The sequence below is a fragment of the Acomys minous genome (assembly GCF_964271855.1).
Source record: "Acomys minous genome assembly, chromosome: 1".
Taxonomy (NCBI): Eukaryota; Metazoa; Chordata; class Mammalia; order Rodentia; family Muridae; genus Acomys; species Acomys minous.
In genome coordinates, this window is record NC_140483.1 from 163,454,671 (window position 1) to 163,598,849 (window position 144,179).

The 144,179-nt window shown below is 41.1% G+C and overlaps 1 protein-coding gene across 9 annotated transcripts; it reads right to left on the minus strand.

The window, feature by feature from the left end:
* Positions 1–33,904: 33,904 nt before the first annotated feature.
* LOC311601753 (transducin-like enhancer protein 1) lies at positions 33,905–120,698 on the minus strand. 9 transcript variants are annotated; one of them, XM_084789467.1, is made up of 20 exons: positions 120,563–120,698; positions 119,884–119,984; positions 118,470–118,533; positions 118,325–118,369; positions 88,392–88,454; positions 86,721–86,795; positions 73,868–74,069; positions 73,129–73,145; positions 61,875–61,985; positions 58,555–58,608; positions 57,899–58,051; positions 56,419–56,563; positions 55,240–55,433; positions 53,883–53,959; positions 41,765–42,014; positions 40,199–40,446; positions 37,854–38,001; positions 35,988–36,138; positions 34,577–34,653; positions 33,905–34,481 (listed from the first exon to the last, which is right to left on the minus strand). In XM_084789467.1, the coding sequence occupies exons 1-20, from the start codon at positions 120,584–120,586 to the stop codon at positions 34,374–34,376; spliced, it is 2,307 nt and encodes a 768-aa protein (XP_084645593.1). In that variant the 5' UTR covers positions 120,587–120,698; the 3' UTR covers positions 33,905–34,373. The 9 variants fall into 9 exon arrangements, with proteins under 9 accessions (XP_084645593.1, XP_084645587.1, XP_084645592.1 ...); XM_084789461.1 differs by having other exon boundaries at positions 55,240–55,436; XM_084789466.1 differs by having other exon boundaries at positions 73,868–74,072.
* Positions 120,699–144,179: the final 23,481 nt, after the last annotated feature.

Genomic DNA, 144,179 nt, shown 5'->3' on the forward strand with positions numbered 1-144,179 from the left:
CCCATTCTTCTGTAGATTAAGGATTAAAATACCCTGAGATATGTAATAAAGTGACTAGAATGGACACCAGATGTCAACCCATAACGTATCTACACGGAAAGTAACAACACACCATAGAAAATGCATTGAATAGGTCCTCAATTCTAGGCCACTTTAAATCTTATAAGCTACAGAAATCTACTCCAGTATGCTGGGATTGTGGGAGCATATTACCACACTCACCTAGTATCATTTATTGTATGCTAGAGTCAAGTCTCTGCTCCAAACAGCAGAAAAAAATAAATTCTAAAGCTAAAATGAATGGGAATAACACTCAAAGTGGCACCTGTATGATTAGCAGCTTTTGGTCGCATTGCATCCCTGTTTTGGTCCTCCAAGAGCTGATATTAAAGGGGAGAATTAAACTCACCAAATTTTAGAAAGAAAAGATACGCCAAGAACTTGCCCAAAGTCATACTTTGGGCATTCCATACACTATAAAACCTCAGATTTTAAGAAGTATGCATATATTTTCATGATTTCATGAACTTAGATATGGAGAGCTCAGCCCTGTAGCTTATCTGTAAGCACCCAAGAATTAAATTTCAAGCTGCACAAACTGTGCCTCCACAGCAGGTTGCATCTGCTGCTTGAAGTTCCAGCCAAGACTTACGATTGAACTAATACCCAGATCTAGCCGACGGATAGGACATTCTCCACCGTTGAGTGTAGAGTGCAGACTGACTTTCACACAAACTCTGGTGCTCCATTTTTGACCACGTCCTCTTGATGGGGAGGCCTGGTGGCACTCAGAGGAAGGATAGCAGCTTACCAAGAAGAGACTTGATACCTTATGAGCATGTACAGGGGGAAGAGGTCCTCCTCAGTCACAGTCATAGGGGAGGGGAGTAGGGGGAAAATGGGAGGGAGGGAAGAATGGGAGGATACAAGAGATGGGCTAACAATTGAGATGTAATATGAATAAATTAATAAAATATTAAAATTTAAAAAAAGATTGAACTAATAAAAGGCATTGACAAGATAAAAATATTGACATCTTTCATTTATGGCTAACTTTTAATGATATATGTATGTATATATGTATGTATATATGTACATACATTATGCATATATATGAGTTGTGGAATTACAGAATAATATTTTTTAAACAGTATTGAATAAAATTAGTAAGGTTTACAGTTTTTCATGCTATGAATTAAAAAGATAAAAGTTGAAGTATTAACACTGTCCAGTGGGAATGAAACTTAATTTATGTTTAGTATCAGCCCTGAGGAAGTTCTTAATGCCCACAATAATGAAAAATGTAAAATTAAGGAAAGCATATACACTTAGATCCTTCAACACTCAGTCCTCAGTTTAAACCACTTGTCATTTTATTATCTAACATCATTAGCATAATGTTTCCACATGTTTGGCCCCTCAGAATAAGATAGGAGGAAATGATAACATTGAGCCATGGTTAATACCCAACAAAGGAAAGAAATAGTAACCTCCATGCATCATACAACTTTTTAAAAATGTCAGCCAGTTTTTCTTAATTAAGAACAGTAATAAAATCATAAATTCCATTGCTTCTTTGTTTTCAAAATTGGGTCTGACAAATGAAAAATAACCTTCAGTGATTTCCATGGTCTCCAAAGGATTAAGCCAAAAATAATAAAAATATTTTTCCAATCAGCAAATGTTCCTATGAACAGATTAGCTAACAATCCCAAGTTCACTTCTTTAAATTATTTCTTGCATACAGCCCCATTTTCTAAAGACCCATTAGTTATCCAGAAATACAACATGTATTTTAATGGGTTTGGTGACCTTAAGGGAATCAATGCATCTCAAATAAATGCCTCAGGGGACTCTGGCTTATTGCATAGAAGATAATTCTTTCCTGAAAAAGGAGCAAAGCTTTGTTTGAAATTGAGATTTGGAGATCATAAAAGAAATCGATTGAGCCAAGATGTTCTGTGTGATGTATGGTCCATTGGAGGCAAATTAGCATTTTCGGGCTAGTTGAAAAGTAAGATGAAGGGCTGAACAATGGAAGCCTTGTTTCCAACTTGCACAACTTCTGAGCATGTTAAAAGACGTTCTGTGACAATGACTTAAAGTATGGAGCAGGAGAGAGAATAAGAGAATTTACTGGTCATGTTCTAGAATATCTCAACAAAATCACCATATAAGTTCTGAGGTTATTGTAAATAATGCCAGTTTAAAGCAATGCTCTGATATGGACTACAGCAAGGCTGTAGAAGAGACAGCATGAGACAGACTGGATTTCAAAGATTAGAACCATAAGAAGGGACATGACAAATTCATTGTCAATCTCCGTGCTGCAGGACAGCATCTTTTTGTGATCTTGCTAGCCTTTTAGCCTACCATTCCTAACAGGAACTTGGAAACTATGTGTCTGTGTTCTTTGGTGTGTAGATATAAGCATGTGTATGAAAGTGCCCTTGGAAGGCAGAGGCTTCCGACCCCTGGAGCTCAAGCTACAGGCACTTGTGAACCATCTAACGTGGGTGTGTTGGGAACCAAACTGAGAAAAGCAACTTCGTTGCTTTATACATGTAAACCACTGTCTCCTGCTTTGCTCACTGGCCCGATGATGCGCCACCAGACTGCTACAGCAAAGGGCTTGGTTTCTTAATCTCCAAACTATTTGTTCCCTTATACTCATTCCTGGATGTGTCTGTAAAACCAAAAGCAAGTGCTGGGGAGATGCCACACCTTTGTGTGGGACATGACCGGGGATCATTTCAGTGACTTTCACTCTTCTTTTAGCACAACCCTGCCCATCACCCCAACTTTTACATATTTCAGCAGGGCTGAAGGCTGTTTGTGAGACCACAGAGTAGTGAAGCACACCCCTTGGACAAGCCTACCTAATGTGACAGTATTTACTATTAGTACCCAGCAGTGTCTCTTTACTGTCTCAGTAAAACTTCCACCTGCTTTGGAAGGAAGGAATGGGTATATACCAATTACACTACGAGATGAGTGGCAAGCCCTCTGACTGACTGATTCTCCACAGGGCCACTAGCATAAGCTGTACAAATCAAAGCCGGACCAGATCTGATCATTTCCTGTGACCCAGAGTAAATAGTGAAGGCCTCATCCTCACTCTAGTAGCATCACTACTTTGGTCTTCCTATGGTCTCAGTCAGTACCACACATTTCAAGTATCACACTTATTACAAACCAGGCTCTTTGTGATCTTGCCTTTCAGTGACAGCAGCTTAGGTTAGCACCCACTACAAGGTGCATTTTCCATTGTCGCTACAAGTTTTGTATTTTCCTATGCAACACGCACACCCTTTAAAAGATCCCTCTCCACACCATGGCCTCTCTACTCCTTCTTATTCTTTCGATCTCCCAGTCTCTCTCCCCCTCTTCCTCCCTCCCTCCCTTTCTCTCCCTTCTCTCCCTCCCTCCTTCTTTCTTTCAATCCTGTTCCCCTCATACCCAAAACATTACAGCTTCTGGGGGAAAAGAGTTTGGGAAGCTCTTCATCATAGATGCGAGTGAGTAAATGCCACAAAATACATGCTTCAGTTTACTGTGCCTCCTGCAGCTTTTAAAATTGGCATGCTTCCTCCCCCAAGGAAAGGGATGACCTTACTTATCTTTGTTCAAAGGCTGGAAATGTTTGCTAAGTAGCTGTTGAATGAAGAGGGAAATAGCTTTTTAAAAGGAGCTTATTGCTCCCAGAAGAGAGCATGCTTGTTCATCTGAGTGGATGACTGCAGTTGATAAAAACGTAAAAACCCTCCCAACAGAAAGAAAAGTAGGGAAATATTGGGATTAAGGAAAGGGGCTTTCCCAGTGTCCTGGTGCTGCAGAACAGGTTATTCAACCTCCTTTCTCTGTACAAACATCCAAGATCAAATTCCTTGGGTTGAGCATTGAAGCAGCTGATGTTACCAAATCTCTCTCAGGATCACCAAGGATCCTGCAGGACAGCATCTTTTTGTGATCTTGCTCATGCACCTCCGGTTCACTCCGGAATTTTCGGCTGTTGTCTGAGGCCACAAAGATACTGTTCTGTCATTTGCTTCTTTCTTAGCCAACAGCATGAACATCATTCAAGTCTGGCCTAATTTTTTATTTTCTGACTTTCCCAAAAGTACCCAGACTTCCTGCTTTGCTACAAGTCTGTTGCTTCTTGAGCTTTTTGCAGTTCTCCACCATTGCAACATATCCAGTCACTCACAAGCACGAACTGCTCAAGTACTGGAGGAAAAATGCCACACTGGTGAGGAATTGAATAAAAACGACTTAATGTCTTCCACAGAAAATTTATGTGGAAGACTCAAGTTACCGCAAATTTTAATGAGGAAACATAAAATCAATGAGACCCAAGGAAGCTGACCACAGAGAATCACTCACAGAAACCATCCCTGAGTTCAGATATGTGTGTGTGTGTCAAAGCTGGCTTTTGCTCAGCTAGCTGAAGAAACAGCTATCTCTGACTTCAGAAGAGGTTCTTACGATCTCACAAGTCACCCAATGATCCTGGTGATTTACACGTACTGACTTCATAGGTAGCAGATAGAGTTTATGAATGTACATGTCTATAGGATTGCAGGGGAAAGTGATGCCCTTGCTGTACAATGAGTGCTCAGCATCTAAAGCAAAGCTTCTCAGAGTATGTGTGTTGGTGCTAACAGCTGAGAACTAGACTTCGGTAGAAAACTGACTTTGGTAGAAAACTGACTGATTTAGAAACTCTAATGGGGCCCCTCTATAGATATTTTTACAAGTCTACAAGGTGGTTCTGTTGTTCTCTGACTCCTCCTTGCTTGGTTCTGAGCATCCCTCCAGCTACCAGTTGTCACCATAGAGAACTCCTCTCTTTTTTAGGCTCATTTCCTTCTATCTGAGTTTATTACCCGGAGAAAGGGAGGAAATAAAGTCCGTGCTCCTCATATGTAAATTCATTTCAGTCTTCTTGAATGCTGAACATTCTGAGTGGCTGTTGACAAGGCAATGAAAAACCCTACTCAATAGTCCACACCTACACTCTGCAAATACCCATTTTAACACCAGCATTCTTAATTAGAATATGGATGACAGCTATCAGCTTCTCACGGAAGAATAAATGCTTTGAAATGTACAGCTTGCTAAAAACAATTATGTATGTGCCATTATCCACATAAATAAAGTAATAAGCACACAAAAAATCCTGCCTTTCAATACCTTCCAAATGGCTCCCAGTTACAGGACCTGGTAGTGGGTGGGCCCAACCATAGAGGACTTAGCTGCTTGTTCCACTAGAGGATCTGATCCTTCCACACAATGTGCAGTTCATAACACTCAAGAGGACAGTAAACAGTACTGCACCTAAGGGATAAGTTGAATGGTGTTTCTGAGAAAGATTTAAAAGAAAAAAAAAAAAAGCTTGTATAGTTGAAAGTCCCTGGGGCCAGTACTCATTTTAGCCAATTCTGTTACTTCTTGCTTCATGAGTAATCACATCAAACCCCAAAACTTAATGGCTTCAAACAATGACTTACTAATTTTCATATTCTTTTTTCTTTCTAGATTATATGAGGTTTATTAAATGAGCATGAGGGAGGAGGAAAGGGGGCAGGATAACACAGAAACAGAGACAGAGGAAGAGAGGAAGAAAGAGGGTAGAGAGGATTTTCATATTCTTGATGGTTGGTAATCTGAGTTCCTGAAGGCATAGCTGTTAGGTGATGACTATAAGATAGCTTATCTACGTCACACCTGGCCACCAGCACTGGCTGTCAGTGGGGGCACCTCTGTAATGGTAACATGATACCCACACCTCAGGAGAGTAGATGAGGCTTTGCCATACAATAATGACCACATATTTCCAAGAATGTAACAGTGGCCTGTGAAAGACCTACTCACCACTACTCTGACACTTGCCGGTGGAAGAAAGCAAGTGAAGGCCAACCCAGATTCAAGGGGGGCAGACACAAGAACTTCAATATCATTGCAGAGGCATGTCCATAGAAAATAACTTGTGAGTGCCATTATTCTAATATTTGATCCCTTCATCTGGTCATAAGATAACATTTAAGAGTGCAAAGAGCTCCAACAACATGTCATTTAAGGAAGGAATTCAATGCACTGGACTGAATGTCTTCCTAGTTAGAGTGAATATAAATCCCATTTTCGTTGCTCTAGTGTTGATAATTCTGAAATTTTCTCAGAACAAACTTCTCATTTTTATTAATAAAAAGTTTTTAAGCTCCTAATTTTACTGATGAAGTTCAAGGTATTCTGAATAGAAATTATCAACACTGGCATTTGTTATTGCTCATGCTTGCATCACAGGAATTATCTTGAACCTCTATCTGGACCATTGCCAATGGACTGCAACACCTACACAACTGGTAAGAGTTACTTAAATTTGGCATAGATTAATGAAGAAATTTATCTTCCTTCTGAATTATGTGTTCCACATCATAGTTTACTTACTATTCTGAACTCTTCTAAACCTCTGGTCCCTGTCCTTGCTGTCCTTCCTCCAGATATCTTGTGAACTCAGTCCTATATGTAGCCTGTTGACAATGGGGGTGCAAAGCTTGCATCATAAGACTCAATTTATTTTAAATTATAAACTTTATCTGTTTCCTTCCTATATTATACTATATCATCTTTGAATTTTTTCTTTGAAAATTATTACAATATCCTTAATGTACACTCCATGTGTTAACTTATTTTACAACTAGCAGCATATATTACACCTAGCAATCTCAGGGCTAGGATAGGGCGATGGGTGGAAATTTTAACTCCATAATCAAGTTAATTATTGTTTTAAACCAATGACTTTTTTAAAAAAATAGTTAATGGGAAAAGAAGTTATGATGGACTTAGTATGGATATTTTAGGTAAAGGTATGAGCCAGTAGGCTCAAAACAGTTGAAGAAGCACTGGGCTGGATACTGATTTTAAATTGTTCATCATAGATTTTGGTTTTTTGTTTGTTTGCTTGCTTGCTTGCTTGCTTGCTTGCTTACTTGTTTGTTGTTTTATTGAGACGGGGTTTCTCTGTGTAGTCCAGCTGTCTTGGAACTCTATAGACCACATTGGCCTTGAACTCACAGACAGAGTGACAGGATTAAAGGTTTATGCTGGCTTTCATCACTTTTTTTTTTTTTTTTTTTGTAAGTAAAATGCCTCTGGAAGAAGTAGGTAACTGGAAATGGATCTTGAGATTTTTATAGGTCAGCCCATGTCCGGTCCACTTCCTGGTTCCTCCTCTAACATATTAGGTAAAGACTGCCTCATATTCTGGCCATCGTGGAAGCTCCTGAGGCCCTACCATCGTCTCTATGATCAAGGGTAACCCCTATAACTATGAGCCAAAGTAAATGTTTCCTTTCTTCAGTTCTTTGCCAGGGATTTGGTCACAGAAACAAGAAACTGGTTCACCCAGGAAGCAATCAGAGTGCAACTACAAAATTATACCTTCCATGGACTTCATCTTGCATTTCTAATGCAGTAAAGCTGAAACTAAGTCAACCAAAGTCGGATGAAGACCATTTCTGTCCATTTATTACCACCCACCTGGTTGAAAACCAGGTCATTCATTTGTTGTTGTCTAGCATATCTATTGTGTTTACTGGGGCTTGTTATGTTCTAACATTTTTAAAGTCTTGTATCTTTAGAGAGTAAGTTCTTCAACTAAGTTTTTGATAGATGAGACTGGTAATTCATGCTGGACAAAACCCAGTTTCTTCTGCCTCTCCAGGGAGGAAATGGCATATGGATTTGTTTCAAAATTCTATTGGTGATTTAATAGCATGATTCAATAAAGAGTGTCAGGCATCCTCTCTTCCACATGGCTGCATGTCACTGTGACTTACTACTTAAAGTTCAAAAAGTAAAGTTCAACTTGATAATTATTTTTCTTTATTTCTTCCAGCAGCTTTTCCATTTCTTTGTTTTTCTTTTTAAATAATCGACTTTAGTTTTATTTTAAAAGATCAGGATTTATTTATTTATTTTTTGTGGTTTTCCTCAAGTTTCTAGTCTCTGAAATGTTGATAGAAATGACTTAAAAATATATTAAACTCTGATAAAATTTATAGGGTTGAAATTAAAAAAGAAAATCAAAATCGCCACTAACCATAGTATCTAAACACATACAGGTTGAATTGACATTTATGATATGACCTATGGAAAGTCTGGGGAAACCTTCCCATTCAAACAGGATAGTCACTACAAGTATTAAGAAGCTAGCCTTAGGTGTCACAATTGTGCAAGGCAAGCAATTTAATGCTTTCTGGCAGCTACCAGTTGGTAAGGACCAATATTACTACATACAATGAAATCTATTCAAATTGAACCAATAGCACATACATCCCTACACTCCCACACGGACTTCAGTAACTCTTAGCCAATCTCAGAGAACTCCTATGTGCACAAGAGGCTCCTCCCAGGCAGGAGGTCCTCTTTGCTCATTTCAGTCAATTTGAAGCTAGCAGGAAAGAATGGGAAGGAGGGCATGCTATTTCTTATTCTCCAGTTTGTGATAATAGGAGCCAGCTGGTGACATATCTTAACATTTGTCTGCACTAAGAAGAAGTGCTAGCACCAAGATATACTGACCAAGCTACTACTTTTCAGCACCTTGATCTCAAAGGAAACATTCTGGAAAGCTTCCCCCCTACTGTTGATGGTAACCAAGGCACGATGAGCAGGGCCACAGAGAGGAGCTCTTTAGACTTGGGTAGTGGATTATATGTGCTGCACAAGAAGAGTTGTGCTGAAAACTTAACAGAGTTATCTGTTGTGTCCCAATATTAATAGTCGGTAATAGATTTTTGCTTAAACGTATAGCATTTGGCGAGACTTAGAACTTTTAACAGAGAGCTAGAAGTGAGTGTGCCACCTGTCATCCCAGCAACTGAGAGGCTGAAACAAGATTACCATGAACTCCTGGCCAGCCTGGGTTACATGACACCCTTTATAAAACTAAACAAACTTAGAAAGGATAATAACATTGATAATGTGAGAGACTAGCATGAGACATTTCACGACTCTCCATGAGACAGTGAGGGCTGAATTACCCTAACTCCTCTGATCTTTGTGTAGAGCATAAGGCCCAGGACCATAAAACCAAAACCAAAATAATAAATAACAACAACAAAATGGTGATTTCTAAGTATTACATAGAGATAGTCAGTGTCTTCTGTTAGTTACTACATCTGCAATGGAATATGGTGACAGTGTGGCCAAGTTTTAGCCACATTACAAAACACCAGCACTAGCACTGGTGCATGCCTATATTCCCAGCACAAGGGGAGGCAGAGGCAGGTGGATCTCTATGAGTTCAAGGCCAGCCTGGTCTACAAAGTGAGTCCAGGACAGCCAAGACTGCCCAGAGAAACCCTGTCTAGAAAAACCAAAGAAGAAAAGGGTAAAAAAAAAAAAAAAACAAACCCACTATACCACTAATATTTACATCCTAGAGGAGGTTGACATTTCATAGTCAGATTTACAGTGCAGAGTATATTGTCATCGTGCAGCTAAGTATGAGTGCAGGAATGAGAAAGGCAAGCTTGACTGAGGGATCTGCACACTGTGAAAGGAGATATGGAGAAAGTGACACAAACCACTTGGGCCATATTCTGAAATGAGAAGTTGCTTGATGATACATTAGAAAGACAGGGATCTTGGCTGGGCAGATTTCATTTTATTCACTTTTCAAATAACTGAGTCTTTCCAACCAAATGATATGTCATAGGATTGTAGAAACTGGCATTTGCAGATATCAAAAGGCTGCCAGCTACCTAGAGAGATGTGAATTTGCTGTCAGTTTCTGCCTGTCTACAGCCTTTCTCATCCTGTTTCCACTGAAACTGATGTAAGATACATGAAGATAGTAGAATTGGGGGGGTTATTTCATTATTTCAGATAAAATGTAGGAACCGTTCTTCTTGGCATCCATATGAAACTGGTTCCCTTAGCAACAGCATTAGTAATTCTGGCCCTTCTGGCAGGAACTGAGAATAAGAATTCATACTTTGTCAGTCCAGAAGACAGAAACAGTAGATGGGTTATAATTCAAACAGGCATAAAGAAGAAAAGGAGTTAGAAGGGGCATGAAACTTCGTCAGAAGGTGTATTAGTCAGGGTTCTATAGAGGAACAGAAGTTATACAATCTATTTATCCATCAATCATTTATCTATTATCTATCTATTTATCTATCTACAGAAATGGGATTTATTAGAATATCTTACAGATTATGGTCAAGCTAGTCCAACAATGGCTGCCTACCAACAGAAGGTCAAAGACTCTAGTAGTTTTTGAGTTCACAAGGCTAAATGTCAATGCTGGTCTTTGGTATGTGCCAGAATCCTGAAGAAGTAGACTCTAATGCCAGTGAAAGAGTGGACTTCATAGAACAAACAGACAGACAGACAGACACACACACACACACACCCGGGGGCGGGGGGGTGGAGGTGAGAGAGAGAGAGAGAGAGAGAGAGAGAGAGAGAGAGAGAGAGAGAGCTACCTTCCTCCATGTCCTTTATATAGGCTGCCAGCAGAAGGTGTGGTCCAGATTAAAGGTGGATATTCCCACCTCAAAAGAACTGTCTTAAAGATATATCTTCTCATTTCAAAGATCCAGATTAGAAGTGGCCTTTGCATTTAAAATAAATGATTTAAGAACAAAGATCCCTCATAGGTGTTACTTGGTTAAATCCAGTTAAATCCAGATGAGGTTAAGCTGGAAATCATGAATAGCCTTCAATAGTCCATACCTTGTCAACTTGGCACATAGTCACAGCTCCTGGGTCATACTTAATTTCCAAATGAAAACAATAACCAGGTCATAATAATGCTTATCCATAATGTAACTGTCCCACATACAACCACGACCACACTATATATTTAAGTAGATCATAGTTATACTTAACATGGTACAACTATTTCTTTTATAACAACAGGTACATTATAAATTTTGAATAGGTGGCAATGTCCTTGAGGGGCATTCTTTTAGTATCTCAAACATCATATGATAACCACTGATATTCCACCCACTCACCCCCTCTCTCTCCCTCTTTTTCTGGTTTTTCGAGACAGGGTTTCTCTAAATAGCCCTGGCTGTCCTGGAATCACTCTGCAGACTAGGCTTACCTCAAACTCACAGAAATCCACCTGCCTCTGCCTTGAGTGCTGGGGTTAAAGGCATGCACCACAACCACCTGGCTCACTGATAGTCTCTTAATTGATATGATATTACATACTACATAATACAAATTTGAGGAAGAAGACACAATTATCTGTACAAACTCATTCTTTTTTAAGAGTTAATTTTTTATTTTATCTTTTTAAATTTATTATAGTTTATTCACATTATATCCCAATTGTTATCCGTATGTTCTTATCTTCCCAGGGCTAAGATAAAAAACTCAAGTGACAGCACATGCTGGCGAGGATATGGAGAAAGCACTCTCCATTGCTAGTGGGAGTGCAGACTTATACAACCACTCTGGAAATCCAGATAGTACTTTCTCAGAAAATTGGGAATAGCGCTACATTAAGACCCAACTATTCAACTCCTTGGAATTTACCTGAAAGATTCTCCACCATACAACAAGAACATTTGTTCAACTATATTCATAGCAGCATTATTCGTAATAACCAGAATCTGGATACAAACACATTCTTTTTTATTAATAATTCTTTTTTACATAACATTTATATTATTACACACACACACACACACACACACACACACATATAATAAAATACATATAACAAGAAGAACCATGAAACAATTAGGAATTATATAAATGTTACATTCATAGTAATTTGGCTATTTGTATTTGGCAAACTTGAAGAAAACATCTTTCCTATCGCATTGAATTTAAAATTCTGAAAGTAGATCAATCTCTATCCTATCTCATCTCTATCAACTTAAAACATCTATTTGGACCAAAAAACATCTTAACCCCTAAACAATTAAGCTTAGTTGTAAAACTAAACTACCTGGCCTTCAAGCCCATCAAAAACTTGAGAAGTAACAAAATTAATTAACTGAGTAAACAGGAAGTGCAGGCTAGCAGCTTCCAAAGTGAAAAGTGCCTGAGCACTCACATAAAACTTTCTATAATGTTGGAGCATCATCTTCAGCCTTCTGGCCCAGTATATCTAACAGACATATTTGTGAAGCAGGAACTATTGAGGCAAGTGCATTCTTTTGTTTTGTTTTGTTTTTCAAGAGAGGGTTTCTTTGTGTAGCCTTGGCTATCCTGGACTCACTTTGTAGACCAGGCTGGCCTCGAATTCACAGTGATCTGCCTGCCTTTGTCTCCTGAGTGCTGGGATTAAGGGCGTGCATCACCATGCCCGCCTAACACATTCTTAAAACATGACAGAAAACTTCATGTCTATTATAGTCCTTATTTCTGCAACGGGTCATGTGGCCTTAGCTGGTATTTACAACTACTATTTTCTTCTTTTCCATTCTGTATGTCTTGAATCCTCAGCAAGCACCTCAGCAGGTCTTGGCACTTTTCCTGAAGAGACCCATAGTTCATTCCTGAAGGTTGTTATAGTTTTACTTTGAATTTAAACATAGAACAGATATCATGAAGATACATCTACAGGATCTGCACTCCAGACATAAACTTTTTTTGTATTCTTCTCTCAGATATTACATGTCAATGACAGTTTCCCCTTCCCCCATTGTCTTCTTGTATCACCCTCTCTCCCAGATCTATCTCCCTCTGCCTTCCCTCAGCAGGCCTCCCGGGCACATTTACTGAACACAGCATAACTAGCTATAATAAGACCAGGCACATACCATTACATCAAGGTTGGACAAGGCAATCCAGTAGGAGGAAAAAGTCACACAAGAAGGTGAAAGAGTCAGAGAGTGTGTCAGCTCCCACTGTTGGGAATCCCACAAGAACCCCAAGCTACCTAGCCATATCATATATACAGAAGACCTAGGTCAGACCCCCAACACAATCCCTACCCCTTCTGAGCTCCAGTGTGTCCCAGTCAGTTGATTCTGTGGGCCATGCTTTTGTAGTGTCCTCAACTCCTCTGGGTCTTCTAATCCTTCCTTCCCCTCCTCCATAGGACTCCATGAGAGATATTTAATATTTGGCTGTGGGACTCTGCATCTGCTTCCATTACTTGCTGGATGAAGTCTCTTTGGTTTCTCTGAAGATGATTACGGTAGTCTCCAGTCCCAGAACACTCTGTTGGCAGGACAAAATGTAGATCGAAGTTTTTGTAGAGGAGTTGGTTTCCCCATATCTCTATTTGAGGTCTTGCCTGACAACAGTAGATTGACAGTGCAGGGTCTGTGTCCTATATTACTGCAAGTCTTAGCTAGAGCTAGTCTTGGAATTTAATGAGTTTCCATTGCACCAGGTTTCTATCATGACTCTGAAATGCTCTCCAAGTCCAACTGTTTCTCCCAGTATTTTCTCCCCCACTCCCCCACCAGCTCATCTTGCCCTTGATTCACTTGTGAAATCTGTTGTATTTCCCTTTCCCAGGAAGATGTGTGCACAGCCCTGCTTAAGCCCTGCCCTCCTTGTTACTTACCTTCTCTGGGTCTTTGGATTGTAGTATGATTATCCTTCACATTAAAGCTAATATCCATTTATAGGTGAGTACATACCATGTTTGTGTTTCTGGGTGTGGGTTTCCTTACTCAGGATAATTTTTTTCTAGTTTCATCAATTTGTCTGTGAATTTCATGATGTCATTGATTTTAACAGCTGAGTTATAATATGTTGTATAAATGTAATTCACTTTCATTTTCTTTATCCATTCTTCAATTGAAGAGCATCTAGGTTGTTTCCAGTTTCTAGTTATAGGGGGAAAAAGCTTCTATGAACATAGGTGAATAAGTGTTCTTGTAGGATGAAGTATCCTTTGAGCATATCCACAGAAGTGGCGTATCTGGGTCTTGAGGCAAATTGATTCCCAGTTTTCTGAGAAACTGCCATATTGATTTCCAAAAGTAGCTGAACAAGTTTATACTCCCACTAGCAGTGGAGAAGTGTTCCCCTTTCTCCACTTCCTCACCAGCATGTGCTGTCACTTGTGCTTTTGATCTTAGCCATTCTGACAGCTGTAAATATTTTGGAATCTCAGAGTCATTTTGATTTGCATTTCCCTTATGGCTATGGATGGTGTTTCTGGGCCACTTGAGATTCCTCTGTTGAGAATTCTGTTTAGATTATACTCAGTTTTTAAAATTGAATTATTAGTTTGTTGTTGTATAGTTTCTTGAGGTCTTTATATATTTTGGATATTATCCCCCATTCAGATAAAAAGTTGGTGAAGATGCTTTGCCATTCTGTGGGCTGCTGTTTAGTCCTTTTCAGTTTCATAAGGTACCACTTATTAATTGTTGATCTTAGTGTCTGAGCTATTGGTGTCCTGTTCCGAAAGTTGTCTACTGTGCCTATGTGCTCAAAACTATTCTGCACTTTCTCTTTTATCCTTTTATCTCTTTTATCTTGATGTTTGTTGAGGTCTTCCACCCACTTGGACTTGAGTTTCTGCAGGGTGATAAATAATGGTCTATTTGAACTCTTCTACATGCTGACATCCAGTTAGACCAGCATGATTTGTTGAGGAAACTTTCTTTTTTCCCTTGTATATTTCTGGCTTCTTTATAAAAAATCAGGAGTTGAGAGGTGTGTGAATGTACAATCTCATTTTTTACTTGATTCCATTGATCAACCTATGTGTTTTTATGCTAATACCATGCTTTTTTTGTTTCTGTTTTTGTTGCTGTTGTTTTCATTACTATAGCTCTGTAGCACAGCTTGAAATCAGGAGTGGGAATACATAAAGAAATTCTTTTATTTACAGGATTGTTTTAGGTATCCAGTTTTTGTTTTTGTTTTGCTTTGTTTTTCCATATGATGTTGGGAATTGTTCTTCAAGGTCCATAAAGAATTGTGTTATAATTTTGATGGAGATTATGTTGAATCCATAATTCTTTTGGTAGGATGGGCCTTTTTACTATGTTAATCCTACTGAACCATAAGAATGGGAGATCTTTCCATCTTCTGGTATCTTCTTCAAAGACTTGAAGTTCTTATTACACAATTCTTTCACTTCCTTGGTTAGACTTACCCCAAGATATTTCATATTATTTGTAGTTGGTTGAAGGGTGCTGTTTCCCTGATTCCTTTCTCAACCTGTTTGACATTGTAGAAGGTATTTATCTGCTCTAAAAAGTTCCCTGGCAGAATTTCTGGGGTCTTTTGTGTATACTCAGATCACCTGGTGATAGTAATATTTTGACTTCTTCCTTTCCAATTTGTATTCCCTTAATCCTTTGGTTGTCTTACTGTTCTAGCTAGAACCTCAAGTACTATACTGAATTGATATGGAGAAACTAAATATCCTTATCTTGTTCCTGATTTTAGCGGAATTGCTTTGATTTTCTCTCCATTTAAATTGATGCTGACTATGAGTTTGCTGTAAATTGCCTTCATTATGTTTAGTTAAGTCCCTTTTATCCCTAATCTCTCCAAGACTTTTAACATGAAGTGGAGGCATGGATTTTATCAAGGGTCTTTTCACCATCTAAGGAGATGATCACATAAGCTTCTTTTTCTTTCTTTTCAGTTTGTTTACATGGTGTATTACATTGACAGATCTCTCTCTCTCTCTCTCTCTCTCTCTCTCTCTCTCTCTCTCTCTCTCTCTCTCTCTCTCTCTCTCACTTTGACAGATTTTTGTATTTTGAACCATCCCTGTATGTCTCAGATGAAGCCTACTTGATCATGGTCAATGATGATTTTGATGTGTTCTTGGATTTGGTTAGTAAGTATTTTATTAGTTTGCATTAATGTTCATGAGGGAGATGGGTCTATAATTACCTTTCTTTGTTAACACTTTGTGTGATCTGGGTATCAGGATGACTATGGCTGCATAAAATGAATTTGACAATGTTTCTATTTTGGGCAATAATTTGAAAAGTACTGTTACTAGCTCTTCATTGAAAGTCTGGTAGAATTCTGCACTAAAATCATCTGTTCCTCTGCTTCTTTTGGCTGGGAGACTTTTAAGGACTGATTCTATTTCCTTGGGGGTTGCAGATCTCTTTACATTGTTTATCTAATCTTGATTTAACTTTGGTAAGTGGTATATATCAAGAAAATTGTCCATTTCTTTTAGATTTTTCCAATTTTGTGGAGTAGAGGGTTTTGAAGTATGACTAGTGCTTTTTAAAAAATTACCTCATGTTTGTTATGTTCCTCTTTTTGTTTCAGACTTTCTTAATTTGTATACTGTTTTTTAATTAGTTTAGATAAGGGTTTGTCTGTCTTATTCTTTTTCTCAAAGAATCAACTCTTCATTTTTATTGATTTTTTATTTTCTTTGTTTCTATTTTATTGATTTCAGCCTTGAGTTTGATTATTTCCTACCATCTACTCCTCTTAGGTATGTTTGATTCCTTTTGTTCTAAAGCTTTCAGGTGTGCTGTTATGTTGCTAGTATGAAATCTCATTCATTTCTTTATGAAGGAACTTAGTGATATGAACTTTCCTCTTAGCGCTGCTTTCACTGTGCCCCATAAGTTTGGTTATGTTGTACCCTCATTTTCATAGAATTCTAGGAAGTCTTTAATTTCTTTCTTTATTTCTGCCTTGACCCAGCAGTCATTCAGGAGAGAGTTGGTTAGGTTCTATGAGTTTGTATGCTGGTTTTGTTGTTGTTCTTTGTTTTCTGTTGTTGAATTCTAACTTTAATCCATGGTGGTTTGATAGGATACAAGGGGTTATTTCAATTTTCTTCTATTTGTTGAGAATTGCTTTATGACTGAGTATGTAATCATTTTTGAAGAATGTTCTATAAGGTGCTAAGAAGAATCTGTATTCTTCTATGTTTGAGTAAAATGTTCTATAGTTCCATTTGACTCTTAATATCTGTTATGTCTCTTTTTAGTTGTTTTCTGGATGATCTGCCCATTGGTGAGAGCTGAGTACTGAAGTCTCCCACTATTGATATAAGAGGTTCAAAATATGATTTAAGTGTTAGTAATACTTCTTTTACCAATGTGTTTACCCTTAAGTTTGGAGAATAGGTGAACTGAAATGTCATCTTGGTCTTTGCAGAGAGTCCTAGATTTCCTCAATGTTTTGTGTCAAGAACTATTTAGATATAACATTTTCTTTGACCACCGTATCAATTTCTGATTCTCTCTTCCATCACTTATATTCTCTTGGCAGTGTTTGTATCTTTAGCACCTGTTCATTTACCCAGATGTTCCATTTGCAGAATGTCCTGTCTGTGTATTGCTTCTATTTCCATTTTCAGATCTTCAACAGTTTCTGTCACCTGTTCCCCCACCCTTTGGTTTCTTGCCATTTATAAGACTATTTTCTTCTACTTCAGCTGTGTTTGACTATTCAGGTTTTGCTATGGTAGGATAGCTGGGCTCCAGTGATACCTTATTGGCCTGGTTGTTGATTGTGCTCTTACACTGGCATCCAGACATCTGGGTTTGGGATGATTATATGTCTAGATGCTGATTTTTGAGTTTGTCTTTGTTGTATGGGTTTTTTGTTCCTTGGTTTCTGTTTCCTCTGGTCTTCTGGTCTTTGCGGCCTGAATTTCTGGCAGCCAGTGTGACCTATGATCCAGTGTGGAGTCTCTGTCCAAGCTGTGGGCTAGTTTTCAGGTAGCTAGCTTGGTCTTTGGTGCAGTATGAGGTCTCTACCCAATTATGGTGATAAGGCAGGGAATGTGTATTGGGGCCACTGAGTTAGTAGAGGGAGTCTACTGGTGGATTGTCTATCTGTGTTTCTGAAATCCAGTGTGGTCACTGGTCCATCTGCAGAGTCAAGTTCCCCTTTGTTTTTCTGGCTTGCTTGTCCTGTCCCTGTTCTTCAAACACTTGTGGCTTGCACCAGAACAGCTGTTCTTCTGACTGGCACAGACTGCACCTGTGTAGCAGAAGTCAGCTAAAGGTATAGCTAAGAGTACAACAGTGGGGCTGGCAGTTGGGCAGGAAGGGTAACAGTGGGATCTAATGTAGGATCTGGGGAGTGGGGAAGTTCACGGGCAAGCAGTTCAGGCACCTGTTCTTCTGACTGGCACAGGCCACACCTGGTACATTAAACCTCTCTTAAGGCAGCCTGCTGTTCCAGGTTGGTGTGAGCAGTACCCAACAGCTAGGTTTCCCTTCACTTCTCTTGATTTTGTGCAACATTATCTTTCTTACTACCATTTTGGACAAGCAACCCCCTTAGTAATCTGGGTCAATCACTCCGAACATTGCCATCCCTTTCTTTGCTGGCTTAAGGACATCAGAAGCCCAAAGTGGCAATGGGGGAAGGCTAAGCTCCCATTTCAGTGAAATGTTTGTTGTGGCTGCAGGCAGGGGCACTCCCAGCTCTGGAAGCAAAATTTCTAGGCCAGAAGAATATAAGGTCTCAAGAACATGGAACAAACTTTTCTTAGTGTGTGATTAAGAGAAATAGTGAGTAAAGTGATTCCCTTTTTAACCTTTATTCCTGGACTCATGGATTCTGGCTCTGGGAAAAACAGTACCATATAACTGAGACTGACTCAATCTAGTACCAGCCCTACAAGCTGTTTCCATCTAATTGACACTGTAACTGTGTATTCAAAAGCTAGTCCCAAGGAAGCCCTATTTCCAGTTTTCTGAGCCACCTCTGTCATAGACCTAGGGGGTGGGGAATAGGGTGAAAGCAGGGGGGAGGGAGGAACGGGAGGATAACAATTGAGTTGTAATCTGAATAAATTAATTAAATAACAAAATGATTTTTAAAAAAGAGCAACAAAAGGCTAGTCTCTCTTTCTACTAGGCCAGCTGCTTCAGGATGGTGGGGAACATGGTAAGACCAATGAATCCTGGGCCCATTGTCTGGCTCTGAAGTGAGTGTCTTGGTTTGAATACCATGACAGTGGTTAAGGCATTCTGTAAGCCCATAGATGCCTGTTTTGGCAGAAGCATTGCATACATACAGGAAAGGCAAATCCATAGCCAGAATAAGTATTTACTCCAACAAGAACAAAGTGTTAACCATTCCATGAAGGAAGTGGTGCAGTGCAGCCAACCTGCAACCAGTTCACTGGCTAGTCACCCTGGGTATTGGTGCCATATCTGGGACTTAGTGTTCTCTTTTGTTCGCACTCAGCAGCAACTATATTCACGTTAGCATTGCTGTTTGACAGTATATGTTGCCAAGCCCATGAATAGCACCATTTCTGCCACTCTGGCCACTTTGTTCATGGGCCTACTGGGCAAAGACAGGATTAGGAAAAGAATCTGACTGTCCACATCTACTTGTTTACTGAACTCCTTCCTCCTCAGCTGAAGTCACCCTTTGAGCATTTACATGGGACACAAGTATCTTAACATCCTTTGCCCATCTGCAGAGATCTATCCACATACTTCTTTCCTAGATGTTTTTTTCACCAATTATCCAATCATGCTCTTCCCAAGTCTCTGACAATCCAGCAAATCTATTGGCTATGGATATGAATCAATCAACAATCCCATACCTGGCCTTTTCTTCTTCCAAAAATAAAAACAACAAACAAAATTCCTATGTATGACCATGTGTACTCTCTGAGATTCTGTCCATTGTGAAGATATCCTTTTGAAAGTGTCCTTCAGGATTGTCCCAGAAAAGGTTTGTAATGATGCAGCTCTCCACTTTCGGGTGGTGCCTCTATAACATGCAGAACTATCAGCAAAATATTCCTAGTATTCTCTTCCTCAGTCAACCATCATAGGGTACACACCGTGAAGCTATAGATGCATGCTCAGCAGCAGAAGGCATTGTAATGGTAGTAGAAAACATAGGCATCTGGTTGTGCCTTCAGGACCTGCTCAGGTCCAATCATGGATATATCACTTTTTGACTTAGTGGGTCAGATAATATTTAGCCTCTGATGGGAAACTCAGGTTGCATGGTAACTTGGTGGCTCATTGTCAAATGTTTAGTTTCCACTAAGGTCCAATAATAGGCCAACAGCTGTCTCTCAAGGGGAGAATGGTTGTCTGCAAATGATGGTAGAGCCTTGTTCCAAAATCGCAAAGGTCTCTTCTATGATTCATATATAGAGGCTTGCCAAAGGCTCCAAACAACATCCATATCTGCCCGACTCAAGTACCATTGGATTTGCTGGATCATATCCAAGTCATAGATCCGAGTACTCAGCAGCCTGGACTTGTTGAAGAACCTTCTCCTGTTCCAGTCTCCACTCAAAGCTAGCAGCTTTCCAAGTTATTTGATAGATGGGTTGGAAAAACACATCCAAGTGAGGAATGTGCTATCGATAGAATCTAAGTTGGCCCACCAAATAAATGCTGTGCTTCTTTCTTGGTGGTGGGAGGGTTCAGGTACAATAATTTAACCTTCACCTTAAAAGGAATATCTCTATGTCTTATTTTACTGGACTCCTAAAAATTTCACTGAGGTAGGCGGCCCTTAAATTTTGGTTGGATTTATCTCCCATCCTCTGATGCGAATATGTATTAACAACAAGTCTAAAGGTTTTGCAACCTCCTGCTCATTTAATCAAATCAGCAAAATGAAATCAATATAGTGAACCAATGTAACATTTTGTGAAAGAGACAAATAATCAAGATCCCTTTGAACTAAGCAATGACACAGGGCTGGCTAGTTAATATATCCTTGAGGAAAAACTGTTGGCATACTGGTGCCGTTGCCAACTGAAAGCAAATTATTTCTGACAGTTTTTATGTACATGCAACAAAAAAAGGTATTTGCTAGATCAATAGTTCCACATTTTGTGCCAGGAAATGTGTAAATTTGCTCAAATAAGGACACCACATCTGGTACAGGATGTGCAATTAGTCACTGTCATTCTCCACAAGCCATCTATCTTCTAGACTAGCCAAATAGGAGAGATAAGGGAGATGTGTGCCTCGATGGTGGCACTAATTACTCCAGAGATGTGATACTGCTTTTGACTCTCTATATTCCCTGGCAGAGGCAGCTCTAAAGGCTCCCATTTAATCTTTCCAACTATAATAACCCTCACTCCACGGGTCATGGAGCCATTGTGAGAACTTTGCAAATGTCTGAGTATATCTACCCCATTTTTACATACAGGACTGGGAAAGTAACAAGAAGTTGAGGTCCGAGACTCTCAGGACTTTCTGTGTGTTGTACTTTCAACAAAACTCCATGAATCACCTGACTTTCATAAGCACCTACTTTAACTGTAGTGCCACAATGTTTCTTGGGGTCTCATGGAATCAGCGCAATGCAAAACCAGTATCCAATAGATCCTGGAAAGTTTGGTTGTTTCCTTTCTCCTGACATACAGTAACCTTTGTAAAAGGCCGTAGGTTCCGCTGGGGAAGGACAGAAGAAAGGTAAAGTCCTTTGGAGAACCTGGCTGTCTCTTCATTCAAGGGTTCTTGATCAGCAAACTGGTTCACAGGCCAAAATTCCCTTTTGCCATGATCCAATGAGACTTTAATTTGTTTGAGAATGTTTCTCCTTATAGGATCAAACAAAATTTTAATGGCCTTCATATGCATTTCATGCCTGGAAACAGCACAATTGATTAGATAGTATTAAATAAAGGCCAATATGAGTCACACCATATAAAATTCACTTTGCGTGTGCTACCTCAAAAGGTCTGGATTAAAGGTATATTAGTTATGTTCTCTATTAAACCGATAAAACACCATAAGCAAAAAACAAGCTGGGCTTAAGCCACACAAAAGGGTTTATTTGCATTATACTTCTACATTGTAGTCCATCACTGAAGAAAGGTAGGAGAGGAACTCAAAAGATGGCAGAAACCTGGAGATAATAACTGACACAGACCATGGAAGGGTACTGCGTAAGTTTTTGATCTCTGTGGCTTGCTCAGCCTGTTTTCTTTTCTTTTCTTTTTTCTTTTTTGGTTTTTCGAGACAGGGTTTCTCTGTGTAGCCTTGGCTGTCCTGGACTCTCTTTGTAGACCAGGCTGGCCTCGAACTCACAGGGATCCGCCTGCCTCTGCCTCCCAAGTGCTGGGATTAAAGGCGTGCATTTTCTTAAAGACTCCAGGACCACCAGTCCAGGGGTGGCCCCATCTACAATGAGACGCATCCTCCCCTATCAAGCAGTAATTAATAAAATGCTCTACAGGCTTGCCTACAGACCAATCTTAGGAGGCCTTCTTCTCAACTGGAGTTCCCTTTTCTCAGGGGACTTTACCCTGAGTCAAACTGACATAAAATTAGCCAGCACAAGTTGTATTTTACCACCTTAAAAATCTCAATTAGTAGTGGGTCTTCCTAGCCTGGTAGTGGCATGCACCTTTAATCCCAGGCAGAGGCAGGCAGATCTCTGACCTGGAGGCCAGTATGGTGTATAGAGCGAGTTCTAGGACATCCAGGATTACACAAAGAAACCCTTTTTTGAAAAGCAAAACAAACAAACAAAACAAAGACAAAAACAAAAAACAAAAAACCCATCCATTCATCCTAAAAAAGATAAAACCAAAAGAAGGTCCTCCCAGTTCAAATGACGTAGTAATTAAGAAAAAAAAGTCTCTCACATGAGTACCCAACTACTTGCCTTTTAGTTAATCCCACATTTAGTCAAGTTGACAATGAAAAATAGTCATCAAAGGTTTTTTAAAAAGTACACAAAGTTTCCTTTATTCTAAGACTTAATAATTCAAGTAAAACACCTAACCAGATAGTAGGGTCTGACAAAGACTTTAGAAACTGTGACCTGGTGACAACTATTTCACCTCTCATCCTCAGACCACACAGCTCGTTCCTATGGCTCTGACCAACCTATTCATACTTTTTTTTTCTTTTAAAATTCTCCATGACCACTTTTCTTATATGGGAAAAACAAAGAGAGAAGCTGCAAACATGTCACACTAGGCCACATTCTCCTATGAGTCAGTGTTTCTTCACACTAATAGACTTGTTTTCCAAAGAACTAGTTGTTTTTAAAAAGACTTTTACTGTACACTACACTAAATAAAGAATCTAGTGGCATGAAAATGGCTATCTGCTTTATATATGTACATATGTATGTATGTGTATATATGTATTTTATATATATACACATATGTATGTATGTATGTATGTATGTATGTATGTATGTATGAATAGTGGGAGAGATGATTGAGAGAGTTCCTCTGAGATAAACTATTAAAAATGGCCTTACCGCTGGGCGGTAGTGGCGCACGCCTTTAATTCCAGCATTCAGGAGGCAGAGGCAAGCAGATTGCTGTGAGTTTGAGGTCAGCCTGGTCTACAAAGAGAGTTCCAGGACATCCAGGGCTACACAGAGAAACCCTGTCTCAATCAAAAACCAAAACCCCAAACCAAACCAAACAAACAAAAGAACCAAAATCCAAAAAGAATGGCCTCATTTCACACTCCAGAAGTGCAGTTATGTGTCAGGCTTTTACACCTGCTGAGCACTGCACTTGTAACCAGCAGAAAAGACATGTAAGTCGAAAAGCAAGCTCTGGAAACCACAAAAAGAGTCTGCTTGCTCCCATGTGGGAAAACAGTAGGCAGTTAGTCACTCACCTAAAGAATAAGAGCTTTGTTTTTCTGGTTAACGTTCTTTTGCAGAGTAGGACGTGGATGACTTCACATACTTCCAAAAACCTCTTATACAGGCTCTGCATTGTCCTAGCTGGAGTGCTCCCAGTCCGTATTACGGAAAAAGTTAATTGGATCCTTTAATTCTTCTATATAAAAGACTCTTTGTGAAAGGTGTTACTCCTAAAGTGCTTGGTAAAAGGAAAGCCCGAGATACTTGTTTCGGTCGGTCACTGAAAGAAAGCCAACTGTCCAAACCAAGTGCGCTGCACGCGGTCGTACTCACGTAATGCTAGCACCCCGAAAGCTGGTGCAGGAGGACTGTTGAGTTCAAAGCCAGTGTGGCTCAAGAAGAAAGAATGGTAGTAAACTTAGATGGGACTTCACTGCAAAGCAGTCTTCCAAACACAGTGCCCAGTGGGCTGCCGCTTGATGACATTCTCATCACAACTGCAGGGTTACTGATCCAGCTACAGAGCTGTTCACAGTAGGTCAGGGCAGGCTACAGATGCCTGCTCTTCAGGCTTCTCTACCATTTAAAGCCTCTGGCTATTCTGGATCTGGAACATCTCACAAAAGCCCCCATGTTAAAGGCTTAGTGCCCAGCTAAGTGTGTTGCAGAAGTAGTTGTGGCTGTATCCTTAAAGGGAATAGTGAGACCCTGGAGTAGTCTAAATGGAAGTGGGTCCCATGAAGGTATGTATGTCCTTGTTGGAGGAAGTGTATCACTGAGGTGGGCTCTGCTCTGATGTTTTAGAAGCTCAAGCCAGGCCCACTGTCACTCTCTTCCTGAGGATCTGGATGTAGAAATCTAAGCTACCTCTTTAGCACCATGTCGGCTTGTGTATGACCATGTTTCCCATCGTGATAATGGGCAAAACCTCTGAACTGTAAGCCAACCCTAATTAAATGCTTTCCTTTATAAGAGTTGCTGTGGGTCATGGTGTCTTTTCACGACAATAAAAATCCTAAAACAGACTGAGTGCTACTGCAAAACCCCCTTCTAGTGAGCCATTGTTATTTGTACCACACACACTCATACTATGATGTTCAAATACAGGACTAGTAATCTTAAAAGCAGCAGATCTACTTGATCAAGGACTAGAACCCCATAGCCACTAGCAAAAATAAAGATTTCCATTTCTTTTTTAATGGCACTAGGAAAACACTATTATCACTGAACTACATCCCAGAGTCAACTTTTCCATTTTCTAAATTGAGTCCATCAGGTATTTTGTTGAAGTACTGAAAAGGAGATTCACACATTCAATTACCCCTTTGAGGTAACCAAAAGATCATTAACAAGCTTAATTTTCACAAATTATTGGCCTTTAATACTTAGAATACAAGTCTATATAAAACAAACAGGAGAGAGTAGAGGGAGCCAGCGACAGATACACAGAGGCAAAGTGACTGATTATAAAAGCAGTTCTGTAGAAACTAAGCCAAACCATAAGTTGACTTAAGAATCATTTAAAAGAATTAATGTCAAAAATAATAATAATTAATGTCAACTGTATACTTCCAAGTGCAACCATAGAGTAATACACATAGGATGATACTGAATGCTGTTAAAAACTCAAATCAAGGGCTGGAGTGATGGCTCTGAGGTTAGGAGCACTCACTCCTCTTCCAAAGGTCCTGAGTTCAATTCCCAGCAACCACATGGTGGCTTACAACCATCTATAATGAGACCTGGCACTCTCTTCTGGCCTGCTGGTGTACATGCAGACAGAACACTATACATAATAAATACATCTTTGGGGGAAAAACAAAAAAACAAACACTCAAAGAAAACCTCTGTAAGTGTTTCATGACAGAGTATGCTCATTTGAAATTGAGAGCTTCACAAGGCCAAGAATCACTCTCATCTGCCAAAAGTTTAGAGCTAAGAGTCCTGGGGAGAAAGTTCTTGGACCCTTTCCTCAGGTAACCAGCTAAATTGCAAGAAGGGGCTGGAACAGTACAAGAGCTGACCTCAACTTAGAAGACCCCCCCAAATGGTTCCAGGATCCGTCCCCACAACTCTACACAGAGCCTAAGGAACACTAAATGGGATGTTGCACTGCTTATGATTCTACCCCGACACAGAGCCTGCAGACCCATAGAGGTGCAAAACAGGAAAAAGTCCAGCCCTAGAGACACAGCCTAGAGAAAAGGCAGTGTGGTAAGAAAGTTTACAAGGGGGATCCTCAGCACCCTGTGTCCTGGAAGTTGGGAGGAGCCCAAGAGGGTGTGTGAGAGGGTGCTGTGTGCTGATGAACAGATTAAGGTAAACACACAAGTAGGCTCTCCTCAACCAGATCTTTCTGGTTGAGCACTGTCTGAGAAAACAATGAGTACTTTAGTCTACTGTTCATTTGTGTTTCATATATTGTTAATTCCTAATTTTTACTTTATATATAGATAATATAATATAAAATGCTTATAATATCATACATAGAAGCACATGCAGAAGCATATGATTATATCATGCTTGTTAAGTCTAACTTTTTCCTTTGTTTTTTCTTTTGTCTTACTAGGCACAATTTTGTATTTTAAGCGTTCAATTGATATGTTGTCATTTGTCTCTTAGAAAAAAAATTTCTTCTATCCATCCTTCTTGTCTTCAAACCTAACATACAGTATTGTCTTGGCTTTTCATACTTCAGCTTAAATACATTCCTCTTACTCACTCTTTATCCCTTCTCATTCCATACTCGAGTATTTCGTTTTCCCCAACCCCAGTATCCTTGTCTATAGACTTTATAGAAACACTGGGACTGCTGTAAAGCATCGTATTTGTGAGTGCTATCAGCTTTACCCAAATGAAAGCAACACACCAAGACTCACAAAATAAAATGAGCATAGTTTCACTCTAAGGACACCCTGAGGCTATGTTGGGTCCACACCCTTTTCAAGTCCTGACATTAAAAGGTATAAAACACCGCATAGGTCTGGAAACAGCACCTCACTTTCACGTTAGGTATGTCCTCCAAATAAAGTTCAGCAAAGGCTGGGCAATTGTGGCACTCGGGAAGTAGAGGCAGGTAGATGTCTGTGAGTTCCAGGAAAGGCAAAGTTACACAGAGAAACTCTGTCTCAAGCAAACAAAAACAAACAAACAAACAACCCCACCCCCAAATTCAGCAAAGAAAGCTCAGAGATAAACCATACCATAGATCAACTGAACTTAACATGTGGATCTAAAAAAGGTTGTATCCAATAGATAAGGATTACAGTCTTATCAGTAGCACATGACACTTTTTGTAAAACTGAGCACACTGTAGAGCACAGCAAGACAAACAGAAGGAAGGAAAGGAAGGAGGGAAAGAAAAAAAGAAAAGCAAACGATTTTTGCATCTCAGACTACAGTACAAACAACCTGCACATCAATGACAAAGCTAGGCTCATACAGTATGGAAATACTGGAGACAGAACAACATACTTTTAGACAGAGAGTAAGTCACTAAAGAATCCTGAGAGTTATAGCTGCATATTAGCCCAAGGGGCATGTCCCACGAAAGCCTTCACTTACCAGGAAACTGGAACAGAGGGGAGGACATCCTATTGGGACTCTAAATAAGAGAAGCATGGGAGAATAGCAAAGTAGAAAGATCCAGAGGGTCCTAGAAACCTACAAATAGAACATTATGATAGGGAGATTTGGGCCCAGGGGTCCCGCTCAAACTAAGGCACCAGCCAAGGACAATATAGGTGGTAAACTTTAAACCCCTACCTAGATCTAGCCAATGGACAGGACATTCTTCACAGTTAAGTGGAGAGTGGGGTATAACTTTCACACGAACTCTGGTGGCTCATATTTGACTATGTCCCCTGGAGGGGGAGACCTGGTGGCACTCAGAGGAAGGATAGCAGGTGACCAAGAAGAGACTTGATACCCTATGAGCATATACAGGGGGAGGAAATCCCCCTCAGGAACAGTCATAGGGGAGGGGAATAAGGGGAAAATGGGAGGGAGGGAAGAATAGGAGGATACAAGCGATGGGATAACCATTGAGATGTAACAAGAATAAATTAATAAAAAATTAAAAAACAAAAGAAAAAAAAAGAATCCTGAGAGAAGATTCTAACACACTGAAACAAATGAAAATGAAAACACAGCTTCCCATAACTTCTGGAACACAGCCAGGCCGTCATTAGAGGATAGGATATAGCTGGAAGTGCTCATATTAATAACACAATGATGCATCTCAAAGCTCTACAAAAGTAAAAAGACAAAATAATATTGAGCACATACCAAAAATAATATAGATTAGGGTAGAAAGTGATGAAACAGACACTAAAAGAATACAAAGAGTTAACTAAAACAATCAGAAGACCAAAATTAAAAAAAAAAAAATGAGGAAAGAAAAAAGAATGAAAACTCAACCATCTGAATTAAGGGCATCAAAAGGAGTGAAAAATTCTACAGCAAATGCATAGAGTCTGTTCAGTAAATCCATACAAGACTGTTTCCCAAACCTAAAGATATGCCCATTGAAGTACATAAAAGGAATATAAAACACCAGACTGGTAAGTCCAGAAGAAAAAAAAATTCATGTTTTATAGTTAAAATATTAAAAAGACTGAAGGGTATTGAAAGCTATATGAGAGAGTTCAATCAAGTCACTTATAAAGCCAGGAGCATTAGAATGGAACATTTTAAAGCTAGAAGAGCCTGGAAAGATGTATTCCAAGTCCTGAAAAATCCCATCTGTCAAACCAGATTAGTATACCCAACAAAACTATCCACTAAATATAGAGGACACAGAGGCCTTTATACTGACAGATATGCATTAGGAGAACTTTGAACACTAAGTACAAAGGATTGTTCCTTCGAAGGAAGGAATGCAAAACCTGTTTTCTACCTGGATGGTTGGAGCAGAGGTACTTTCTAGCCTAGTGATCTCTAATTACATATAATCCGTATCAAAAGAATAATTTCTCATCAGTCTATGAAACTTTTTCCAAAATCAACTATATATTAAGACATAAAACAGGCCTAAAATATATACCAAGCTTCAAATAACATCCTGCTTCCTATTCTGCCACAATGCAGTAGAGCTAGGTATCAAGGATAGAAACAACAGACAGTGTACCAGCTTGTGGGCAATAAATAAAATCCCACTGAGTGATAATAGGGTCAAGAAGGAAAGAATGTGCTCATGGGGTATCAAGTCTCTTCTATGAGCATATACAGGGGGAAGAGGTCCCCCTCAGTCACAGTCATAGGGGAGGGGAGTAAGGGGAAATGGGAGGGAGGGAAAAATGGAAGGATACAAAGGATGGGATAACAATTTAGATGTAATATGAATAAATTAATAAAATGTATTAAAAAAAGGAAAGCATAAATTTTAACAAATCCTAAACCTGAATGAGTACATAATGTCCCCAAATCTATGGATATAATGAAGACAGTCCTAAGAGGACAATCCATAGCACTAACTGCCTGCAGAAAGGAAGGAAGGGAGGGAGGAAGGGAAGAAAGGAGGAAGGAAGGAAAGAAGGAAGAAAAGAAAGAAAAAATCTAAGAGATCTGAAATAAATAAGTTCTGAATCACATGAAGACCAGGGAAAAGCAATAAACAGCACCCCAAAAGAAGTAGATAGAAAGAGACCATCAAATTCAGCCCTGAAAATCAATAAAATAGAAAAGAATAAAACAAAACAAAGAATCAACTTAATAAAAAACTGGTTTTTTGAAAAAGCTGATGAACCTTTAGCCAATTCAACCAAAAGAAAGAAAAAATAATCCAAATTAATATAAAGAGACATTATAATAGATATCAAGAAAATTCAGAGAATCATAACAAAAAATTTTAAACCTATATTCCCCCAGACTGGAAAGCCTAAAGGAAATTGATGATTTTCTAGATATACATTACTCATTAAAGCTAAATCAAAATGAAACAAATAACTTAAATGGAACTATAATATCCAATGAGATAAAAAAAACCTCCAACTCAAAACAGCATAACACCAGATGGATGGATTCAGCACAAAACTGTAACAGACCTTCAAATTAATTCATACAAATACTCCTCAAATTATTCCACAAAATATAAAATTAAGGAATACCTCTTAACTTATTTTTACAAAGCTAATGTCACCCTCATACCAAAAACAAATGCCCCCTCCCACAAAAACCAATCATAATCAAGTCTCTGATAAATACGAATGCACAATTTCTCATTAAACCACTGCAAACTGAATAAAGAACACATCACAAAGATTACCCACCATGATCAAGACAGCTTCATCCCAAAGATATAGGGATGGTTCAATATACATACATAAATAAATGTAATCTACCACATAAATAGAAAGAAATGTAATCTACTACATAAATATACCGATGAACAAAAAACTAGTGATTTTTGACAAAATCCAACATACTTTAATGAGAAAAGTCGTAGAGAATCTAGGACTACAGGGGACATATCTCAGTCTTAGAAAGGCAATATACAGCAAGCCCACAGCCAACATCATCGTGAATGGAGACAACAACGAGAACACCACAAAGCTCACATCCATGCTCACTCCTCCATCCTATTCAATACAATACAGGCAGTCTTAGGGAGATAAAACAAGTGAAGGAGATAAAGGGGCTGTAAATATGAAAACAACAGATAATTTATCCTTATTTGTAGATGATACAATTCTATATAAAAAAGATCCTAAAAACTCCTTCAGAAATCTCCTCTAGCTAACAAAAAATACAAAATTAACAGATAAAACCTAGCAGCCTTCCTATGTTCAAATGACAAATGAAATGAGAAAGATATCAGGCAAAGAATTCTATTCACAACATCCAGAAAAACAGACAAAAACAAACAAACAAACAAACAAACTGCGGAGTAAGTCTAAGGAAGTGAAAGACTTACACAATAAAAAATCTAAGACATTGAAAAACAAAATAGAGGATACCAAAACCAGAAAGCCATCTCCCACAAATATCCATTGATTGGTAGAATTAATATTGTGAAAATGGTGATCTTACCAAAAGTATTCTACCAACACAATGCAATATCCACCAAAACTCCAACATAATTCTTCAAGGAAACTGAAAAATCATTTTAAATTCTATACGGAAGCTCAAAATATCCAGGAAACTAAAACAGATTTTAGCAACAACAAAAACATCTTAGATTTTAAGGTATAAAAACAGCCTGGTACTGGCATAAAAACAGAAACATTGATCAATGTAATAGAACTAAGGCCCCACACACGAGCTCGGAATCCTTTGAGCTACCCAACAACATATTAGTGAAAAGACATCCTCACCAAATACTGCTGGTCAGACCGGATAGTGACATGTAAAGGAAACTAGATCCTTCCATCTCCCGCTATACCAAAATTAACTCCAAATGGATCAAAGACCTTAGAAAACCTGACAGATTCCCGAAATCTGATAGAGGAGAAAGTAGGGAAGGCGCTTGTGCTTTTAGGCACAGGAAAGGACTTTCTGAGTAGGATTCTGGTAGAGCATTAACACTAATAAGTAAGCGGGACCTCATGAAGCTAAAGCACTTCTGCACCACAAAGCACACCATCATTTGAGGGAAGACAGACTAGAGAATGGGGAAAAACAAACTTTACAAGCTTTACATCAGATATTTGTACTTAGAATATACAAAGAACTCAAAACAGTTAACGTCAAGAACAAAACTCAACAGCATAGGTGGCATGAACCTGAACAGAATGGCTGAGCAACATTATTTTTAATGCTCAATATTCTTAGGCATCAAGGAAATGCAAATTAAAACTACTTTGAGACTTCACTTAGAGCGGAAGCGGAATGGCTATGACCGGGGGTGGGGGGTGGGGGGTGGGGGGTGGGGGGGTGGGGGGGTAGGGGGGGTGGGGGGAGGCAACGAAATGCTGTTGTAGATATGGAGAAAGAGGAATGCTAATTTACTGCTGGTGAGCTGGTGGGAGTACAACTGGTGTACCATTAGGGAAATCAGAGTGGAGAACATGTAAATACTAGAAACAGATATCCACAGGGTACAGCTCTTCCACTCTTGGGACACAAACCCAAAGTACTCTGTAGCCAACCACAGAGATGCCCGCTCATCAATGTTCATAGCTGCCTTTCTCACAATAGGCAGGAAATGGAAATAACCTACATGCTCATCGACTGATGGACACAAACAAGGAAGTCTATTTACACAGAGGAATTTTATTCAGTGGCTTAAAAAAAAAAAAAAAAACAAACAAACCAGAAGGCTATGAAATTTGCAGGTAAATTTATATAAGGTGGAAACAGTCATTCTGAATAAGGTAACCCAGACCCAGAAAGACAAACACTTCATGTTTTTTCTTATTTGTGGATGTTAACTTTGACTCTTCAGATGTGTGTATTTATTTGGAGCACCCACAGATGTTAAGAAATTAGTAGGAGGCAGGGCTTTTAAGGGAAAGTATCTAGAATATGCTTGCATAAAGTGTGGAACTGGAAAAATGAAACATGAATAATTAAATTCACATGGAGGATGGGAGGGCAGGACAGAAGGAAAACAGAGAAGGATAAATAACACTAAAGACCTTTTGAAAAAATCACGTGAGAACCTACAAAGGTAAAATATCCTATGTGTATGTAGACACACAACACAGTTAACATGAGTTACACTACAATGGGAAGACAATGGGCCTATCCTTGCTCCATTTGTGAGACCTGCTGTGCACCACCTTATGGTCCTCCAGACCTTGAGCAATAGCTGCTGCAACGGTTTTTATCATTTATATTATACATATGAGAACAAATAACCTGGGTAGTTTTTCAAATTCAGTTCCCAAGCATTTCCCTTTAGGCTGGACACACCATCTTTGTTCTAGTTAATAGACTGGTGAATGGAAGAGATGTAACAGACTCTATTCACTAGCTTGGTTCGCTGAAATTCCACCCTTCCCTACTTATAGCTGAAGTGAATTTGTAAACCCATAGCAATACTGCTGGCCTGTGCCTGATTCTGAGCTAGGAGCAAAACAAATACCTGTGTTCTTTCTCCACTATATGGCTGAGTGTCTGGGTGGAAGGAGAGGAAAAGCCCACATATCTACCTCCAATATAGGGAAGGGAGACAGAAACCAGCCTTCACCATTAGGGATTGCTATCTGCTTAATTAGAAGTATTTTATAAATTTTGGAAAAATACTTTTTTGGTGAAAACTAGTGTTTTAAAGCTATAAAAATTTCTCGATGACAAATGAAAAGCATAAAGAACAACTGCCAGTGCACAGAATCTAAGAGAACAAGGGCACAGGAAACTCCTCAGCTACTGGTACTTACCAGCCATGATCCTCTAGGCCACAGTAAGAAACAGCAAACATACAAAGCATGAGTTGTGTAGCCTCTTAAAAAGAAAAACTGCTTGCTACCTTAGTAAGAACCCAGAGTTACAGATGTCACCTAACCAAATTAGTAAAAGCTTGTCTATAAAAATAAGGACAAAAGATTAATGACAGACTGCAAACGGCCAGAGCTGCAGGGACAGTCTTAATAAGATGAATAGGGCAAGGCTTGCTGGACTAAGTAAATTAGCATAATAGATCAAGTAAGTACTAATGAGACATAACCAGCTGACTTTCCACTTCACTTTTCCAGGGACATGAACTCCAGAGCTTTCCAAACAGCACACATCATAAAACAAAACATAAATCAACAATACATTTCTTGGAATACAAGAGAAAGAATGGAGGTAAGAAAAGACTGGCCCTTCCTAGGAAAGAGTGATTCTGCTTGTCAGTGAGATACCACGAAAAGGCAGAACTTTAATTTGTTACCATGAAGAAAAGACACATATTTCCTCTCATACACACAATCTAGATTTAACCACATACACAAGCTCACAGTTATGTGTTATGAAAGCAGAAGGGTTCTTTGGGGTAAGAAAAAGGGGAAGAAGACAGGAGGGAAGAATATGTGTGAAAAAAGGATCACTGTTTGGTACATTATCTAAATTTAAAAGAAAAAAAATTGCCAGGAAAGGTGGCACACACTTGTAATCCCAGTCGAGGCAAAAGGATTGCTACCAGCTCAAGGTGAGCCTGTGATACAGTGTGACTCATACTAAAAGCAAAATAAAAATCATGACATTTGTTTGTGAGGTTTAATCACAAGAGTCTCAGAGAATGAATATTAAAGTAATTTCAACTTCTTCTATTAAAGTTATCATTAACTGACAGTTCTAGTTCTAATCCTGAGTCTCTGGTGATCCAAAGACTTGATGGGATCAGTCCCAATTGGGCAGATATCCACAGTCAAACATATTTGTGCAAGACTAGTGTACTGATAACTTACCTATGTGTGAAAAGACTTTACTCACAAAACCCATATCCATGACACCAAAGTGTGGATTAAACAGAATAAAGGAGGAAGACCACTTACTGGTACTAAAGGCTTTACTGTAATAAACCAAATATATTTACAATTTATACAAATGTTGAATCAACAAAAATACAAAAAGGAAAAAAAAATCACAAGATGCAAAACCAAAAAACAGGTCCATTGGAGACACCTCTGCTCTACAAAGGACTCAACGTGAAGTGAACTGCAAAGAACAGAAAGGTAAGCTCACAGCTGGGCAAGTCAGAATGGACAGGTAGCAGCTTGATCCTCTATCACACATCCATGGTTTCTGTGTGGTTGTGGTATTTAAAGGCAGACAAGATACTGTCTATTGATAGATTTGTTGCCTCTTCTTTGTAGACTCAAAGCAGTTCTGTGTCAAGGTTTGGAAACAGGTTTCTTCAGTTGGTTTTTGTTGTTGTTGTTTTAAATTATAACTTTTCTATTTCTATAAATTCCAAACATTTGGCCCAATTCAACTGTAAATATGAAGCCATAGTGATTTCAGTAGATGACTTCATAAACTGTAGCCTTTTTGTCCCCTGAGCCAGTGACTATGTATTTATCATCCACAGAGATGTCACAGCTAAGCACTGATGAAGATTCTTTGGACTGTAAGAAAAAAAAAGCAGAAAATATGTAATGTGTTCCATTCCTGAGGTAACCTCACTATTGTTTCAAAGGCCTTGTGGTAGGTACTTCCATACCTGGAATATGCTGGCTCCATACGGTGTCCGCCAGGCATTGAGGAGGTTGTCTTTCCCAGTACTCACAAACCACTTGCCTAGAATTAACAAAGGCAGATGTAATTTACGCAGTATTAAATTTCCTCTGTTGGAACTAATTAAACAAAGCACCGTTCTCTGTGTGTGTCACACATACACACACATACACGCACGCACGCACGCACGTGTGAGGGCCAAAGGACAGCTTTGTGGAGTTGGTTCTATATTTCCCCCTTGTTGAGACAGAATCTCTATTACTGTTTCTATTGCTCCCCATGAACTTCCAAGGCCAGTCTCCTGTCTCCACCTCTCTGAAACTGTAGGAGCACTAGCATTACAGATGTTCCCTATCTCAGCTAGCTTTTAACATGGGCTTGAGTAATAATAAGTACTTCTCTCCATAGAATGATGTATGTATCCGCAAAGAGAACACTTCTAACACATCAAGTACCATGTCCAAAGTGTTGGTCTATGATCCAAGCAAGTTTTAAACCTTGGTATGATCCTGTTTATAATGAAAGAAGTTGATGGGAAGATTACTGAGTGGATAAACATGTACAAGCATGTCAACCAGTTCAGACTTCTACCATGTGGACTTTTGTACTGGGAATCCAAGCCCCAAGGACAAGTGGGGGAAGGGCACAGAACAGATAGTCCCTGGGTATTTGCTGGCCATCTTGTCTAGCCAAAAGACAAGCAATAAATCTAGCATCAAAACCAAGATGGTGAGAGGCAGGAGGACATATGAAGAGGACCACTGGTTTCCACACCCACCTGCACATGTGTGTTCGTACAATGAGTTATTCAATACATGGCTCAGCATCATAACCATTTTCAGTCTTATGGAAACAAAGAGAGCAAAAGAACTAAAATTGAACTAACATGAAATGCTTGTGTTATCAGGTGTATATAGAATGTCCAATTAGTGTCAGCCACACATGCACCCTTATAGCCAATGAATATGAGATCATACAAAGCACAAACACAATCTCTACATGGACTTTCGCTTCTCTGTTCTCCTTTAAAGAAAAAAAAAATCTTAATGTAGCTAGACATCTGACCCTGGTTGCTCTTCATAGTCAATACCTAGTGATTTCCACTGCTGCACCATTCTAAACATCATTACCTTCCACACTTCAGAGCGCTAACAATTACTCCCGACGCTACCGCAGAGCAAGTGTGTGTCCAAAGCTTATTTCAGTGCCTGCTGACTTTTCTCAAATTAACAAAGCAGGCTGAGAAAGAGATTACTCTGCTCTGAGGGGCAATAGAATCACTGCACCCAGCTGCATGGAGAGGCACACCCCTCCCTTGACCCATACCACCTCTAGCCATATTTTTTTTTTAAGTATTTTCCCATTTAGGCCATTGACAGACTTGCAGGCAAACTCACCACAATAAGCAAATTTTAGGGACAGCACGCAGCTCTCATGGAGGTGCAGCTGGTACTTATCAGGCTTGTTCACGTGCAGAACTTCCACATTACTGCTTTCCATGCCCACGGCAAGCCACTCCCCAGTTGGGCAGTATCCCAAGGAGAAGATCTGTTATAAACAGGACAAGATCACTGATGAGTTGACTCAGTCGAATTAAGGAAATAAAAAGGCAGCAAGGAGGGGTAACAAAATGGGTTTAATAAGCCAGGCTGGGAAGGGGCATGAGAAGCAGCCCTGCCCGGAATCCTCCATTGAACAAAATGGGAGACTAAATGGTTTCAGACATGCTGTGAAATAAGAAATTAAGAATCGTATTGAAAACTGTGGTTAAGAGACACTAACTGAAATATTTATGCAAGAAATACAATGTCAGATGTTATCAAAGGACGTCACCAGTCAAGCATTTTGGAAGAGGAGTCTAGCAGCAACTGGCTCCATCTAGACCTTCACGGACAACTGAAAACTCATGGAAAGGGTGGGCAGGACTCTCAGGGAGCAACCATGAAATATTTTCAAGAAAACGATCTTCCAGGACAATCTACAAGGGTTCCCTGACTGCCCTGGGAAATGAGGAGGGAGGCCAGAAGGAAGGTTCTTCTTGAAGATAAAAGCTATAGGACTATATCCCAGCCCATCTGGACCGACGGATGGACTAACTGTCCTCCTTCCCAAAAGAAGAAACTTCATCATGCCAGCATAGGAAGACAGCACTTCCTCTTGACCCACAGGTGGTATTCTACCTACCTCCCAGCCCATTTGCCCTTTTTCACTGTACACTCAATAAAATAAAGTAAATAAATGGATGAATGAAAAAAAAAAAAAAGAAGGAAAGAAATACAATGTCTAGGATCTGAAATCCGGAGTTTGGAGTGAGGATGATAAAGCAAAGACCAGCCAAGTGCTGATGATTGCTCAGGCTAAGCAATGTAACTCTCTGTATTTGATGTGGGCCTGCATATGTTTGACATTTATGGGCATTTGAAATTTTCCTAAGTTTAAAACTGGTGACCATAAATACCCTGTATATTGTACAGAAGAGTACAATAGGAAATATTGGAAACATAAAACCAATTGCCACCTAAAATAAGTGTATGTGACAGTTGAGACAATCTACAATTGCCTGCGAAGAGTTTCAATAAAGAATTGCTTGGATTTGGTTAGCTTGTAGGCATGCCTGTGAAGCAATGAGGTGGGAAACACACCCCATGTAAGTGTCATCAATTCACAAGATGACCCATGGACTGAATAAAAATGACACAGAGGGTGCACAAACCTGTGTGTGGTACTCCCTTCCTCTCTGCTCTTTGACTATGGATGTAATGTGACTAGCTGCCCTAAGTTTCTGCCACTATGACTTTCTGACAATGGACTATAAACTGGAATGTTTATCTAAAATAAACCTTTTTCTTCTAAGCTGTTTTATCATGGCATTTTATGGGAGCAACAGAAATGAAATTCAAATAGTATATATAGTCGTTTTCTATGTTTATCCCATTTTATTATTATTACTTGCAAAGGAAGGAAGGAAGGAAGGAAAGAAAGAAAGGAGGGCGGGCTGAGTAATAAACAAAAGAACTCTAGCATGAGGAAGACACTAGAAAAGGGCAAACGCTATCTTTGCCAAATAAGTTTAGATCCAGACATGGAGCATCTGACTACTTCTCCAAAAGTCGCTGATTTTACATTATTTGAAAGCTCCAGCTAGGCGAGGTGGCGCATTCCTGTAATATGAATATTCCGTGGTTTTAAACCTGTTATTTAAAATTCAACAATGATCCATAGAACCCTCCTGACTCCACAGCAGGCCAGAGCCAAGTACACACCTGTGAAGTGAAGTCATGCTGCTGCAGCTGCCGCCCTTCTCTCAGGTCCCAGGACCTCACAGTGTTATCCAAACCGCCTGTCCAAAGCTTGGTGCCATCATTAGAAATGTCAATACAGCTGGCTCCATCTGTGTGGCCCTGGAATTGCCTGATAAAACAAACCAGACTGAATAATGATTTCCTGCCAGAGCTCAGGGTAAACACTGTTGTGTTGTTAGTTTTGGACTCACTGTGTGTCATCTCAGTATCTGTTGGTGTGCAATATCAAACTAACCTTCCCCTGAGGAGCACAGGAAACAGCCCCTGCAGGTTCTGTTTCTTTTTTCAAGATCCAAGGCCTAGAAATGGAATGGCTTTGCAGGCTGCTGCCAGAAGTCAGGTATGCTATGGCCTCTGATAAATAGACCCAGTGAAACTCTTCCCACGTCTGGAAAAGAGTTTAAGTACTAAGAGACAATAAAGATAAACACATCAAACCCAATTTCCTTAAGGAAAGATAAAGACCATAAAGACCCATCCTTCAGTGACCAAGGCTTGAACCCACAGAAGGAAAAGGCTCATTCCCAGAACACACTCATTTAGAGGAGAATTGACCAGCAGTGCCCTTCCTGCTAGCACAGCATGAGCTCTCCTGTGTACTCAGCTTTGCCCTCTGAATCAGAAAGGGCCTTGCATTAGGAAATGTGGACTCCCAAAGACCAAGGGTCAAGCAGGTCTCTTGACCTCAGAGGTTTACACGGAGACAATGGAAGGGGTTGAGGAGGACAGACAATTGGCAGACCCCATCCCCAATGCAAGGCTTTCTTTATAGGGGACCTTCATGCAGCAGGCAAAGGGCATGCAAAATCAACCAGGTGGCAGGGATTTCTAATGCCTGGAAAGGCATGAGACAACAAGTCAGACTAGCAATGGAGAGAGCAACAAGGAAACAGAGGGGCCTGGGTTAGCAGGTGAGGCGAGTTCATGCAGTGGTTCTTTCAAACTTGACTCTCCATGCTAAGCATGCACTGGCCAGGGCAGATCAGAGAGGTCAGGACCCCTCTTCAGAACCAGGAAAGATCCAGCTTAGGAATTTCAATGCCAAGAAGGTCCTTTCTTTCTCCAGGCCCTCCATACCTTATTGCCACAAAGAGCCAAGCTTAGTATTCAAAAGTTCAAGGGAAGGAAAAAAATCACCATTGCTGCCCTGAATTCTTAGCCAAGATATGAGCCAGAAATCTTTCCCTCAAAAGCACAATTCCTGCTTTACAGCCTGTCCTTACTAGCCCATTTCTCCTACACGCCCAGTATTCCCGGTGGTTACTCAGTAAAAAAACCTCAACAGTACTAACTGGACTCTCCACAATCCCTCCAAAATGGAGGAGTCCTTGCGGTACCTTTCTTCCTTTTGTCTCTTCCAACAACTGCCACAACCTTTTTCCTTCATCCTGACTTCTTATCACCTCTTAACTCAATGAATAGTAGTTCTTCATTCCGAACATCATTCCCTGTACTATTAGCACTGGATCAGTGTTCCTCAGCTTCCGCTCCATACACACACAACCTAGAGTGACTGCTAAGGTGTTGACTGTTAAGAATATGCTGTGTCATAGGAGATACTGGACTCCATGACACAGAGCTACACATGGTCAGTTCAAGCTAGAAGACATATAAAGCATCTCCATACAAATACACACATATACGACTGGGGCTTACTCCAGGGAGACAGCACACAGAAGAATGCCAGGTCTGACTACAGGACCGGAGCAAAGTACTGACTACAGGACTGTCTACGCCTGGGCTTCCTCATCTATAATGTAAAGGGCAGAGGTACAGACAACCTTGATTTAAAATCTCCAAAGCTGAGGTTACAAATCTTTATCACTACACTTGACTTTAAGTGCTTACTCTTGAAAATAGTTTCTGGAACACCTCTGGTTTGAGCACTAAATGGAACCAGGCTAGTTGGGAAGGAGGAGGAAGGATCTAGAAGCCAAGCAGAAGCCCATGTGCTCCCAAGTGGAATGACCTTAGTCAGCTATGGAGAAATACAGATATTTTAAAGCTATTTTTTGTTTTCAATTAATGGAAGCTCATTTATCTTGAGTCAGTAGATTTCCATTTACACAAACAAGACTCTGGCCAAACTCAAAGTGTTTAGACCGAAGGCCCTTGTATTATCATGTATTCCAATTATGTTGTCCCTTGACAAATCAACAATCTCAAAGTATGGGAACATGAAGAAAATAAGGTCTTGGTGATACTCTGGATATGGCAGACAGCATTTCTCACCCACAGTTGTATTGACACTCAACAAACAGCAGCTTCTTAACTGATGCTTCCCCTAGGAAGGCTCCTGTACTCACCTTACCAGGGTCTGATTATGCAGGTCCCACACTGCGATGTTGCCGTCACTGCAGCAGGAGAAGCAGACCTTGGAGTCTGGGCTGATGGCCAGAGCATAGCAGGCAGGGGCAGAGGATGTCAGCTCGGCCTTGATGCGGGGAGTTGGAGCTGCCAGATCCCAGATAGATAGAGTACTGGCTTCCCCTCCCACTATGAGAGTACAGCCATCAGGTAGCAATTTACAGGAACGGATGTAGTTATCTCTATTCTGTGAAATAACACAATGTAATCACTGTAGAGCATTGCCAACTGATAATACTGTGTATTACTAAATGCTGTTCTGGCTTTTAACTTCAAGAGAGACATTTCATGGACACTTTGTTCAACAGGAAAGACCAGGGTTCAATTGCTATTGTTTTCTTCCAAAGAGTAAACACACTCATAGGGCTGCTCCGGTGTGTTCCTGATTCCCAGCTACACAGACACACCTGGAAACATCTCAGTGGAAGGCAGGTGTGAGTGTACTTCCCTGTGGAGAGTATCACCCTCACCATCATTTACTGTGGGATAGTATGCTTTTGTTTTCCTTTTTCCTGACACTGCCCAATGACTACTGAGTACTTCTCTAAGAATTTATTATATTAGCTTTATCAATATTAACATAGCTATTGCCCTATGGAACCCTCTTGATCAACAGGCCAAAAGAAACAGATAAAAGAAGGTGACTCAAAAGAGAGAGAGAGAGAGAGAGAGAGAGAGAAGGTGAATCCATCAAAGTCAACACAAAGGGGAAAGGGGTGTTATCAGTACAAGTGGGCACTACCCCAGCAAAACCACCACACACACACACACACACACACACACACACACACACACACACACACACACCTCTGTAGGTGCAAGAGAGAAAGAAAAAGAGAGACAGAGACAAAGACAGAGACAAAGGTGGAGGGGGCAGGAAGCTAGGTCTTTATCTGTAAAAGATTTGCCCTTCTGGTTTGAGAATAACATCTTCCAGATGTGTAGGCAGAGCAGCCCAGTTCATAGTCAGCTGAAGAGCAACATTACAGGTCTGCCAATCATAAGGCAAACAGGTATCTTTAGGCTCTCGATGGAGTGCCCTCATGTTTTAGGGGACAATCCTTTCTGTTCTGGTATTACTGAAGCTATGGTAGAAAGGCAAAACCATCTCTCCCACTTCCTCGACAATACCAAACCTGTTTCATGCCACATTAGCAAACATTGACAGTTTAATATTCATCTGAAGTTTACAGGGAAATTTAAAGATGAGTAGATTGCAGGGATCAGAGTCCACATTAAGTGCTTTTTTTTTTTTCTACTGCATGGGAAATCATGTCTACAATGCATGTCTGCTGCACAGAAATCTACAATGTGAGCTCCAAACCACTGCAGAACACCTCCCAAAAGAAACTTATCAACACTGGGATTTAATCAGTGTAGTAGCAGTAACTGAATCCTGCCCAATTTGGGAAGGGGGCAGGGGCTTGAGCAGCTAAAATAGAAAACAGAGGGGCTTCTATCCCCTCCTAAGGGAAGTGAAGCTCAGGCCACTCATGCTCGCTCACCAGACAATCCAGCTGAGAGACGGGGCTCTTGTTGCCAGGGTGGCTGATGTCCCAGACCTTAACGCAGCCCTTGCCACCTGTGTACACGTGCCTTGTGGGGTTGCTGATGGTCACTGCACACACCACCTCCCCATGGTTCAGGGTGTTGATCTGCCGTGCATGTCGGGGGATCCCAGGTCCAATGAGGGCATCAGGGGGAAAGGGGACAGGCTGCATCTGGCCATCGGCAGTAACATGGAAGGAGTATGCTCTACATGAAAAAGGAAAAAAAAAAAAAGCATACTTATCACAGAGAGCCACAGCCTAGAGATAGGGAGAGATGGGGCCTACTTGCCATGGTTTCTCCTTCTGAAATCAAAACAAGTTGAAGTATTTGCTAGTGGAAAACATATAAAGTCTATAGTAAAGCTACTATATTAAAATGATCTATGACACAAAAAAACTCTAGTTGAAAACAAAAATTGTTTATATAAATTTTACAAAACATTCTCTCATATCTAACCATAAAATGCGCTTCTAAGCTAACATAGCTTTCCACATTCACTATACATGTTTTTTTAGTATAATTTAAAACACTTAAGATAAAGCCTTTAAGAACTCTAATCATGGGGCTGGAGAGATGACTCAGCAGTTACAAGCACTGTCTTCTCTTGCAGAGGTCCTGAGTTCAGTTCCCTGCAACCACACTGTGGCTCACAACCATCTATAATGTAATCTGATGCCCACTTCTGAAATGAAGATGTACATGCAGATAGAGAACTCATACATAAAATAAACCAATCTTTAAAAAAGAGAACTCTAATCACATAGCAAATAATCTTAAAAACAAGCAAGCAAACAAACAAACAACAGCCTTGGGGAAAGATGTTCAGTTGTTAAGGGTACTGGCTGTTCCTGCAGAGAACTTGGGTTCTAGTCCCAGCACCCACATGGTGGCTCACAAACATTGGGAACTCTAGTTCTAGGGGTTCCAATACCCTCTTTTTGCCTCCATGAATAGACACATACGGTATATTAACATATATGCATCAAATACACATAAACAAAATAATTTTTTAAAACTTTTAAAACATTATTTTAAGCTTTTAGCTCAAACTCCTTTTGCATAACTAAGAAAAATAGAAGAGATTCTTATATCAGATGACAGTTTTCCTACCCGTATTTACTTTACATGTACCAACCCCAATTTTATCTGATAAAGGCAAAGCAACCAGCTAAAAGAGCATCTTCGCAGATACACATTCGCCAGGGCACCATAAGCTGGACAATGAGAAGCAGGCGCAATTTGCTGAGCACACTTTTAATTTAGGCCTTTACTTGAAAGATGGGTAGGAGAGAGGGGTATCTGAGAGCTTTCGGAAAAACTTTTCTGAGAACCTAAAACTTATCTAAAAATTAAAGTTTCTAATATTTTCAAAAGTAAAGCAAAGGAACTGGGGCAGCTCAGGGTTGAGTCCTACCTAAGATGTGCAAGGGATCAGGCTCAACCAAAACAACAAAGACAAAAGGCGGCACTCAGAGGAAGGACAGCAGGTTACCAAGAAGAGACTTGATACCCTATGAGCATATACAGGGGGAGGTAATCCCCCTCAGGAACAGTCATAGGGGAGGGGAATAAAGGGAAAATGGGAGGGAGGGAGGAACGAGGGGATACAAGGGATGGGATAACCATTGAGATGTAACAAGAATAAATTAATAAAAAAATTTAAAAAAAAAGACGCCTTTCCTTTTCAGTGCCTAAGTAAGCAATCGGACTGGACTCAGGAAGCCCCTCAGACTACAAGCTGACTTTGAAGATGGGAAGAAACTGCAGACGAAGGTAGAAGATGCTGCTGGGCTGACATCTGCCCTGGGTTTGCTGACTTTCATGAAAAGCAAGTGGAACTTCCACGTCATTTGTCTGCTGTTTTCTTTCCAGTTTGGTACAAGTGAGCCTGACCTAGTCATGCACTTTTATCTCTGGCAACAAAATTCAACACTTTCTTTTTTTCTTCAAATATATTAAATTATCACTTGACTTCCAAGAGCTGGCACAAAACAGGCATCACAAAATACACAGCAAAGATAATTTAGAGACTGAAAGACAGACAATGTTTTGGCTCCCATCCCAGTCTGGAGAGCCCTGTCTCTCTCCTATCTCAAACCTCATAGACCTAGGAGTTTAAGTCACTGAGCATAAACAAAGCTTGCAGGATTTTTCCATTCCTGCAACTTCCTTGGGTAAGAATGAATCCTTTCTGGAACCTGTCCTTGACATTTTGACATATGTATACACCATGAATACTAACATAGCTCTTGAACTTTTATTCTGCTAATAACTCAATTTGCGTAAAATAACTTGGCATGAAACTGAAAACTGATACTCAATATCAAGTCTCTATGAGACTGCACTTAAAATGAACATTTATCATCATGGAAATAAAAGAATTTACTATTTCCCTCTATAGAAGCATATATCAACATATCTTCATAAACATTTATTTATGAAGACTTTTGAAGGTTTCTTCCCTTCATCTAAAGGAAAAACCTCACATGTTGGAAAGTGGTTGTTTATCACAAACCCTCAACAATTTTTTAAAAATCATAATTCCCACAGTGATGGAGAAGGAACAATGAAGGTTACTCTGGTGTTTTGGTTTTGCTTCTTTCCCCGAATTGTGGAGGACGGAATCCAGGGCCTTGTATTACACATGATGAGCAATCTCTCTACTCCTGAACTATATTACATCTCTAGGCCATTCTTTAAAATATTTTAAAAAATATTTTGAGACAGAGTCCTCCTAAGTCATCCATGATAGTACTGAACTTTCCAAGTTCATATTGAGTTTTGTCAATTAGCAAGGGAGGCAGGCATGTGTCATCAGGACTAACGATCAGGTACTGTAACTCAGTCTGAGCAACAGAATGGGAACCACACCAAATTATTACACACACACACATCCATTTTTTGTACACACACATACACAAATACACACACACACACACACACACACACACACACACACAGAGACACGCACACGCCTCAGCCCTTAGTTCTTCAATGCTCTAAATCATGCAGGGATTTTTTTTGAATCTTGAAAGACAGTCTGTGTTTTTAGTAGTATATAAATATATGTACATATTACAGTTATTTGAATAGAGGCTCACCCTACTTATTATAGGATAGCTGCAGTTTCAATCTCATAGTACTTTTGTTGCACTTGGAGACAAAATTACCAAATACAGAGGTTTGAAATCTATTATTCCTGTCCTACAAGAATTCTGGACTTCAAGTAACAGGTAAGACAAAATCCAGTACCCAGTTATATAATGGGTCTGTTCAATTTCTATTGCTGTCGGGGTGGGGGGAGTCTCTGACTACAAGCAACTCAGGAAAAGAAGGGTTTACTTGGCTTGTAACTTTACATGTTACAACCTGCTACTATGGGGAAGTCAAATGAGAAACCTGAACCATCAAATACACTTAAGAGCAGGGAGAATAATCACATGGATGCAACCTTATTCGCTCACTCTCAGCTAGTTATCTCCTCTTAAGACTGTTGAGGATGATCTCCTGCCTAGGGAATGGTGTTCCTCATAATGGTTTGGTGTTCACACATCAACTAATAATCGAGATAATCTGTCAGCGACATGCTTACAGGACAACCAGGTCTAGATAATTCCTTATTAAGACTCTCTTTCCAGGTGATTCAAAGTATCATGAGATCTAGGACATTGAGTTGACTTATCAACAAAATGACCCAAGTACCAGATACAGTAACCAGGGTCCTAATGTGACAAATGAGTATCCGAATGATGCTGAAGAAATAATAAGCAAGTTCACATAAAGTGACACAACCAGATTGCACTATTTTGTAAGAATGGTGGTTCAGGTGGAGAGAATGTGCCCATCAAAATCTCTGGCTGCAAGTACAATGGAAGGCATAGGTAGAGGATGGATTCCCATTATCCCATCAATCAAGATGGGGACCTAGCGCCCTTCTGGCAATCCCATATTTTCAGTGGGAGGCTATTTTATCTTCAATTAGAATCCTACTGATTGCAGAGTTAAATGTTTTAGGTCAATAAAATATCTGTCCCAAGTGCAGATGGGAGAGCTGTCTGTCTACTAGTCTTTGGGAGACCCATATCCCAGCTGTGTTCTTCTTGCAACAACACAGGAGCCTGTATGCATCACACTGAGGCAATTTAAAATGGATTCAGTACAATGAGAGCTGTGAACACCTACCTGTCCCATGGGAAACCCATATGGCTGCTAATATATCAATTCTGGGGGCCTGAGAGGAAGCAGGAGAGCCCAGTGTGTGGCAGAGGCTCAACAAATGAACAAACCAGAACAACACACAGGCAGTGATCTCTCCTCCATAGGAAGAAAAACAAGTGGGGAACAGAGATGGCTGGAATTAGTTATTCAATCACAAAAAAAAACCAAAAAACAAAAAACAAAAAAAAAAAACAACAGGATCTTCCAATACTCCACATCATGACAATGTCAGAGACCCCAGAGGAGACTATCTTCTCTACTGGCTTAGGAGTTTGGAGTAACAATACCAATTAGGATGGTGAATTTGCAAACAGACAGTGAGTACAACCATTATTCCTTATCCTCAGGGATACATTTCTGGGCCCCAGGAGGATGCCTAAAACAAAAAATTCTACCATACTATAGCTGGCTTCCCAACATCCAATTTTTGGTGAAGTTAAACTCACAAATCATGAAAAGTAAAACAGTAATAATGACACACCACAAGTATTATTTAGTCTAATCATATCACCACCCTTATATTTTGAAGCCATTATTATTAAGGACACAAGTACCACATCGCACAGACCACAATATACGATCTTGTCAAGAATGGCATCATTTAGGGAGCAGAGACAGGGGAACCCTGAATTTTAGGACAGGCTGGGCAGTACAGTGAGACCATGCCCCTATGTGTAGACATTCAGTGCATATAGAGCAAAACCAAAAATCAAGAGAGCAACTGACTTCCCATGTGACATGAAGCAAATATATTCAGAATATATTAAAATATATTCAGAATGCTAGAATCAATACACATATAATATACAATATACATACAAGCAAACCTTCTCCATACAAATAATACCTGTTTATGTATGGCATTGGCCTGAAACTATAGATGTGTGAGGAAGACGCGCTGTTCAAAGATGTAGGCAGCAGCAGTGAAAAGCAGTCGAGCTATATACGTGTGAGAAATACGCTGCTCTGCACCTGCATTATACCTTTAAAATGGATTCATGTATTTATTCAAGAAAAAGTAGAGGGAAGGTCTCCAAACGAATTCACTCACTACATTAAGTTCACAACCAGGTTGAGAGCCTAGACTTTTACATTTAATGGACCTGACAGGGGGCAGTAGCTTGCTAGCTGCATTAAGCATGTACGATCTCACTGACTATCTGGTCTGCAGCCTATGGTCTATCTGTTTCCTGATCCACAGAGCAGAAACAAACAATACAGCGTACACACAGTCTGGTTCTAGTGGTTGGTTGTGAGGATTAAGACAGTACTGGAAGCTACAGTGGGTCTCCAGAAAACAGAGGTGTTGTTAAGCCACCAGAGATACAAAGAGGCTCTACTGACTATCTACTAGTGGGCAAGTGCAGGCAAGTATCAGGGGATCCAAGAAAGGAGGAAAACATAGGCGCAATCAAGCAAGCAAGAGCTGACTGAGGAGGTAAGGTCACGAGAGCAAACACAGCCTACAGGTAACCACTTGAACAAACATCCCTACGAGAGAAGGACACTAGCAGCACACTGTGAGCCAGACACTGACAGATCTGGGACCATTGTAGTGCACTAAGCCCATCCCATCAAGAGGCTCCTCTTCACACAGCCTTTGGGCCAAACTCCTATTTATTCATTCACTTCTAATTCTGAAATCAGGAGGTAGAACTGAAGAAGTGAAGAGAAAGCCGTTGGATTGAAATCGGCAAGTGGGGTGGCCTTCCCTCTCAAATTGTTGAGAGCAAAGGGCTTTCGTTTATTAGGCACGTGGTGGAGGTGAAGTGCTAAAAGGAAAGGGCCCTTTCCTCAGCTTCCTCCCAGGAACAGTAAGCTGAACAAGGAAGAACGCACGCTGAGCAAACAACTGGCTACTGTTGACAAAGTTATGCTATGTTCTGCAACCAAAGGAAAACTGGTGTTTGTAGCCTTGTCACTGACCTGGAAATAGATCGAACAGCACAGGCAGAATCCAGTAAACAGTAAAGAAGCAGAGACTCTGGAAATGAAGGCCAAGCCACTATTGCCCAAGGATATGGCACTGCTGATGTGAACATCCTTGTAGTAACAGGTACCAATAGCCTGAGTAGTTCAAAAACCTTGACTAGCTCTCCAACCTCTTTCCAGCTTCTGATGTCCTTCAAGATTTTAAAGCCAACTAGTCTTGTTTCATAGGACACTAAGCTCCTAGCCACTTGGAAGTGCCAGCTGGTCCCCAAAGCATTACCTGTTGGACATCTTTAAGATGTTCCACGTTACTTGGAATGCTTCCTTTCTGCTAGAAGAACAGCACCCCCCCCCCCAAATCAGGTACTCATCACTACGGCCCCATCTACCCCCACTGCATGCAAGTGGCTCTTCCTCTAAATCTTTCTCTAAATCTTTGCTATAGCATTTATCACATGGGACATTTCTGCCCTTATGTTCCACAGTTCTTTGATGACAATGAAATGCCTTCACCAGTCCATAGGAGAACTGGTGCGTAACCACTGAGTAAGACCAAGTCACCTGCTTTTGCCTGATCACCTACAGAAAAAAAAATTAGATGTTGCTAAAAGGAATGTTTTCCAAACAGACTCAGCATGAGAAGTCCAAGTACCAACATGCTAACCATTTCCAGACTTTTAAGTATGTTGGAGGCACAACAACACAGCAAGGTTGCCGCAAAACATGCCCTAAGGTCTCTGGTAGAAGTGTGGCTACTTTAAACTTTATTTTAAAATCTTAGCAAAAGAACCATCTGCTAGAAACAAATGTGAACAAGAAATACATCAGCTATATTTCTATCTCTTAAACTCAAAGTCATTTCTGAAGAGGTGAAGAGGGAGAAGAAAGGGTTTCAAGAAGCATCAACTGTAACTACACAACAAACAGAAGCTTGGCTTCACGGTAACTGAAGGAACCAGATGACCTGGGAGTTGAAAACAAGTTGAACTAAAGCCCACAGAGCAAAATCAAAACACAGAGTAGACATTGTTTATAGTAGGCAACAGACTTCAAAAGCCAAGTATCACTGTGGTGGTTAATATTATGTGTCAACCTGCCCAGGCTAGGAAGTGGCCAGATGGCTGAAAACATTCTAGCTGTGACTGGGAGGTGCGTCTGAAGAAATTAGCATCACACTGGTAGACAGAATAAAATGATTCACTCTCACTAAGATAGCAGGCAACACTGGGTATTGTCCAGCCCACTGAGGGGCCAAAACAGAACAACAACAACAACAAAAAAGCTGAGAAAGGGTCAATTCCCTCTCTGCTTAGGCTGGCCTGTCACCTGCTACTTACTGCAACATCAGTACCCTTGGTTCTCAGGCCATCAGACTTGGACTAGAACTCCAGCTAAAACTGCTGCATCTTCCACATCCCTAGTGTTCCCTGCCTTCAGACTCAGAACTGCACAGTCAGATTGCCCAGGGTTCCAGCTTTAGGTTTTCAAATCCAAACAAGCTAATATGGAATCCAGGCTAATCATCAGAGAAGGTGGAGGTACTGAACTCCCTCTTGGCTGAAAGCTACTGTAAAACACAGTTCCTTCCTTAAAGGTAATTTGTCTCCAGTGGCCCACTTTTCTTTTTCCTTTAGGCTCTACACACCAAAAAGAACCTTAAATGCCTAATAAGCTCTAACAGAATTACGTGCCTGGCTTTCACACACAGGGTGAAAGAACTGGAATTACCCTACAATCTGAAGCCAAACCATAATTAGTCTGAGCTACGACTACCCCAAAGGTAACCATGGCGGTGGGAGCATGGATTTATTTATAGGTAGACAAGAAGTGCTCCAAGGAAAGACAAACTGCACTTTTAAGTTCTCTACCAAGGATTCTCATAAATTGCTAGAACTAGGAACACGATCACATTAAACTGGCTGAACACCTATTACATCTTGACTTAGAGGTTCAAAAATAAACTAAACCTCTAGGATTTCCCCCCTTACAGACCAACTCTAACTATGAAGTGCAAAACCCATGTATCTCCCTTCAAAAAGGATGGATCAAAGGAGGTCTTACAGCATCCTAGGCTCATTCTGGCCTTATTAAATGCAATAAACATGTATACTTATCTCTGCTTGAGGGAAAAGGAAATGTTGGGAACTTTAATTCTACTAGGAGGAGGAGGATAGATATATCTTCCTTGATTATAATCCAAGGTGTGTCACAGACCTAACTAAGGGCTACCCAAACGAGAACGTCTGTGAAAACTTATCTGCAAACCCTCCGTGAGATGGCACCTGAGGCAGCATTTGATGGGTGCAAACACTTCCTAGCACTGCCTAATCCCATGCATTGCCAAATTCATACCATCCTTAGGAGGTGGTCTTGGGAGGTGTTAAGAAAGAAAGCTGAACGTAAGCCTGAGGAGCCAGCATGTAGCAGCATCCCTCAGTGATTTCTCCTATACCTGCTCCAGGTTCTTGCCTTGCCTTTCCTCAGTGATAAGCTATTGGAAGTGTAAGTCAAACAAACCCTTTCCTCTTTCCTCCCTAAGCTACTTTTGGTCACAGTGTTCACTACAGCAATGGAAAGCAAACTGGGACACCACCTAAATTATGCTTCACCAGCATCTTAGTTTGAGAGATTTTTCTATCCCATTTCCCAAAAAACCAAGTGCTAACCTTACCACTCTGTACCTTATCACCAAAGTCTAGGAACCAATGCTGAAAGAGTTCAAAATAAATCTTGTCTTCCATTCATTTCTTAGCAATTCACAGCCACTCAACTCCCTGCCTTAAATCTGAACTTTCTTTCTGGCCATCATTGTATTCTGCAAAAAGTCTATGCGTTTTCTGTCTTGATAGTTCCTTGCAGCTTTATTTCTTGTGAGAAATTTCAACAGCATGTAAAAACTTAATACAGTTTATGTGTATTCTGTCAATCTGTCTTGTCAGTTTAGTCCCTAAGATAGTGGTTCTCAACACATGGGTTGCAATCCCTTTTGGGGGTTCAATGACTCTTGCACAGGGGTTGTCTAAGACCATCAGAAAACACAGATATTTACATTATGATTTGTAACAGCAGCAAAATTACAGTTATGAAGTAGCAACAAATATAATTTTATAGTTTGGAGTCAACACAGCATGAGGAACTGTGTTTAGTGGTCACAGCATTAGGAAACCTGAGAACCACTGCCCTAAGACCATGGGGAGACTCTGAAAGGGGAGAGGACAAATGCCTCTTCTCCACCACACATTTCCTAGGCTGTGAGCCTCCATCCAGGTCCCAGTGAAAACTGTGCGAGAGGCACAGCAAGGAAGGACATGACAGTGCCTAGAAAGTGGATGGGCAGATGTGAGAATCTCAAACTCTATACTATAAGAAAAGACTGAAGCAGTGAGTAAAAAGAGGATGACAAGTTAGTAGCATAGTGTCGCTTCTGGGGGTAGGAATAAAGAGATAAATTGCAGCTCAAGGGCCTGAAGAGTTTCATGGTTACTAGTTTCCAATTCTTGGACATATCTGTTCAGAGGCATGGTGTTACATGGAGAGATTACCATAACCAACTTGATACAGACATAAACATTCGTACCGCATATATGATTGTCCCTCCAGCCCAGGTGAACCCGGAGGTCACTCTCTGCAGGTACTCCTCCATGTGCACGTGAGCCTTTGGCTGTCGCTATCGCTATCCCTGGATCCTGGTTGACGCACTCCTTCCCACAAAACTTTAGCTTTGTGTATGTACCTTCCTTAGGAGATTTTTCCCACTCAATTTTGTTCATGTGTGTTTGCCTGTCATCTACTGCTCTGCATCTACATAACGTAGCACAAGTGGAATTGTGGCCGGCAGCTGTACTTTTAATGGCCACATTACCAGGATCTCAAGATAGGCAATGCAGGGAGAGCCCTCTTTCTGGAGAGTCCTTTGCAAATACAGGGTATACTGTGAGGCTATGGATAGCTCTCCCATCTCCAGCAGGCCTACCAAAACCCTCCTTCAGCTGCTCTTTCTCAGACTTATTTGCATAACCTTTATTCTTTGTTCACTCTATCCAAGACACATTGATTTGTCTCTATTTCTCTTAAGAGCCTCAGATCAGTTCTAGTCAAAGTGTGGTCTGTAAACATTGCCACTGTTACAAATGAGCACAGCTGCTAAAAGCTTTACACAGCTAACAGTCATTTCAAGACTACTGACTCCTATAGCAAATAGTACTTAAATTTTATGTCTTGTCTCCAAATTACTTTTATCCTGTCTCAGATATTTCACTCTGTGACTAACTCATCACTATAAATCTGAGCAACCTTGAGGTAATGAATGGTACGTAATAACAGTAACACATTCTCTCATGTAAACTAATGGATTAATATTAGCAATAAGACTATATAACCAGAACTTAGCAATGGGGGAAGTTCTGACTCTATATTATTAATTAATCCTGTGTTCTTCACATGCAGCTCACCAAATACATGCTAGTAGTGGCAGCTTAGATCCAGGTATCAATGGACACCTAAGTCTTAATAATTTGCTACTATAGCCTTTGTTTCTATGCACATTATATTCTAAATTATAGGGTTTTTTTGTTGTAGTTGGGACAGGGTTGTGTAATATTGCCCAGGCCTACCTCAAAGTTGCAATCCTCCTGTCTCTGCCTCCTGAGTGCTGGGTCTACAGCGTACACCATTAGGACTGGTTTTAGTACAGCTTCGAACACAAAGAAATACAAGGTACTCACAGGCCAAGGAAGGACTTAGCAATGCCAATTAGAATATTACTAACTTTTGCTTCAAATCATGCATGTGTGGGCATGCTCAGGTACACAGGCCACTTGTAACCATGTGCACATAAACACATGCACTTATAAATTTTAAGACATATGGTCTACATTAGGCACTCCCTGAGCATCAGCCTTCTATGCCAGTATTGTAGCTCATGTCTCTTCCTACCAGATAGCTACCTGTCCTTCATATTACCCCCAAAATGCACAGATAAAAGGTAAAGACAAGCCATGAGGGTAAGAGGTGGGATACAGACTAAATAGAGGCCTGAGGCTTATCCTTCAGAACCTCCCATTTGGAAAGTTAATAGTTCCTAATGCCTCCAGACCCATCACACACACACACACACACACACACACACACACACACACACACGGATGGGACAACACCAGCCTGTCACATTCCTGAATTCTGCTTTGTATAAAATTCAAGAAAATCAGAAATTCTTTGAAATTATGCTTCTAATAAGTAACATTGAAAGGGGGGGGGGATTTTGGTTTTTGTTTGTTTGTTTTGTTTCTGTTTTGTTTTGTTGTTGTTGTTGTTTTGTGAGTCAGAATAAGCAATAGAGTGTTTCAACATTCGGGATGCTTTTGTATCCTTTAACTTAAGTCCTTTGTTTGCCCATAAGGAAGCTGTGCTTTTGATAAGTGCTATATGACAAAGTAAAGTACCCATCAAAACTGGGACACTGGTGTCCCACAGGACTGACTGATCAAATAATTATTCTACCAAAGAAAAAGGTTGTACTGTCCTGGGTGAAGAGATGGCAGTCCAAGCCTCTAAGATTTCAAGGATTCCTGACAGTTCCCCTGTGAACAGCAGGAGTGAAAACTGCCAGCTGTCTTCCAACCACACACCAAGGCAGCAGCATCCTGCAAAAGGGTCAGGCAGGAGGGTCTAACACCTCCAGCTCTTTCCTCCTACGTGTCATCATCTTCTATAGCTTCTCTTCGAAAGTAAGTAATGCATGAGCTCTCCTGCACAGGGAGAAGCCAGAGGCATGACAACTACAAGTTGCCTATTTATAGAAAAGTGTTAACACTCCTTGGAAGTCTCCTTGGAAACATCCAAGCCTATCTTCCCTTGGAAATTCCAGACTGCTCACACTCCCACCTCTGAAACAAACTAAAGTCAAGAAACAAAGGTACTTACGGTTTCCCGCCAGGTATCCCTGCCAGGTTGGGGGGAATGGAAGGTACTCTCATATGGGGAGGAGGATCAAAACCGACCTAGAAATAAAAGTAAAGTGTGGGAGACTCAGCTCATGGAAAGTGGACACTGTGGACACTGAGTGCATATAAGAAATCTATATGCCCCCTAAACAGAGTAATTGGGCACAGCAACAAAAAGAAAAGGCACAATATGGTAACTCAACCACCTCTAAACCCCACAAAACACATTTTCTTTTGTGATGTGGAAATGAGGAGTGATCAATTTGTACCCTCTGGGTACCTGCTTCTCAGGATAAACCTTTTCCAAGTTACTGGCTGTCCTGCCTCACCAAGCAAGTGCAGGGAGGATACTGACAAGTCTAGCACTAATCCCATCGGCTACTTCTTTTTTTTCTTCCTTGGGGGCAGGTCACAGCACTGTGGGATGCTGAATAGCATAATAAGCTGCTAGCCTCAAGTAGTAATAAGAACACACTCCCTTCCCCACTGTGGTAACCAAAATTGCTACATGCCACTCATCAAGGTCAGCATTTACAGCTTCACATGCCATCCTGTTTGTGCACTATAAAACTAATTAGCCACTTATCACACTAGATTACAAAGGGCAATCTAGTTAAAGAGATAAAGAAAAAAAAACTGCCCAGAATATATTTCAAGTAACTTATACAAAAGACTGCTGGGAGTTATATTTTACCTTCCTTCCTTGAGTAATTTTACCTTTCAAATGCAGTTCTTTATCTTCTAGGTAAAAAACGAGGACATTTGAGTGACAGAAGATAGTACAACACAAACCACTTCTTTCACATAAGCCAGGGTATTCATTTTAAAGAACATATATGCATGGAAAGAAAAAGCTATGAATTCTCAAATGTTTTTCTTAAGGCGTAGAAAAAGGAAATCCACTCAAAAAATGACTATTATCATTTCAATACTTTCAGATTAAAAAATTTACTTTGGTGAGAGAAAGCTCTATCTGTCCTGGAACCATGCATCCAAGGACCCTCTAAACACTGCCATTTTCATCCACAGACACAATGAAACAAAAAGCATTTGCCCTAGTTTATTTATAGTATACTGACCAAAGCTGACAAGAGGAAGGTAAATATGTGGCTTGAACAGTGAGAATCATCTTTGGTGTTTGTTTCCAAGCATTGAGTTGGCTGTATCCCCTTCAGGGCAATGATGGCATGTATCTTAGACCCACCCACCCAGAATGCAAGCCATTGCCTTTCATCCTAGTCTGTGTACCCAGAAGCCTACTGCCCCAGTCCTACACCTTAGGCCCTATACCCTTTAGGTTGCCTACTCCCTGGGGCACACTCAAGCACATGACTTACCATTGGGGAGCGCCCATAGGCTACCACTGCTGCAGCAGCTGCAGCAGCTGCAGCACTCATCTGTGGAGACATGCTGTGGAGACCTGCATAGGCAGCACCGGGGCTGGTCAATTCTCCATTCATGCCTGCATGAGGTACCATGCCAAAGGGAGCAGGGTATGGACCAGGCACTGCCAGCGGTGTCCTCAGGCCACCTGCTGCAAGAAAACATGCCATGTGTGACGAGACTGATCATTATGTCAAACCTGATCAGTGGTTTCCACTCATTATTTATGATGGGCAGGGCTTCCAGGGGATGGAGATCATCAGCCTCAATATATGCACAAGATCCATTCCTTCCCAGAGCTTAATTCTCCTCTAGGACAGAAAACACAACCCCCATATTTTCTCATTGGCAAAGCAGCCGCACCAGAAAGCCGGAAGATTAATTGACATTTTTGCACCCAATTTACAAAGGGAAAGCCAAGGCACAGATACTGCATGTTTACCTGACTTAATCTCAAAAGAAGATTTTCTGGATAAAATCCAAGATTTCTCCTTCAGTCCAAACTTTCCACTCCCTGGTACCAATTCCAAATGAAAACCAAATCCTGGATTTGTGCAAACCAGAGCAGGGCTTTAGGAGGGGCATTCTAGTGCCTAATTCCCCTGGACTCAGGCTGTAAATTTTTTAGCTTGTCCAGTGAGGAAGATCAAAGTTATGAGTGACCCCATGAGCTAGAGTCTCAGCAAAAACCCTTCCACCTTCCAGCAAAGAATCACTGATTCCTGAAGATGTAGCAAAACCGAACTAAATCAAAACCGCCAACTATAGGCAGCAAAACATATACTTTGGCTATAAAATCTGCCATTTTGGTCAATATTAGCAACATCAGACACGCAATGACAAATTTTGTAAAATTATGTTTGGAATAATTATCAGAAACTTTAATGTAATCCCTAGGGCTTAAATTATTTTGAAATAAAAGAAAGCTGGATGTAAACAGTTGGAGACTACTTGGTGCAGCTGCTGAAACCCAGGACAAACATGCTCGTTACCACGCCACCACGCCTTCTTAAAGACAGGAGGAGAGCAGCTCTGAGTGCTTCACACTCAGCAGCCAACTGCCAGGAGATTAGCAGAGAGCACATCAAGCCAGGACGGGAGAAACAAAGCAGAGCAGGAGAAGGGGTGCTGACCGGCTTGGTTGACAAGGGGCTCCATGGCTGGAGGCTTGCCGAGACCTGGACGGAGGCCTGGAGTGGCACTGGTGCCCGGGGTTGGCATGTCGCTCCGAGGCGTTGGTGTGCTGGATTTCAGAACAGGCGTGTTGGCTTTTTCATGCTGGTATCATTAAACAAATTAAATGAGTATTATTTTTAATCCAAGCCATATTACACAATTTATCACAACAGCAGCTGGGACACTGGGCACCTTCTAGTTACTCCCTAGCCAATTTTCATAAATCCACACAATGTCGACAGCATTAACTTGTGAGCGAGAAATGTTGACCTTTCCTCTTCCTGCCAGATTAAAATGAGAGCCGGAGACACACAGAGCATGATCACACGTCTTCCTCCACAAGTTTTATTTTAGAAAGAATTTTCCATGAAGTTGTGAACTTTGGCTCCATGCCATGTTGGAGCCAAAAGATGACCATACAGAGAGTCTTTCCAAGTCACTTGGAAGGGCATGCCTGGCCTCCAAATTTCTGAAGTGGAACCCTTTACCCAGCCTCACCTTTTGGGAATGAATTCAGACTGATGGTGACAGACAGTGGAACAAATTATTTCAGAAGCAACCCAGCATTTCAGAGATAAAGTTCTAGCACCTGTCCCACCGTGCTTAAGACACAAGCCTAGAAGGAACTCCTCTTTGGAGGTCAGTGTAGTGATCCCTGCGGCTACCTAGCTAATGAAGATCCATCCGTACAGATATCACCTGCCAGAGACTTTTACAACTTGAGACATTAACAGGATAAAAAGGCTGTCAGCTTTTAACATCTTGTATTCCTAGATCACTCCCAAGTACCACCAGGGAATAGAAAAGAGCGTGGGCCAAAACCCCAGCTCTAGCTTAGGATCTGATAACAAGTTACTGAGGCTCAGCTTTTCTTTACTCGCATAAAGGGATAGCCTTAAGGCCATCACATTGAGGTAGTCTCACAACGTAATACAGACTTGACTCCCAGCTCAAGAGCTTCCTTCGCAGTTGGATCCTCCCAAATACAGCCACTACAGGCATGTTCTACCATCCTCAGTTAAAATAAAGTTTATTCAGTGACTGAGTGACAACATGAATGGGCTATGATGGATCTCAAGCTTCCTGTGTACATACAAACTCTGATGCGACGTGGCCCAGGTTACCTTACACACAGTAGAGTAACAAAATCAAGATGTCTCAAGACAATTATGTGCTAGCCAACTGTTAAGATGCACAGAGCTGAGTCACGAACATATCTGACAAAGGAAAAATGGTGCACACAGAAGCTTGTGTACCCACTCTAACTGTGATCCAAGAGACAAATGAGGTGAAAGTGAGCAGTGCCTAGGACAGCAAGTGTTCCTTTTCAGTACTTGAACACAGAGCCTTTATGCAGCAGAATCTCCAATTTGTACACTCCAGTGCTCCACAAGGGAAATGGCAGTGTCACCCAGGGAAAGGCAAGCTCCTACCTACCAGGCTCACTTCTTTGGATTTCAGGGAAGAGGAGCTTCCAGAGGAGGCTGTGGACGCCGGGCTGCCTGAAGCATCTTTCTTCAGCAGGCGATTTTTGTCAAGGCCATTTTCCCGGGGTGAATGTGTGGGACTTGCATGTGGAGAAGAAGGGTCCTCAACACACAATAAGAAGTTGACATGTTTTAGCTCACACTGGACATACTTTCCCACACTCTCAACTAAAGGATGATACTGGAAAATCTTTTAGATTTGAGGAGTGTGATGCTCTCTAAATTAGCAAGATGGTATTTATAACACACCCAGGACTCTATCATGAGGAAAAACAATCACATCCAATCACTTCCAATCCAAGTGTATCCTCTAACCAGATATCCAACATAGAAATTAAAAATGACATAGGAAACAGATTTATCTTTCTGGTGGGCTGGGGATCAAACACAAGTCTGTCGGTGCCAATGGTAGGTAATACTATCCAACTGAGCTACATACTCAAACCTCATATAAGGGAAATTATAGTTTCAGTTCAGTTATGACTGTTCCATTCATAAACATCCATTAAATGATATGTGAAGGTATAAGAAATACCCATTCACTTACAACTATATTTTTCTCAAAACTATTCAAGAGAAACCTTGATTTAAAAAATACATGGTTACCTCATTAGAGACATCCACAACTAAGTTGTCATCACTCTTGTCTCCATCACTGTCCTGGAAAAAAAAAAGAATGTTTAATAAAGGATAAGAATAAGTTTTAAACAGTTCAATATCTTTCAATAGTTCTTGGTAGCAGACAAACTAAACACTCAGGACATGCTTTCAAGTTTCTTTGCAGTCTATAGGCATTTACCACCACCTTTCCCCCTCTTTCTCTAGCCTGGGGTACTCTGAGCGCTGGCAAGAATGTTGCTGTAGTACAAGCCAGTGATCTTGTAGACAAGCTACCTAGTCTCAGTTTGCTCATAAAATGTACATTCTAAGGGCTTGATGGCTGCAATGGTAATATCTATTTTAGAATCTGAATTCTGTAGACCTTCATATTAAAATTCAGTCCAATTAATCTCAAAGTAAAAGACAACACACCATTGCTTTCACACATATGATGCTGAAGATACACAGCTAGTCAATACGGGGCTCACAGACAACTCTTAACTATAGAGATAAATTTACTTTCACCATTTCCCCATGAGGTCATAGTTATACCAGAAACAAAAGACCTAATCTCATGTAAAGAATGAACTATTGGCTGGTGACATAGCTAAGTTCATAGAGTGGACAAAGCCCTGGATTTGATCCCTAGAACTGTGCCATATCAGGGGTAGTGCTGTACATCAGTACTCAAGGCATGAAAGTTTAGGTCAAGGTCATACTTGGCTATAAGTTGAAGCCAGCCTGGCTACTACATAAGAGATACTGTCTTTTTAAATTTTTTATTTTTTTAATGGGGAGTGGGTGGCTAAAGAGATTTAGGTGAATGGCTAAGGTACTTGCATGAGGACTGGAATTCAGATCCCTAGAACTCACAGAAACGCCATACAGGCTCAGAGGGCACCTATAATCCCAAGAGACAGGGAATCCCTGGGCATTCTAGGTAGATGGACTCTGGAGACTTGAGAAGACTTTTGACTCAATAAAACAAGATACTAAGGTACTATCAAAGACTCACAATATCAACTTACTTGAAGCATCCACATGTACATTCACATGGGGGTTAAAAAAAAATAAGGTTCTTTAGCCTGTGATATTGAGAGATGGAAGGAAAACAGATGGACGTAGCTCAAGGGCACTGCCTTTACTGTCTCTTCACGGAACTATAAAGTTGACTAATCACAGGAAATTCCAAGGTTACAGTGAGTCTGGTAAGCAATCAGAAAAGCTGCTCAATTTAAGATGTGCTTACTCCCAGATCAAAGTTTGAAAAATACTATTTTCTTAGTGTGGTGGTTTGAATAAGAATGTCTTCCATGGGCTCGGATGCCTGAATACTTGGCCCCTAGTTGGTGGCTGTTGTTCCTAAGTATCATTTTACTGGACAAAGTATGTCACTGGGGTTAGTCTTTGGGGTTTCAGAGCCACACACCACTCCTAGTACAATTTAAAAGTACCATGTAGTTCACCAGCAACATAAATTGGCAGCCACTGCTGAAGGAGCAATCCAAATTAAAAATTTACTGAAATACTTTCATTGATAAAAAGTGATAAGGAAAATATATTTTCTCTTAGTGTCAAAGAAAAGCACAAATGTTCTCAGCTGTCAAGAGCAGAAATGGTGACAAACATAAACCAGAACAGCTTAGAAAAACAATTATAAAAATGATCACAGTACAAAGGGTGAAATCGGTAACTATACCAAGCAATTTACTACCATTGCACTCCTCTTTAATTTAGAAAAAAAATCCTTCAGTGAAAAATAAATATATGGGATACGTATACAGTATTATAATGACTCAAGTAGGATAATTAGTATTCTCTTCTTTTCATTACTTCTGTTTGGGACCTCAAACTACTGTCTTATACTTCCTTTATAAACATGTAACAGGTTGTGGTAAACAGAACTCATATTACTCTGTTGTACATACTGTCATCATCCTAAGTACTCTGCAACATTTTCCAGATCCTCAGTTCCAGCACCCTCTTACCTCTCTAAAGAAGTTCTGAAGTGAATCATTCATGTTTTCTGAGGCCCTTCTGGAAGCATAAACCCGAATAATACTGTAAACTTTGTCAAAGAGTTCTGATCTTGGGCTTTGCCTCCTACATATTCCAAAATCATCTCATTATATCATCCCAGTCATACTTATATAACAAGACAAGACATTAGTATCAGAAAAACATAAGGCCAAGATATTGATTCTAAGTCCCTCATTGCTGACTTAAGTATACAAGCCCATGGATAAACTAAAACCACAGAACTGGGTATCAGCGAATGACCCACCTTTTGAACATCACAGACTGCATTCTTGGTTGCTAACATCTACTATTCCAAATGAAAGAAAATATGTGTAGCTCTGGGCAACAAGGGCAAAAGGATATTTAAAAGGCATGGGCAAAACTGAGGAGAACCAATGATTTTGTGTTTTGTGATGTTTATTAAATCATGATATAATCTGTGGACTGATCTAGGACCTCTAGGGAAATGCCAGTTCCAAGAACAGGTTCAGGGTTACAATACAGCATGGCTTTGAAATGTGGTGCTTCTGGAGTGTCACTAACCTATGAGCTATGGCGAAACACAAGCTCTGGGCAAGTTTCTTTAGCTATGAAGTAGAGATGATACCCAAGTTGGCAGGTTATAGCAAGAACTAACTGAAATAATCTGGGACAGAGCACAGGGTTCTTGGCACTCATCTGGCACACAAATGTTACTTATTAGCTGAAGGCCTAGGCATGCCAGCAGGAAACAGAAGCCTTGTGTCTAAACTTCCCCACAGAGGTCCAGATTAGTCTCTTCTTCCTTCAAGGCCAACAGGCAAGTAGTCCAAGTCAGTTTGGTTTTTCTTGCTTTGTATTTTTGGTGTGTGTGCACATGCATGCGTGTGTACTACCATACTGGGGATCAAATCCAAGGCCTGGTCAATGTTAGAAAAGTACTCTACCACAGAACTATCTCTGCAAACATTTTTTTTTGTTTGTTTTATTTTGTTGTTTTTGTTTGTTTGCTTTTTTAAAACAAGTTATCACTATATAGCCCAATTTAGCCTTGACACTGTAATCCTCCTGCTTCAGCCTCTACATACTGGCGCTATAGACTCATATAATTACCTTGATATTTTCATAGTCCCTTTGTGAGTAACTAAGCCAGAAAAGTATAAGCCCAAATGAAATATAATGTAATACACAGCCCTGAAGGAAAAACGCCCTCCAGTGCAGGAACTTACCTGCTTTATAATATGAGGTGATACAGCATTATACCTGGATACTTGTTCATAAGGAAAACAGTAAGTAAACAATTTTTGGGAAGCCCTTTATTCACTTACATAGTTATCCTTATCATCCACCTTCCTTTTTTTGATGTCACTGGAAAACTCGGGGCCATTTCTGCGTTTATCTGTGCCTCTTAGGCTGTCTGGGACCAAGAGGGAATTACTCTGCAAGACAAAAAAGTACTAATAAAGCTTTCTTCCCAGGCCTCCTTTGTATGCATGAAAATCCAACCTGGCGGAATGGTTTAGAAACTGGACACACCAACAATCCTGCATCCCTGTTAAGTCATGTCTTAACCCAGTGGTAAACATTTAGACCGAACTTCAAAAGAAACCCAAATTTACATCAAACTGTTTAAACCCTGGTGTATCCTTGAGGCCCTATGCATTCAAAATGTGCTTCTGTTTAGTGTTGGAAAAATGGGCACTTGCTGATTGTCTGTGGATATGTTTTTACTCCTTTTCATTGCTACTTTTTGGTGATGAATATGAACAGTGTTTGAGTAACGCCTGATATCCCTTTATTAAGCAGGTATTATAACCGGAAGTCACTATGTGCCACTCTAAAAAGGCACCAAAGATGCAGATGGGAGTAACAGTAGTTCCTAAATGGCAAATCACACTTTACACACAACAAAGGACATTTAAATTCTTTTAATTTACTGTTGAAATACCTGTTAGCCAATACCACTGAAATTTAATATCCAAAGAGGAAATCTTAGCCAGTTGTGAACCTTCAACAGCAAAAGCAGCTCTTACACAAAAGCATAACCCGGACTAATATCTCTCTCTCTCTCTCTCTCTCTCTCTCTCTCTCTCTCTCTCTCTCTCTCTCTCTCTCTCTCTCTCTCACACACACACACACACACACACACACACACATTTCATTAGCATATGCTGAGCATGAACTGTTAACCTGAAGAAAACAGGTATTTTAGATACTTTGGGGTCACATGATGTGACCTGACACCCCTTCAATTCCTATCTCCTCCCAGGCTAAAGCAGAACATTTTACAAAAGAACTCTTTTTAGAGCTGGATTAGCATATGCAAGGGGGCAATTTGTTCAGTGATGTGTTACTGGCTTGAACAATGCTGAATGAGCTTTGCAGAAATTGGCTTTCACAAGGCATAGATAACCCCAATTTCTTCCAAGATGCTTGAGAGCTAAGGACAGGGGTGGGGGCCAGGGTCAGTGATGATTGTGCTACCTTTCCTGGCCCCAAAAGTACCACAATACCACAGTATGTATCAGAAACAAATGTTTTACGTAGTAGTTTTTAAGACCATGGATTTCCATTCCTCACCAACCAGACATAATCAACCAGGTATTTGGCTCTCCAAACTCACTGGGACAAAACATGGAACCCACTTTGACAGTCTTTCAGCTCTGCCAGCAGACTACACATACAAAACAAACCATTGCTTTATGTTATCGATGCTGTGAATTTAATAAAAAAAAAAAAAAAAAAAGACAGCAAAGGTGGAGTAGCGAACCTTCCTCATGATACACCCAGACAGATTACCTAGTACGCTTCATGTCCACCCTCCAGGAACGACAGCACACCCCTGTGTACCACTGCCTCCAGGAGCAGTTCTTCTGACTGCAGCATTCCGGACCTATGTTACACAGACAGCAACAATGCTCCGCAGCTCCAACTGCTGCCCAAGGTGGCCATGGTGTTTCTCCTTTGCTCTTCTGAAACTCAAAGCCAGTTCCTGGGTATTGCTGCATTTCCTGGGACAGCAAAAGTACCATTCTAGTTTTTGGCCAGCTGCTTGCTACTATGGCTGAAGGACAGGACAGCTATCTTGATTGTCATTATGAATCACTGGTACATATTAAGAACTAAACAGTAAAACCAAAATATTGACTGAATGGCCCCTTTGTTCCTTCAAAATGTATGATTCTATCTCATGGAGTATCTACAGTCTAGGTTATCTAAAAAGCATTTAAGAGAAGATTTCAAAACAATGTAATTGAAATTTCTTAGTTCCTAAAAATCTTGTGAGCTGGCCAAGCACCTGCCCAGCATGTAAGAGGCTTTCAGTTGACTCCACAGCACTACATACAGGGAAAGAGCCATAATGTATCAAACACAAAAGAGAGCAGATTCATATACGGGAAGAGGCCAAAGCAACTTCAAAAGATATACTTTTCATTCTGTGTATTACCTGGAACACCAAATGCATGTCCAGAGAGTAGAGATGAGTGGACTAAGACCAGGACCACTCTGCCACTTACAGACTCCCTGAACAAGTGATTCTTCTCCCAGGAAGGCAAATTCTAAGCTTGGTTTCAGAAAATAATTGTATCCAAATATATCACTTAAACAAAACAAACAATGGCTCTTTAGACTAGTGTTGAACATTCTAATGTGACATACCAATGCCTGATACTCTCTGGTACTCCTCCCTTACTTACCATCAGTAGACACAGAGCCTCTTGGTCTACCAGGAAAAACAAATAGTCTACTTTGAAGTGAGCAGACCTTACTGGGAAATATCATGAGATCCCTGTCTCTTAAAAAAATGGGGGGGGGGGGCTTAAGAAAGAAGGCTCAGTGGTTAAAATTATTTACTGCTCTTGAAAAAGACCTGGATTCAGTTCTCAGTACCCACATTAGGAGGTTCACAACTTCCTTTAATCGTAGTTCCACTGAATCTAACACCCTTGAGCACCTGCACACAAACTGTACACATAAACTCATGAGCACACACACACACACACACACACACACACACACACACACACAGAATAAAATATAAAGAAAATGCAGAACAAGAAATAATAGAGAAAAGGGGCTGAGAGTATGGCTCAATGAATAAAATCCTTATTATGTAAAGACAGGGACAATGCATTTAGATCACTAGCAGCCAGTAAGAAAGCAGGTGTGTCTTGTCACCCTAGAAGTGACAGGCAGGCTACAGAAACAAGTAGATCTAAGGGCTCACTTGCCCACTAGTCTCACTGAAATGGCCAGCACAAGGTTCAGTGAAAAACCTTTTTTGAAAAACTAAGGTGAGGAGGGACCTAAGAAGATAGCCAAGGTTGACCTCTAGCCGGTCAGGACACTTCCACACACACTACCAAGAAAGATTTATTTTCCACCTCTCCACTCATAAATCCTACCACTAATGAGCCAAGACAAACACTGGCCAAGCCCTCAGCAAAGCCACAAGCAATGCAGCCACTCCTATCACACCCGTGGGTGCTGTTCCATACTACAGACCTGTGTGCCATGGCACAGAGCTCTTCGCACAGCTCGTATCTTCAAGATTTTAATTTACGGCACAGAACTCATCGAACAGACAGCTGCCAAGCCAAGCCTTAACATAGTGTCAGATTTTGACCAACATGAGACCCAGAATCAGCGTTGTCACACAGACTGGCAGATTATCGTCCTGAGAATCAGAACCAGCCTTGTCACATCCTGGCCAAGACACCAGGTTGTCAGCTCACCTTGCAGCTGATAAATGTAAACAGTCTACAGGACTCTCACGCACTGTCAGTACTGGGCAGAATTCTATTACTAACATCTCGAGGACTGGGATTTCCAGGCTGGATATTGAGTTTTTATTTTAAGGATTTGTTAAATAAACAAAGTCATCTCATTTACCTTATGTTTTCTACAGGAACTCAAACTAGGATTTATGTAGCCCATGGGAATATGACAAACATGAACAAATCAAGGGCTAAAAGCAATGTTTACAAAACAAACTAAAATTCTGAAACTACAGCCTTATATGGTGCACACACTTATGCTCTACAGCCGAGTGAAGTCTCAAGCAGGAGGCTGCTCTGATACCTGAGGAAGAAGACACCCATCAACCTGACTTGCTGTCTTTCTCCTGTCTGTAGAAGAAACCACACAGGAAATTACCAGATAAGGGTAAGTGCAGAGGTGTGCTACCCAGCACAAAGGGGCTTCCTCCCTCATGACAACCTGGAATTATATGAGAAGAACAAATCTTGGGGCAATTACGACAGCAGCAAGCAAATGAATATTAAAGATGCGTGCTTTGTCAAGTCACATCTACCTGTACCACCTAGAGAACAGATGTGGCAGGTCTACAAGCGCAGACCTCCCAGCAATATAACCTAGAATGCTGGCAGAGTGGTAGATGTCTGGAATTACAGCATTCAGGAAGTTCAGGCAGGTGGTTCAAAGGCAACCTGGGGTACATGAAAACACACACACACACACACACACACACACACACACACACACACACACACACACACACAAGAAAGCCACCTGTGTGCATTCCATTGAGGTCAGAGTGGTGACACTATCATAACAAGAAGCATCACTCCTAAAACACACCAGGGTGTGGTCTGTTGTACTAAATGTCAAAGACTGGGCAGAACAGTCAGCAAAGTATTCAACCTAGGGATAAAGGAGGTCAACAGTTTCTTAAGGTAGCAATTAAGGATCCAAATGGAATTTTACAACCACACTTTCTTGTAAGAATTTACAGTATAAGCGTTGGCTAAACCTCAAGCAAACTTGGTATTACTTTATCTTGAGCTGTCACTGAACACTGAGAACCCAGGAAAGAATGCAGCAAAGACACGGGTGCTTTGACATGGATAAAAGCAGTCTTTACAGTCTTAATACAAGACATTGATTTTCCTTTAGCCACTTACCAGTAGTGACTGCATACATCTACTAGAGAAGCCTGAAGTTTACTCTAACAAAATGCCTTGTGAGTGCTCCATTTCTCAAACACTCGTCTCTGAAGTCTCCATGCATCTGAGTAACTCGTCTGCTAACAAATGTAAACCCTGTAACAACCCGCACATATGGGAGGGTCACTCGTGGACACAGCAAGCCGTAGACAGGCTTTCCTAACATCAAGACAGCACAAGTCAAGTGGATTCTCCAGCTGCTCTGCTGATTCCCTTGGGAACATTCTCTTCCCTGCAGGACAAGTGTTTGTGTCAGAGGCACAGACTGGAGACTCGAGACACCTCATTTATCCTCAGTTACACTAAGTCGGTGGGAACCTAATTTGATAGCACACTCCACACTGACAATTAACTTCTCGGGGAACATTAAAACAATTAGGTAAGGATGCACCCCATCACATCTATCCGCTGCCTCTGTCTACACATAATGGCAATTAAGCCATCACCCTACTGTAGGTTTGTAGCAGTACAAATCGGTCATTCACATTTTCTGCTACCCACTTCAAAAATCTGCGCTTTAACTCATAAGCATAGGAATCATCTCTTGTCAACAGCACAGTCAAAGTATAAAATGTATCCACAGGGCATACAGATAGCCTCTCCAAACTCTACAGCAGGCTCATCTGTCTCAGATACATGAAGGATGTGGGTAGGTGTACTTGGACCACAGAGGCCTGTGCTGCCAAATCCAAGTGGACCTTACAGGAGGTGACACTGATTGTCCCACATAAAATCACATGACTGTCACCATCTCTCACCCACCAAGTGGCCTTTACACTCCCTTTTCATGTAAAGCAAAGAACAAATTCACTTTGGACCACAGCAAATACATAAAAACCTAAATGGCATCACAATTATATCCCCAACTCATAACCTAGAGACAGGAAGTCAATGTGCCAAGCCTTTCTTTCTGCAGTACTTTTGTGCCTTTCGGTTCCCTACAGTCCAGATATGGCTAAGAATCTCTCGTCTGAAATGGAAAATTCCAAAGCTCCTAAACCTGGACTTTCTGAACACTAGTTCTGGACATCAGAGCATTTCAGTTTTAAGTGGGACTTTTAACCAGTAAGTGTATAAATATTCTCAAATGTAAGACCCAAGTCTGAAGTACTTTTAGAACCAAGCACTTCAGATAAGATACTCAAACTGTGTTTTCCACACATTGACTAAACATTAGATCAGGATCTGTATCATTTGGTTTTCTTTTTTCTTCTTATTTATTTATTTTTACTTTGTGTGCATTGTAGTTTTGTCTGCATGTATGTCTGTGTGAGGGTGTCAGATCTTAGAATTACAGACATTTGTGAGCTGCCATGTGAGTGCTTGGAATTGAACCCGTGTCCTCTGGAAAAGCAATCTTAACTCTTAACTGCTGAGCCATCTCTCAGTCCATCCTCATTTGGATTTCTGACAGCACTTAATGTCTACAGCTCACCTCAAACATGCAGATGCTGCGTTGGCTACTGATCGGAATTTCCAGCTAGGAAATATCAATCATCCCAAGGACAAAAGAAAAAGGGAAAAGTGCCACATGCCTGCTCACAAAGCTTTTGAATTAAGATACAAACTGAAGCCTAAAACAGGCTATGGGGCTAGACAGATGGCTCAGCAGTTAAGAACACTGGCTCCTCTTTCAGAACTTAGGTTCATTTCCTAGCACTTACACTGCAGTTTACAATCATCTGCAATGTGCGATCCATTGCCCTATCCAGTCTCTGAGGGCACCAGGCACATATGTGGTGCATAGACATACACAGGAAAAACACCCGTACATATAAAAATTAAATTGAAAAAAAGAAATAAAACTGGCTGTTGACGGAAGGTACCAGTTTTTACAATCATCACAGTGGGACAGACCTAAATGCTTGCCTGGATGGCACAGGCCTCAGCACTCATCTCATGAAAGAAATGCCACCCCCACCTGTTACATACTGCCACAACAGGTATGTACAGAGAGACAACTGCTTAAGTTCGGATCATGTTTCCTACTACGCCTGTTAGTATTTTACAGGAATCATCTTAATTTTAGCGTATATTTCCAAGCCACCTTTTCACTAATCCAGTCAAAATTTATTTTGTAAATAGTTAGGCAAAAGAGTGTTTGCTATCCTTGTTTACTTGCAACAAAGCTGAATGCGCTGTACCGAACAGGCCTGCTTGGTTGGACCAGCTCCACGGATGACACACTGTCACCCAGGCAGATGGACTGTCGCATCCACAAATGCATTGCACAATCTATATTTTATCTTTTAAAAATGTTTTTGTTTTCTGAGTATGTGTATGTAACCACACGGGTAGGAGAATACGCCCAGCACAGGATGCATGTAGAGGTCAGAAGGCAGCCTGTGGAAGTGACTTCTCTCCTTTCACCACGTGGGTCCAGGGATTGAGCTCAAATCATGAAGCACCTTTCCCTGTTGAGCCATGTTGCCAGCTCTCCTGCTTGTGTTTTAAAGGGGAGAAGAACCCACACTTACTGGGATTACAGGTGTGCACTTACCACATCTAGACTCTTCTACCATTTCTTTGAAAGACACTATTTGCTGGTCCTCTAATGCCAAGTAGTTGTGCCTAAGTGATACTCCTTTTAGCCAGAATTTAATTCAAGTCATCCCTAAACCACCCAAAATATTTGTACATTATTTTATTATTATTACTATTAATAGCTCGGCAGTGAAAAACACTTGCTGCTCTTGGAGAGAATCCAGGTTCAGTTCCTAGGGCCCACATAGTGCATAACAACTGTCTGCTCCAATGGATCTATGTCTTCGTCTGGCTTGGTGGGCAAGCAGTGTGCACACATAGGCACTCATACACTGAATATGACCTATTTTTGGTATTACTTATTTGTTCGCGCTAGTTGTATTTATATACAAAGGTTTATAACTTAAAAAGCAAAACAACAACAAACAGGCATGGTAAGCTCCTGCCTATAATTCCAACACTTAGGGGGTGGAGGCAGGAATATTGCCACGAATATGAGGTCAGCCTGGATTAGCCTGTTAAGCCCTCGTCTCTAATAAAAGGAAGAAGCTGGCAAGTTGGCTCACACAAGACAGAGCTTCCTGATAAGACTAATGACCCAAGTCTGACCCTGGAACCCACTTGGTGCAGAGAATGGACGCTCACAAATTGTCTTCTGACCCCTCCATGTGCACCATGGCACACCTGTGCCCACACACATCTGCATACAAATTTAAACAAACCAACCAACCAAAGCAGGCAGACAGGGAATGGATTTTGAGAATTGCAGGTTAAATTTAAAACAAAACAAACAACAAGGAAAGCTCAACAGAACAAGCCCCTCATGGTGATTATATTCTGGCTCATCCACTGGGAATACTCTGTTCTTAGTATTTTATTTTCTAGGTTTTTTTAGATTAAACCATACTGCCTATACTAAGGTACATCTGTTTTCTAACCTAAAAGCATAAATAAGCAAACTAAGTAGTACTATCACTGGAAGATAAAGATGAACCACCTACCATGTAGCCGCAAGCCACACCCCATTTCCTCTGGATCTGCACGTTTTTGCATTTGATTTAAATAATATGTTTAATATAAAAGTAGAGAAAATAGCAGCAAGGAGTCAGCATACTCATGGCTCAAGTTGTCTGAGTTTGACCCAAGATTGCCCATCCCCAAAAAAGAACACAGAGACTCACAAATCTCTTAGGACAGATTTTCTTCAAGAATGCTGTCAAAAGGCAGCAACTGTGTGACAGATTGAATACACAAACTTATGATCGAAACCTGGTCAAGTTTCTTTGAAGCCAGCATTAGTGATATTTGCAAATATGAAAACGTAATTCATCCATTAAAAGCCTGTTTTAAAGAAAACATTGCTTTTTTCATTAATATTAAAATAACACAACTGAGTAGCTCTAAATGTTTTTTTTTTTAACTTTTATTCTAATCTTGTAAATGTCAAAGTATATCACCAAGAGAAACAAGTCCTTAGGGGGTGTGCAGTAATTTTAATTAAAAAGGAGAAACACTGAGTTAGATCAGTTTGAAACCATCAGGCTGTAGCAACCATCTTCATCTCTCTGGTGAAGGAAGATAGCAGCCAAGAGTCAAGTAAAATCAGATTCAGAATTCCAAGTGCTTTATCAACTAATAGCACTACAATATTTTAGGTACCGAGAGTATATGCATCTCATTATCCACTGGTTTGCATATTCAATTTTACGCCAAGTTGGGAAGCTACTTAATTTTATATAACTGCATCAAAACCTAACTTAGGTAAACAGAACAATTTAACTCCTCTACAGACTAAATTAATGTTTGGCTTCAGTTAGTGTACTTTCCCCATTATATCTCACCACCCAAGATGATGTAGCTATTAACAGCAAAAACAATGTGTGTGTGTGTGTGTCTGTGTGTGTGTGTATATATATATATATATATATATATATATATATATATATATATATATATATATATATATATATTCCTAAGCTAATCAAAAGCTTTACATGTTAAAAGGACACAAGCTGTTACTTCTTTTACACTATTGAGAAGACTGGTGTGTGGCTGCCATTACCTATGTTTCTATGAAGTTCACCAACTCTAACAGATTCAGAAATAATCCATAGCTTTGTAAAATTCAAGAACTGCCTTATATTCCTTTGAGAATGCAACTATAGGGAGAAGCTATTTGAGAGGAAGAAAAGTGAAGAAGAAGGGGAAGGGGGAAGGAAGCGGCAAGTGAATGTGAGCCAAGAAATTCACTAAGTCTGAAAAGGCCATAAAGAAATCTTTTATTTTATATGCTAATTTAAAAAAACTATTTTTAAAGAGAGCATGCAACTGATCTCCTCCTACCACACCCTCATTTCCTCCAATTATAGTACTTGTACATCTTTCTGCCAAAATTATGAGTTAAATGGCCACTGGAAAGATTACACACAGATAAGGCCTCTAGCAGTTTCAGTATGCAAATCTGTTTGTGCCCAAAGCATTTCTGAGTCTTGTGCCAATGGAAACACTTGAGAGCTGTGAAGCTGAAATTGCCTTTTAGCATTTCTGTCACTTGTCCTGTCCCTGACTGACAAAATGCCTTTGCTATGTAGTTACATACTCTAATATGTAGCTGCCTTACATGTAGAAAGCATTCAAGAGAAGAACATTAAATCATAAAAGCCTCATCTCAAAATAAATTCAGATGAAAATCATGCAACACAGTCCTTCACCACTTCTTCTGCTGATTTTCCAGGTACAAAACTAGGGTTTTAAAAATGTTGTACTATAATGAAAGACCATGGAAGAAACGATGACAGTCTATAACAAAACCAAAATACCAAAATATAAATGTTACTTCATAAATTTAAAGCCAATTTACTCAAACATATATTCTGCCTGTCAGGCATTTTATTTCCTAGTTAAAGCTTTTGTCTATTTTCTTCCCTTCCTAGAAAACCCTACACTATAATAATTAAAAAACCTAACTATGTCTTCCTTCAGGAATTCCCCACACCTCTAGATGAGTCCCAAATCAAGAACACAACAGTATCCATCTCAAAGAGAACGTTTAGAGCAGTACCTATTCCATACAGGTTGCAGTAAGGCATCCTGAACTGGTCAAAGTGTGATCTTTCTAAACTCTTAACAAACCTGTGACTCAGCACCCAGGGCTACACAGTGAGACCCATCTCACAGGAGCCTGGGGGTGGGGGTGGGGGGAGGCGTGGATGGCATGAATGAACAAACAGCACTGGGAACACGCCCCATGATACAGAACCCTCCTTCTATGCACGAGGCCCTGGGTTCACATCTCAAAGACAGAAAAAAAAGGAAGAAGAAAGCCAGGGAAGGACCGATTTAAAATTCAGTGACCCATTTCATTCATTCTTTTTTTTTTTTCCAATTTTGTTTTAAAGATGGTCAAAATATTACTGTGTTCATAAATGGGGATAAACTGGAAGAATCTGTAGGCCACCCTCATTAAAAAGAGCAGGCTCCAGTTCTGCATCTTTAAAATGTGTCTCCCTGACATTAGCTGCCATGCACATGAAAGGGTAGAAATACTCAGGCTTGTGAAAAGATGAGCTCTATAAACACACAGCCCAGACTCCGAAGCTCCATGTTTTTAAGAACTTACTATTAGATGTAGTCTTAGGCCTTAAGATTTTAAGATCAAGTTTACACTTGAACAATAAAAATGCAAAGAAAAACAGGTATGAAAAACTAGCAACTAAATGCATTCACAAAGGAAAACATGGTTTAAGATAGGAATAACAGTAACTCATTTATGGGCAGTGACTACAAGGCTGTTTTTAGGACAAAAATGAAAATTCTTTTCATCTATATGTAACCTAGACTCCACATATAATGCACATTTTGCAAGCAGGTCTGGGCTGTACCTTGAGGAGTAAGGAATCACAGCAAACAGTTTTACTTCCAAAATAGGCACCTCTCCTCAAAGGCCAGATTTATAAAGGAGCAGAGAGGACAAGTCCTCACAAAAATAAAACAAAACAACTTTTGAAAAGAAAAAAGAAACAACCCAGGTCACCATACTCGGGGTGTCTGTCTGGTGCTTGTGTTTGAAGAAAGGCAGCTTGGGAAGGCAAGTGGATCTGTGTTCATGTACAGCAGGCGCTGAGGTACTTACCGTGCCCGGTTCTCTGTCTGCTCCCGAGGTTACCAAGAAACGTACAGACACGCCCGTTCAGACACAGAGGCAAGAACAGAAATAAAAAAGGGGGGAATAATTAGAACACAGGCCCCAGGCAGTTTTAAAAATGGCTTTATTTATATAAGTCATTGCACATTCCTAATACAGTGATTTCCTGAAAATTACAGTATTTTGTAAACATAAGATTTACAGTTTAACCATACACAAAGCCTATTTTTAATTTCTTGACAGAATAAATTACTTTTCTTCAAAAATTAGTCAAGTGCAATTTGCCCAATATTTAATGCATACTAGGATTAAAGCCTACAAAACTAGTAACAGATGCAATTGTCAAGCCTTTCATTTGAACACATTCACTTTCAAATTTAACTTCTTATTTCGCCCCATTTAACAAACATCACTTTCTTTGAAAATTACCCAATTAAGCAGTTAACAGTTCTCCATAATATGGTACAGGCCACTGGCATTAAAAAGGCAGTTACTAAGATGTCAAGATGCCTGCAGGCTAGCAAGATCGGAAACACCCACAGCTGCCCAAGGCAAACCTTGCCGAGTGGCAGGGTGAACTGAGTGTCAGTGCAAAGCTCTGCGACCGCTCTTGTTAGCTCACTGTTTGCTCTCTGTGTGGGGCTGGGGCTTTGCACAGCGAGGCACAGCTCTGCAGCACTGTCTGAGTATGAGAGCAAAGCCTAATCTGGCTTGCCCAGCCTCTCACCTCTGTGGCGCTCGGCATCATGGTGCTTCTTGTCATCTTTTATTGCCAAGTGAGACTGCCCACTCAGAGCACTAGACAGCGCAAGAAGGCTGGCACTGCCGCCAAGGGGCGGGATGCCAGGAGGCTGAAGTCCTGAAGGGTGAGGCGTGAGAGGTACGGGGGGTCCATGGCCATGAGAGAGATGCTGAGCTTGCAACTGCTGCTGCTGTTGGCAGTGGTTGGAGGAGGAGGAAAAGGAAGAAGAAAATGAAGTGGAAGAGAAGTAAAAGCAAGAGGAGGAACAAACAGAGGAGGAGGAGGAAGAGGAGAAAGAGAAGGAAGAGGAATAGGACAATCAGGAGGGAGAAGAGGAAAAGGAGGAGGAGGAGGAGGAGGAGGAGGAGGAGGAGGAGGAGGAGGAGGTAGCAGGAGTGATGATAGAGAAACCAGCCAGGGGAAAAGCAGAAATAAGAGGTAAGAAAGAACCACAAGTTGGACATAGAGAAGGGAATGGAGACAGAGGTGGGAAAGAGGAAATGAGGTTAGTGATTTCAACTCATCAAAGGCTTTTTGCCCCTTAGTACTCACCCCCAGCCAATCCGCAAATACAACCCTAGAGTCTACACCTGCCCCTTTTTGCTCTAACCAACCTGGACATGAAACTTGGTTACTATGAGGCAAGCAAGCATGGCTACTTTAAACGATCCACGTGTCGGTCTCATTTAGATCTACATGCCCATGAGGAGCAACTTCAATGTGTCACAGATTCTAAGCTCTACCCGTGTCTTCAACTAACTGCAGTTAATCAGGGTACATGACACATGATAAGCACCCCAGAGTGAAGTAATCACACTATTTGTGACATGAGTGCATTTCGCCCAACATTAACTATCACAATGATGCCATGGATGGAAGCCTGAACTCAGGAAGCAAGAAGTGCTGGCATTTGAACACGTGCTTTTGTCCTTAACTCACCAAGCCCTCTGAGAACTGTAAGGAAGCAATGACTTCCTCGTTTCTCAGAAGCAATCAAGCTCCATGGTACTGGGGAAGTTGCTGAGGTTCACTATGGTGAGCAAAGTGTTGGTAAGGCCTCCAGCTGCCCTCCCACTACCCTATACAGGGAGACGATGGGCCTAGGAAGCAGGCCAACCACTGGAAGAAACCTTGCAGTCAACTTCTCTTAGCCATTCCTTTCTTACAAACTTCATTGCTGAAACCCAGACCCATACACCGCTTCTATGTTACAGAACAAAGTGCTGAGACTGAGGGGTTGAAACCTTGAGAAGAGAAGCATTTTCTACTGACTGCAGAAACATAGAGGCCCCAGGAGCCCTATACCTACACCAATACTGCTGCCCATTTTACAACTACCACCTAATCCATTGCAGAAGTTACAAACCAAACCTGTCCGTAAGAAACCACACTACTGCTCTCATGTATTACACTGAAAACAAACAAATATGTACGAAATGGCCCTGAAGCATCTATCTGGATGTGTCTCAGCTGTCCAATATAGAATTTATTTTTGATAAGACAGTAAAAACACTTAAATCTTTATTTCTAAGGCGTAATGTTAGAACCTTCTTAAGATTCTAATTCGTGTTCATTTCTCAGGACTGAATTGCTTGTTTGTTTATTGTCCTCTCTTGAGTGGAACACAGTGGAACACAGAACTCTTCCCAGCTGATTTTAGTAGCTTCCACCCACACCAGAAATTCATGTCTAATTCCATTTCAGATGCATTTCCTACCCTCAAAAAGCAACATCTTAGGCACTGAAAAATCAGTGATTTTTACAGTACATTTTCAACCACTCCTACTACCGTTAAAAAACCTTTAGGAGTCCACCTTCATTTCAAACTTCCACTGCTTTCTATGAGAATTAGTTTTAATTAGAGGGGTAAATGGAAAACAGGGGTGAGGTCCAAGCAGACAGCATTAATAACATTCTTGGAAAGTATTTATAAATTACTCATTCTCCACTTGAGATCACAACCACAGTTTCTTTACATGTAAAATCACCTTGCTGTCATCTGAAAGACACTAATTCTTGCTCTGTCACCTCCTAAGAGCTCAGCAACAGTGAGACATAAAACCGCAGAAGCTGGCAGTAGCAGCAGCAGCAGCAGCAGTGCGGTCTGCTAGGCATGCTCATTAGCACTTAATTAGAATCAAGACACCTGCCATAAGAAATGTGCTTGAAGGAGGATGAAGAACAGGTCTGCCCTACTAGCAATTACTATCATTACGTCGCAAGCACGAGCCACGTCCAGCTTCGGAGAAGCAGTGAAGCAAACACAAGCCTGCCTCGGGTCATTAGGCACAGCACTGATTAGAGGGAAAGCGACTGCACAGAGCGGAACAGACAACCACAGCATGACTGCCCTCCTACCCCCTCACAAACTTGCAAGATAGAGCCACTGGGGAAGCACCTCAGAGACAGGATTTTAGCTGGCAGCAAATCTGTGCTGAGGAACATGTATCTAGGTACCCATACTAGGTAACCCGCTAAAAAAGAGTCCAAGGTAACTTTCAGAAGGGGAAAAAACAAAACAAAACTAGAAAGCAGACCATAATACACTACTGAAAGAAGGCTGAGCTTACATAACCATGACCTTGGTCACAGCTATGAAATAGTGATATGTGTTTAAACTGAAGAGTTGGGGTAATGACTATCAGTGGGAATAGATAATAGAAAAACGGGCCCAGAGACCTTCCATTTCTACCTTGTTTTCTCCAGGCCCTGCAAAAGCAGCTGTCTGTCACCTAGAGGTCACCTAGAGGTCAACTATCCTTGGCTCAGGACATTTGAAAGGCTTTTTGCTTTAAACAAAATATTTTATAGATAAAATTATATAATCTTACTTAAACGCAGAATAGTATGAATTGGTAACACTGAGATACAAAGAGATGGGTCACAGAATATAGATGCTCTAGGCTCCAGGAAACCTGAGTGTACATCTTCCATTCTGCTTCCTGAGCCAAGGAAACTCATTCATGTTTATTATCCTGGCTAAGGCCACAACTCACCTAAGGGAGAGTGCTTAGACTTGGGCTCACAGCTAAGAGTTATGACGCCAGGCTCAGAGCCATGAGTGCTAAAACCCTCTCAGCTTCCTAAAAACAAGGTCAATTTCACGTTCACAGAGCAAGGAAGACGGCAGCATTCTCCAAAGACAAGTGTGTTTTTCTTCCAGAGCAGCCAGAATGAATGCTCTAGAGATGACACAATTCCATGTCCTCAGTCACAAATCCACTTTTACCACGGAGCCCCAGGGCAGTGACAAATGACAAATAGAAGCTTGTTCTTAGACTTCATGAGCACAGCTTCTCTCTGCCCCACTCCTCAGTGCTTGCTCCGATATGCCTGCTCTCTTTCAAGGACCCTTGTAAAAGAGAAGTTCCCACACACAACATTAGCTTTTCTTCCAAAAGTAGATACTATACTATAATAAAGCATTTCTTTTAAATAGGGGGCTCCCATGAAAATAAGTTAACTTTGGAGGGGCAGTCCACACATCATTCCACATATTACTACAGGAACATTTTTTTTCCATAAAGTATCCTGAGACAATCTGGTACATATCACGCTTTCCCACAGCAAAAAGCAGCAACACCATTTAAAAATGTGTCTTAGGTCAAATATAATACTGGCATGGCCAGACAGCCAAACAATAGTTCTGTCATTTGGAAAAAATGTATGCACCTATCCTCCACAGACCCAAATGTCATCTGTCACTTTTTTTCCAATTTGACAGCAAGAACGGGATAATTCAAACTCCTATCCAGGCAATTGAATTCTTAAAAAAATAAGGACTTTTAAGTTAATGCTTACAGATTTATATCACATAGAGACACAGGAAAAACAGTCTGTACAGCTGTCATTTTAAAGTAAAATTTTAGAGCCTGAGGTAGGGTTCAATGATAGAAGGTCGCCTACTGTGTTCAGACCTATTCATTCAGTCTCCAGCAGTGTGACCAGATACAAGATGTTTTTGAAGAGCACTGTTTTCTCAACATAGTACATTCCCCATGCTATCAACAGAGACCAGAGGCTCTCAAATGGAGCAGCCTGACAGGGACACCTGGACAAAGGGGAGTCAAATGCTACTAGCCTCTTGTGTCTGGAGGAAGATGATGTCCTTCAATGCATAGTGCAGCTCTCCACCAAACAAAGTCGGAACCAAAATGCCACCTGGTGCTGGAAAAAAACTGGTCATGGCTGAACTCTACCCGCTAACCCCAAAGTGATCCTGCAAACTGCTATTTAAAACATCAAGCTTTCCAATATTCAAGCATTAACTGTCATCAACATCTAAGTCCCTTGTCACACCTCAAAAATCTGAAAGCTGTCCAGATAGCTCAGTGGGTAAAGGCAACTGTAAGCAAACATGGTGAGCTAAGTTCAACGCTAAGAGTTAATGTAAAGGGGGAAGGAAAGAATTAACACTATGTCTTCTGACCTCCACTGGAGCACTGAAGCAGACACCCCAACACACACACACACACACACACACACACACACACACCCCACATACAACAGCTGTCTGACAGCCAGGGCACATTTTCAGCACCTGGCCACCTGGCAGGCTGGGGCAGGAGAAGACTGATGGCAATGTGGGCTACACAGCGATATGGTGAGGTACACTTGTCATCATAAGATAGCAAGAGAAGACAGAATGGTCAGATATTATATAAAATTTATTCTTCACTAGATAGTGAGTTCTGTGGCAGCCTTGGTTACAAAAAACACAAATAATTTTTAAAAAGAAAAACCTGCTTTCTAAAGTTGATCTTACTAGCAAATTGAAAATTCAAACAATACAAAAGGGAAGAAAGAAAAGGCTACTGTAAAAGAGGCTACCCTAAAATTTCCACGGAGTCTTCTGATCCCTAAGAGAAAGTCATGTAAAGGGTGGATCTGCTCTGACTGAAAGAAGTGGGAACAGGCTGAGTGAGAGATGAAAGCAAGCACCAAACCCTGAGTTAATGATCCTGAAAACCCACAGGGAATAAAATAACCTCACACACGTAAAGCAACAGCCATGCTATTCGAATCCACACCGTAACGAACCTGGCTGTGTTGCTGGCATTTGGAACTATGAAGTGGTGGTGTGGTCACTATCATTTTTGTTCTAAATCACAGGTGTTAACAGAGCCCATAACTACAGAGCTGCCCAGAAAGGACATCAACAATGGAAAGATGCGAAGTGTCACGCCACCAGGCACCAAATTCCAGAAATTTAACCCATTTTACAACCCCCCCAAAAAATGATGTCACCAAAATCACACTTAATGCAACTAGACTGAAATCCACTTGGCTGGCATCTTCACGCCTGAATCCTAGCAATATGTATGTAAACACTATTAAGGGAGATAAGGTGTGACAAGTGGCACTGCTGAACTCCACAGAATGTTTTTACCTAGTGTCTAGTTCTCTGTTCTTTAAAACATTCAGTTCCTATCTTGGGGGTCTGGGGAACAGAAAGAAAGAAAGAAATTGGTTCACTACATAATCAAGCGGAAAGGTCTGTTTGGCAGCAATGACCTCAAGTCCACTATAGGAGCTGTCTGAAAACCTATTACATGAATGGCGTCTCTCCATAAGAGAGACAAACAGGCGTGACAAACAGAAAGAAGCTGCTTACTGAGGTGAAGAATTCTCCAGCCACTTGAAAAGAATAAAGATAAAGTAGCAAAGCACTAAAAGGCCCAGAAAATGACATGCGGATGATCTAAGAAGAGTTCCATATCTATGCACGATACTAAGTAGTATTCTATAAAACAAAACAAAATAAAAAAACTAACAACAACAACAAAATCAAACTGACTTAACCAGGAGAAACACGATATACAGAAAGAATGCTTCTCTAGCCGGATGTGGCAGTAGTATACATCTGTAATCCTTGTATGAGGGAAGACGAAGCAGGTGGATCTGAGCTGCAGGCCAACCTGGGCTATAAAGTGAGAATGTTTTATGAGGGAAAAAGAAATGGGGGGATTGTGCAGAATAGAGTAGGATTTCCATGCAATGTTGCCTTTGCAAGTTTAATAAAAGAAAAAAAACCTAGACTATTGGAGTTTAAGAGGTTTAAGTCTTTGAAGCTAGAAGATCCACATTTATTGTACCTGTGTGGTCTTCTCCAAGTAGCAGGATACCCACTCTTCGGGAAAGGCACTTAAGGCTGGAGTAAAGATGAGCTTTCCAGGGCTTAGTTGCATAGTCCTAAGAATAAGAAGCTCAGCCTCTTTAAATTTCACACTACAATCTGACAGCTATAGCTAAAGGAGAAGGATAATCCAACAGTTTGCTAATCCTTGAACCAATCATCTCATGAACAGTGGAGCACTTTTCATATCTACAATTGATTGTTTTAGGCATAAAGTCCCCTCCCTCTTAAGATAAACAGGAATCCCACAGATACAAATATTCCACAGCTATCAAGTGCACAATATTCTAAGCTTCTTTTGTTTTATACAAAGCTGTTTTAAAGTATAGAGAGGTGTAAGCTTGCCAGTAAAGGAGGAAATTACAAATCTACACAATAATTGAAGCTATCCTGGTCTTCATATAGGTTATGTACATAAAATATAAGTTACACTGTATTCAAATAATTATAAAGAAAAATAAGTTTCCCCAGATTAGCCCCAAATTTCCTGAGTTGGCGGAGTTTAGATACTGCTGTGGAAAATTGTTTAAATTTTCTTATACAGTCAGCAATGAGGCCACTACCAAAAAAATCATTTTGTGGATAGGAAAGATAATCTCTACTGTCACTCTTAAAATCACAATGGGAAGGTATTCTTCTCTTGAGTATAAAAACCAGCACCAGTGTGTCCTAAAACGTAATCTCCATCTGTCCTTCTGTCTCAACTTTAGAGTATGTCCAGCTAAACGGAAGGCTGAAGGGTTAGCCCGTCAGGAACATGCCTGAGCAGCATATCTGCAGCAACAAGTTGGTGAAGAGAACAGCAGCAGTTCTCCACTACTGAGTCTTAAGGCAATGCACTCGGAACACACCAGAACAGGCCATAGGTGACTTGGCAACCCAGAGAAACCATGCACACAAGGCCACACCCGAGAGCTTGGGCAACCACATCCACAAATCTATCACAAGCACTCAGAGAAACCTACAGTTCATGAAAGCTGGATCGCATGCTGGGTGAAGGTTTCCAGTCAAGGTCTCAGCCCCTTAAAAGGTATAAAGATATAGGTTATCTACAGATGAGGACACTGAAATGTATCTATCTCCTGCATGTAGACAACAGAAAATTACAGAGTAGGTGGTTAGAAATAAAATACACAACCATGCAATCGTTCCCTTTAAATGAGAAAAATGGCACTCAGTTTTTAATACTACATTATTTTCACTCAAAACCCAACTATTTTCCTTCAGCAAAGCAGTAAAGTTTACTAAAAAGCAGACAACATAATGGGCGATAGAAACCACCTGCCCTTTTTGTGAAGTGTGATTACTTGAGGTGCCGTAAGTGATCCGGCCAGAGGTTTCAAATGTATGCATTTCACCACACAGAAGTAAGTGTGTGTGTGTGTGTGTGTGTGTGTGTGTGTGTGTGTGTGTGTGTGTGTGTGTGTGTGTAGGGGGATTCTATGCAACTGGGTAGCTTTATAGCACACGGCTATCCACAGGAATTTTTTGTGATATAACTTGACTGAAAGGAAGTATTTATTGGCACCCCAATCAATTAAGTTTGAATATGTTGAAAGCAGGTTTTAGTTCCAATCTCAAATAGAACATTGCTCACCCTGAGGTTTCTAGTTCCCCCTTTCAGGTAGCTATTAGCCACCTGACTACTAAGACATTATGTTGTGAACAGCTGATTTTATATTCAGTTTTTAATAAAAATCCAAGTTGAAAAAGAAGTTTAACAATATTGCTGAGCAATGGTGGCACATACTTTTAATCCCAGAACTTGAGACTGAAGCAGAGGCAGTGGCAGGTAGACCTCCAGGTTTGAGACCAGCCTGAACTACAGAGTGAGTTCTAGAACACTCAGGGCTATAAACACACAGTAACACTGCTTTGCAGAAAGTAAGAAGGGGGAGGGGATGCCTAGAGAGGTGGCTCAGTGTTTTTAAGAGCACTGGTTGTTCTTCCAGAAGGTCTGAGTTCAGTTCTCAGCACCCACAGAGTACAGCAGATTACACCTGTGTGTAATTACAGTTCCAAGGAATTCCATGCCCTCTTCTGGCCTCCTTGGGCACTGCACACATGTGACAGATACACATGTAAAACACTGATACACACAGAAATAAAAATTTAAGCTGGGGATGGTAACATACTTTTAATCCCAGCACTCAGGTAGGAAGGTCGTGTGGGGGGAGGGCACTGCGCTTGCTCAGCAGCAAAGGCAGGTGGATGTCTTACGCTAAAGGGCAACCTGTTCTACAGAGTGAGTTCCAGGTCAGCCAGACCTACACAGTTAAACCCTGTGTCAAAAAAAACCAACGCCCACCCCCCCCCAAAAAAAACACATAAAATAAGTAATAAAGATTTTAAAAAATGTTGCAGTAGACATGCATATGACTCTACCTTCAAGAACAAGGCCTCAAATGAATGACTTTTCTTTCCTACAATGTGCTGTGTTTTCTAACAGTGTTTGTGTGTGAAACTAATCGGTCCGATTGGAGCAATCTTTGTACACTATAAAGCCCTTCATTTGATGCCAAAAAAAAAAAAAAAAAAAAAAAAAAGGGCTTTTGAAGAGGGGTGAGAGCTATTCTTATTAGTGACTATAAAGACAGGTATCTGAATGAAGTTGGGAAATAATATCTGTTTAGAAAGTGGCAGTGGTAGGTTCCCTAAGGTCCATAACCTCATCGAACCACGGGTACTTTGGGTTTACAGAATTAGGCATGAATTCTCTCCTATACACTAAGCCTTCAGTCCGCTTAGGTAGGTGTTGGTTACTGCCAAGCTGTAAGTGCCAGTATTACACCCCTGGTGTGATCCTGCCAGGCTGGTCACTGTTATGCTTCCTCAGCTTTACAGCTGTGTGACTGGAAGCTGCATCCATAAAATCTCAACCATATGACTGGCTAACCTAAGACCTGTACATCTCAGTGTGAATGGGGAATCTCACCCGGCTCCACCCTTGGATGGAGAAATTAACACAATTAATGGCTGCTAAAAGTGACAATCCATCTTTTCCAGGAACAAGCTCCCTAGTAGGTTAAGTAATCCCAAGTAGTCATCCCTAAGCACGTATGAGCAACATGAAATGAAGTCCACAGTATGTTTACTCTGTGTGTCTGCATGTGTACGTGCACGTGCCATGTATGTGTGTGAGACAAGATGGGGAATGGGGTGGTGGGAATTAATTAATTAGTTAGTTAATTAAGGAGGAAATGAATCTGAAAAGGAATAGAGAGAAAGTTTGCTAGAGGAAGAATAGGATGGGATGATGTAAATATACAGGGGGACATCTGCAGTAAAAATCCTGTTGGCCAGGGAAGGGACTCAGTGGTTAAGGGCTTACTTGTAAGCTTAATGATCTGAGTCTGCCCCCTGAAACACATGTGAACAGTGGAAAAAGAGAACCAACATGCACGTGTGTACGTATGCACACATGCACAAACAAACAAACAAACCTGAGTTTAAATTATTAAAATTCCTTGTTATTGTTACAGCAGAACACATTAGCAGCAAGAGACTTTGAGAAGCAGGATTCAAAAAAGCAGTGCTGCTGTTAATATTCTGCCAGTCACCAAACTTGTTATCAAAGCTGCTTTTAGCAGGTCAATAAAAGGCCAGATGTGGTAGCTCAGTACATTTAATCATAATACTCAAGAAGTACAGGCATGTGGATTTCTTGTGAGTTCAAACCTAGCACAATCTACACTGCTAGTTGCAAGTATGCCAGAGATATGTAGTAAAACCCTGTCTTTAAAAAGGTAACAAAAATATTTGAGTAGTTTTTCCAACAATTAACTAAGTGAAAAATCTTCCTTAAATGTTAGTACTTTAGATAATGGTTGAAGGCAAATAGAAAAGAATTAAACTTCAGTATTTCTCCTAGACTGAAGAACATTTACATGTTGGTGAAAAATTGGTATCACTCACTCAACAAGGACAGAAAAAAGTAGAACTTTCCCCCTCCTCTAGTGGAAGAGTACTTAGGGCCAAGAAATTAAGCTGACCTCACCAAGAGTCTGGCATGCTTGACAAGCCCAAGCTACTTTGCTAAAACAAAATTTCCTTAGCTGAATCAAGCAGACCATAAGGGCCTTGAATGTACCTTAAAGAGAAGGTGAGGGTTTCATCCCATTTGCATTTTAAAGGGTACTCTTTCATGATCTTTCACTATTAAAATAGATGTCTAAACCTTTTCTTTTCTTAGCCTGAAAGTCAATGAAGATGAAGAGCTTGGCCTCTCCTATTGTTCTCTCCCCTAACCCATCCCAGAACAATACTGACAGCTGCTATCAAACAGGCTGCGTTTTCTCTGCACAGCTGCTGCATGAACAGTCTCCCAGCACTTCCTCCCCTCTGGCCAGACAGGCTGGCACACTGCATGTGCAATGAAGGGCTGGAGAGGTCCACTAAACTGTCAGCCCAATTTTATGCTACTTCAACCTTGCAGGATGTATACAATTCTTCCCAAGCAAAAAAAACCAAGCATAAGCCACAGCATGAAACTAAAGATAGGGGCAGTTTCTGATCATTGCAAACTTTCAAAGAGCCTCTGTCATAAATTAATACACTGATCTCATTTGGATGATTAAAAAGTGCACACGCTAAAATGCTGAACACACCACAATGCATTAACACTTGGCCCAATTCACTAACCTGAGTTATTATTGCTTTGCTATCAAAGCTAATCTGCCTTTATAATCTCACCATATTTTCTTAAACGAAAGCTGTTAATAAAATGTGCAATTTACACACCCTTCTGAAATAAACTATTTTTACTTTCTGACTGTACTCAAAGTAAATCTTAACTATAGATATCTGGCTGGTTAATACATTTTCCTCCTTTTGAAATGCAGGTCCACGGAAGAATCTCTGGGTCTGGGCAGTGCCTTTGAGAACTCAAACACCAGCATTTTATTATTGAAAAACTACACATAGCTGGCCAAATAGCTCACTTGTAGAGTACTTTCTTAATATTTGTGAGGCCCCAGGTTCAATCCCCAGTACAGCCAGAGAAAGACCAGAAAAATTACATGTAAAAATTTAGAGCCCTATCAGAAAACAAACATGTCCCACAAAGTTGAACAGGGAGGGCCCTTGAGATCTGCTTTGCATATGTTTTCTTTTAATCAAAACAGGCTTTTCCATCCTCATTCATTTGGTTAAAAAATTCCTTGCTCCAACTACAAGCACAATCGCGATTAGTCTCTTCTAATCAAACACGGTACGTGCAAAAATGCCAGTGAATATTTGATTTGATCTCTGAAATAAAGCAATTCATTACACAAGAAAGGGGTAGAGAAGGCAGCAGACAAATGCAGGCATAATTGTGTTTTTTGTTGAATGTGATTAGAGAGCCCACTAAGTAACAGTCAAAAATGTGATACAGAAGGGGAAGAAAGACAGAGCCCAGATCTGGGGTGGGGAAGGAGGGAGAACTGTTTATGCAGAGCTAAGCTGTCAAGTGCAATAAAGCGGCTTGAATAAAATCTAAGCTGAAAATCCACTGAAGCTCCCTGGTTCACGGAGGAAAAAGCTATTAAAAGGAAATGAAGGTCACCCTCCCAGTTTATTTCACCTAATTGACTGCCAATAGCTTACCACAGGCACCCCAACTGCAGATCTGCAATAGAGAAACTGATGAAAGGAGGGTTTTCAAGCTGAGGCTCATTCTTTAATCCTCCTTGGCTCTTGTGTTTTTCCCATCTCCAGTGGGGATGTAATTTTAAACCTTGATAGATTAACTGGTTCCATTGTCTGTCACAGCACTGGACTATGGCACTCTTAATCCCTACAGCAGCATGTCTAATTATCATTACAAAGTGTCTGAGGGAACTATAAAGACCAGCAGGGCATCTTCTCACAAGCAATTAACATAAATTGATAAATGAGTGATTCTGAATCCATTTGAGGAACTCACATATGAATAAAATAAAGTAAGCCCCCCCCCATTTCAGCTACTTCTTTCCTTTAATCTAAAAGGGGCAGAGCACATGAGAACCACCTTAAATCCTACAGTGGGTGGGGTTTAACTCCAGCAAAGAAAGAGACAGAATGCTTGGCTCACTAGATCCCTTAATGCAGAACAAATGACTCGTGATTGACAAGAGAAACCAACTTCACCAGCAAGAAGAGATGGCTAAACTCCAGACATGTGAACCCTGAAAGGCCACAGAGCACTAGGGCAGACAATTAACACTCCTTCCCTGGCGAGGGAGCTTTTCATTGGTATGCCACTTTAAAATTCATGAAAGAAGCACGGAAAGAGAAGAATCAAACAACCACAGAGGTTCCAGTGCCCTAGGAAGCAAAAGGCAAGAATAATTCAAGAGTCTTGCACTGACCTCACTGTGGTGGACCAGTACCTGACAGAAAGAAGCAAGGAAAGAGTTTGGAAGGTGATCTGTCTTCTGCCCGGCTAACAACAAGGGTGATTTTAAGTATCACAGGATAAACTTCTTTACGTCTCCATTCAGAAGAGTTCATTTCGTTCTCTTCTAGTGTTTCTCCCCTCATCTTCCCTGGGCTACTAAGTCCTTCTCCCTACACATCTCCACATACACCCAACCCCCCCCCCTTTCACCCTCCCCTATTAATCAAATAAGTCATCTCTAAGTTACACAAACTTAGTTGTGTGTGTGTGTTATGCTATCAAACCATAAAGAAATGAAAGCTGGTGATACACACTGTAGGAGGTAGACCTGGTAGGCCACGTACCCCGATGATGGCATTCAACTCTGCCATGGTCACCTGTTTGGCACGTTCGACAGCCTGGGCCACCTGTTGTTGATGCTTTGAAAACAAGGAGAAAAAAATGTGTTAGCAACAGCTAAGAATTTTCCTGTTCATTCTGACAACAAAGACAGAAAGGCAGGTCCTCAAGCACTGTCACTTTACAGAACACAAAGGAAGGACAACGTAATGGAGCTTCCCTTTATTTCTGAAGGGTTTCAGTTACCACTGAACTCCTGACAAGGTGGTACATATCACAAGGGACACATCAAGAACGGTGACCAGTCTTTGGATACTACAAAGACCAAGACACGGAGGACTCTGCTAGCTTACAGGAGTTTGCAGTAGTGCATTTGGGCACATGACATTCATAACAATTGAAACACCCGTCTTGATACTTAAAATGTAACCCGTCAGCCTGTGATTTCTCTGATTAAAATATCTAGATGCATCAGCAATTTTTTTTTAATGAAACTGGAAATTCTCCGTATTATTTATTTCAGCCTTTAGGTGTCTTACACTCCAAGGAGAAAACAAGCTCTGCTTTCAATTTAGAGAATGAAAACTCATCTTGCTCATTTCCCAACTCTACACATAATTAAAATATTGCCAGTTATTTGAGGAGGATGGGACAGTAGCAGCCGAGATCATGGGAAGCTGGCAGCAAATCAGCAGGAAGCTCAGGTTGCTTGACAAGCCAGCTCCAGTACTCTAACTTCCCAGCAGCTGGGCCTCCCCCACACCACCACAGGCTTATCTTTATATATTGAAAACATATTAGTATTCCCCTGTACCCAGAAAGAAGATAACACTTTCAAAGCAAAACTGAAACACAATACTGAGTTGATCTCCAATTGCTCCTATGAAGGACTTCCTTTGAAAAGGTTAAAGTAAACTCAAACCATGTGGTATATCAACGTCTATGACTCTGTGAATCTACATGATATGAATACTCATTTTATCCTTACAATTATTATCTACTCTCTCCATGGAATGAATCTGATATATAAATGAAGCCCCTGCTTTCGTGTAAATTAACCCCAATGCAGTCACTTTCAAGTCAGCTCAAGAAAACACAAGAGGAAACCTGAATCATACCAAGCACATATTACTCAAACACATGCACAGCCAGGAGTGGTGGCATAGGCCTTAAATCCAAGCACTGAGGAGGTACGGGCGGACAGGTCTCTGTGAATTTGAGGGCAGCTTGTGCTACCTAATGAGTTCCAAGCCATAGTCTGTCTGTCTGTCTGTCTGTGCTTCTCTCTCTCTCTCTCTCTCTCTCTCTCTCTCTCTCTCTCTCTCTCTCTCTCTCTCTCACACACACACACACACACACATACACACACGGGTGGGGGTGGGCACATGTTCTTTATGCTTAATAGTCACTTTGCAGTTTTCAAACAATAATAATAATAATAATAATAATAACAACAACAACAACAACAACAATAATAATTTGGGGTTGAGATACTGTCACCCCTCCAGCAGCCTGTTCTTGGATGCCTTAGACAGAATGACAGGGTGGACACACTTCAGATGTAACAGATGTTCTTCACACTTGTTCCTTGTGGTAAAATTAACATCTTAAAACTGGCTAATTTGCAAACAGAGAAGCAGCATAATTGCACTTTAACAGCTGAACATTTTACTTACTTCCTGAGACAGAAATGGGATGACTTGTGCACAAATGGTATTCAATCTCTTGGCGATTTCAGTCTACAAAGACAAAGCCACACACATATTTAGAACACCCTCCAGTAAGTTCAGAAAGGTGAAACTGGAGTCTTCAACTCTTATTCCAGGTGACAGAAAATTCTTCCTTAAGCCATGTTACCGGTAATTACCTGGAGATAAACAGTAAATACCAGGGCTCCCTATAGAGCAGGTGTAAGTGCAAATTTTACTGGTCACTTAAAAGATAATAATAGGGCTGGAAAAATGACTCTGGTTAAAAGCCCTGGCTGCTCTCCCAGAGGACCCAGGTTCTGCTCCCAGCACCCACACAGTTGTTCACAACCAGTTGTAACTCCAGCTCTCATACCTTCTTCTAGCCTCAGTGGGTACCAGGCATACACATGGTGCACAGACACACATGCTGGGGAAATACCATATACATCATTGTTTTCTGAGTCAAAAAATATACATGGTTTAGATTACATTGTCATTTCAATCTAAAACTGGTAAGCCCTTAATACTTTCTCGTGGAGGGTATACTTATGGGACATGTTGACAGTTACAGCAAGTTCACTCAAAGTGGAATTCAAAACCATGTCAAGGCAATCTGGCTTTCAAAGACGCTTGGAGCAAAATAAAAAGAAGGGGGTACTGACATCCTCTCCATTGTTTCTGTTCATTATATACTGCTGGTGCAAACATAAATTAGTATAGTCACTACAGAAGTATGGAGATTCTTCAAAATACAACTACTCCATGAGCCAGTTATATCAGTCTTCAATAAGTCAATGCACCACATATAGTTTCACTATTCACAATTGCCAGAAAGCTGAACCATCCTAGATGTCCATCAACAAATGAGCAGATAGAAGCAAATAGGGTCCTTATACACGATAGAATTTTATGCAACCATAATGACAAATGAAATGAAATCACAACATCTGCAGGAAAGCGCATGGTGTGTGTGTGTGGGGGGGAATATGAACTATAACAGTGCTGAATAACAATAAACTGCTGGAGGTATCATCATCCCAGATTTGAAATTATACTACAGAACAGCAAAAATAAAGAAAAGAGACAAGTTGATCAATGGAATAGAACTGAAGATCTCGACCTAAAGCCAAAGAAACCATAAATACACACTGGAGAGAAGCCAGTATCTTAACAAATGGTGACAATCAAATTGGATAGCCGCATCTAGAAGAATGAAAAAAGTATTGTCCTATATAAAATGTAACTCCAAATAGATCAAGACCCTGAAGACAAGACAGCCTGAATCTGATAAAAGAAAAAGTAGGAACTAGCCTTGAAATTCTTGGCACAGGAAAAGACTGTCTAAACAGGACTCTGACAGTGTAGGCATTAAAAGCAACAATTAATATATGGAACCTCATGAATTGGAAAAGCTTCTGCATAGCAAAGGACACCATCAATTGAAGAAAGAGGTACATAGCTTAAAGAATAAAATTCTTTATGAATTATACATATGGCAGAGGTATAGTATCTAGAATATACAAACACACTGAATGTAAAGAAAACAACTCAATTTAAAAATGGAGTATAGAATTACCTAGAAAGTTCTCAAAAGATGAAACACAAATGGCCTGGAAACACATAAAATGTTCAGCCCCTATAGCCATCAGGGGAATGTAAATTAAAAGTACTTTGAGATTTCATCATACCCCAGTCTAAATAGCCAAGATTAATAAAACAAATGACAGCAGATGGTGGTGAAGATTTGCAGAAAGAAGAACACTTACTCCTTGGAGTGCAAACCTGTACAGCCACTGTGGAAACCGGTGGGGAAGTTCCTCAGGAAGCTGAGGAACCTCAAGATCCACCTATACCACCACCTTAGGGCATATACATAACGGAACTATGTCTTACTACAGGGACACCTGCTCATCCATGTTCATTCTGCTAGATTCATAATAGACTGAGACGGGAAACACCCTCGATGCCCATCAAGTGATGAATGGATAATAAACAATTGCTGTGTGGTACTTTTACACAATGGAATACTATTTATGTCTTTATGTAGGTAAATGGATGTCTCCTGAGTGTTTTCTCTTGTAGGTGTGTATATTTCATTCAGAATACCCACAGAGGTTAGCTAGAAAATGATGAGGGAGGGAATCTTCGAAGGAAGGGGAAATAGAACACAGAGTCATAAAAGAATAAAGGGAAAACTAGAATAGGATTAAATGGGGAAGGAGTAAAAGGCAGGGAAGAAGATGGAACATAGGGGTAATAATTAACACTAAATGTATTTTTTAAAAGCCACATGGAAACCTACATGGTAGAATCTTCCTAAGATATATAAAAAGAATCTAAATGGAGTTACCATATAATAGGGAAACATTAACCAACTAGACATCATACCCTACCAAACCAACAAAAAACAACAACAACCGAGTACCAAAATGGATTACATCTTTTTAATCTAGCTAAAGGGGTCTGACAAGATCTCCCCAAACATTACATGCTACTACAAGGCTATGGTTTACCCTCCACAACCTGACAGTAATAGCCTATTGCTGAAGATACAACTTACTTATTTCATCAAACACAGAGAAGTGGAACTGGTGCCCATGTAAACATTCACTCCTGCTGACCAGTATAATGTTCAAAGGTACTGTGAACACTGAAAGAGCTGAAAAGTAATCATCAATCTCATTTAGCTACAATCCCAACAACCTGAAATAGGAACTGGTCAGTAAAAGAGACCCACTGGAACAACAGTGGCACAAAGTTAATAGGAACAACTATGTTGGATACTTTTATGTTAACTTTAGAAGTTTGAAAGTTCCAAAGTTCCAAGAAACTTTGATACTTTTATGCCAACCTTTACATCAACACATTTTGGAAGAGGAAACCTCAACTGGGAAAACTGCCCCAACCAGACTACCTATGGAAAAGCCAATGATGGTACATTTCCTTGACATGATTGGTTGGGAGGGCTCAGCCTTGGAGGCTTTTGTTCCTGGGTGCTGTAAGAGGCAGACTGAATAAGCCACAAGGAGCAAACCAGTAAGCGGCACTTCTCCATGCACTTTGCATCAGATCCTGCCTTCAGGTCCATGGCCAGTTTGAGTTTCTACTCTGACTTCCCTCAGTGCTGGACTATGATACAGAGCTGGGAGCTGAAATAAGCCCATTCTTACTCAGGTTACTTTTGGCCATGGTGTTTTATCACAGCAATAGAAACCCTAACCAAGACCTAAACCTCTCTTTTATTGTATTAAAGGACTCTTCCATGTGATGGCACCCAAGTCTGACACTGTTAATGAGGTCACGAGTTTTACTAAATGAATTAAATGAACATAGCAGTAACATAACTCCTAATGGCATGCTGCTATAGCCATAGACTCGAGCATGAGAAGCTTCTTTTTGCAGTAGTTGAGAATTAACAGAGCGGCTCACAACTGAACAATGTGCAAAAAGTGAGAGACCTTGGAGCACTCAGCTCCAAATGGATCATCTTCATTAAATCCCTCCCCTCCAGGCTCAGGGATCTATGTAGAAGAAGAGAGTGAGAAGAATCAAATCGCCAAAGTTGGGGAACCACTTCAAGGAAACAGTACCTTCCAGGCATAGCAGGAATGATGTACATATGAACTCAGAGAGAAACTGTGACAGCATGCATAAGACCTGAACACATTCAAGCCAGACAAAAAAAAAAAAAAAAAAAAAAAAAAGCACAAAAAGCAGAAGTGAGCACAAAGTCCCAACCTTGACCAAGAATCTATTTTTAAAAATAGCTGCTCAGAGAGGGGAATCAGCTTTTTTCAATGGAGAGACACCGAGTACACATCAACCACACTCCAGGGCAGGCCCCATATTCAGTAGTCGGATAACACCAAATGGACACCATGGTGCTTCTTCGTTTGGTTTTGTGCTTATTTTGTTGTTACTTTTTTCTTTGAAAGACAGAACATAAAGTTAGATGCATAGAGAAGCAAAGAAGATCTAAGAGAGGCTGGGGGAGAGAAAAAAATACCAAAATATATTCTTTAAAATTATTTTTAAGAAAATAAAAATTATAGATTAAAAAACTAGGCTTGTATAAGTTACGATGACATAAAGTATTTTCCTGCTAAGTAGAGTTGTCACAGGGAATCAGTTTTTAAAATAAAATGGTTTTGTTTATTACCTCAGAGACCCTAACTAAAATTCATTATCTCAAAAATGTAATAAACGATGAAACATATTTCTAATAACAGAATTCAGTCTAGAGTGTGACAAGTCATGACATGTTGAGTAAATGTGGTACATGTCACCATTTGCTAAGACTTTGTTGACAAGGACCCAGGTTAGCTAAGTACCTGGTGTCCCGAGTAGCTGTATAGCCTAATGTAAATAAAGCAAAGTCCATACTTAGCTAAAAGAAGCAAACAACCAACCTGGAAAGAGCAAAAGAGAAGAGCACAGCAACAGAGGGAAGAAAGGCTGATGAAAGGGGAGGGAGGAAATACGGTCATCTGCAAAGAAGCCTAACAACAGCCTATTACCTCATCATTTTCTATCTGTGCTTAATAACTGCTGCCTTTATTACTGGACTAGGCAATAGAAAGAGCAAGAGGCTGCAGATGTAGTTCAACTGACAGGATACATTAGGCCCTAGGTTTGATTACTGGTATAATGGAGAAGTTCAAGGTCTTCTACTACAAAGTGATTTGAAGGCCAAACCAAGGTATTAAGACCAAGAAGAAGAAGAATGAAGAGAGAAGTGGAGGAAAAGATCAAGAGAAGAAAATTACAAACAGGCCATGCCTATGACGTAGTACAAAGGAAAATGAAGGAGGAACACGAGGCACTTTACAATAAACTATATGTAAGAGTTGCCTTTTGTCGTCCAACATGATTCCATTTCTGTGAACAGCCAAGCTCTTTGGTTTCATGGGAATGGATACAGATCAACCCAATTCTCCTGACCACCAGTGGAATGGCATTACAGAGCACATTATAGAAGGAATGCCCAGGAAGGAGATACGATTTGAGGAGGGAGCAAACTCCTGACCTTGCTTTAGCCAAGGAGGCAAACCCAGAGCAGCTGCGCCAGGTGCAAAACAGAACTCAGTGAGGCATGCACAGTTCATTTATCACTATCACTCATCCACTCTAAGTAGGTAACTCAAAGGCATGGCTCTCCCACAAAGCGTACACACGTGTACTCGCGTGAGCAGAGAGAAACGCCCTATGCAGCAGTCATTACCCACTTTCCATACTTTCATTTGACAACCATTCTGTTCTTCCTCTTTCAAAATACACTAAAAAGTTTTCAGATTGTAGAAGTGATATACATGGAACTAAAGAGATGATTTAGAGGTTAAGAACTCGGCTACTCTTATTAGAGGTCGAGAGTTCAGTTCCTAGCACCTACATGATGGCTCACAACTACCTGTAACTCCGGTTCTCTGGGACCCTATACCCTCATCTAGTCTCTGTGAACTCCAGACATGAATGAGGTATAAACTCATACATATTGGCCTAACAATCACACACATAAAATAAATCTTTTTTTTTTTTTTTTTTTTTTTTAGTGATAGATGGTTGGCTGAAGATAACGCTTAGACGTAAGGTACTTACTTACTTGCCAGATATGCACATGTAATTGAGTATGATCCCCAACAGGGCAAAATGTGAAAAGTAAAGTTTCACAACTCACTTTGAATATGTAACACATGCACACAGGATGGAGAACACATGGATAGAGAAGCATGACAGAAAGCTAAAACAACACTAAACACATCATCCAGAAACAGTAACAGTTATGTTAAGTGGCCTTGGGTCACCATCATCCCAGCCTCTCACTTCACCTACAGACGCCCAGAGTAAGAGAACACATTTTAATACTAACAGGTCCCATTCCATATACCCCTGTTCTGTAATTTGTTTTCCATCTAAGAAACAACTGCCCAGTCAATAAATATAGACAGTATTGAGTATATCAACATATTCCCCTCTGTGAGCAGTCAGACGTCTAAATGATGACACCAGAAGGCTTTGATGTTTTATCCAATTACCCAAAATTCCAACTCTGTGCCAAATAATGCGCCACATATGGACCTCTTATGCTTCAGAGTCAGAATTCAACTGTGAAGCATGCTGTCAACCTGCCCAGGAGAAAAACTTTAGGAATGAGAGTGCCTGCCTTCCTGTTCATGTCAGCAATGGATTTTCTAGACATCGTTAAATCCTTGCCCATCAAACAGGTTTTCTTCAATCACCCCATTTTTATTTGCATTATGTGGATTCCTTCTGAGGTCCAACAAGTTTCTAAGTGTGGATGGATGGATGGATAGATAGATAGATAGATAGATAGATAGATAGATAGATAGATCGATCTACTGTATTTCTCCTTTCTCCTTTTTCTGCTGGTGTTTATACCCTGTCCTTGTATAGCCATTCTTCTCATAAAATAAGTATAAATACTATCCTTCATTGGTTTGCCTGATGTCCTCCTTTGATTTCTGTTGTTGAGATAAACACCGTGACCAAAATCAGCTAGGAGGCAAAAGGGAATTTATTTCAATGCCAGTAAGAGAAGTCAAGGCAGGAACTCAAAGAACCTGGAGGCAAGACCTGAAGGAGAGACCACAAAGGGAAGTTACTTACTAGTTTGTCCCCTATGGCTTATTCAGCCTGATTTTTATATAATATAGAAGCCAGGAGTGGAAGCGTGCAGTGAGCAGGGAATTCCCACATCAAACACTATTCAAGTAAATACCCCCATGAACTTGCCTATAGGCCAATCTGATAGAGGCATTTTCTCAATAGAGGCATCTTCCCAGATTAAATCCAGATGGTGTCTAGTTGATAAAAAACTAACCAACTCATACGGCCTGCAGCTCCATCTATCAACTGTGCCTAATATGAAGCTTTCTAATGTTTAGAATGTTAAGTTACATGGCCAAACTAATGAGTTTTCTTCTGCCGTTTCTGGCTTTTAGGTTAAGGATCAGAACACAAGAATATATGAACTGGGCTGGAGAGATGGCTCAGAGGTTAAGAGCACTGGCTGTTCTTCTAAAGGTCCTGAGTTCAATTCCCAGCAACCACATCATGGCTCACAACCATCTAAGATGAAGTCTGGTGCCCTGTTCTGGCGGGCAGGCACACAAACAGGCAGAACACTGTATACATAATAAATAATCTTTAAAAAAAAGAGTATATAAACTATTCTTAAGTTTTGTTTCTTTCATCAGAAACAAGCATCATAGTATAAATTATACTAATTTATGTAGCTGAAATTAACTCTGGTTTACAAAGTCAAACTCCTCACCCTTAATAATAATGTGTTATTACATAAAACTGTATCAAGGTAAGCTTGAACATGGCCAAAAGGATCATTAAGAACCACTCTGAGCTATGTGTGATGGCACCAGGTGGTAATTCCATGACACAACAACCTAAAGCAGAAGTTCGGAGCTCAAGGCCAGTGTGGATTATATAGTCTTGTCTCACAAAACAGAAAAGGATCCATTCTGAATAGATTGAATTTATAGTGTAACTTTTAATGACTAAAGAGACTGAGAAGCAAACAGAAGTAAAAATATAAAAGCAACACACGGTTAGACTAGTTGAGACTGAGACAGGAAGACAGAGATCAAAGCTTCAAGTGATGAGGAGCCATCAGAAACTGTACCAGATGTCTTGCAAATTCTAAACAGAATTAGGAGACACTGACACAGAGGAGGAGGAGGAAACCTGTCAGCAGAACCCACCCTTTGCCAGGTCTCTAAACCAACCTTAAACTATGTGACTAGAAAAGCAGGAGAGTTCAATCCAAGACTCTGCATCTTCTACTTACAAGCTGCTAAGCTGTACAACTCTGTCCACATGTAAGATGTCTACAAGAGTACCATCCTCTTGGCAGTGAGGATGGTACATGCACGTAATAATGCTTTGTGAGTTCTACAAACACCATCTCCACTTCCCACATCCACAATTCCTAAAATATTCCCTTTTCTTCTCTTCAAAATATGGATGGCAGTAGTGGAGGGCAGAGTAAATAAAGAAAATAAGAATGGTGAAGATTCTTAGTATTGTGCTCTGCCTAGATACCAAAGGCACTCTGATAAAATTCTTAATTTAGCATGAATTAACAAGCAGCAATGTTTTGTACCCATGCTTCTCCATGCTGACAAGCAGGTTATATCAGGTCCTACCTACCAACCTACGTGCTGAAGACACGGTTTGGTAGTTAAGGATCATTTAGTGCTCTTGCAGCAAACATAGGTTTGGTCCCCAAAACACACATGTAAGTATAGGTCATAACCTATAACTCCCATTCCAGGAGATCCAATATATTCGCTTATGGTCTTTGGGCACCAGGTGTATGTATGTATGTATGTATGTATGTATGTATATATATATATATATATATATATATATATATATATATATATATATATGGTATGCATATATACATGCACATAAAACCCTCAAGTAAAAATAAATCTTTAAAACACAAGTTTTAAACCTTTTGATACCACCTTTCACCTCTCCCGAAAACTAGACAATCCACTGAAACTCTGTGTGTCAACTGTACTTTCCACCTTTAGAGGACTTCCCTATTAAAGCTAAAAATATATTTGGTACTGCAAGATTACAAATGACACTTTAAGGCAGTAATAACAAATCAGCATCTACAGGTCACTGATAACTCCACAGAGACCTGTGTGTGTTCTGAGTATATGTGGCATATGTACATAAAAGGCAAGGGCACTGATGTCCAGGCCTGGAGGCTAGTGGAGCATGTGGGTATCCTTGATGCTCCTAATCTGAAGCAAGCTTCGTTGACTAGGTAGGCAGCCAGCATAGCCCAGCAATCATCCTGTCTCTGTTCTCACAAGTACATGAGACTGCACAGGTGTAGGGATCATATTCAGTTCTATATAGTTTGTATTGCATGTACTCATAGCCATTGGGCCATCTCTCGTACAAACCCAAGAGGGCTTCCGATCCTTCAAGGCCTCCCTCAAGTCAACTCAGAAGATGCCTTTGCTCCTATCAACACAAGCACACGCTTCTCTGCACTCTTCAAGATCATCATACTCACTGTCATTTGATAAACTAAGTATATATGCTAAAAAGCATATATTATATAACCCTGTCATATACTTCCTCAATATAACATGATAGAGACCTGAGGACAGTACTTCCCTGAACACTCAGACATACCATCACTCTCCCAGATCTACTAAAACTACATTTTGAGTCCACACTCAGTATACCAAAGTCAAACTTGACTGAAGTACAAAGTTGCATCAGATAAAACTATCCGGAAGAACTAATATAGTACCACTCTGTTTACCCGAAAGAACTGAGGATAGGATAACAGCCAGATGTTAGTTGAGTGTGGTGCCACATGCCTCTAATCCTAGCATTTGGGAGCAGTTTCCTTTCATTTATCTTATTTATCTTATTTGTTTGTTTGTTTGAGGTGGAGTCTGTGTATACCAGGCTAGCCTCAAACTCAAAAAATCCAGCTGGCTTTGCCTCCGAATGCATGAACAATTCAGTATGTAGGAATTCAGGACATAGATGAAAAGCTATCAGCTTTTCATTAAAATCTACCAGCATGCACAAAGCCCTAGCTCTGATCCCGAAGACTAACAAAACAGCAATGATGCAGAGGTGAATGCATAGTCTCAAGGAGCTAAAACCCCAAGAAACCTCAAAGCTCAGCAATAGATGCAAACTAGAAGTGTTCTGCGGGGCTTTTAAACTGAAGTGTGTCCTTGGGGGAGCTGCACATGACAATTTCAGGACTCTGATTCCTAAAAGCTCAGCATTCTCTTCTCATACTCCTCACACTTTGTCCAATTACAAGGACTAAAGAGCCCACTCCCTGGGGCTCATACACTTCCCCAATACAGCCAAAGTTAATGCATAATGAGTGGTATTTGAGCTCAAAGCAGGGTAGGGACTGTGCAAGAGTAATTGCCCATGGGTCTCTAGGCAGCCCTGTGGCACTCTGCCCAAAGTCAGCTTAGGGAGGTGAAACTCTACCAGGATTAAATTACAAAGTGAAGGATCCTAAAAAGTAGTGCTTACACTGAAGGCTGCCAAAGTGGTTACTTTTTTTTCTTTTTCTTTTCTTTTATTTTCCCTGAACCAATCTTGAGGCCTAGAGAAAAAAAGTTATGTGAAGCATTGGTAAGATTTTGTTTTCAATAAGGTGGGCCATCTGGAACTTGATATTATAACTTGAAACCATATATATATATATATATATATATATATATATATATATATATATATATATATATATATATATTACACACACACATATATATATTCACACACACATACATACACAAACACACACATACACATTCAGCAGCTATGCTAGCAATCCCTGACATTATATATCAGAGAGAGAGAGAGAGAGAGAGAGAGAGAGAGAGAGAGAGAGAGAGAAACCCTGAACGTAGTCTGCAGTACACCATAAAATTGAGTGTTGTGGCACATGACTATAAATCCCAATACTTGAGAGGTGAGAGAGAAGGATGAGGAGTTCAACAGAGTGAAGGTGAGTGAAAACTGGGCATCTGTTTGAAAAAAAAAAAACACCTTTGTATTAAAATCTAACGTGGGTATTCAGGAAAACTGAACTAAAAGCATGGCACTAAGGGCAATCCACTAACACAGAGGTCATTTTTGGTTTTGTTTTGGGTAGTACTAGGAACTAACACGAGGGCCTCACACATGGTAGATATGTCCCACCACTGAGCTATACCCCTGGGTCCCCAGGACAGCTCGTCTTGGAAAAGAGATAAACAGTACATCAAAAACAGAAAATTACCAACATTCCAGAACAAAGCTCCCCATGGCTGAAAATTTATGCTAAGGCAATAGTTCAAATTGAAAAGCACTCCATATATTAAAAAAGAAATCACTTCAGAGCTGGTTTCAAAGCACAATGGGGAAAAAAGCAGATAAAGACGTGGTAGTAGTACAGCACATTACAACCAGCCCACATTTTGAAAAACCTAACATTTACCTCCTGATAAATCAGCTGCTTAATGCAAAATAAATGGTCAAATACACTCCAACCCACAGGCGTGTAAATCATATTTATAATGATTTTAGAATGGCCAATACATTCACTAGATGAAGTGTGGGTGACAGAAGCCTTGTGCTAGTGTGTGCACATCTGTGTAGCCAGGCACTGTAAGCTGATATGCTAAAGAAAAAGTGGTTAAAATGTATGATCAAAGTATTTGTGACTCCTTCATCCTGCATCTTTCTGAACACTGCTGTTAATTTACTGTTTCAATTTATTATTTATTATTTAAGGAAGGCAAGCATTACCACCTCTACACCCAGACAGCAACTCTGCTGGCAATCCCTGATGTTATTTGCATACCTGCCTCTATATCCATCCTCAAAGTAAATATATAAATACCCACATTTTTTTTTTGAGGCAAAGTTTCCCTATGTATAGTTTTGTCTGTCCTGTAACCCACTCAGTAGAGCATGCTGGCCTTGAACTCATAGAGATCCACCTGTCTCTACCTCCCGAGTATTGGGATTAAAGGTGTGTACCACAAACACCCAGATTAAACATCAGCACTTAAAGGACAAGATGTACTGACACAGTAAAGGAAGATTAGAAGCCCCATACCCAAAGCTGTTAACGTCAAGCCTTGTTTGAAAAACAATGAAATGGGGGTAGACATATAATCCACATAGGCCTTGTCAACTCCTCAGCTAATAATGGCAGCTTAAGAAGTAGGTCCTATGACCTATAAAGACAAGGACACTACTGTACTCAGGCTACTCTGAAAGAATGGCTCTGCAGGCCAGAACAGGCATTTTATAAGCAACTTCAACTACAAACTACAAGCCTTAAACAAGCAAGCTTCAGTCAGTATCTTCACCACAAAGAAAGTGGACACAAATATCCATCACTCTTAGCCACCCAAGGAGTGCAATCCATAACAACATTTCTGGCTCCCGGAGGTAACGCTGACATATCTAAAGTTAGCTCAGGCTACATGTAAAACTGCTCCACAAGGATGTACATAGCAATGCAAATCTCATGCAATGTTCCTGTCCCTTTGCAAGAAAGAACAGCCTTCAGGGTATTTTCCACTCTGTGGCTTCACACTGTAGCCCCTGGTATTAACAACATGCTCATGAAAAGGTAAGGAAAGTTATCAAAAATTCTAATACACTGGAGTAGACTTCTGCTTAAAATACACTTAATGTCAATAAAACCACTAATGACATCTTGGGGGAAAATTTTTAAATTAAAAGCATGGGAGATTGATTTTCTTATTGTCTTGCTTCCAGGGATGGAATGCAGGGCCTGGTCCATGTTAAGCACATGCTGTACCCTTAAGCAACAGTCCTCGCATGTGGATTATCTTCAAACTGAGGTGACCGTTGGTGTCTACGCAGGCTCTCTAGAGCAGCACCCTTACCTCCACGGATTCTGCCAAGAGATCTGGACCTGTAAACTTGCAGTTTTTTTCTCACAGTTACCAAGGGGTCCTGAAATGGTGGGGTCTCAGAGTCACAAAGGAATCCACCAACACCAACGGCAGAGCATCTGCTGCTTAGCTCCTGGCCTGGCCCTGTGGCATCTCTCTAAATTTCAAACCAATTTCTCTTGTAAATGGACTCAAAGGTTAAAGTAACTAGTCTAAGCTCAAAACAACCTGGGAACATATCCAGAACTCTCTCCAACACCTTGCTATAACATACGGGCAGCCTTCTTTACAGTTCCATGAAACAGGACCAAGAACAGAACAAAAAACCCAGGGCCCGGGACTGCATCTTTCCCTTGAGTAAAATCTCAGGTACTATTCAGATAGACACCCCATGGCAATGTAAATATCCATTCTTAAAACTTATAATTAAAACAAAGAGCATCAAAGAATAAAACGCTTTGGGTGGGTCAGTAACACTAACTGTGCAGTGACTGTCAGTAACTGTCTGGTAACTGCAGTCACAGTTACTGCGGAGAATAACGCTTATGTTCCCTCTCCCTGTCACTTGGCAGCCCCTACACCTGCTAAATCTGAGTCTTTCCAACTGGGCGCAGGCACTCTCTCTTTCACTGCTCATCTTTATACTCAGCCTCTCTGAAAACAAGGAGGGGTTAAGAGAAGAAAAATAGGAAAAAAGAAAAGGAGGGAAGTGCCAGAGGCTGCCTGGGTGGAGATAGCAACACTAATTGCTCCCACTCTCTGGCTCTAGAGGCAGAATGCAGAAAACTGTGCCATCTTCTCTCTTCAGCAGCTCTCAGCAGACAAGCTCAAGTGCCCTTAATTGTTTATATTCTTAATGCAGAGCCTCTTGAATGCATTCATTTTTAATAGCAGGCTTGAGTGTGGGGCTCATCAAAGAATGACAAAGCAACTCTATTCACTGGGTCTCCTTCCTGCAATGATGGTCTTTTGATTTATTTGCAAACGACAAGCTTGTCAGGCCTCACTTGAGGGCTGCCCTAATTTTTCCCCTAAAGAATTCAGTTGCATTTCCTAAGATGAGGTCTGAGTCTGTGATGTATTTGTGTAAGTTGCCCCCCTCCCGGCCTTTAGTTCCTTCTAATTAATGATTTAAATGTTTTGACCCAACTGTTGCCAAGCAGAACATTTGGGCTTTAATTTGTCACTTTGGTAAAGCTGCATCATTGACAAAAGCATCACAGCTGTTTCTAGGCTGTAACTGGCTCATTTCTATTATTCAGAAACCCTTGTTACAGGGTTCACAAAGGGCCCGTTCACAGGAAATCATATTGACTTGTTACAGGATGGAGAAACAGACAGCTTCTGGAGCCCTTAAAGCAAAATATCATCTGGGACTCCACAGGCTTCCAAAACAAATTCTAGTGTTCAGAGCTGGAAAGAGCAAATTTCGCCACAGCAACCCCCAAACAAGCCGCACCTTCAAATCTTTTCACAGATCCTCCTCATTTTGCAGCACAAGAAAAATTAGGTATTTCATAAAATAGCAAGATAAGGGGGAAGAAAAAGCAATGAATACTAGGATGACGACGAAGACGACATCATCATCATCATCATCATCATCATCATCATCATCATCCCCAGAAAATTAGATTCACAAAACCAAAACATGACCTGCATGAGCCAATTGAGATAGGACACAAGAGTCTGGCTGAAAAGTCACTCCCACAAGGTAGGGGGCACTGCAAGAAGCAATATTCACTTATATTTGGTTGGTACTAACCTCCAGCTAGATATGACCTCTGTTTTGTACTGTCCATTGATTGTGACACAGGAAAGGCTCTTTACCCCTGAGATTTAAATCTTGGTCATCACCGAAGATGCAGTTTTGCACATGTGTTTCCTTAACACACTAAAATCTTGGATGCTGGATGCAACCGTGGGCAAGTTTCCTAACTATAAACATGCTATATACAGCCAAATTACCTGAACACACATGGTAGCAGCTGCTACTCTGACAACTACATAAGACCCAAACCAAGGACAGCCATGGCCTACCTGAGTGGCTGTACATGTGACATAATCTGTGTTACTTAATTTTAGCTGAGAAGACCCACCTACTTAGCTCTCTTCCCATTTCCCAGGCTGAGCTATCAGCCAGGGACAATCCCTTAGGAAGGAAGGCAGTGGTCCTGGTTTCCCAGGTACGCATGTTTACATCTCTTTTCCATCAACATCAGTAAACAGGGAAAGCACCAGAGAATCCAGAACAGGGTCTATAGGGAAGGGACAGGGGAGTTACTTCCATGCTAACGCCAGGGTCTAAGGACTACTACTATCTACAGCCAGTCAGTCCAAGGACAGTAGAACGCGCTACAAGTTGGGAACCACCACGAACAGACTAACAGTTAAAGTAAAATAAATTCTCAAAAGAATTTTAGGACAAATCTTAAACACTAACAATTTTCAAAGTATAAATCTCCAGAAAAAGTTCCCCTCTTGAGACGATGGTTCGCAGAATGACTTGGGTGTACACGCATCCACTGGATACTAATGCAGCTTTGCTTGAGCAAGCAATCAGGAATTCTATCTGAACTCTAAATAAGTTACTGTTTTTCTGGGGTGAGGGTATAAAACACTGAAATGTAACCTAAAGAACAATCATCAAGTCCTCTAAGGTAACAGCAGCCCACCTACTTTTTTGAAGAAAAACTGCACAGAGGAGACAGCATTCTTGGCTACACAGATAAACAAAAGTTACATAGGGATAAGTGTGCTAAAGGAAATGGACAATCCCCAAATGCACAGCTTATACCCATTTGTAATTATGAAACACGGTGTTTATGTCATCACTGTAAGGTTCACAGAAATACAGCAGGAATGGAGTCCAACACGAGGTGACAGAAGTGAGAGAAATTTACATCAGGGCCAGACTCAAGTCACAAATTACTTTAAAAGCAGACAAATCAGTGCAGGTGGGTGTTTTTAGAAAAACATTCCAGATATTCTCTCTAACCGTGTGGTTTCCAGGACATGCCAGCCCTTGTTTCCCAGAGCATCAGAAACCAAATTTAACCCACGTATTGTGTTACACTGGTCTGCACTTGTGTGGTTCCCACAGGGCGAGGCTGACTCAATAATGCTGCACTCATTCTGCAGAACAGAATAGACTTCCTGCCATTTAGACTGTGAAACACAGTAATTCACCAGGGAATAAAGGTCAATATTGCACTTTTGGTCATTACTGAATCATTTGAGATCATCTGTGGTTAGGATGAGAGGAAAATCGAAGGCTGTGAGAATGCGGCAAATGGCTCAACCTCAGACCGGTTTTCATCTCCATCTACCTACGAGGCATGTGGGTAAAAGGCCAGCCTGCCGTGGTGCTTCTGGGATTGGGCTTTCAAATCCAAGGCCCAAGCCAGGAACCAGATAAACAATGTAGTAATGAGGGGAATAACCTCTAAATCTCAGGCCAGAGCTTACTCAGGCGTTCGGTCATCAGCTGAAGTTTAGAACAGTTTTCCAGTCTGCAAGTGACACCATGAAGTAGAAAATTTAGTTAATACAAAGAAGTACCTTCAGTGCAGGAGTATATGACAAAAGCTCCTCAACTGCGCATGCAGACATACGCATGCGCACACCTCCACCCCCACTGGAGGCAGCCACAGGATTTCTACTGCATCTGCAAACACATAGGAGCAGAGCAGCTCTGAAAACTCAAGTGGCTGCTAAATCAATCTTTCCTTAAAATGTCCAATTAAAGCCACTTCATCTTTTAAGGCCTTTAAATCCTTAAATGTAAAACATCTTAGGAACCTAGGGCCAATTATCATTTAAACCACAGAATAAATGTTCATGCCCCTTGATTTTATATTAGTTTTTTCCTCCATTGGTTTAGCTGGGCTACTTTTTAAAGATAATGTATCATATGTAAGTTTAGGCCCCCACAGTATATCAATGTCAAACAACATCGTGTCAAGCTAAGATTCAATTCAGGTAAGTGCTACTGCCAAATTTTCTTGTTCCCAGACGGGCTTTAAGATTATTTTATTGCTTAAAATTTAATTTGTTCCAACTCATGTCTCCATGACAACGTTGGCTAACCCTGCAAATCATTTGAGTAATTGGATATCTTATCTTTCTATTGCTCTCAAATCGAATGATTCTGCTAGAATTGTAACAGCCAATCAAATTTACAGTCCTCCTGAGTAATAGACTTGGAAAAGGAGCCACATTCATCTCCCTTGTACAGCCATATTAACCAGTATGGGACAAACAGCAGAATGCGATCTTCCAACTGCACTCCAGACTATAAACAGTGTCAATACCAATATTCTCACAATGCAAAGTCTACTCAAAAAGCTCTTTCCTGTCTTTGCTTTAATTTGAGCAGCACCTACTGTCATTCACTTCATACAAACTAATGAGTAACGCCAATCTCAACAGGAGAAAACTGACAAGAGTAATTCCAGAAGGCGATGAGAAAAACTGACTTATTTTAAATCACATTTTAGATATTGAACCTGTGTTACTTATGGCCAAAACAACACCTCAAAGTATTTAAAAAACATTACTGTTTTTTTTTTAATGTTTAAAATGTTTAAAACGTTACGTAATAGTGCACACGTATGATCCCAGAACTAAGGGAAGCAGAGGCAGGCAGATCTCTGTGAGTTCGAGGCCATCCTGGTCTTCAAAATGAGTCCAAGACAGGCAAGGTTACACAGAGAAACCATGTCTCAACAAACAAACAAATGAACATACAAAAAAAACACTGCCAGTGAACTCAGGACTTTTAACAGAACTGAGTCTAGTTCCTTGTAAATCAGTCAAGAAATAGAAATGAATACAAGTATAGGAATTTTAAAACATCAGGAAAATTCTAGGTCCCTTGAGAGAAAGGAACAGTCAAAATGCCCTTCATTTACTTCAACAATCTCAACACTTAATCAATAAAAAACAGGTTTCTTACTAAGTTTAAAAGTCAGCAGTTCCCCTCTTGAATTTAGCTGAACTTTGGTCAGCTAAAAAGTACGGACACTGGATACACTTCAGTGGGCCACTTCCAGTTTTCTCTACAGTTATGTAGACACTGGCTCCAAGGGAGCAAATGGCCCAGAAACCTAAGAGAGTCAGCATGCTTACAAATGAGAAAGCTCTGGAACCCCAGCCAACTGGCAGGTCAAAGCAGCTGTCAACAAGTGGTGCTTCTACACAGACAGACAGGACAGCTGGGCTACTTCTCAGCTCCCAAGGCCAGGCTTGACTGTGCTATGCTTTCTTCATCCCAAGCACTTACCATAGAGCAGACAAAAAAAAAAAAGTTTCTCTGCATCCCCAAAGCCTCAACTACCATGTCAGCCAAAAGCAGTGGCCCATTTCTGTAGTTTCAGCTGTTTGGTACACTGAGGCAGGAGGCTTATGAACCGTGGGAATTCATGACTAATCTGGGCAATAACAGAACAAGACCCACGTCAAAATAAAGCCAATAAATATCCAAGCCACTCTCAAAAGCCACACTTTTCTCTGCCCTGAGAGTTTTGCTGTTTTTGTTTTTAGTTCTCCAAATATTAACATTTTCGTAAGAGCTGTCAAGCCAACAACTATCTTAAGAACAGTAATAGATATAGGAAAGTAATTATACATGTCCTCTACACAGCACTTTACAGATTGCAAGACAAAAAGTAAAACCACATGTAGAAACACCCCATACACAAATACACACACACACACACACACACACACACACACACACACACACACACACACACACACCATTTCAAGGCTTGAATCTTTCTGTAGTAACTCTACAAAACCCTTTATCACCAGGAGGACAACTTCTTTAGCTTCAGAGTTAGTTTTGTTGAATTAAAAAGAAAGAATCTAAAACAGAACTACACACCTCTCCTATCATTTATTCTGTGGCAACTCTCTTCTATGAAAATGAACTAAGTCTTATTTATTGTTCATCCAGCCTCATGAAAAACAAAACAAAACAAAACAAAACAAAAACTACTGCATTTTCCCTAGTAGTTATATTAATCGCTTGAGCCACATTACTGGCTGACCTGTGTTTATCTTTTTAATTATCTTATATTTCTTAAACAGTGGAGACTGCCAACAATGACTCTTACTTTTGGTTTTTCAAATTTTCCTTTTGAACCTGAAGACAAATGCTTATGATCTAAAGAGGAAATCAATTAAAAAAAAAAAAAGACTTTATAGTTACAGTGAGAAAAATGAACTGAATTCATACAGAGAGAAAAGAATGCTGGGATTGAAAAAGAGAAGTATAGATGGAGCAAGACCTGCAAGGCCAAGAGCATGCATGCAGCTTGAAGGGGCTGCTAACAGGTTAGGTAACACCTCTTATCCCCCCCAAATAGGTACCAGTGGGGAAGCTGCTTTGGTCACCCCCTAATTTTACTTGTCTGCATTCCTAGTTATTGAATACATCTCTGGAAGTGATGCAGTAATACCCAACCCACAAGGAAGGGGAAAAATTGAGGGAGTTGATAGAAAGTTCTTGCCGAGTAATTCCCAAGAAGCTCTGCGGCAAAAGTATTCAACCGTCACCCTAATACCAATAGAGCCCACTCCACAATAATGAAACTAAAGAACCTTTGGTAACCAAAATACTGAGAAGGGCGACTATCTGGAACTGGGCATGGTGACTTACTCCAGGAAACTATGTCTGGGAAGAAGGCAATCTCGAAATCAATTAGCCCAGCTACAATGGTAAAGCTCATCTCAGAAAACTCTTTGGAACACATAAAAGTAAAAGATGAGAAAAATAATTGTGAATGATTGCCACATGCCTATAATCCCAGGAGTTCAACTCCACCCTTCACGGTAAGTGGAGGCTACTAGGGTTCCATGTGCCAAACAAACAACAACAACATAAAACTAACCCCAACAACTGAGTGGAGCAAGCACCTTATCTAGAGCTGCAACCTCCATGCCCATGGCCCATCCTTTCCACCCTTCCCTAAGCCCAAAGCAATCTTTTTATTTTCACTCATGAATCCATAGAAGCCTTTCAAATGGCATAAAGGCAGCTGCATTCTGTTCTCCAAATCAATTTCCTCCCCAGACATCAAGTAGATGTTCCTGCACGGAGAAAGAACAGCCCTCCCCTTCTAATTCAAAAATCCATACTGCCATTGCCCTTGCAAACTGCTAAACAAGCAGTATCGGCAAGTCACTTGTGTGCTGTAATATATTTACTGCAAAGCTCAATGGTTTACCTCCCTGATGCAGTTTCTCTTGTGTCTGAGCATGTCAATACACCACTGGTCACCATGCTTCTAAGTACCTCTGACTCGCTATTTGCTCAAAGCATCAGAGGGTATTGGGAAGGAACAAAAGCTTGGCTCAAGAGCCAACCTAGGGTGTCAGGCCCTAAGCCTTAGGGCGACCACTGTGACCCCCATACAAAGAGCCTCAGAGAAGTTTTGCCCGTCACACTTCATGTTGTTTTACTACAACTGAAATCCCCCACCTGAGCGTTTTTTATATACACACAGATTTCAAAATTTGCTTCCTTTTGCAAAAGCATGTCCTGTCCCTGCCTGTTAATAATAAAACTATTTCTCCCCAGCAAACACTGTGGGCAGATTTCCAGGTGCCCTAAAGTTTCATTAAAGGACGGAAGGTAGTGGCTAGAGACTTGGTGAGGCACAGTCTCCCGTTTCCTTTGTTTAGGGTTGGGGATGGGGGTGAGGGGACAAAAGTGGCCATGTGCATGTGGAATGTGGAGAGGAGACCGGGTTGCTGTTGGGTGTCTTCATCCTATTTTTTTTTTTTAAGTTTTTTCGAGACAGGGTCTCTCTATGTAGCCTTGGCTGTCCTGGACCCGCTTTGTAGACCAGGCTGGCCTCGAACTCACACCGATCCACCTGCCTCTGCCTCCCGAGTGCTGGGATTAAAGGCGTGCACCACCACGCCCAGCATCCTATTTTTTAGTCTTGGATTGAACCCAGAACTCACTGACTGGACTAAAAAAGACCTCAGCCTATCAGTCTCTCTACCCTACTTCCCACTAATTGCCTCCAACCTGCTCTCCCCCTGCCCCCATGGCCTGTGTTAGGACTACAGAGGCACAGCAGGGAACAGGAGCTGGTGCATCCAAAGTCAGCTTTCTCAGGCCTACACAGTTAAGTGCTTCACTCTCCCCAATGGAGCCTTTCCATTTAAGTATAAATCTATGCTTTGGGGAAGAGCTGAAGAAAAGCACCTTAAAACTACGTCAATCAGTAATTCAAACATGCCAAAAGTACAAAGGTAACTTTAGCTGAAAATAGGAAGACTCTATTAAGACAGAACTCCTAAGACACAAATGAAGATCCCTCCCTCATATCAAGATGACAAAAAGCAAGGTCCTTGTCATCTACTAAGCCCACCTAGACTCTCCAGATCCATTCTTTCTTTAAACAGGTAATCTAAGTTCTTAGGAGATAAAGCAAGTGGGTAAGGAAGTCAAAGACATCCTTGGCGAAATGGTAAACTTTAAGGCCAATCTTGGCTAGGTAAGCCCATGTCCACCCCCCACCACACCCCTATACCCCCAAAACCAACAATAGGCAAGTAGCATAAGATTTTAATTTATAGAGCTTAGACACCACACAGGTGAGTGGGTAAGGGAGGGAGGGAGGGAGGGAGGGAGGGAGGGAGGCAGTGTTCATGAGTTTTCACTATGTATTTCTCTTCTCCTTTTTTACTTTTCGTTGTGAACCTAGCCTTTAACTGCTAAGCCATCCCTCCAGACCTCTCTTTCCTTTTCTGAATATTTAGTTTTTACATAATAAAATGTTTAAGGATGAAAAAAACTTGGAAATTTTTAAAAAGTAAAACAACGGCTATACACATTATAATGATTTTAATTGAATTTAACCACCAATTCTACTAGCAGCTTATCTATCTGCAAGTTACAAGCAACGGTTCACTCAGTTCAGTACGAATTCCAGGCTTCAACAACAAGCTATTTTGTCCTTTTCGAAGTGAAATCTAAATATAGTAGCGTAATTAACCTCCTCATTAAGAAGTCTCAGTGGAAAACCAGGAATGGTAGCATAAACCCATGAATAACTCAAGTGGAGGCAACTACATAGTAAGCCTGCATCCAGCTTAGGACACATGAGAGAATGGGGAGGAATGGAGAGATACTCAGCAGTTAGGTGGCGCACGCCTTTAATCCTAGTACCCAGGAGGCAGAGGCAGGTGGACCCCTGTGAGGTCTGGGACAGCCTGGTCTACAAAGCGAGTTTCAGGACAGTTAGGGCTGTCAAACTGAGAAACCCTGTCTCAAAATACAAAAACAAACGAACAAAAAGTAGCTCTTGAAATCACCCGAGTTCATCAACCATACACACATGAATAGGAATGAAAATAAAACAAATCTTTTTTTAAAAACCTTCATGGACTAGTTGAGGCAGCTGAAGCCTAGAAGGCTTGGGGATATTTGAACTATAAATTACTTGTGAGAAGAAAAGAAGCCAGGCATAATAAAACCTGTCTTTAAATCCAGAACCCCAGAGGCAGAGGCAGGAGGATCTCTGAGTTTGAAGCCACCCTGCTCTGCACAGCAAGTTCTAGGCCAAACTGAGCTACAGAATAAGACCTCGAACAAGTTTAAAGAAAGAAAAATAAACATTATCAGTGCTCAACTAAACAGATTTCATTTTAAATTTTAGAGTAAGAGCCACTGTTGCTACACTTCACTCAGTATTTTCATCTGGGTTCTACGGACTTACAGATGGATCTGAGTTACTAGGTAAAGCTATGTTCTGTATCTGGATATTAAAATGGGCACAACTGATTGTTTTTCTTTTGCTGGTTTTGGCAAAGGACTTCTCACCAAATTTCAGAGGATGGGAATCCAAAATTTTTGCAACCACCAAGGAACATGGGATTATACTAACCACATCAAGTTTGTGATAACTAAACTCCCAAGAACTTAATAAACAAGCTACCAGCAGACCAGCTGGAGTAATAAACATGGCATAAGAAAAAAAAAAAACCACAACACAGGTCGGGGGTGGTAGCTCATGCTTTTAATCCCAGCACTTAGGACGCAGAGGTAGGCTGTGAGTTCAAGGCCAGCCTGGTCTACAAAGTGAGTCCACAACAGCCAAGATAACACAGAGAAACCAAGTCTAGGAAAGAGACAGAGGGGGTAGAGAGGAGAGGAGAGGAGGGGAGGGGAGGGGAGGGGAGGGGAGGGGAGGGGAGGGGAGGGGAGAGGAGAGGAGAGGAGAGGAGAGGAGAGGAGAGGAGAGGAGAGGAGAGGAGAGGAGAGGAAAGGAAAGGAAAGGAAAGGAAAGGAAAGGAAAGGAAAGGAAAGGAAAGGAAAGGAAAATAAAAAACCACTGATCTGAAATAAGTGGATGACAACCTGCTATGGGCTAACTCTCAGAAGACCTTGATGTTAAAAGACTTTGAAGGAAGCTGTGGGAGGCCATGTGAAGTTTGAGAAAAAGTCCAAAACCATCAGCACAAAGAGAACCATTTGGCTGGATTAAAAGAACGGCAGGATGGAAAATAAAGGCAGGACAGAATAATAATGGGGAAACTACTCAGAGGCAGACATAGAAAGTGCTGAGTGACAGGCAGAAGGGGAATTAGAAATGTGAGGATACCCACTCCCAAGCCTCAAGCTCCGATAGGAAATGTTGTATAGCGCCAAGTGCACTAACAAGCCTGAAAAACAGTGCTGTGACACAGCTGGTGTGTGTTTACCCAAGAACACACCGGGAAAGCCAACAAGATATACTGATGCACTAGCACTTTTAGTTTCATCCCCACATTTAAAATGTCCAACTTGCTGTAAATCCATACAATATATTAATGCAGCAGTACAGTATATAGATTGCAAATAGGTAAAAAATGACTCTAGTGGTTTGTGCTCAAATTTCCTAGTGAGCAGGAGACACAAGGCATACATTCTAAATACTCTGGATGGATCATAATGCTGCTAAAACCAATCCAGTCAAATACTGCACTCACTCCAGCAAGTGAACAGAACACCATGACTATGTCCCACATTAACACCTCCTATAAAGGATGATGAGCCCCTAGTGGCATCTGTTATACTGCTTCTTGACGGAGCTGTTTCTACATTTTTTTTCTATTTGACAGATGAAAGTTTCATTAATTAAAAAAAAAAAGTCAATGTTTTCTCCTTCTCTATTTGTTTTGCTCTATCAAAAATGGCCAGTATTCCATCTTTGTCCTAAACGGCAAAGTACCATAACGCATTGACCCTAAACTTAAGAAAACCATTATTATACCTAGTATGAAATTTTGAATGGGAAGGAAGTAAATGCTACATTCTCACAACGGTTCTGTGGTTACTTCAAAGTAGGTCAAAAGAATAAAACAGCAATTCAAACTTTAAATGATAAAAATTGAAATAATTGTGCTAAATCACGGGTTACTGTACTAACATTTAAAAAAAGACACTGTAAATGGCTGGTAAATTGAGGCATTATGAAAATACAATTTTATATAGTTTTATATAGTACCAGATACAAAATGCAGTAAAAAGTTTATAAACATTCTATCAAACCATGCCTCAGGGGGAAAAAAACTAGAAAATCTATCTCCTACTTACACACCAACCTACAGAAACTTCCCAGCACCTCCTAGCACACATACTCCAGCACTCTTTAAAATACCATGTTGGGCTGGGTATGTAAAGGACTCGCCTACCACATGCCAGGCCCTAGATTCCAACTTATATAGTACAAAGCATGCATGTGTCTGTGGGTCCAGCAGATGTTTTGCTTTTCACATTAAGTAATTCTATGAAAGAGTTCTTTAACACTATTATAAAGGGCTACTTTAAGGGTATGAACATTCAACTTTGTCAAAAAGACAAAAGCGCCTATTTAAAAAAGAATGTAAAAAACACTATATCTGGGGATAGGGATCTGCAATCTCAACACTGTGCAGGCTGGAGCTGAAGAAGAGAAGTTCAAGGCCAGCCTGGGCTACAATTAGAGCACTCTCTGTGTCGATGGACAGGTTGACTGAGTCAAAGTCTCCTGGAACGCCTCCTGCTTCCTCTTAGTTAATCCACTTCCAGAAACCACAAGCAGGAAAAGGACAAAGACTTGCCTGTACAGAAATGCAAAGTGGCCCATGCACCAATAACTAAGTCTATCTTTAAATACCACTCAGGGTGGTTTATTTACTGAAGAAAGGCTTTTCTGTTTGTGGTTCTTAATAACCACCATTTGGTAGAACATCCTAAGTACTCTGGTGAAGAATTCCCTTCAGTGTGTACACAGAGTACTGGATCTGTAAGTGTGTCCTGGTGTGGCTCATGTACTGGGTAAGAGACTTTAATTCATTCTCACTTTCAATTTATAGACATAACCTAGTGCTGGGAACTTGTTCGTGAAATGCCCAGTCCCTAATTATGTGACCTCTAAGTATTCAAAGCAAACCCACAGATCTCAGGGACTCTCCCAGGCAGCCCTGTCATGTGGGAGAAATGACTATGGCGCTGAGAGTTACCCAGGTCCAATTGTACTGGCTTTTGTCTGAGGCCAGCATGGATATAGAGCTCCTATCTAAAAAACAGCAACGGTCACACTGCACTTGTAGAAAACCATTCCCAGGTCTCAGAATGCACCCAGGGTGGACCACAACCACCTGTAACCCCAGATGCAGGAGATCCAACTTCTTCTGACCTCCTCTTGAATCTGCACCACACTGTACACACCTGCTCCCACTGTGGAAGCCCCTAACACACACATAACTAAATATACATCTTTTTTTAACTACTAATTATGATATTCTTTTTTTTCTGACGCCTCCTTAAATACTACACTTCCCTTGTCCCAGTATAGTCCATGGAAATAAACTAGACAAAGGGATGGAGGCGGGGCAGCGGTCAGGTAGTAAGAAACCAGCCCTGTTTGCCGATTAAAAAAAAAAAAAAATCCACAAGCTAATCTTACACCTCAGACTCAGGGGCTTTAAATACACCAGATTTATCTCATTGAACTTATGCTTGTAAAGGACAAGCCTGGCTCATGAAAGCAAACTTAGGGGCCACTCCAGTCTTGATGACAGCTACCCTCTTTGTACTACAAGGTGATTAAAACCTGGTAGAGCTTAAATCTATGCGCTGCCCTCTGGCTGGTCATTCCTGTGCCTGTTGTTGTTGTTGCTGTTGTTATTGTTATTACTATTACTACTACTACTACTGTTATTGTTGTTGTTGTTGTTGTTGTTGTTGTTGTTGTTATTATTATTATTATTATTATTTTGGTGCTGGGGCAACAGAAGGGGGATCTCTTAACAGTGTTGCCTGGTGTTAACAGCTCAGTGGGTAGATCAGATGTCTGACATGTGTGGTACTCTTGGTTTCCATTCTAAAAAAGATCTTGGGGCCAATAAGAAGGCTAGGTAGGTAAAAGACACACAATTGCACAAATATGTATGTGCACGCACACACATATCCACACAGGCAAAAATAAATAAAAAGAGATGTTTTAGAACTCTCAAAGCAAAAAAAAAAAAAAAAAAAAAAGCAGACAACACACAGCTTAGAATTAGAAGCTGGGGGCACACATACTATAATCCCACCACTTAGATGAGGAACCAAAGCCATTCCTCAGCAACAGAATGAAAAGCAGAAACAGGTAAATTTCACAGGACAATAGGAAATGCCTCTCCTAAACAATGAGTCCCTACCAGTTCCACCTGAATAACTCACAAGCATATGCACACACCGAAGAATAATCTGTTGTCTGGTAAAAATTTGAAAGCACACATCAAAATTATGAATGGTAGTGTCACTCCAAAAATCGCCTCAGTCTGAGATATTGTGTTTGGGCTGCAATACCATGCGACTTCACCCAAAGTCAGGCCTGAAAAAGATGCCCTTCTTTCTTTCCATTATCAGGCTTAAGTCCTGCCCTCTCCAACAGAAAGCAGTTATAGACCGTGACTGCTTGGCTGCCAGTCTCCAACAAGATTCCTGCCCTATTTATTTTGTTCTCGAAAACAATTTAGGGTGAGAACAATACTGCTCAACAGGGTCCAACTTTCTACCTTTCAGAGGCCCACAAATGACAAATTACTGAAAACCAGCACTGCTGACTTCCATGACTTGTAGAACATTTATCTAGCCACAGGCTTTTAATTATAAATTGTAAAGTTGACCAACACAGAGAGAGTAAACTGGAAAGACACACAGCAGAAGGGAAGTGGGTCAGGACATGGGACCTGCAAATGATTCTGCAAATGGCTTCCTGTTTCTGTTTCCCCAGGCAGCCTGAAGGGGACAAGAAGCAGCTCTGGTAACCCTGAATCAAGAACCCCAGCTAAAGCTTCCATGATGCTGAGCCCTGATCTCCAGGTACTGAGCTTGTATCAAGGTAGAACAAGGCACCTATCCAGTTACTTCACGGTGTTTCAGGTAGGAGGCAGACTGCCACTGAAAATGGCACAATCAAAGGTAAGGAAAACCATTTATAGCCACATCCACCCTTTCAAGAGGTGGCCTGATTATGCAATACTGGCTAACCTCAGACTCACATTTTCTCTGCCTTACTGCCAAGCTCCTATTATAGGTATTTGCCACCAAGCCAGGCTTTTATCCTTGGCCCCATTGGCATGCAGAAAAGATATACATTTTATTCCCCCAAAATATTAAGGGACATAGGACACGACCACAGCAACAAAAAATTATAGCTCATACACTGGGGATCAGCTCTTGAACCCAGACTCACACCACCTTATTTTTTTTTAATGTAGTTTAATGTAGTGTTCTCAGAATCTCCTTGCTTTCTCACAAATAGGTGCCACCTCTCTGCTGATCAGAAATAGAATTTACCACCCACACGGAAAGAGACAGACATCAGCAGCCTATTAAAAAGCACCAAGGGAGGAAAATGTCTCAATAAGCTGTCTTTTCTGTAACCAGCCACAGAATGGAGGAAAGAAAGTCATGGGAAGATTTTTATCAGGAAGTGTTGACACAACATAAACATGGACTGTGGGCGCCACACCAAGTAAGGAAACCACAATTATACCACTCTTGATTTGGATGCACTTCCACTCTACAACTTCCAGACAGAAAAGTCAGTGGTGAGATCTCGACAAAGCCGTTGAAAGCTAGGAAGGGAAAGCAGAAGCCATAACCAGAGACAAAGCTTAACAGCATTCAAATGCTCTCCGTGCAAAATTTCCCCAGTGCTACCCTTTTTTCAGTGCTACCCTTTCTTTTGTAACAAAGATGTTGTCAGAAATGACAATTTTTTGTGTCCCCTGATGACGCCTTGCTAGCATTTGGTTATAAGCCATAAAGCAGGAATAATTTCAGCCTGTCAGGAGTCTCGCTAATGCCCAGCTTCCCCCTAGAGAGAATTCCTGTCAAATCTAATGAGAGCTCCAAAGGCCCTCTCTACAATATAATGAGCACTTAGGCCATGCTGGTGATCAGGCGGCAAAAAGCATCAATTTGAGCCTGGCTACACCCTAGGGGCCAGACGTCACTAGTTTTAATAAGAATTATGATCACCAGCAGCGCCGAATGCCTGCTCAAAACTTACTATTAACATGTGACATTCAGGAGGATGGTTTTCAAACGTACAACCACTTTAAGCTGAGTTATAGCACGGCTCTGCACACTCCTCTAGCGAGGGGGTCTGTCAGCATTTACAATATAAATACATTCCAGGGGGCTTAATAATACTCTTGCTATGAAGAATCTGGTGTCTCTAAGCTTCCCACTTGTTTCAAATTACTGGCCAAATTACACACAGTGTATTATTAATGCATGCTGCTACACAAAGAGACAGTATATACCCACAAATGCCCAAGACAATACAGTATAGAACCCAAGAGAAAACTTTGTTCACACCAGGGGTGTCTGGCCCTCCTGCCTTCTTCCTCCTCTCTACACAGTACATAAACTGCCCACCTCTTTCTGCTTCCCCAGCACCAGCACAGGACCTGGAGGTGCTTGCTGTTCGCTTGCACAGGAGTCTATGGGGTCATTAAATCCTTCCAATTTATGTGTGTAAGAAAAAGCTCAGCGCCCAGAACACTTAATAGAAAAGAGAAAGTGCCCTACTGAGTAACTTAAAAGATGCAAATTAGAACTCCTACACCAAGTTTATTTACATACTTAATTTAAATAGCCACAAACCAAAGATATTCTAGCTGTCATTGACTTGAAAACCCCAACATAGCACTAACCATAGAAACACAGAAAAACAACCCCACATAGAGAACTTTGCAAATCAGTAAAGCAAACATTTTGTGAAATGCTCATTACATTATCACTGAAAGGCGATGAACTTAGATCTCTGAAACCATGTATTTGAGAACAGATCTAATGTTCATAATTATAAAATCTATGATGAATTAAAAATCAAAGAGTGCAGAGTAACAAAAGCAGGATTCAACTCTGAAATGGACTTGCTTAATAACAATCTTTGAATATAAGGAAGATCTGAAGGCTGAACTAATCAATTTCTCCACCATGCCCCAGCCAGTCACATGCTCTTTAATTTAATGAAACAAGGGTCTGAGATGAAACAGCACATATACATCAAGTAAGAATTGTATTGTTGCACTTTGAAACGTGTCCAACTGTGCAACTTCATCTGATGATAATTTTTTAAGAGGCAATCGATTTCTAAAAGACTTATTGTACCAGCATTTTGATAAAGTGAATGTCAGCATATCTCCAGAACACTTGCACCCTGCCATTAATGCTTTCTTTGGCAGACAATGACTACTCAATTGAGGGTCCTCTGGGCTGGGCAATCATTTAGCTTTTCTTCTCTTATGAGGTCCTTAGTGTCTTGTTCCAGCTCAGTACTCTTTTTATACACTATTATAGTAGCCATAAGTGTGAATTTTATGGGAACTTGCAAACTCAAGTCATTGCTAAAGCTGTCCAGTCACTAATCTTTTCACGCTTTTAAAACCACTAGGACTGAAACACCTTCCAACATGTTCGTTGGCCGTAAAAGGACTTTTTTTTTTTCACCTCCAAATCTGCATCAACTGAGAAATGTTTCAAAAACATGTTTGCTAATAAACCACTAATCCTGAGTGTCACTTTACGGAACCCCAAAGCATAAGAGCACTCTAAAGTCATACGCTCTATTAAATCTGATTAAAGAAACTCCCAAGTACCCCTCACTCTCCACATTTTATACCCAAACATATACAAATATTATCTGTTCTAAACTCCAGTAACCACAAGATATCTGAGATCTTTAAAGAATATTATCCAGCCACGGAAAAGTAAACTGTCTGCCCATAAACATTCCCAAAGCACCTCACCTAGTCTTGTAAGCTCAAAGAAGCAATCCTAGCTCAATGTTAACACCACCTCAAAGGGCAGAAAAACAGCCCATGAACACCCTCCCCCTAACATGCAGTAACTGAGGACAAAGCTGGTATTGTAAGAACCTACACACTGATTTCTCAGCTTAAGACTTAGCTAAAGCTTACCTGTTTATGCATTTCAATGTTTAATCCGTATGACATCTCATAGTACTGTAAAGAGAAGAACCGAGCATGTCATTAACTCACATTGCTGTAGGAAGGAACACACACTATTATGTAAAAAGAGAGAGGTCTTCTCTTCCATACCTACCATCACATAGTGCCTCTGCATTTCTGTCTTTTCACTTGCCAATTTCTCACACTCCAATTTAAGACTATGAAAACAAAACAGGCAGCTTAAGGTAAACATTATGTCACTTGTTTTAACATCTGCCTCACATATTTGCACTTCAAGCAAAAACAATTTGGAAAACTCCGAAGCTAGGAAAACATCCTAAAAGCTGTCTTTGTATTCAGTTCTGGAAAAGAAGGGGAACAGCGGGGGGAACAGCAACCAACTACTGTTCTTTTTGTTCTTGGGACACATGTCATGGTGTGAGGCCAAGAACAGAAACAACTATCAAAACAGATTCCTTATCTATCCTCCACTTCCCTTCTCTTGAGAGCACCCAAGTCTGTCCTGCACACAATCTCCATTCCCCAGCGCAGGCAGTCTTCAGGTTTGAAAAACTTTACTGGTAAAGTCACTCCTTATAATGAGCAGTGCCTTTCAAGACCTTTGGTTTTGAATCCCTGCCAAGCTATGACAAGCAGCCACAGCCATGAAGTGGGCTGAAGTTCTGTCCCATTTCAGTCAACAGTGTGCAAGTATGCCTCAGGTTCTGGAGATACGATATAAAAGTAGATAAAAGGTCAAAAAAAATCAGAAAGTAAATTCACACCCAGGCCACCGAGCCATAGGCTGGTCCTTTTTCTCAAGCGCGACAATTGCTTAGCTCCCATGAGTCAAAACCTCACAGTAGGAGAATAAGCAGCCTTTCTGGAATAGTCACGGTAGATGGGGGCTTTAGCAAGAACTTCCACTGAGAGAGCTGTAGAAGAAGGTGTCATTACATACACAACCCACAACTGAGACGAATGTCCATGTGATTCTGCTCCCCAGTCCGATCCAAACACCCCAGAGTGTGTGTGCCATGGAAATCATCTACATCCTATCGCCTAATCATCCATGATGGGCACGGCTAAACGAATCTAACCTTCCCTAATGGACTTTGTCTCAGACAACCCAATTTTCTAGTATGGCAAACAGCGATTTCAACATGGTTTTGCTTTCCTGAACGCACAATCCGGGGCTGAGCCATTGATTGAACCCAAGTTTCAGTTCAGCCTGTTGCAAAATAAATAAACGAAGCGCAAATATTGACGGTTCTCATGCAACTCCAAAATACACGAAAAGGGACTCCCTGGAACAGCCACAAATGTGCAAAGAGGAAACAATGGGAGGAGGTGGAGACAACAGAAGGGGCGGCCCAGAAAGAGCCAAGAAGGGGGGGGGGGGGGGTTAACATGAATGACAGGGCTTAACTGTGACTCCACACGCCACCACCTGGACACAAGCACTAAGTACAGCAGCCCAAGCAGCCTGGCAGTGAGTGAGAAGGGACCCCACCACCACCGCCGCCACCACCACCAGGTGACCACCACCCGACCAGGTCGACACGCACCTGTGATACTGTGCCTGAAGGAACTGGAATTCCTCTTTAATCCGGTCCAGGGACTCCGGGATAGTGAACTTAAAGGGCTGGCCTGCAGCCTGGTGCGGCGTCTGCAGGTAACCAGCAAGGGGGACCAAGGGAGGAGATACGAGGGTGAGGGCGCAAAGCAGAAGAAAAGTCAGAGGAGGAACAGGCGGATGGGACATAAACAAAAAAATGAAGTTAGAGGTGGTGGAAAACGGAGCCCCAAACTAGAGCCCTCCGTTCACTTTGGAGAATGCCAGATCTTCCGGCATTTCTCAGGAGGCTCAGAAGCAAGTCGGCCTCCCGAGTAGACAGTGCGAGACCGACGCTCTGGGGTCACCCGGCCTGGAGGAGGCTGAGAAGGCCCAGGCCAGAGCTTCGCTTTCCAGGCCGCCCCTCCCCACCGGTGCCATAAAGTCCCCGGGAACCGGAGAAGAAATGCCAACTCCCTCTCGGCCCCCAGTCCCGGAATGACCCGGCCGCACTGACTACATGTAAACAGGCAAGAAGGCGGGCAAAGCGGGGGTCACCCCAGCCTCGGGATAAGCGGGACGTGACTGCCCGACGCCCGTCTAGACATCCAGTAGGAGGGGGCCAGGCAGGGGGAAATGGGGCTTCGTGGGCTCCCGCGCGGGACAAGGTCCCACCAGCGCCGGCGACTCACTGGGTGCCGGCTCTGCGGGAACATCGCTCTGGCAGCAGCCGCGGCTCTGTTCCGGGACAGCTCTATCCTCCGCGCCACTTCCAACTTGAATCCCGCCGAGAAACGCGAAGCAGCGCAGCAGGCCGGCGCGCGGGGCGCTCAGGATGCAAGGCCAGGGCGCGACGGGTGCGGCCCCCGCCCTCAGGGCCACATTGCGGGCGGCTGGGCCCCGTGCCAATGAGTCTGCGCAGCGGGGGCGCCCGGTCCTACGCTGGCCTTCCACCCGGTGCCCCCGGCCGCTCTCCCTTCGGCGGCTCTCAAACGCAAGCCGGCAGTGAGTCTCCTCCCTGCGGCGGCGGCGGCGGCGGCGGCGGCTGGGCAGGTAGCGCCTTGGCTAAAACCCACGCAGACAGCCAGCGGCGATCGCCGCGTCTTGGGTCGTGAGGTCACCCGCTCCCACGACGGTGAGCTCCGGGTCCTCGGCGGCTAGGCGACTGGCGTTGCAGGATCTCCAGCGCGGGTCAGAGCTGCTGAGCCAAAACCGGGTCCGTGCAGGGTCGCGCCAGCATGCGCCCTCCACCAGTTCGCGACTGGTGCTAGCGGTGCAGCCCCTCGGCCACCCGCCGCGCTTCTAGCCCGGACATCAGGCGGCCGGGTGCGCTCCGCGGCTCCAGCGCTCCCTGCGCCTGCCTTTCCCCTCCCCGGCTCTCCACGAAGGACGAACCAGCTCCAGCCGCCGCAAAGTTCTCTCACGACCCAGAGGCAAACGTCCACGCGGCGACAGAGAGCGCGCTGCCACTCGGCCTCCCTCCGCGGCGGCCCACGTCGAAAGCGAGTCCCGGCTCCTGCCCCGGGACGCGGGGTCCCCGCCGCTGCTCCTGCCGCCGCCCGCGCCTCTCGCGCCGCTTACATTAACACGCGGTTTCACACTCGCTAGCAAACCTGCGCCCCGCCCGAGCCGTTCGGCGGGGGCTGCAAAGCGCCCGGGCGGCCGCGGACGTGGGCGGAGCCGCAGCTGCTCAGCCAACCGCGTGCGCCGCGCCAACGTGGGGCACTGACGTCTGCCGGCCACAGCCCGTGCTGGCCTTCGCTCCGCCCACCTCTCGCGGCCTCTGTCCGCCTGTCTCCCCTCCCACCCGCTTGCGCCCCTCCTCCGCCAGCGCGGCCGGCGCGCTCTGAGAGCCTCGGTGCCCGAGGAGCTGCGGGGCGCCCACGCCAGCCAATGGGGAGCAGCCAGACGCTGAGATTGGCAAACCGCCTCGGAAGGTCGGTGGGAAGGAGAGCGGCGGGCCGGGCTGTCAATCAAAGTAACGTGGGGCGCGGAGGGGAGCGCGCCGGTGCGCGCTAGCCCGAGCGACTTGCGCGCGGGAGGCGAGAAAAGCAGGGGGCTGAAGTTTGCAGAAGCCTGCGGCTCTCTTCTCTGTTCCTTGAAGGAAATCTCAGTCAAAGTGATGGAGACTAACCGCAGGGCTTCTTGTTGGGGGAGGGTATGTGTCTTGGTAACAAGAACAGAATGCGTTTTCCCGTATTGGTTCCCTTTGTGCTACTGTGAAGGTGAGATTCCATTCACAACTTTGTCGGAGCCTTATTCCGCGAGCTGACGTCCCGGACGCACAAGAAGTGAACTGTGCCTTTCATGAGAAGTGCATGAGCATCGCAGCAGCTGGCATACGCACACCATCGTGGGAAGACTGGACCGCTGCACGGGCTTCGAAAGATTTCGCACCACTTCTTGAAAGGTCGACCTGGCTTCGTTTGGCGGGAAAGATCCCTAAGGAGCTGGCAGTATTAGACACGCGTGTCCCGCGCGCGAAGGAGATGCTTTTGCGCCCCGCGAGAAATCCGGGTTCTGGTCTTGAAGTGATTTCAGTGTTTGAATAGGAGGGAAGTGGCCGAGCGTTTTTGGAGAGTGCCTGGAGAGCACTAATGAGTCTCAAATTTCTGGGAAACGAAAGACAATGGAATAAATCAGCTTTGTGACTTGAATCCTGCCCCTCCCCCTTCCCAGTTGCTTTGGTTGTATTCCTGGCAGAGGCGTGCGAACCACTGAGAGTTGGTAATGAAGCAGTTTGAGGGTCTTGTTTAATAAGGATTGACTTAAGAGGAATTCAGAGTTTTAAATAAAGGAGACATGTTATGGAACTAATGCTGAGTTTCCAGGTTTTTTGTTTTTGTTTTTGTTTTTGTTTTTTTTTTGTATTTTTCCAGCAGAAACCCTGCAGTATCGCCACACGTGCGCTTTCTTTAACGAGCAGTTCCAGGAGCTTTTAAACTTGAGCCAGGAGTGAATGATGCTGTTTTAGCTTCCTGGTAGTAACTTCTCGGGTAAGAAGGGCACCTCTTGAACAAGCATTTATCTTTTGTTGAAACCTAGTTAACAAATTTGGGGCTTTAATACCTCCATCCCCATTCTTTTACTTTAGATTGACTTAGCGGAGGGAGTTTATTGAAATAGATGTGAATTTGCTCTTAACAGATTATTTTCGAATTATTGACGAGATAGGTAATACATTACCGTGTTTGGGGTGTTCTTTTTAAACATGTATGCTACTGATGTGTCCATAAGTGCATTAATTCTAATATCAGTAGTAAATGAAAAGCAAAAGACCAGCATTAGCCAGTCTGTAGTCCACAGTGAGCGTTCAAACTGATTCAGTGTAGTTTGAGGTTACTCTTCTTTCATAATATTGGGAACAGGTTTACCTTACACGTTTTCATAGCATCCCGAATGAAAAGGAAGAAACCCAGGCCTTCCTTTCTTCTGTTAGATTTGGTGAAGGGTGGGTTGGCACAACGAACGCTTGCCCGACACTGTTTGAACTCCTGTGATCCTGGGTAATTCACATGTTATTTGAAATCATCCTGATTTGATCACTTTCCCACCGCCTGTCTGTACAATCAGCTCCCAGGCTGGGAAGCGAAGCCCTTGGGACTCCGCAAATCTGTACTTGTACCTCCGTAAAATGTTCTCCCTGGGGTCCCATCCCCAAGTTTCACCTGTCAGGTGTACCTCCGCTTACTGGAACACACTGATAATTAACTTTAAAAGTACTGGGTTAGGGGCCGAAGCAAAAGTGTTCTACTTGTCCCGCTCTCCAAACCAATTCTAACTCTACTGTCTTTGCTGCCCACTAACTGGAATTCCCTGTTTTTTGTGACTAAAAACTAAAACTACTCTCCTAATACTTTCTTAGGAGGAGCCTTTGAAGCCAGGCCAGCCTTCTGATTTCTTTAAAACGCAGTTTGCGGGGGGGGGGGGGGGGGGGAGGCAGGGTGCATGATCATTTTAAACTTGGGAGCCTTTTGGTTGCACATATAAAGATGACTGAGTTTTGAAGGCGTTTTTTCCATTCAGGGTATCTTCCTTGAGAATAGAAGATGGCTGTGTTTTTCATTTTCAAGGTCATATCTGCTCTGATTGGCATGCTGTAGTAATTATACTACAAAACTCGTCAAATTGTGTTACAGATAAATGTGTTTAAAACAATCAAAGCTTTAGTCGTACGTTTGAAATGAATAGTATGTGTGCAATTAATCACCTGTAGCTTATTTTAAAAAGCATAGTCTCACTCACAAATCTCTTAATTTTGATATTTCACAGTTTTGTATATGCTTTTGTTTTTTTAAGACATTCTGTAGCCCAGCTGACTTAGAATCCACTGTGTAGACCACACTGATTTCGAACTTGAGTGTGTTGCTGTCCTCTTCCCACTGCCTTCCAAGTGCTGGGATTTGATGCAGACAAGTACTACCATGTCTGCCTTTGGTCTTTTGTTTTGAAATCTTTTAACAATGTTAAATATACCACCTCCATTGGAAATTATCTTGGAAAAAAAATACCCATTTTTTTCCTCATGGAGGAGCTTGTTAGCGTGTTCATTTTATCTTGATGCATATATAGGTGTATTTTCATTCATTTCTTGCTTATTACAGTTTCTCAACTCAGATAAATAACCATTTGAAATCAATGATGATGACTATTTTGCCGCCTTTTGTTGTTGAGACAGGGTCTCATGCTATCCCAGCTGACCTCAGACTGATCCTCTTGCTTCTACAGTTATGAGAAGTGGTGCCACACAGGATTTGTGCAGGCCAGGCAAGCAGTCCACCAGTTTAGCGGCATCCCCAGCCTTGGCTTTGCTTGGGACTATTTATTTGTTTGTTTATTTCTTTAAGATGGGGGTCTTGCTTATAAACTTAGCTAGCTGCAGCTGGCCTTGAATTTGTAACAGTCCTCCCACCTCTGCCTCCAAAATAATGAGATTATAAGCATGAGTCAACATGGTTGAGTTGGGTTGGATTGGGTTTGGAGTGTTTTTTCAAACCTAGGAGTAGTGTCCGCAAAAAAAATTTTCTCAGCAGTGCTTGTAACATAGCGTTTTGACCCCATTCCTAAAGAGTGGACGGGAGAAGGCAAAGAAGGAAAAGAAATCAGTAGCAGATCCATGCAGCAGTAAAACCGCAAATAAAATCACATCCAAAGAATCTCTTGTGGTTTCACACAATATGGTAAAATTAGAGATTGCAGGAAACCACCCAAATTAAACTGGGAGCATTTGAAGAGAAACCAGCAGACGTTATGAAAATTACACATTGACTGACCAGTATGCTTTTTACCAACAATTTCTTTGTTAAGATGAAGATCAAAGGGACCTGCATGTGTTTTCATTTTGTTCTAACGAGAAAATTACATCCAGATGTTTAATAGTCATTTGGTTGGTTTTCAGCAATGATTAGATACGTTGGTTCTGTTTGCTTACAAGTGTGGCCGGATCATTAGCTAATGCAAAGAAATGTTTGCTGTGAGTTGCTAATTAGGGCTTTTGGAAACTCTCCATGCTCAAGAACAATTTGTACAGTGGCCAGAAGAACTTGAGGGACTTGGGGAAGTTGTTTTTCCTAGTCTGGCAGGGTGGGCAAAGGCAGACAGCCCCATTCCCTAATCTCTCTGCCTAGGGGGATTGTGATGGATCCCCTAGGACAGGAGAACAAATAAATTAGGAAGAGACCACACAGGCACTTCTAAATACACAGATGAATGTGCTGTTTCTGGAACTACTACTAAGTTGTAAGGGGGAGGGGAACGGCAACCACATCTAAAACGCTAAACATTAACATGTGGAAGATGCTTGGTGCTAATGTTATCAAATACACAGCATTTCTAAGTATGCTTTAGAGACAGATGGGAAAGCCCTTTATGATAAATGAGTGTACTTGAATTCATTACTGTAGTACTTATAATTAAAAAGGTCTCTTTTGCAATTTCAATACTTTCACAGGATAGGAAACTAAACTTGGGGAAACAGGGCCTAGAGAAAGGAGAGGAAAGGAAGTCTGGAAACTAGGATGAGCCTGGAAGGAAATGCAGTGTTTACTTTCACAGTCCAGCCATTTGTTTACCTGATTAAAGTCCCTTGTAAACTTGTAAGAGATTAGCTATTCACTCGGTATTCAAGTAAACTAAGAACTAGAGGTGTTAGCTACACTCTGAAGTTGGAAGCTAGTCAACGGGGCCATTAATGAGTCGTGTGTGTGTGTGTGTGTGTGTGTGTGTGTGTGTGTGTGTGTGTGTGTGTCTGTGTCTGTGTGTCCCTGGAACATCACAGTCAGCCAAGGACAAACTTTTGTTTATCTTAGTCTGTATTTCAAGAGAAGTATCAATGCAAAAGTCCATGTGTTTACAAATAGTCATGACTGCACTGAGATAGAAATGCCGTTGGACAATGCTTTGTTTTGCATATTGCTTCCTAATAATCCTGTTTATTTCTAATGCACTGGATGGCACATTCCTTCAATTTAGTGTCAAGGAGGACACCTAGCTCAGTTGGTAAGACACTTGTTAGCTTGCAAGAGGCCATGGGTCCAACACCCAATATATCACCTGGGTGTAGTAACACATGCCTATCAACCCAGCACTTGGGAGACAAGAGGATCAGAAAGTTCAAGCTTATCCTTATGATACCCAGGGTAGCCTAAGGCTTCTGAGACTCTGGGGGGGGGGGGGGTTAGTGAAGGATTGTCACACCAATAGAACAAATTCAAGATTAGGTTCTTTGAAGGAGTTCAGGAAGAGCTTCCCCCGTTAGAGCTTCCCCCACCCTACACAGCCACCCAGCAAGGTGCCTTGGAAAAGCAGAGCTAGTATGTGGGAACCTGATCAAATGCTCCTGGAGTTCCAGTCATCTTTAAAGACCTCAGTGAACATACCTTTACTGTTACAGTAATCCACTGTAAATTGATCAAAGTGCCTTGGACCGGACTGTAGCTGAAGGATGGACATTTGGTAGGCAAAAGAAGTGGTTTGATGGCACCTCCTAAAATTTGCATAATAAGAGCCCCTTTAGAGCTGGGGGTGGTGGCGCATGCCTTTAATCCCAGCACTCTGGAAGCAGAGGCAGGTGGATCGCTGTGAGTTCGAGGCCAGCCTGGTCTACAAAGCGAGTCTAGGACAGCCAAGGCTACACAGAGAAACCCTGTCTCAAAAAACAAAACAACAAAAAACAAAAAAAAGAGCCCCTTTAAATGACTATACACCAAGGAGGTGTTAGAAAAATCAACAGATTGAAACACACACACATTGCAGATCCTGAAAGCTTTTGTTCTGACAATATTATTTGAATAAATATTTTTTTTCTGAAAGTAACCAGGTCTTTAGAGTTTAAGGCTTAGCTCAATTGATAGGACTTCTCTGGGTTTCAGTCTGTCTCTCTGTTTGTTTATTTGTTTGTTTGTTTTGAGATGGTGTTGCTCTGTGTGGCCCTAAAGAGAGAAACCTTTGGCTGCCTCAGAGATCCATTTGTCCCTGCCCCCTCAGAGATCAAAGGTGTGCTGCTGCTGCTGCTGTTGCTGCTGCTGCTGCTGCTGCTGCTGCTACAGACATCACCATCACCTTTAATGTTTTGAAGGATAGACACCGTCTGAGAACCAGAACCCACAGTCAGGCCAGGGTGTGTTCAAGGTACTTTCATGTTTCAAAAGGTAAAGTCTTATGTCTAAAAGAAGTCAAATACCTAAACTGAATATTGGAGCATTTCACAAAATAACTATTCTTGTGCTCTTTGCAAAACCGAGTGAACTGACTAGGCACACGGGTTAGCATCCCAGCTTTTGGGAAGTAGAGATAAGATAATCAAGACAGCCTAGGCTCCTTACTGAGTCCGGGGCTAGCCAGGGTTATTATGAGACCCTGTCTTAAGCATGTTAAAATCTTCTGTGGGATGTATACTGAGTGCTTATCCCCAAATCTCCTTGCCAGTATAAAAAAAAAAATCAAAAGTCAATTTCAAAAGCCAGATGGAACAAAACTAAGAGGATTATATCCTAAAATCAAAGACATCTCAGAAAGATGGCTCATTGGTAATTGCACTTGCTAAGTAAGCCTAACACCCTGAGTTTGATTACTAGAACCCATGAAAAGATGGAAGGTGAAAACTGCTGAAAATTCCACAAGTGTGACCACACACACTTCATATGCGCATACACATAATAATAAATACAGAAATAAGGGGTTGTTTATTAAGATTTATTTGTTTTGGCCTTCATGTATATATGTGTACTACATGTGTGCTAGGCGCCTGTAGAAATCAGAAGAAGCATCTGGAAATGGAGTTACAGATGCTTATGAGCCATCATGTAGATAGTAGGAGTAGATCCCAGATTTTCTAAAAGAACAGTAAATGGTCTTAACCTCTGAGATAAATTTATTCTTAAAGTCAGTTAAGAGTGAGATAAGAAAAGAAAAAAAAAAAGAAAGAAAAAAATGCAGATTTCTTTTATAGTGTTGTGTCCAGCATGTACACCTAAAAGCAAAAGAAGACAGAAAACTTGGTGTCTGCCAAGTAGCTGGTGCCCTGTAGGTGGCCTCTACAGGCCTGTGATGCCATCGCTCAGGAGGCTAAAACAAGAGAATGACAAGTGTGAAAGCCTGGCAAGATCTTCTCTGGGGCTGGTGGGAGCAGAATATAATGCTAGGTGTAAATCCTATTAGCTCCTGATTGATTACCTGGAACAGGGTTCAGATAGTTTTGATGTGGCTTGGATATTAGGTAATATAGAACTGTGTCTCTAATGAAAGTGTTGTGATTATATCAATAAGTTGTTATTGTGTAAAATTAAATAAAGAACACAAAGGTAGTGTCTCTAGCTACAAATAAATGCTGGGTTCGTAGAGAAAACAAAACAAATTTGGCAATAGGCGTACTATTACAAATTTTGTAGGATGAGTATACAGCTACTCATTTCATTATCCCTTTATCTTCCTTGTATGTCTAAAGTTGTTCATGATGAAAGAGCCTTTCTAGATGATCCAGCAAGCAAAGGCACTTAGAAGCCTACTACCTGAGTTCAATCTTAGGAGGAGATCTGAGGAGAGAACCCGCCCACTCCATAAACCATGTTTTCTCACCTCTAAAGGAACACAAGTCTCTCCCTCCCTCCCTCCCTCTCTCTCTCTCTCTCTCTCTCTCTCTCTCTCTCTCTCTCTCTCTTACACACACACACACACACACACACACACACACACACACACGTAAAACAAAGTTATTTTCATAAGTCTAAGAAAATAAATTAATTACCCCACCTAGTCTTCTTTCTTTTAAAAAAGTTTTTTAATCTACTTTGATTTTCTGTGTAAAGGTGTTTTCCCTGCATACATTTAGATAGAACAAGTGCATTCGGTGCCCAAAGAGGCCAGAAAGAACTTCAGATATCCTGGAGTTACAGGTGGTCGTGAGCCACCATGTACATGCTGGGGATGGAGCCTGGGTCCTCAGAAAAAACAGGTGGGACTCAGTAAGCCTGGTCTCCAGCCCCCACACCTATTGTTTTTATGGTAGGTGACATTTGCTTTAGTTTAAAATTTGATTTAACGTCTCTAGAAAAAAAAGTATAAGATTTTTTTTAAAATTCTGATCATGGGAAACTGCCATTAGTAATAAATTATTGCCTAATGATTTTGCTCCAGATCATTGAGTGTTTTAATTTTGTTACTCCATTCACTTTTGTTTTTCTGTGATATCCACTAGTTATCAACAAATATAAAACTGATATTTTAATAGCATCGCCTTCATAACACTGAAGAGTATCTTTTGTGAGCTACAATGCTCATAATCACTTAGAAAAATTGTTCATTTTAAAATATCAAACAAACTGCGTTTCAGTGTTGAAGAATAAAGACTCAGACAGACCCTTGACAGACAGACAGACAATGCAAAGAGGCTCTAAGTAGAGTCATGTCCCTCTCTAAAACAGAGACTCCTCCCCCACCCCAACCTCACACCCTTCCACGAGACTTTCAAACCTCCCACTTGGGGGATTCTGTGGTAGCAAAGATTCAGCTTCCCTTTACTTGTCTGGAATGGCCAGTTGCCTAAAATAATCCACAGCAGCCAGCTCTGAGGGCAACAGGCAACTCACCCAACTGGAGACAAAAAGCCCCCACTGTCAAAGTCTGGACCGAGGTGCGTTCTCTCCCTCTCTCTCTCTCTCTCTCTCTCTCTCTCTCTCTCGCTCTCTCTCGCTCTCTCTCGCTCTCTCTCGCTCTCTCTGTGTGTGTGTGTGTGTGAGAGAGAGAGAGAGAGAGAGAGAGAGAGAGAGAGAGAGAGAGTATGTAGAGTGCTTTTGCTTTCAATAAACCATGGCTGACTGCTGAGACTTTGCTTTTCCTGCCTTTTTATTTTTAAGTCAACTGAGAAAAAGCATCCTGATTTCAACTCCTTTCATAAATAGTTTATCTGTTACCCTTTTATCACTTCAGCCCAGCCATGAAACTTATAAATTATTAGATAGATTTTGTTGTTTTTTGTTGGTTGGTTTGTTTTGGGACAGGGTTCCCCTATGTAGTCTTGACTGTCATGGACTTGCTTTGTTGACTGCCTGCCTCTGCCTCCCTGAGTGCTGGGATTTAGGTGGAATTTTAAATGTTCCTTTAAAAAAAATGTTAAAGTGTGTGTGTGTGTGTGTGTGTGTGTGTGTGTGTGTAAGTACAGATGCCCTCAAAGGCCAGAAGAATCAGTTGTGAAGGGGACAGAGTTACAGGTGGTTATGAGCCACATGACAGAGCTCCTGGAAACTGAAATAATGGAGCTCTGGAATAGCAGCGAGCTCTTAGTTGCTGGACCTTTTCTCCAGCCTCTCAATATTCTTTTTCTTTTTTCTTTCTTTCTTTTTTAAAAAATCTGTGTTTCTGTACATGTTCCTGTGTGTATGTCAGCATGTGAGTGCATAGATGCATAGAGGACAAAGGGTGAAGTCAGGTGTCTCTCTCTGTTTCTCTCCATCTGTTTATTTATTTATATTGATTTATAGGTACATTAGTGTTCTGTCTAAACATTTGTCTATGATAGGGTGCCAGATCGCCTAGAACTAAAATTGCAGGCAATTGTGAGCTGCCCTGTGGATACTAGGAATTAAACCAGAGTCCTTTGGAAAAACCACCACTGAGCCATCTCTCCACCCCCCACCATCTTTATTTTTATTAAATATTTTATTTATTCGTTTTTGTTTCTCTAGACAAGGTTTCTCTGTGTACCTCCAGCTGTCCTGGAACTTATTCTGAAGACCAGGCTAGCCTCAATTTCAGATATGCACCTCCCTCTGCCTCCCTAGTCCTGGGAATAAAGACATTGTAGCACCACACACGGCTTTTGTTTTGTTCAGTTTTCTTGTTTTTGTTGTTGCTGCTGAGTTTTGTTTTTTTGGTTTTTTTTGTTGTTGTTGTTGTTTTTTTTTTTTTTTTGAGACAGAAGTTCTCTGTGTTGCTGGGCATGGTAGCACACAACTTTAATTCCAGCACTGAAGAGGCAGAGGCAGGCAGATCTCTGAGTTCAAGGCCAGCCTAGTCTACAAAACAAATTTATTAAATATTTTAATTACATGTATTTAGAATGTGTGTGTATGTGTATGTGTGTGTAAGCCCACATGCATACCACATCATCTGTATGGAAATCAAAGGATAACTTTCAGAAGTCAGGTCTGTCCTTCCACCATGTCGATTCTGGGGTGGGGTCCTCAGGCTTGGCAGCAAGTGCCTTTTCCTGCTAAGGCTTCTCAGCGAGCTAACCCTGCACCTTACATTTCGAGGGATGTCTTACTAAACCTGGAACTCGCATATTTCTCCCGAATGTCTAGCTGACAAGCTCCAGGAATCCTGCCTCCCAGCACTGGCTTCTTTATGTGAGTGTTGGCAATTTAAACTCAAGGCCTGGGCTTGCAGTGCACCTTACCACTGCAACACAGTTTTATCAATGATTTGAAGCATAATGCTGATGTGCATTATTGTACTATACTCAGCATTAGATATTGATGTGGGAATGAAAAATATCACTAAATCTAACAGTTGACACTGTCCTTCTGCACAATCACTGTCTTTTTTTTTTTTTTTTTTTTTTTTTAGTATACTTAGAGGGTTGGTTCTATACCTCGGTGAAGATGCGTCGATGCTCATGTCCTATATATATGGTGCACAACCTCCTTTGTACATAAGTCATCTCTACATTATTCACATCACCTAATGAGATATGAATGTGGTAAAATCCTACATCATTATTTAACAGATAATGACAAGGTAGAATCTGTAATGTTGAGTACAAATGAAGTTTCCCCCTCACTATTTTCAGTTAGCAGTTGGTTGCCTCTGCTACAGCAGTGCCCAAAGACAAATGAAAGGCCCACTGTGTTTATAACATATTAATGAACAGTTTTCCAGAAAGGCTTTGAAAAGTGATGAGGTATAATCTGAGAGGAGATAACTAGTATGCCCGATGCATCTGTTTCTTCATGGTAGGAATGTGACTCAGTTGGAAGAGTCCTGACTGGCCTACACAAAGCCCAGGGTCTGATTTCCAACAATGAACAAACCAAGCATGTTAGTGCACACTTATAATCCCAGCACTTAACGTGGAGGCTAGGATCAGAAGTTCAAGGTAGCTGAATTCATCCTTCGCAACATAGGGAAATGAGGCTACCCTGGACTATGTAAGATTCTGTCTCAAAAGAAAATAGTTTTCCTTTTAGTTTTGCTTTTCTACTGCATTTATGTTTATTAAAGAGAAAACTTCGTTAGGCATTAATAGGCTATAGTCTCTGTGTAAATAGATTCACTCTGTACTTTGCCTTTTCTTTTAGATTTATTTATTTGTCTATTAGCTATTTATTTATATTATGTGTGTTCATGGGTGTTTTGCCTGTGTTTATGTCTGTATCCACAGAGTTAATAGAAAGATCCCCTAGAATTCAATTTATAGACAATTGTGACCCATCACATGGGTGCTGGAGAGCAAACCAAGGTCTTCTGGAAGAGCAGCAAGTCCCCTAGACCACTGAGCCATTTCTCCAGCCAATCAATCTACCATATATAGTCAACCTCAACTTCCCTAAAAGACAATATATATGAAAATACAGGAAAACTACCCCTTTCTACAAACGATGATTCTAGCTACCATCTGTATACTAATGATGACATAATATGAGAATGATGAAAAAGCTGTGTTTCACTGTGGCAGTACCAACTCCAAGGGGCTGCTTTTCCATTCTGGTTTCCTTCTTTTGCAGGCCCTGCACTTGACGAAAACTGGCAAGCTACAGTTGGCACTTGAAAACATGTTACAAACACTGCCGAGTATTAGAGATATGTTGGTTAATGTAAACAACTTGTCTCAAGGAATAATGCCTGTCTTAAGAAAAGTGCCTTCCAATTAGCAGTTCTGTGAAGATACCATCTCCAAGCTCCAGGGAGTGTTTCACTAAAAGTTATTTTCCTCTGCTGGAGAAAGGGGGTATGCCCTCTTCTTTACACTTTAAATTCCTAAAAACTTTAGAAACATTAGTTAAAAGTTAAAGAAATGGTATAGTGATTCATGTGGGCAGTATATGCACTTACAAGGCAGGAAACAAGAGGCAGGAGAATCCCAAGTGGATCTATGTGAGTTCAAGGTCAGCCTGGACTACGTCTCTCAGAAAAACAAATTTTAGAAAGAAAAAAAAAAGAGAGAGAGAGAGAAAAGAAAGTCAGGTTTTCAAAAGGAAAGAAATTCTGACACGTGCACCATGTAGTTTGAACCATGAGGTTATTTTACTATTAGTAGAAATCAGAGGGCTTGCACCAGAGTTGCCACAAGTTACCACAGAAATAAGGCTACCAATTTCAGGTTCATAGTCTGGTTAGTAAAAGCATTTAAGAATGGATCAATGGGAGCTGGAGAAATGGCTCAGAGGTTAAACACACCGGCTGCTCTTTCCAAGGTCCTGAGTTCCCAGCTACCACATGGTGTTGATATGCAAACGGGATTTCAGAACTAGTACTGGCTCAGCTTGAGCTAACAGAGTTTTCAAAGCCCAGACACAGAACTTCTGTAGAGTTAGTGGCTTCTCACAATCAATTTTCAGGAGTCCTGGGGACCGACTTGGGACTTGCCTTAGGCAACAGGCACTAGTGGGACTAGCAATGAGAGCCTGGGATCCCTACGTGAAGGAGAAAGGGCAGAATGCAAGTGTTAGACATAAGGTCCTCAGGCTGGCCATGAAGGGAGAAGGAGTTGCCAGTGTGGGTCTAGTTTACCTCCCTAGAGAGGGGAAGTCCTCAGGATGGTTCAGATTGGCAACAAGAGTCTAGTATCTGTTTAGAGAGGGGCCTAAGTATGTACATCAGGGATGAGTGGAGTGGGCAGGATGAGGGGAGTTGGCAGATGAGCTCTCGACTTTCTGCCTAGGGATGACAAGTAAGAGAGATAATTGAAACTGGATGAGGTTAGTAGTATGAGCTCGGCCTCCTTACCTGAGGATTGACCCTAAGGCCTGTGTATGTTTGGCAAGCACCCTACCACTGAGTTACACCCAAGCATACCGCCAATAGTCTAAGTGTTTTCCATGTCTGTATTATCTCCTTTCATCCTTACATAGGATCACACTAAGTACTGTTGAAATGGAGGTTAGAGGAAGCAGGGTCTTTGATGTTAAGTCCAAAATTGCTGCTCAGAGACTACTACTCACACATGCAATCAGCAGGAGTGTTTTTGTTTCTCAAAAGTAAAAATCCTGCATGAGAGGGTCAGCCACGTCACAAAATGGTGATCCTGGATGTCAGCACACAGGCCTTCTTATGGGTAAAGACTTGGGAAAGAGTTAGGTAATTGAAAACCTGATTGGTGGGCAACAAATGAGATACATGAGCCGGTTTTTGATTGGCCCAGGTGGCCAGCAGACACTATTCTTGAGTCATGAAAGTTTGACCACAAGATGCAATACCATACATATAAGGGTGCCAAGCACAAATTGCCAGGCTTGGGATAAGATTTCTCCATGCTTTTGTGGCTATCTCTTAGCTGCCTCTTTCTCTGGTTGCCTGCCCCTCCAGTGGGAGATTTTTCCTGGAACTGATGACTTTTCAGGGTCAGGCCTAAGTCAGGTCTGGTCTTATAATGGAGATCAAGCTCAAAATGGAGTCAAAACTTCTCCTTTCACTTTAGTGCTATGGAGGTTTCTAACCTTTTATGGGTTCAACTCAGAAGTTAGGGTGCTAGAGCTCATGGTCACATGAGAGTTGCACTGACTCAGCTGCTCTGGGTTCTTGTCTCATTAATTGGAAGTAAAGATTTTGTGGGTCACAAAGAGGGTCAAGTTTTAAAAAGAAGTTTACTACAGGCTCATAAGTGGAAGCTAAAAAGCCAGCAAGCAAGCAGAGCACCTATATGGGTCCCAGAGATGGAGTGTCATTAAGCTGCTAATTTATGGGTTTTTTTTAGGATATATGGCAGAAGCTGGGTTGAGATAAAGAGACGGAGCCAATCAGTGCAGATGGCACATCTACCAGGTCTCTGTGCTTCTCCTCAGGTGGAGTTTCATTCACACCCTCACATAAGGCCTCCTAGGCAGCCATAGCCATGTAAAAGGAAAAGCAAGATCAGTTAGGAAAACAGAGGCACTGAACGCTTCTAGAACTAAACCAAGGACAACCCTAGCTATGGCTACAGATAGCAACTTTGGTCCTTGTCCCTCAAATTACCTGACTGGTTTCTATCTCCTGCTTTAGCTCTATGGTCCTTATCTGAAGGAGTCTGAAGCTCTGCGTCCCTTGTGGAAGAGCTGTGCTTCTAATCCTAGTACTCCACAGAGCTCACTAACAGACACTGCTCACGGCTAGTATAGCAGTTGTTCTTCCAGTGATTTCCCCATAGTCTACTGATATAAAACTGTGTGCACACAACACATGCACCCGCGCTGTGGATTTTGCCCACAAGCTTGTCTGAATTTCACTAGAGGTGAAAGTGATACTTTAAGAAATAATTTTCTTGAAAATAGAACTAATACTTATCTCTGGGGCTCTGGAATTATTCGTGATGGTAGAAAAATATTGACACTATCAGTTGTATGCTTTCTGACAGTACCCAGTACATATCTTAAACTGTAGTTCAGTTAAAAAAATCTTAGAAACCACCTGCAGGTGATGAATTCAAAAGACTTCAAGATAAAATATTAAAAACGGCAATAACATAGCAAAGCAACTATGCTGTGACTTACAATGTGTGAATACTTCAATTAAAGGTAGTGTAGACAACATTGTTTGGGTACATATAACACGTTTAGAAAAGATACCTATCAGCTGTGAAAAACTATCTTAAATGTTACCTTGAAACTAGATGTAGCTGCACATACCTCTAATCCTACTGCATAGGAGGCAGAGGCAGGTGGATCTTTGTGAGCTCAAGGCCAGCCTTGTCTACAAAGTGAGTCCAGGACAGACAAAGCTACATAGTGAGACCTAGCTTCAAAAAACCAACCAGACAAAACAAACAAACAAAAGAGTAAGACTCATGAACCTGGGTGCCTAAGCGCGAGCTGGAAAGGGGCAACATAGACATGCCAGCAAGGACAGAGGACATGTCCTGGCACTTACCATTTCAATAAACTCTTTGTCCAGAAAAACGTTGTTGGGTCTGGTGAAGCCATGACCCTTGCCCTACTCTCCTCTATAGAAACTGTTCTCAGACTCTGCCTGGCACGTTCTCCTGTATCTACCAGTTGCTCTTCCACCAGGTCTCAGGAGATGATAACTCCCAAACCAATCAAAGTTGACTCTCAACAACTACAACAACAACAACAACAGCTATGTGAAGAAAAGCCCACAAGGCCTCAACCCTACACAGCCAATGATAGACAACTGAGGAATGCTGAGAGCAGGCGAAGTAGTATTCCTAGAGAAGAGCACAGCAGTCGTTTATCTAATACCCAGGGAATTGGGGCATGCTGAGCCCATGATCTACATTGAGGTCTACCTATCCCTCTTGCAATTATATTCTGTGTTGGACATTCTGCTGTAAAATCATAAAACAGGGCAGTGTACATTTTATGTGTATTGGATTATCACATTGTACCATATAGATAAGTACAATTACCATATTTTAACTCTGAACACTTAAAAACTTAAATAGCTTGGTGTTGGCAGCACATACTGGCAATCCCAGTACTTCAGTAGTTAGTTTTTGTCAACTTGGCACAAACCTAGAGACACCTGGGAATAGGAAATAACCCACTGAGGAATTGCCTCCGTAAGATTACCCTGATGTGGCATTTGAGAGGCATTTTCTCAGTAAGTGATTGATGTGGGATGGATGTGGGATGCCAGCTCTGAGCAGACAGGCCTGGGATCAGCATCCGCAAGGTAGCTGAGCAAGCCAGGGGGAATGAGCCAGTCCTTTTATGGCCTCTGGTTCAGTTCTTGCCTAGGCTTTTCTACACAATGGACTGTGATTTGTAAGATGAAATAAGCTTTTTCCTCTCCAGGTTGGTTTTGGTGTTTTATCACATCATCAGGAAAGCAAACTGGACAGGAGGCTAAGATAGAAGAATCAAAAGTTTAAAGTCATTTTAAATAATTTCTCATCATTTATTCACATTACAATCCCCTCGCTCTGCTATTTTCTTCCCTTTCCCACCCTCCTTCCCTCTTCTACCCTACTCCTCTCCCCTAGACTCTCCTGTCCCACCTCAGCCTCTCAGGTCTCATCTGAATAGCCTGCACTCCTCTGTGTGCCAGCAAGACCACCCTTCCAAGGGGCAGTGATCAAATTGCTGGCACCAGAGTTCATGTCAGAAGTCCCTGTTTCCTCATTCCCCCCCCACTCCTTCGCCACCTCCTCGCCCCCAACGTGGAGAATGACCTTTCCGTCAGCTACATCTGAACAGGGTGTCTAGGTTCTCCACTTGCAATGTTCTTAGTTGGTACATCAGTTTGTGCAGGGCCCCCTGGGCCAGGCTTGATGGTCACCTTGTGGAGCTCCTGTCCCCTCCAGGTCCTTCCATCGGCCAACTCTTCCATTCAACTTTGAGCGCTTTGCCCAGAGTCTGCTGTTCAGTTGCATAATTGTATGATTTACTGAGGATACATGAAAAAACATCTCCACTCAGATTAGGCCATGATACCAGGGGATGGCAAGATTGTTCAGTGGGTAAAGGCACTTGCCACCAAGCCTGATGAGTTTGCTTCCCATGACTCACAAGGTAGAGGAACAGATCTGACTCCTGAATGTTGTCCTCTGATCTCCACATGCATGCTTATAACTAGGCACACAGACACAGATAACTAAATGTAATAAAAAATTATAAAATTGAATGTGAAATTTGAATAAAGAAATAACTCTTCCCAAGTCTGGGTTAGTGAACCAGTGAGCTTACTGGGAGTTTATGGGAGTATGGCTGAGAGGTTACTTACTGGAGCACAGACAGCTCCAAGAGAACTGCGTTAGCAATACCTTACCCAGCATGAGTGCTCTACCCTCAAGCTCCCTGCAGGATTCGTTGCCAGCTCCCAACTGGGAAATCTCTACTTCTCTTCAGTTTTTATTGCTCATATAATCTGGAGACAAGGGTGGAGGGTGGGGCACTAAGTTTCAGAAACTTCCTGAGATGTGTGAGTTGCTTATTTTTACAGAATGCAATTTTTTAGTTTATACAACTAAATGAATGACAGTTCAGAGCCTCAAACAGAGAAAGGGGAAAGACACACACACACACACACACACACACACACACACACACACACACACACACACAGAGAGAGAGAGAGAGAGAGAGAGAGAGAGAGAGAGAGAGAGGGAGGGAGGGAGGGAGGGAGAGGGAGAGGGAGAGAGAGAGAGAGAGAGAGAGAGAGAGAGAGAGAGAGAGAGAGAGAGAGAGAGAGAGGCAGAGACAGAGATAGAGACAGAGACAGAGACAGAGACAGAGACAGAGAGAGACAGAGAGAACATGGCAACTTTAAAATTCTAGATGGGAACAGTAGTACACACATATAATTCTAGCACTCTTGAGATTGAAGCGTGAGGACTGAGTGTTCAAGGCCATCCTTGGCTATGTAAGGAAAGGGAAGTGAGCCTTAGGTATACAGTGAGACTTTTCTCAAGGAAGCCAAAAATAAACAAGTACAACTCTATTCATCACTTTAATTTGGTATACAATTAGTGGAAGATGGAGGTAGGAAAGTCAGTGAGTGTTTAGTTTGGGCAGTAAATCAATTCGGATCATTTTGATGGAAAGGAATAATTAGATATACTCATGGGTGTAGGGCCATCCACTGAAATATGGCTGAACTAGCTTTAAAACAAAAACAAAGACAAACAAACAAACACACAAACAAAAAACTGGCTCCCTAAGAAGCCATCAAGTATAGTTCCTCAGTTAGGGGTATGGATTCAGGAGCCCCTTTCCACACCATGTTGACTGGCTGGATTTTGTGCTAGTCTTGTGCAAGCAAAGAGAGCAGCTGAAAGTTCATGAGTCCAGTGGTCATCATGTCCAGAAGACACCATTTTTTTATTGTGGAACTTTCCACTACTTACGTTGTCCCACAGTGTCCCTGAGCCTTGGGAAATGGAGATATGATGTAGCTATCCCCATTGTTGTTTAAAGCTCCAAAGACACTTATCCTCTGAACTTTGACTGGTTGAGAATTTCAGTGCTACCCATTACTCATTGCACAAAACGACTAATCTAATGAGGTGTGAAAGTTGTACTAATCTCAAATCTATAAGAAATATGAATTTAGAGGGAAGTTTGAAATTATGTTCACTTAGCAAAACAATACTAGTATATTCAACCTTGGAACCTATGAGCTCTCCAGTCACGGATTCTTGGCCAGTTTATAGGACCAGGCATGTATTTCCTCCTGTGGACTGGGTGTTAAATCAAACCAGAAGGCAATTAGTTACCCTGATAACATTTGTGCCACAATTACATCTATGGACATATCTTGATACATACATTCTAGCTCAAAGTATCTGCTGATGAGTAAGACAGTTGACTCCGAGCCCCAGCAGCCTGCAGAGCACCTTTGCTGGTATAAAAGACAGAGAGCTGGGAAGAAGCTTCCAAGTCTGGACTGATTTTACTTCTCTGTGTCCTGTGGCTAGATTGTGTGACATCTTTAACAGTAAGGCTTACCATCAAGGTCTGGTGAGCAACCAAGAGCAGAGTAACACCCTGTATTGTTTTATGGTCATCTGGGATACTTCTGACCAGCAAATCAAAAAGAGATATCCCACACCTGGTAATGTATTTTTCAGAACCTATAGCACTAGAGCATGTAGAATAGCTCATTAAACTCTTTCATAGAAATGATATATACATATATATATATATATACACATTCATAAGTATATACAAAGCTTATGAAAGAGTTTATTTGCATGTTGATTTTCAAACAACCTTTGTGTTGTTCTGCTTCCTAGCTCATTCTCCACTATACTTTCTCATCCTTAAGCCCTCTCCTCATTATTCTCCTTTCCCTCTTCATAACAACTGTGTTTTATCATATTCCCTCACTTAAGAACTTTCTTCCTCCTCCCAACAATGGCTCCCTTCTAGTTTACTGGAGTTGCATGTTCTTCCAAGTTAAACTCACAAGGTTGAAGATTCAACAATAAAACCCACTTATTAGTGAAAACATGTGACATTTTATTTCTGTGTCTGGGCTACCTCACTCAGTATAATGTTTTCCAGTTCTATTCATTTGCCCATACATTTTATTTTTCTTCATAGGAGAATAGATTTTTTTACTGTGTGTAGATCCCACAGTATATAGATCATTACCCAGTTATCAGCTAATGGGCATCTAGAATTTCCCATGCCCTCAGTGTTGTGACTAAAGTAGCTATAAACATGGATGAGTGAGCAGTCATCAGCTAATGGGCATCTAGGATATTTCCACATTTTCAATATTGTGAATAGAGTAGCTGTAAACATGGATGATCATGTGTCTTTATAGCTGGAAACAGAGTTCTTTGGATGTATGTTCAGGAAATATGTAGCTGATACATATGGTACATATGGTAGGTCTATTTCTAGGTTTTTGAGGAACTACCACACTGATTTCCATAGTGTCTGCAGGAGTTTATGTTCCCGGCAACAGTATATGGGAGCTCCCTGTTCCCCTCACCCTCACTCACATTGGTTGCCTTTCATTTCTGAATCTCAGTCATTCTGACTACAGTGACATGAAATTCAAAAAAGTTCTTAACTTGCATTCCCTTGATGTTTAAGAATGGTGAACATTTTTAAATATATTTCCTATGCACTTTTATTATTTTTTTCTGAGAACTTCTTATTCTGTTCATAAACAAGTATCTTTAATTCTCTGTATACTCTAGGCATTCATCCTCTGTCAAATGTATTGGTGGCAAAGTTGTTTTTCTTTCTTTCCCATTCTGTTGGTTGCCATTTCAGTTGACTGAGAGTTCCGTTTGCAGTAAATCACAAACTACTACTTCTTGTGTGTTGGTTCTAATTCCTGGGTACTAGAGTCCTTGTCAGAATAAAATAGACATCAAATTTAAACTAATCAGAAGAAATAAAGGACACATCATTCTAAACAAAGAAGCAGTTATTCAAGAAGAAATTACTTGTGCACCAAACTCTAATGTACAACTAGAATTAAAGATACAGGTTAACACCAACCCATTACAAAAACAAAAAACAAAAAAACCTCAGAAATATCAGAATTAAAAAGTAACCTACATCAAAAAGACAACATATTTACAGAATATTTTACCCAAACCCCAAGAATACAAATTCTACACAGCAGCACATGGAAGCTTCTCTAAAATAAACCACATGCTGAGAAACAAAGCAAATCTTATTCAAGAAGATAAAACAACTCTATATATCCTATCTGACCATAATACAATAAAAGTTAAAGTTGACAGCAAACAAATCTATAGTAAGTACATAAACTCGTGGAGATTAAACAATTCATAACTGAATGGTGAATGGTTCCAATATGAAACCAAGAAAGAAATTTGTATAATTTCAAAAACTAAATTAAAATGAAAACACAGCACAGCCAGTCCTCTCTAAAACATGATCAGAAAGAGCATAAATAAATGTCTTAATAACTCACTTAAATATTTGGAAAAACAAGAGCAAACTAATCCAAACCTAATTAATATCAAGAAATACTAAAGTTCAAAGCAGAAATCAGTGAAATAGAAACAAAAGAGAAAAAAAATACAAAGAATCAATAAATCGAAGGAAGATAAGCAAGACTGACATATTTTAGGCTCAACTAACCAAAGATAGAAGAAGACCCAAATTAACAGAATGATAACTAAACATAAAAACATTATAATAAACACCAAAAAATTCATAATATTAAAAGGGAATATTTAAAAAACAAAACCAGTAATCTATTAAGTCAGACACAAACAAGGAAACATTATAAGAGACACTAAAAAATTCAGAATATTAAAAGTGAATACTTAACAGAGCAAAACAAAACAAAACAGTATTCCATTAAGTTGGAAAGCCTAAAAGAAATGAAGTTTTAGATTTAGCTCAATCACAATATTTAACCAAGAAAAGATCAATCATTAATCAAACAGACCCATAACAATAAGAATGAAACAGTAGTATACCTTCTAACTAACAATAGTCCAAGCCCACATGGATTCACTACAGAATTCTACCAGACTTTCATAGAAGACCTGCAGCCCAAGTGCAGGAGTAGAGGGCAGAGGTAGAAGGGACATTCCAAAACCCCTATAAAACCAGTATCACTCAAATTCTTAATCCAGGTAAACAAAGGAAAAACATCATCAATAACAACAAGAAAGAAAGGAAGGAAGGAAGGAAGGAAGGAAAGAAGGAAGGAAGGAAAGAAAGAAAAAAAACTATAGGTCAATACCTTGATTAGCATATATTAAAAGCTACTTAATTAAGCACTTGCAAATCAAGTGTTGATGTATACCAAAGATTGTCCACCATGACCAGGTTCTCTTTATCTTGGAGATGCAGGGATGATTTAACATTCATAATAAGTATACTAAGCCATATAAATGATTTTAAAGACAAAAATCACACGATCATATTAATATGTGGAGAAAAAAGTCTTTTGGAAAATTCAACATGACTCCAAGATAAAAGTCTTTGTGAGTGCAAGACTAGAGGGAACATAGCTAAGCACAATAAAAATTACAGATGAGAAACCTAGAGTCAATATTACCAGAAATGGACAAAAAATTCAAAGTAATGAGATGAGACTGTCATCCATCCCTACTTCTTATCAATATTGTACTCGAAGCACTAGCTGGATTAATAAGACAAAAATAAAATAAAATTGAAGAGATATAAATAGGAAAAGTAGAACTCAAACTATTTTTTTCATATAACATATTATACATAAGATATCCCCAACATTCAACCAGAAACATAGATAAGTAGTGAAAAACTTCAGCAGTGCAATAGGATAGAAAATCAATTTGAAAACAAAAATCAATAGCTTGTCTATTTATCAATAGCAAACACACAGAGAAAGAGATCATGGACACACTCCCATTTGCAACAGCATAAAAGAAAATAAAATATTTAGCAATAAACCTAACTAAAGAGATGGAAGACCTCTACAATGAAAACTTTAAATTGCTGAAGAAAGAGATAAAAGATACTAGATATTTGAAAGACATCCTATACTCATGGATTTGTATTATTAATATTTTTAATGACCATTCTACCAAAAGCTGCTACAGATTGAGTGCAACTCAAAAAAAATCCCCATCTCATCCTTCACTATAATAATAATAATAATAATAATAATAATAATAATAATAACAACAACAACAACAGAAACCCTATCCTAACATTCATATAGACCAGAAAAGACTCTGGATAGCCAAAAGGATGCTGAGCAAGAAGAGCAACATAGGAGGGTTATCGTCCCATTTTTTCAAGATTTATGGCCATATTAATAAGAAAAATATGATATTGGTACAAAAAACAGACATATAGAACAATTCAACAAAGTCAAATACCAAAGCATTAGTGCATGTAATTACATCCATCTAATATTTGAAAAAGATACTTTAAAACAGAAGTGAGGAAAGGAAAGCTTCTTCAACAAATGGTTCTTTGGAAACTAGATGTCCATATGTAGAAGAATGAAAGTAGACACCTACTTATCACCTTGTACAAAAACTAACTCCAAATAGGTCAGCAATATAAATGTGGAATCTGAAAGACAGAAAATGCTGGAACATGGGTAGTACCCTGCGTGATATAGGCGAAGGAAAGGACTTTCTGAATAGAAACTCATTTGCTCAGGAATTGAGGTCTAAAATTGACAAGTTGGGCCTCATAAAACTAAAAAGCTTCTGCACAGCTG

Bases quoted from the DNA above. Each gene is read 5' to 3' on its own strand.
- LOC311601753 (XM_084789459.1), bottom strand. From the start codon at position 120,586: ATGTTCCCGCAGAGCCGGCACCCA. The intron at 119,985-120,562 runs GTGAGTCGCCGG...GGTTACCTGCAG, and splicing joins TCCCGCAGAGCCGGCACCCA to ACGCCGCACCAGGCTGCAGG. The intron at 74,073-86,690 runs GTGTGTATCACC...CACTGCCAACAG, and splicing joins TACCAGGTCTACCTCCTACA to CAGCAGCAGTTGCAAGCTCA.